We start from the raw sequence: 144,179 nt of genomic DNA on the forward strand, positions 1-144,179 counted from the left end.
TATTTTGTCATATATATAATTTTTTAAATCTAAGCTGAAAAAGACACAAAATATTTATGTAAAACATTTTTTCATGAACTAACTTGTTTTTTAGCTGACAATACAGGCGGCCCGTGGGCCGGATCAGGCCCGCTAAGGTATTGAATCCGGCCCGCGAGGGAAGCACAAGAGAAAATCAAGCTGCTGGTAAAAATATGTCCACTTGATGTTGCCAAAGCCAGGTGCATCTCACAAATGCTGTAATTGTATTTCTCTCTCTCTCTCTCTCTCTCTCTCTCTCTCTCTCTCTCTCTCTCTCTCTCTCTCTCTCTTTCTCTCTCTCTCTCTCTCTCTCTCTCTCTCTCTCTCTCTCTCTCTTTTTCTCTCTTTCTCTCCCTCTCTCTCTCTCTCTCTCTCTCTTCTCTCTCTCTCTCTCTCTCTCTTTCTCTCTCTCTCTCTCTCTCTCTTTCTCACATGCTCTATCTCTCTCTTCCTACTTTTTCTTTCACTCTCCATCTCTCTCTCTTTCCCTGTCTCTCTTTTTCTCTTCATTTGTTTCTCTTTGTCTCGTTCTGTGTCTTTTTACCTTATTTTGCTCTCTCTTCCTTATTTCCTTTTCTCTCTCTTTTCTCTTTTTCTCTCTCTTGCTTTGCCCTTCTCTCTTTCTACCCTTCTCGCTTTCTCTCCTTCTCTCTTTCTCTTTTTCTATTTCTCTTTGGATTTCTTTCTTTCTCTCTCTTTATTTTCCCCTCTCTCACTATTTCTCTTCTTATCTCTTTTGTTTCTCACATTCTCTCACTCTCTCTCTCTTCTCTCCCTCTCTTTCTCTTATTTCTTTCTCTCTTTTTTCTTCCTCCTCAATCTACCAGTCAGGCCCCCGAGAAAATGTTTGTTCTATCGTGTGGCCCCCAAGTTAAAATGAGTTTGACACCCCTGCATTAACAGCTCTGGGAATAAGTGGAAGGGAGAGGAAGGCAGCTAGGGTGAGGGAAGCCGCGGAGAGAGCCTCTTGCTGGCTCTATATTACATGATTCTATCAAGAAGTGCATTCAAATGAATGAATAATTCATTAATTATGACTAGTTGTTTTAATGACTGAAGTCATAAAAAGGTTATAAATTAAGAAATCCTACAATTATGACAATGTATGCAGTGACACATTTCTAGTCCTTATCAACTTCCTGCATTTTATACGCGTGTAAATCATGGAAGGATATTTTACAACCAGTAGTTCAACGAGTCTTTCCTTCAGTAGTGAGGAATACATGAAAGGTAGGGGGGATAACGGGTGACGTAAGCCTCTATAAAAAGGTGTTTGGCCAAGATGCCATAAAGCAATTGTCAGGTTAAATATGTGTCATGTCAGCTTAAGAGAGCACATATTGAACCAAAGATAAAAAAAGGTGTAAGAATGAGACCTCGGTTGGAATTCAGTGGAAGATTCCGGGTACTTTTCGACCCTTGTGTCTCGGATGTTGTAATGTTTTTTGTTTTCGGTTGCTAGGTGTTCTCTATTCTCACTTGGTACTTCTACGAGCAAGAAATAATTAGATTGGAAATAGACTGTTCCGATAATGCAAAGCCATGCAACATGCATGAAACATGCATGTAAGTGCATTCGAGTAATCCGATTCTTTGTTTCCCTCACAGGGGATAGTTTATGCCCCAAAGCACTGCGGGATTTGAAGTACAGAGACAATATACTGTGTACAACTCACTAAAACAGCACCTTGTCTATCCATATATTTCTCCTGGTATGCTGGGAGCATGGCTGCAGACAAAAAAACTGTACCGATAGTTATCAACACAGCCTAAAAAATGATCAGCCACTCTCTGCCCAGTCTGAAGGACAGTGCAGGCTCTTGATACCGCACCAGGTCCAACAAAATTTTAAAGGTGTCCTCATACCCTGTCCACAAGCTTCTGCCTTCTGACAGACCCTATGGGTTCCTTAAAGTATGGTTTAGGTGTCTCGTCCAGAACAAAGGGAAGACCCAATCGCGTAACGTTTCTCACAAGTTTATTGAGATAGAGAGAGAAAGGGCAGCGCCCGCGATCCGGTGCTCACTAGATGCGGGAAGCAATTTGCTCTCACAATTGGATTGTGATCCGAATACGGAAGTGGATCTTCCGTAGCGAGCCATGGTGGTGTCAGGGACGGAAAAACAGGTCAGTAGCCGGGACAGGGAGAGCAAACACGTGGTCGGGGTCAGAAACGAGTCGTAAGCCAGGACGGGAGAGTAGATGTAGTCGGGATCAAAAATGGGTTGTAAGGTGGGACGGGGGAGCAGACCTGGTCGGGATCAAAACAGGTCGTAGCTGGAGACAAACGGCAGCAAAAACAGGACAGGTGGGAGTCAGGGTAAAAAAAAAAGTTTGCCTTGTATCAACAGAGGTTCACAGACGGACTGACAACCGGAGAGTGACAGGACTGGGCTTAAAAAGTGTCAGGGAGCCAATGAGCGGGCACAGGTGAAATTAATGAGTAAACATGACATTAGGTTTAGGCCCTAAACCTAAACTTTAGGGGCATTTTCTTCCCCACCACCATGAACAGGTGCACACTACTGAAAATATGTATATTGCTTATGCATGAAAAACTGAGTATTCATCTTATTTTTAGACTTTGAAAAAAATGTTGCTTTTTAATTCAATCTGATTCATTTAAGATTCAGGCCAGTCTTTTGTAGCTATTTGCCCATTTATCCTTACATTTATCTCATATGTATCCTTAAAGTATTTTACTTTGTGTTCATAACTCTAGTGGAACATCTAATTTTGTTGTAGACAATGTGCGCTATGTAATCGCTGGCATGAAGACAATTGGATTTCTAAAAGGCTAGCTTATTACTGATGTTTTGACATTGCGCAACTCCTTTTTATGTCCTATCCTGCCCATGTTCACACCTTAAAGCCTAACTTTTTATTTCCTTTTGCTTTCCCAACCTTTTAATAATCCTGTCGGCGTTGAGATTAATAGGACAGCGTGGGAATACACATCGTCGCGGGGGATTCTCCGAGGTAAACGGGAAATAATGAGCCGGAACGTCATCCGGAAAAGCCTGCCGCTGACAACAACAACCACGAGGAGGGAATACTGCGTAAGGTGCAAGGGCAGAGAAAGCTCCCTTTGGTTATATTCATCCCGACATCTCCCACAAGAGCTGCAAAACGAGCCTCCGACTTATCCCGGAGCTTTACACGTAGCGATAAGGCCCGTTCGGACCTCTCGTAGGAGCCGAGGATGACCCGCAACATGAGAGGGCATCTCAGCCATCTTCTATTGTGCGCAGAGAAACCCACTCGAGAAAATCGGTGCTTCTCAATTAGGCAGTGACTTTCTTGGTCCAAACGAAATAGGAATGAATAAACGGGATGCTACAACCGGAAAATGGGTTAGCATGTACCGTAAATTCCAGACTATAAGCCGCTACTTTTTTTCCCAAACGTTCAACCCTGCGGCTTATTCAGTGATGCGGCCAATTTATGTAATTTTTCTAACGCCCACCAGCGGCGCGCAAGTACAAAAGGTAAAATTTGGACCGGTGGAATATATGCGCCGAGGAAGACTGCACCTTCTTGGCTTGACTAGCGGCGAGAAATCTTTCACTAAAATTGGCCGCATGCGAAAGGCAACGTTTTCGCAAGTCTGCCAGTGGATCCTGACAGCGTGGGGCAGCATAAAAAAATCCACCATCACCAACGGGTTCCGAAAAGCCAGTCTGCTGCGTGACGGAGAGGAGGGCACGGAATCAGGAGTGGATGGGAGCGTGGGATGACGTCTATATGACAAAGTTTCTTTCCGACACTGAGGAAGACGACTTTGATGGCCTCAGTTCTAAGGAGGAAGATGAGGACGGTTTACCGTGATTTTTACAAGTACGGTATGTTTTTTTAACAGACCCGTTTACTGTGTTGTGAGCGTGTTGCAAGCGTGTTGCTACCTGTCACAGGCACCGTTTGGGATGAAATTTATATTTTTATTATTAAAGCTTTGAAAACTCTCTCGGTGTACCGTCTTTCTTTGTAAATATGTGTAAGGATGTATAATATGTATTTGCAACTGTATATTTTTGTAATGTATTTATTTTAGAGACTTATTCTGATATGTTTTGAACGGGCGAATCAAAAAGAAGGGGCGACAACAACGGGGGCTGACGAGAAGTGCAGTAACCGTGAGACGTGTTTGTGGACGCGGCGGACAATAGTGGATATATATTTTTCCCACCCTTACCTTTAGAAATATACACTTTTTTCCTTGGATTACTTTCAACAGGACCCGGACTCTGCCGGTCTGCATCAAACCCTAAGTACCAGTATCATTTTCCGTTCATTATGCCGGCTGTGAATTTTGGACTGTGAACTTTAATAAGGGACATTCAGTTTCAATCGCGGGACTTAATGTCGGGTTTGGGTTAATTTTGTGTTTGTGTTACATTTTTTAATGTGGGCGCATGCGGCTTATAAACAGGTGCGGCTTGTGTAAGTACATATCGGGTTTCCTCTTGAAATGTGGTGGGTGCGGCTTATAATCAGGTGCGCTCTATAGTCCGGAATTACAGTAAAAATGTGTTAGCATGTAACGAGTGGGGTAGTTCGACTAAAGATGTTAAGGAAGTTATCTCAGAGGACATGGTTTTGGCCTTCTGAATTTGTTTTTGCGTGTCATATTTTCTCATGTAGATGACATGCTAATTATTCCTTAATTACACGCATCATCTGGACCAAAGTGCCCAATGCCAGTGCTGATTAATCACTTTACGGTGACAGCAATCCCCGTGGACACGGGATGCCGCATAACCCGCAGCTGGAAAATAGTTTACCGCAAAGCGATCGTAGGAAAACAAAATGAATGGAAATTGTTTTTTTCCATACGGCAACTTAGATACACGACGCTTGTATGGGAAAAAACTGCATTTGTTTTCTGGAAAACACGGTTGCTCCCTCAGCATAACCCGTGATATGCTTGCATCAGCGCGCACATTTATGGACTGACGCCAAGCCGACCGAGATCGTGAAAATCCGGATTTTTTTTACGAAGGCGTGGTAAGGAATCGTGCCGTCAAGTTTCCGGAAGTGTGTCCGGTTACGGCCAAAGGGCGACGGGTTCATGATTCCTCTGTGTTTTTCCCTCGGTTACTATCACAAAATTACAGCACTGACATAAAGAGAAAAAGGTTAAATGGTCTGCATTTATATAGCGCTTTTCAAGTCAATGAAGACCTCGCAAAACGCTTTACAATGTGCTTCACACTTACCCATTCACACACACTCACACACCAATAGCGGCCTTGCAGCCATGCAAGGCGCCGACCTGCTTAGTGGGGGCATTAGGGATTTAGTGTCTTGCCCAGGGACACTTCGACATATAACACGGAGGAGCCGGGAATCAAACCTGCGATCTCTGGATATCAACACGAGCGTTCTACCTCCTGAGCCAATGGCGCTCGAAAATATAATCAACATAAAACATAATTGTGAGAAAAAGGGTGAGTCGATTTTTCCTTATAAACATTTCAAACCTCATCTCATCTCATTAGCTGCACCGCTTATCCTCAGTAGGGTCGCGGGGGTGCTGGAGCCCATCCCAGCAATCATCGAGCAGTGGGCAGGGGACACCCTGAACTGGTTGCCAGCCAATCGCAGGGCACACGGGGACAGACAACTCACTCGCTCAGTCACACCTAGGGACAATTTGGACCGGCCAATTCACCTGAAATGCATCTCTTTGCAATGTGGGAGGAAACCCACGCAAGCACGTGGAGAACATACAAACTCCGCACAGTAAGTCCGGTAGCTGGAATTGAGCCCACACAGGGGGTTCCCAAGACCTTACAACTGTGCCGCACACGCGCTAACCACTGCGCCGCCGTGCTGCCCCGTTTCAAACCTGATATACTAAATAATCAGTTAAGGAACTATTCTGAAGAGACAAGGTTAAAAGTTCTGATAAGGATAGTTTTATCAGGAGGAAAGGAAAAAAACTATATAATCAATCTCATCATCTGAAGTTTGGCCATAAGACCCACACCACTTATCATCAGTAGGGTTGCGGGTTGCTGGAGCCCATCCCATCTGTTCAGGGGACACCCTGAAATGGTTGCCAGCCAGTCGCAGGGCACACAGAGACAGACATCTAACTTGCTCGTTTACAAGACCGACCAATTAACCTGACATGCATGTTTTTGAAATGTGGGAGGCACTGGGAGAACATGCAAACTCCACACGGGGAGGCTGCGGTAGCTGGACTAGATCCCCGAACCTCCGCACCATGGGGCTGTGCGCTAACCACCCAGCTGCCGTGCCGCCGGCTATGAGAATGTCGAACTGAATCATTTTTAGAGGTTGTTAGCGACGCCCCTAGCAGCTTTTGTCCCACTCCAATATTATTTCTTAAGACAATTAAAAATAAAATTATTGAGAATCATAGTTCATGTCAGTCCGCTGAAAATGTTTGTCAAACTAGACCAGGGCTGTCCAAACTTTTCAGAAACCCGGCCAGATTTGGTCAACTGAAAATATGTGAGGGCTGACTATTCAGCCTGGAACTCTTTGAACATTCTTTAATAAATTCACCTTCCGTGAAAGGTTTAAAGTGCTTAGCAATTGCCGTTGCGACCTCGCCTTTGTAGAATTTTTATTTGAGTCACAGGGTCTTGTGAAAAAGTGCTGCTGTGCTGTTAAAACAGCTTCGAGATGCTTTTCAAAGTGTTTGTTTCCAGTTAGCTTTTTGTAGTCAGCATGTTTCGTCTGGCAGTGCAAATTTCGTCCGGCAAAGTAGGCAGTTGTTTCGGATTTTGGTATACACATATCCCAATTTTCACTTTTCCTCACAGTCAACTTTCCTTTTTTTATTTACAGTCGCCATGTCGGATGTGGGGTTGGCTAAAATGATTTCAGAAAGCCAAGGGCAAGGTGGCCGTAGGCCTATCGCCATCATCTGGTGTAATAGTGATTTATGTATTTTTTTTAGGTTAAATTTATTTTTATACTGCGGTCACCACATAATATTGATTTTATGACAGAGGCCGCGGGCCACATATTATTGATTTTATGACAGAGGCTGTGGGCCAGTAAAAATTTGATCACAGACCATAACCGGCCTCCAGCCCTGACTTTGGACATTCCTGACCTAGACTTTATTATCTCACCTTACAATAGATAAACTTAACTTTACGTTTTTCCTTGTTTGCCATGTATCATTCCTAGTCTGAGTTCATATCAACGTTCACTAAAGCTTTTGTTATTCTTTAGGGGTATTGTGAAGTTTTGTCAGTTCTCTTCACAAAAAAAATAACTGCACTTGTTCAGCAGCAATCCATTATCCGCATCATATATTGCTGCAAGCAGGGACTGCGAGAGCACTCACTCTTTGTTGGGCCTGTTGGCTCTTTTTCTTCTGTTATTTCTCGCTAAAACGAACTAGAATTGTGTGGCCGCATTCCATTATACCCAATCCCATATTAATATGAACGGGGACCGGCATAAGGCACTTTTGTCGAGAGGTGTGCCTAAATAGAAATGCACGCTGATGGACTCTATCCATTTTCAATGGTAGACTATTGCTAAACGCAGAGGCTGATATAGTGCATTTTTTTCAATTTGGGTGGTCAATTATCCCCAGTTCACTTTTGCTGTGAGGATGACTGGTAGAGTTCATTTTGAAATGGGGGAATAGGTGGGTTCTTTTTTGCAGATTTTCACATATCCTATACGGTTCTGGTCCTTATTACCCACGAGAAACGAGGAGTTGCACTGTAATATCTTTTGCTGATTATGGTTTGCAGCCCACTTGTATTGTCAAGAAACGGACCGGGAAGCAGGAAGTCGGAACTCATATGCGTGGACGAACTGTTAGGATTAGGAAAGAAAAGTTGTCCAACACACAAACGGACCAAAAGAAAACAGGTTCAAAGGCAATCAAAATTACAAACTAGGCATTACTCAGATCAAACGGGCATGAACAGGGTTTCAACGAGGGGTTAAACAATGATCTGGCCGCGAGCAGTTCCAAAAGGAGCGCTTAAGTACTCCAAGAGCAATCAGTCCAATGCGTCTCAGCCGGTGTCAAGGGGCGGGGCCAGCTGGGCGCCAAGACAACCGTGCAGGACATGACAGAACCCCCCTTCAAGGGACAGCTCCTGAGGTCCCAAAAGAAAACAAATACCTCGCCCCCCAGAATGGGTCGACGCTCCCGATGAGGGCAACCCCACTCCCTCTTCCGAAAACGGGCAGAGGCAGGGGCGGAAGGCGGACGAATCTGAGCAGTGAGCTGACAAATCGGACTGGCTATCGGCGGAGTCGGACTGGCGGTCGGCGGTGTCGGACTGGCGATCGGCGGTGTCGGATTGGTGATCAGCTGAGTCGGACTGGCGATCGGCGGAGTCGGACTGGCAAGCAGGGGAGTCGGACTGGCAAGCAGGGGAGTCAGACAGGCAAGTGGAGGACATTTTTTTAATAAGATTCAAACATTTTGAGATGGTGTTTTTGTTTTTTTTTCGCTTAGAGAACGTGATCTGAATATTCTTATATTCTGTAACCAGTAAACCCAGAGGTGTAATGTCATTTTTCTATACAATTTTTTCTTGTGAGCAACATGTTTGTCTAGCGTTTGACCATCTCGCGTTTGATTCCCCCTGAGATAGCGACCGGTTTATCTCCAGATGCTATATCACCGTCCCCACCACCCCCACAAACTCCTTTCTCCTTTCCATCCATATCCGCCTCTAATTGAACCCCAGTCTCGGCCGTGCTTTTGTTCCCACCTGTCACATTCTTCCCTTTCGTCTCTTCAAATCTATTGACAGTCGCTGCCTCTTTTTGTAGAAGGTGTAAAAGTGTCGCATCTAAGGGTGGGGGACGGGAAAAAAAGGTAAGGAGACAATCAGTTCCTTTGCGGCGATAGGGTTTTGTCAGCCCCGGTGAAAAGCGATATCTCTTTTCGGCATATAAATGTAGCTGGATTCGCGGTTGTGGCTTTTTGGGAGGATTTCTACCTAGCTTGATGTGTTTGGAGCACGGCGTTCCGCAGGGCGCTTGCTGCACTCCGGCTGACCTAATTCCTCCCTGGCGCTCTTTCAAAGTGCTGAGCATCGCCAACACCGCTTCGTCAAGGTATCCAGCCCCGCCTCCGTGTATTAAATCTGGAAATCAAGCAACATCTGTTGTGCTTTGAGGCTCCTCCTGAATCACAGGAGACTGTAGTTTTTTTTTTCGACATAAAAACACGAATTTGCCTTAAGCCAACCATGAGATCTCAATGAATTTTTTACACACCGGAATTCATTTGCGATCCTCATCTCTCAATAAAGATACAGTGATACTTCCGGGCTCGACTATAATCTGTTCGGGATTCGTGTTCGTACAGTGAATTCTTCGACATCCTTTGCTGTCTGGTATTCCTGGAAGGAAGATACCACATATGTGCGGTCCCTTCTCAAAGTTTCTTCATTTTCCTCATGTTGAGGTTTTTTGAATTTTTCCTTGCCCTCATGTTGCTTCCAGATCAGGGGATGGTGTAATAATAGTCTGAAAATAATAGTCTGTGTAATAACCTGTGAAGCCCTTTGAGACTCTTTGTGATTAAGGGCTATAGAAATAAAAATGACTTGACTTGACTTGAATACCGACTCGTTTTTTCCCCAAAGTCATGGACCTTACCTCATTGCAGAGTTACCTGGTATTTTCACCTGGACACCAAAAAAGGTGCCCCCCCCAAAAAAACTGAAGCTGTACTTGAACAATTTGGAGTGTCAGCATAAATTTGGTCTCTTTTTCAAGATAAATTAAATTCCAAAATATCCATAATTGTCATGATTAATGATGTAATGAACCTGTGCCCGCTCCTTTGGCGGCAACTACCTCGGACTCTGATTGGCTCCCTGCCCCTATTTAAACGCACTCCTTTTTATCACCCGTTGTCAGTCCATCTGCAAACCTCAGTTTACTCTAGGCAAGCTTTTCGACCCTGACTCACTCCTGTTTTTGCTCCCGTCTGTTTCCCAGCTTCGACCCGTTTTTTACTCTCCTGTTCCGGCTACTGACCCGTTTTTTACGTTCCCGACACCGCCATGTTTTAACTGTAATTGTGTGTTTTTAACCTGTCTCTTTGCCATTTCTGTAAAGCACTTTGAACTGCCTTGTGTATGAAGTGTGCTATACAAATAAACTTGCCTTGCCTTGCCATCGCTAGCCACGGAAGTGCCACTTCAGCGTTCAGCGCGACCTGCTAACCGTGACCAGCGATCACCGGATCGTGTGTGCAATCCTTTCCTTTCTTCCCAATAAAACCGAGACAAACGTAACGCAAGTGGGTCCTGTCTCCGTTCTGGTCCTGACACATAATATGGATGAAGCATGTAGCCTACCTAAAAAAACAGAGATACCTTAGGTACTGGACCATAATCTGTTCAGAATTGGCTTTCGAACAGCAACTTGTTTGAGTACCAAAACATTATTCCTATACATAGTCATGGCATTTGGTATAGCATTACGTTAACAATATATTTTTTTCTGCCTTTTATGTTTCTTTGAACGGATATTGCATGTTTACCCCTAGTGACAATAAATACAATTTATTTAAATTCTAAATATTCATAACACGTATGTTATAACAAGAATATTGATTTAAATGTATGCATGAATAGATACAGTAATACATTGGTACTGGACCAGAATCCGTTCGGTATCAGTGTTTGAACAATGATCTGTTCGACAACCAAAACATTTAGTTCCCATACAAAGTCATATTATTCATCTTCATACACTCATACGCATTCCAAAATACCCCAATAATCACTAAAACATGTACTTAAACAACTATAAATCCCCCAAAAATATGAAATTTGCACATAGACCAGGGAAGGGCAAATTTTTAGATTGGCTGGGTTTTACAGGATTTGGAAGAAGTACCAGGGAAAAAAAAAGATTTGAATTTTGTACCTACCATATAGATAGATAGATAGATAGATAGATAGATAGATAGATAGATAGATAGATAGATAGATCGATAGATAGATAGATAGATAGATAGATAGATAGATAGATAGATAGATAGATAGATAGGTAGGTAGGTAGGTAGGTAGGTAGGTAGGTAGGTAGGTAGGTAGGTAGGTAGGTAGGTAGGTAGGTAGGTAGGTAGATAGATAGATAGATAGATAGATAGATAGATAGATAGATAGATAGATAGATAGATAGATAGATAGATAGATAGGTAGATAGATAGATAGATAGATAGATAGATAGATAGATAGATAGATAGATAGCCAATTACTGATCTCGACAATTATATTTACATAAAATATTTGATAATCAAGATACAACAATACCTCGGTTCATGTATAACTAAAACAACTGGGTCTTAGGGGCACCACTTCCTGTGGTGTGTCTTGGGCAGGTGCAACCTGGCGGCGCCCTGGCGGTGTGTTTTTTGGGTAGGGGTTTGCTCCACTAATGTAACAGAAAGTACTGGTTTCAATGGTTACCAGTAGCAGGAGAAGCATCCTAGTCTGACTCAGATACAGCACTTTCTTCATCTGTTTGCCCTTGTTTTTCGGTGTAAAACGTCAGCCCGCTTTTCATAGATGTACCACACCTCGGCATTTACCAGCAGCAATGAGAAATACAATTCCTGAAATTAATAAATTGCCTTTTCGTTGTTGCAAAAGGGACACCAGGGACAATCGTGATACATAGTGCTCTTGGTTGTGTCATGATTATCAATGTGATGCACCTGTGCCCGTTCCTTTGGCGCCAACTGCCCCGAGTCCGAACTCTGATTGGCCCTCTGTCACTATTTAAACTCACATCTATCTGTCACCTGTTGTCAGTCTGTCTGCGAACCTCAGTTTTCTCTCGGCGTCCTTTTCGACCCTGACTCACTCCTGTTTTTGCTCCCGTCTGTTTCCTGGCTTCGACCCGTTTTTTGATCTTGACCGCGTCTACTCTCCTCTCCTGGCTTTCGACTCGTTGCTGATCATGACCACGTTTTTTGCTCTCCTGTCCTGGCTACTGACCCGTTTTTTCCATTCCTGACACCGCCATCGCTCACCACGGAGGTGCCACTTCCGCGTTCAGAGTGACCTGCTTCCTGCGACCAGCGATCACCGGATCGTGTGTGCAATCATTTCATTGGTCCTGACAGGTTGTATGATCTAGTTAATCAACACTACCATTAATCCATCGGGATTGGCATTTGAACAACCGAATTGTTCAAGTGCCGGAAAAAAATGTCCTGTACGAAATCATGGTATTTTTTTATTTTTCACCAGTTCTCAAAAAAATATCAATGAAACATGTACCCAAACAAAGATAATGGTTCAAATGTTGATATAATAATGACGAAACCCAATAGAGATAAAAACACATTTAGCTTTGAGCTGCAGTTCCATGACAGACATTCGTACACCATTCTCACTTTTCTGAGGCGTTCGTGATTCCGTCTGCATTGAAAACTAATTTCTTTTTCCATTTGCTTGCAGGGCGACATGGGGGAAGAAGGACCGAAAGGGGAAATCGAAGAGAAGGTATATCTATTGCATTGTCTTGCATACTGAACATCATTTGTATTGGTTTGAGGTTTGTCAAGGGGATTTTGGGAATGGAGCTCGAGGACATTGTCCACTGGCGAGTATGTGTCCAAACTACAGGCCTTTTTCAGCCTTTTGAGCATCTTTTGATGATTTAATCCGGCAACCATTTTAATCAACATTTTCCTTAGCAGGGACGCTAAAGCTAAAGCTCGTTGTTCTAGCTTAAGCACGGGTTTCTCATGTCATGATTACTGATGCGAGGCACCTGTGCCCACTCCTTTGGCGCCAACTGCCTCGGACTCTGATTGGCTCCAGGTAACTATTTAATCCCCCGTCTTTCTGTCACCTGTCCGTCTGCGAACCTCAGCTTACGCTGGGCAAGCTTTTCGACCCTAACTCTGTCCTGTTATGGTTCTCGTCTATTTCCCAGCTCTGACCCCTTTTCTGATCTCGACCACGATTTTTGCTCCCCCGTCCCGGCTACTGATCTGTTTTTTTTTCCGCTTTCGACACCGCCATCGCTCGCCACCGAAATACCACTTCTGCGTCTGAGCAACCTGCTCCCCACCACCAGCGATCTACAAATCGTGTGTACTATCCTTTCCCTTCTTCCCAATAAAAAAGAGAAACGCACGCAAGTGGGTCCTGTCTCCAATCTGGTCCTGACACCTCAAGCAATGGGGCAATGGCAATAACAATATATAACCCCATTTCACTTGCCCATGCATTCACCTGTGTTACAGATTGTTTAAGCTCCCATTTTTCTTTGAATCAATTTCACAGATCCCTTAACCACCTGGGTCGTAGGGACATCAATTCCTGTGGTGTGTCCTGGGTCTTTTTTGGGGGTTGGGGTTTCCTCCTCCACTTGAAACAGATACTACAGGTTTCTATGGTTACCAGTAACAAAAGATGCCTCGTGATCTGACTCAGATACAGCACTTTCGTCATTTGGTCGCCGTTGTTTTCCTGTACAAAGCGTCATTCTCTTTAAAAAATGAGCCGAATCTCAGCTTTGGCGGTCAGCAACGTGTGTCAATACTGATACTGAGGAAAAGCTATTTTCTTGCTCATACTACATCCTAAATCAACGGGGTAAAATACTTTTGTTCTGAAATTTCAAGTATCACATCATATAATATTCCTTGCAGGACTTGTGCCTTACATATTTTTGTTGAAAACGAAGCTTTGCAATAAGGTTGTTACATTCTTTTGTGACATACCAAAGGCTTTGTTTCATGTATTTCTATATCTTGTACCCCACTCCAGCAGAAAAAAATTACTCAATTTTTGGTTTAATACCGATTTGTTCATTCGAGTACCAAGCTATCACTGTATAGTCAAGTCAAGTCAAGTCATGGTAATTTGTACAGTGGAACCTCGGTTCTCGACCATAATCCGTTCCAGAACCCTGTTCGAAAACCGATTTGTTCAATCACCAAAAATCGTTTTTCCCATTGAAAGTAATGTAAAATCATTTGAATCCGTTCCAACACCCTGAATGTTTACCATGAACGTAAACATGAAGCTAACCCAGGCTAATCGTACGTTCGCGTTAGCGTAATCTTCCGTACGAAAGATTACGCTAACATGAACGTGTAAAAATAAAAAAAAGGAATATGAATAGTATTTCTTACCTTTGTGGTGGACGGTGGAGAGAGAAAAATCATCAAAAGTTTTTCAACCTCTTCCAAAATTTGTGGCAGTTGCTTGCTTATAGCGCTAACTTCCTTAGCCGCATCACTCGATTTCACAGCCTCCTTATTCTTTACTATCGTACTGATTTACTAGCAAGATCGGAAATTCTTACACCTCTTTCATATTTAGCTATTATGTCTTTCTTAAAGGCAATAGTTGTACGAACAACTTGTCTTTTTTCACCTGTCCTGCTTGCACGACCTTCTTCGGTGGCATAATTAGGGGCTAAAACACCCGTACGCCGCTCAGCATCGCACCCTCGCGTACCGGCGTTCGAATCCGATTTTTTGACTGAACAGCGAAGCAAGAATTTCTCGAAATTTTTGGTCGAAGACCGATTCGTCCGAACTGAGAGGCGTTCGAAAACCGAGGTTCCACTGTATAGCCCTTAATCACAAAGAGTCTCAAAGGGCTGCACAGAACACAGATTACTTTAAACCACAGACTATTATTACACCATCCCCTCATCTAAAACCTACATTAGGGCAAATAATACACATATTATCAACATAAAATATAGGTTATTCATATGCGATAGAGTAGAAGTGTGTTTTAAGCTCAGATTTAAACATTTCCACTGAGGTTGCAGATCGAATTTCAGGGGGAAGAGCATTCCACAGCACCGGGGCCCGGATGGAGAACAATAGCCGTGATCTCGATAGCCACTCCCTGTAAAAATATCCCCTCTTTCTTTGTTTTTAGGACCACCATACATGTCACGTCTCCAAATTTGTCTCGTTTTAAGTCTTGTTTATCCACGCAGTCGCTCACTTTATAAATTTTAATATTCCTTCAGAGTGCCGTATCCTGGCAAAGTGGTGTGCAATTCCCAGCCCTCGGAGCGCCAGTTTAGCGTAGTGCCACTCTCTGCATGCATCTTGCATGACTTTATGACTTAAAACAAGTTCAATAACATCACAACAATATGGTGGTGGAGGTGACTGATATTATTTATCGAGGTTGGAGAGTGGAGGGAATGTGTGTCCTCTATTGCTCCCCTATTCTCCCCCCAGGGCTCCCTGTGTGGGACGGATGCTATTTTCAGGAGCAGGGCTAACTGGCCCATTTGCCTTAATAACGAGGGCCGCGGTCTCGGCGGGGAAAGTAGCCGCCACCACTGCTTCTGTCCTGTGGGGGGAAGGGGCTAAATGACAATGTGGAGTGCATCGATTGATTGGACTGGTACCATAGCTTCTTTTCTTTTTTTCTGGCTTTTTTCTAAATGTTTCCTTCTTTTTTTCTCTTCCTTTTGTTTCTTTTTTTCTCAGCTTTTCACTACTTTTTCATTTTGGTATTTCCTTTTTGTTCTATTCCCCCTTCTTTCAAGCCATTTTGTGCATTATTTTTACATCATATTTGGTCATGTTGGGATTAAAGAAGCAAAAACAACCTGAGGAGCCGTTTAGGACCCGAAAGAGCCGGTTCCTTTTAGTGAGCCGAGCCGAAGAAGCCGGTTCTTGACAAACTCTACTAACTTTACTCAACTACGCTCTACTTCGTCTCGACTTCAAAATACCGCTTTTAGGACACAACGTCAGGGGAACCCGTGTATTTTTACCTTCATGCACTGTAACTTTGACTTAAGTTGCTTCTTAATTAGTCATTTTGAGCCCTCATTTTTATGCGCTGGCTGGATTTTTTTGTGCGCTGAGAATGTACGAGCAGTGCGCAATTGCGCACACGTGCAGCTTAGAGGGAACACTGGCTGGAATCATCTTCTATAGGACAGAATCAATACTAAAGTCGATATTATAGATTCTATGCCATTGGTCCCCAAAATAGAGCCGGCCTTTTTTGAGCATTTTGATTTATATTTTTTGTCATATTTGGTCATGCACATTTTTTTAACCTAAAAAAGGAACCCACAGTGTGGGTGCTTGTTTTTGATTGTAACAGAAGGACTTAAATTGCAGTCGCAACTGTGAGAAAGCCAAACTATTACCACTAGACTACCAGTGAAATAGATGAATATGACATAAAAAGTCATTATGTTGGTTGGATCTCATTATCAAGCTATCTTTAGTCAAGGTATATTAAGGTGAATGTTTATTGCCTTGTATTTATCACATATTACACTGAAAATATAAGAAGAATATACTAGTATGTATTATAATTGTAACATGTGAAATTCACAGCAAAATTCAAATTTGTCTCTGGTACCATGACTAAAACTAGTGTGATAATGAGAAGCTAACCATATCCAGGATTGGGTAGGGTTACTTTAACTTGATTACATTCAATTACCTTTGGATTACTCCAATACGAAATATGCTAATAAAAGACAAAAGAAACTAAATATGAATAAAATGATGACTCACAACACGTGGTAAGCTTTCTCTCCTGGCTTTGATCTCTTTGATCTCCTGCAAAACTAACATAAAATGCGACAGAAAAAAAAATGAAAATAAATCCAAACAGCTTGCCAACATCATTTTTTGCCGTTCTATGTATTCCGTTACTCCCCAAACCTGCACAAAATTTAGTAATTTTATTCATATTTAGTTTCTTTTGTCTTTTATTATCATATTTGGTATTGGAGTAATCCAAAAGTAATTGAAAGTAATCTAGTTAAAGTATCCAACCCTGACCATATCTAATCCTCAACTATAATGATACAAGTTTCTATCGTGAAACCGTGATAGCCAGTCGTCCCGTTTTTAGGTTGTAGACTCTGAAAAGAGTGGATACGAAATGGGTGAAAGATTTTTAGCATTATTATTTCTATTTCTTTTATAATTTTAATATATTCTAATAATATTCTAATAATGTGGTCGCACTTAAATACAACGGCTAAAATACATTTTTTACGATTTAAAAATAAGCATATACTGTAATCCCTCGATTTGTGCAGTCAATGAGTAACATAACCCCACCAGAATTTGCGAAAATCCGCAAAGTAGCCTCCCACCCATTTCAAACATGTGTTCCGCTGACTGCCACTTTACAGCAATAGTCTCCTGGAGATAATGGATCGCTGCTGCACGGCAGCTGGTCATTTTCGACAGAAAAAATGAAAAAAAAAACCTCACTATGCATGACACAACTTTGCTCTATTGGTCCCTTCTCCGAACAATAGTCGACCGAACATAATGGATCACGGCCAATATAGTGCAGTTTATTTTAGCCGGGCTACAATTTCACACTCTAGCAGCCTGAATGAAAAACAATAAATGTTCTTCACTGGCCCTTACTGTCAAGACCAGAACGGAAACAGGACCCACTTGCGTAACGTTCATCACAAGTTTTATTAGAAGAACGGGAAAGGGTTGAGCCCACGACCCGGGGATTGCTGGACGCGGGAAGCAGGTCGCTCTGAACGCGGAATTGTGACTTTCGTGGCGAGCGATGGCGGTGTCGGGAACGGAAATAACGGGTCAGTAGCCGGGATAGAGAGCAAAAATGTGGTCGGGATTTGAAACAAGTCGAAAGCCAGGAGAGGAGAGTAGATGTGGTCGAGATCAAAACAGGTCGTAATTCGGGACGGGAGAGCAGACCTGGTCGAGATCAAAACAGATTGTAGCGGGAGACAAACAGGAGCAAAAAACGGGACAGGCAAAAATGGCTTGCCATGTAAAAAAAAAGATTCGCAGATGGACCGACCAAAAAGTGACTGACAGGACAGAGTTTAAGTACTGCAACAAGCTGCAGCTGGCGCCACACGGGCGGGGCCAATTGGGCGCTATGGCAACTCTGACACTTCCAGAATTATTTAATTTCAAATCGAGATAGCATTGAAGATAAATAGCTTTTATTCACGCTTTTTGTCAAATTTGAATAAATACATACATTAAGAAGCTAGTTATTACTGTAAACAATACCGCATTCTGCCACCTCAGTAAAACAACATTTGGAATTTGTATTTCACATGATTAATGAATTGCTTTCTTTAAATAACCTGCACATGATATAATACATTTCAAATTAACTGAAATTCCTTCCCATGATTTCAAATTGTAGATTGTTTGAACGGCAGTTCATTTCCTAGCTCCAAAGGGTGAAAAGAGTAATTTAAAAAAAAATCAAAAAAAGACCTAAACCTGGACATTAACGTGAGTATTTCGAATATTGGCAGGTCAAGAGAAGTTTATACTCGCGACAAGTCTTTAATTGTCGTTTTAACTCGATGGCCGCCACACGATTGACGTTTGTGGAGCTCCGTGGGCTGAGACTGCCAATCGGTCGGCATTGAATATTCAAAGCAAGATAATTATCTGTGGATTAGCCCCATTTTGGCTGGGGCCACTTCCACTTGTCAGCGGACTCCTGGGAGAGATTGTTTAATCATTAAGACCTCTCGCCAACTGCCAACAGCGCAATCGGGTACGGGCCGGGTTATCCCTTGCTTATTTTGCGCTTTTCACTGTGCAACCTCAATGCATCATAGTTTGAAAAATATATTCCTCGAACCATTATGCCTGGCCGCATATAACTGCAAGAAGTGAACTGCGCTCATACGGCCATGATACATTATCTTTATCCCATATTTCTGAAAGTTTTCTCAGATGGAATGTATGGTTATGGACACAATCCATTATCACAAGAGCATTTTGTTAGGAACAGGAGCGCGCAAAACGCATTTTTTTCTTTTCAGTTCGGTCCACTGAAGCGCGCTATTGTGGTCTGCCTAAAATCAACTGCACTGTTTTACTCGTGACCATTATCCCCTGTTGACATTTGATGATAGAGCATTTTGTTTCATGTATAGCAGGTCTTTTTATCCTTTTTTTTTACCCCAAACGAATAGCACCCATGCACCCATTATCTCGACAACTATTGCTAAAAAGCGGGAGCCAAAGAAAGAAATTTGAATTGTGCACGGTAGCTCTTTTTTTCTGTTTTTGCGCGTAAAATTGTGTTTTATGCATGCCGGGTCTTTTGTCCCATTATTTTCCGCGCGGCTGCAATCAATTATCCCCAGTTGACTATTGCTGAAAACAAGGGCAGAGAGAGCAAATGTGTTTTTAATTTGTGGGTTTTTTTCATTATTTCTATGCAAAATGAACAGCATCCGTTCAGCAGCGATCTGTTATCCCCGATCGACTTTGGCTGCAAGAGCGAGCAAAGAGAGCAAATTTGTTTCAAACATGGCACATTTTTTCTGTTCCTTTTGCCTGAAATGAACAGCATTTTTGCGGCAATGATATATTATCAATTATATCCAGTTGACTAGTGCTAAAAGCATGAACCGAGAGGAAACATTTTTTTTTGCATGGCGGCTCTTTTTCCTGTACTTCCCACCGAAAATGAACAGCACAAATGAAGCCTCCATCCATTATACCCAGGCAACTATTGCTGAGATTGGGGGTCTAGAGAACAGATTTGTTTCATGCATGGTCCCTCTTTTTTTTAAATTATTTACGCCTAAAAAAAACAGCACCCATGTGGTCGTGATCAATTACCACCAGTCGACTATTGCTGAGAGTCGGGAGCAAGTGTTTAATTCAAGCCAGCTCTATTTTTCTGTTATTTGCCCCTAAAATGAACATCACCTTAGCAGCAGTGATCAATTATGCACAAAAGACTATCGCTAGGAGCGCGGCCGTGAAAGCAACAATGTTTCATGCACAGTGTCTCATTATTCCGTTCTTTCCTTCTAAAATGAACAGCACCCATACGGCAGTGATCCTTTATCCCTGGTTGACTATCGAGGCGAGCATTGGCCGGCGGGGCACATGTTAAATGGACTACAGTACTTGCATATCGATGATGTTCTGGTACTTATTAAGTACAATAAACAAGGAATTACAGTATTATGCCCTATTTTGTGAGCCCTGAAGCGGGGAGGCAGATGAAAATCTCTTTTTCCAAAGGTTCCTTTAAAGCATCTTTGTCGATGTCCAACATTTGACACCTGGAGCGAGCGTCCGTCACATGTGCCCGCCTTCAGATGGGTGCGAACAACATTTCACACTCTGTTTTATGGACCAGGCTGCACTCCAGATATACATAGTGTCCAGAAGAGAGGACAAATGCACAGGCGGTGTCAACCCGGATGCCTTGGCCTTTTTTAGAAGCATTATTTGACAATGATGTAACGTGAACAGAATTGAAAGGTGGGGATCGTGTATCCCAGGGTTCTACTGCGTTTGCTCACTTTCAGGTGTCCATTACGGCGACAATGTTGATAATATAATGGAATTATTGTTGACTCTTGTCGCCAGACATACTTTTGCAACAGAGTGAGGCATCTTACATGATTGTAATACCTGCCGAGAGCCACTCATGCGCAATAGCGTCTCTGTCTTGAGAGTTAACATACATCAATATCAATACGCTTACCAAAACATCTAAAGTTTGGGAGAATTTTAGCCTGACTACAGTGAATAATTAGACTACCTGCAAAATTGTCAAAGAAGACCTTGTGTATCATGGCAGTACCTCAGTGATGCATGAACATATGTAAGGTCAAGTCAAGCTTGTTTGTCTAGCCCTTAATCACAAGGAGTCTAGAAGGGCTGCAGAGACCACAGACTATTACAAACTCCAGAGTATTGTCATAACATCCCCTGATCTAAAACCTACATAAGGGGAAGGACAAACTCAAAAACCTCAGCTTGAAGAAAATAGGAAACCTTGGGAAGGGAACGCACATGAGGTAATCCCTCTTCAATGTAAGATGTATTTTTCGTTGTACCCATTTATCTTGTGGTTATTCTAATTTTCCAAGAATGAAATCGACTTTATGCTATATTCAATAAACAATAATCATCCGATTTTTGAATTAGCGTTTCAATAGTCGGTGACTAGTCGGCTATTAAAATAGCTGCTAGTCGCAGCTCTAGTGTCCATATGGTTCTGTTCTAGGCCCCAGGATGTTATTTAGAATTATTCATTTTTATTATCGGAAGCATGCAGTTCAGTCCCCCCAGCCTGTGTGTTTGGAATCCATATGGGCCCTGTGAGGTCACTGCACACGCCACCTGCTTCGGCCGGGCAGCGTCGTGGCTCTTTGGTGCCATCTCGGCCCGGTGAGCCAAAGGGAAGCGGACGTCAAGAGTTAGCATGAGAGAGACGTACAAAAACAACGCTTGAAGGGACATCGGGTATTACTCGACTGCTAGATTTCGCTGCATTGTGTTTTGCAAGAGAAAACGAGTGCTCAAGTAAGAATACAAACTCACCAAACTGCACCATTTTTCGTCATTTTGCCTAGCCCACCCCAAGGTTTTTGGTTTTAGGGTATCTGTATCAAAAGGATGACTGACAATTATGTCAGCTGCCTCTAGCTGAGGGACACGTTATTTAAAGCAAATTCATATTTCTCGACCTACGAGTACAGTAATCCCTTGCGGTATCACGGTTTAATTATTGCAGTTTCACTACCTTAGTGATTTTCATTGTGCATTGGGTTCTGATTAGTTAAACAAATGAAGATGCTTTCTATCGCCAACAAATCAGGACTTTCTCACAATTAAATTTCCTCTGGAGCCACATGGCTGCGGCTGCATCGGCTCGCTACAACGGGTCAGGTGTATCGACATTTCGTTCTGTGTACATTGTTACAAAGAATGACAATACAAAGGAAATTATTATCATTATTATTATGATGGTCTTTGGTGCTGCTTAGTGGTTCCCTTTGACCATCACAAAACGTATCACAACCCCCATGGAAAATTAGTGATTAATGTACTACAGGACTTCACATTTATATGGTAGGGTTAATTTTTTTCAACCCCTAGGAGACACTGTACCATTAATTTTACAGGATACCTATTAAACCTACTCTTCTCTTATTTAAAAGTTAGGGAAGGAAGAAGTACAAATATTTTTCAAATTCAATAGAAAAATAAATGGTATCTTAGTAGTTATGCTTTTTACTGGATTAAATAAAACTCAACAGAATGCTAATTTCAAGATTTGGTTTCCAATTCCATTTACTGTTGAGCATTATCGTCCAGTAAATTACGTTTTCAAATTATTTTTTCAAAGTAGTTTATCTTGAAACACTTTACAATTTTGGGAAGGCAAAATACAATTAAAGTATTTTTTTTTTTAGGGTACAAAATACTAACTTTTCTTCCAGTATATGATTAATTTATTTGTTATTATTCTCAAATGCAAATTTTAATTTACATATTTTTAAAAGTTTTCGAGTATCTTAACTGTACTGTACTGTAATCATTCTCCTTGCGTACTTTGCATCCTCAAGGCAATGCAGTATGAAAAATATTCCTCGATCCATTATCTCTGATCACATTTTGCTGCGATTGGCGACGTGCATAGCACATTTTTGTCGGCCTTCTTTTGCCCTTCTGTAAAAAAAAAAAAAAAAAAAAAAGGACAAAAGTGAACTGCACCCATGCAGCCGTGATCATTTATCCCTGATTGCATATTGCTGAGAGAGGGAACTTTTGCCGTGCCTTGTAGCTCTTTTTTTATTTGTTATTGATGCCTGAAATTGAATTCCCTCGTGAGGCCCTGATGCTTTATCCCCATTCCCATATTGGTGTGAACGAGGACGGGCAGAAAGCATTTTTGCCATTCTGGGCCTAAAATGAAATGCACAGTTGTGGTCATGATCCATTATCCTTGGTGGACTTTTACATGGAGTAGGGGCTGGTAGGGCCCTTTTTGGGGGAGTTCGCTACGCTTAAGCGTGCCATTGTGGCTTGCCTAAAATGAACTGCACTGTTTTGAACATAATACTTATAGTCAACCAGGGCGACTATTGCTGAGAGCCAAGGCTGGCAGAGCAAATTTGTGTCATTTGCACCTTTTTATCATTTCATGAAATAAACTGCACCTGTGCGGCTGAGATCCCTTATCCCAGATCGACTATTCTGCAAGCCAGGCTGGTGGAGCGCATGTTAAAAATGTGGTGGCGGCCTACTTGGCGATTTTTCACGGATTGCGAGGTGTTCTGGTCCCAGTTGACCACAATAAACAAGGAATTACAGTATTTTGAAGATCAAATAACCACATATTGTTTCCTTAATAGGATTATTAGGCGGAAGTAGGGGAGATTTTGACACATATCTACCGGGTGGGATTGGAATACCAAAAGCAGGTATGAGTGTAAAAAGCCTCTTTGTTGAAGGTATCCACAAGGCTCTTGTTTTGATTTAAGCCAGCTCATGTTGCCTATACATGCCATGTTGACACTGTATACACGCTGGATACTGCCAGCTGTCCTTTTACTGCCTCCGAATGGCTGAAAAATCGCAAAATTACAAAGCACGATCATTTCCAGCTTGGGCTGCAAGTAAACCGATCTGTCTTGAAATATAAAACTTTAAGAAAGCATTTGACAATTATGTTTGGTTTGGTGTGAATGTTTTTTCCCCCTTATTAAGTGACTTAGCTAGTGGGATCATAATGAAAACAAAGAATTCTTTATTCATACAGTGATACCTTGATACTTGAACTACTATATATTTGGACAAATCTGTGTTCGACCCAAACATTTGGGTCATTTTGGACACTGTGTTCCAGAAAAAATTCAGAACACAACTAATTATGTCTTATCATGATTGCCAATGTGTTTTTTTTTGTTTTTTTTTACTTACACTTTTGCTTTGTTTTGTTTGGTTCCAAAACCAAAGATGGATGACTTTTTAGCATTATTAGAAACAAAGAATCAGAACTAGAACATGCAAAATCAGCCGTGAGATGAGCGGCCATCTTGGTTACTCTTTCCCGGTCGGTTAGCATGAATTCGAGAGAGGTTGTTCGTCTGACACCTCGTGTTGAGAATTTATTGATTTAGTGCCACTTATTTGTGTTTTTAAAAAACAGGATTACCTTGACGATTGAATAATCATCCAACTAAACCTCTAGTTTTCCTAATTAAAGTTTAATGCATCTGTCTTATTGGGAATTTTGTCACATATATAGAGGTTTGAAAGCTGGATTATGCAACAACAATCTAAAATTGAATGTTGAAAATGACAATGCAAATATTTACAAGGTAGTGCTGCAGACTGGCTTAAGTTTTTAGTGCATCAGAAAAGTAATATAATAAAAAATGTACTATAACATTACTAGCAAAATAATTCAAAAATGAGAGTCAAAAAAAAATGTGAAGTCATATTTGCATTCATATTTTGGTTATTTATGGTTTTTTGGGTGCACGATTTATTCACATTTTGCATTTTACAATCTCATCTCATCTCATCTCATTAGCTGCACCGCTTATCCTCAGTAGGGTCCCGGGGGTGCTGGAGCCCATCCCCGCAATCATTGAGCAGTGGGCAGTGGGCAGGGGATGCACTGAACTGGTTGCCAGCCAATCACAGCGTTTTACAATTATTTAGGTAAATGTTTTATTCATGTTTTGGGGAAATTATGGTTGTTTAGGTACACATTTTATTAATATGTTGGGTTGTTCGTAATGCGTAGATTTGTATGCGTACAAAGGTTTCAGTAGTTCAGGGGTCGGCAACAAGTGCCTTTGAAGCTTTATGCGACTCGTTGGCACTCCCTGGAGACTATCAGGTGCTTTTTCAAAAATGTTTGATAATGGAAAATGATATGGTTTCTGTAGGAGGACAAACATGGCACAAATATTATTAACCAATGAATATGAATAGATCACGCTTCGAGGATCTTTTGACGACATGAGTCGTCAGGGCACCACTGAGGATGCAACTCTGGACAGTTTGTTTTCGGGCACCAGTCTATTCCTTGATGTTGTCGTCCCAGTTATTTTTGTGTGTTCCTCTGGAGAATTATCTTGGCCAGTCCTAATGTTCTTTTGACGTGACCATACCAATGCATTTTTGTCCGTGCACAGTTGACAACAGTTGTTTGTAGGGTCCAATGTACCCTCTAAAGGTGTTGCACACTGTTTTTTTTTTTCGTTACATGGACTATGTAGCTAATGCCTAACAGTTTCTGTTAGCAGCGCATTTCCATGCTCTTGATTTTCCATTCCTGCCTTGCTTTAGCCAGCCTCATGGACGAAATTGCTTATAGTTATGGTATCAAAGAATGGACACCTCCAACTATGCTCCAAATACAGAACCATCAGTCTCATCAGCCATGCCAGTAAAGTTATGCTGAAGGTCCTAATGAACAGACTGAAAACTTCCTAGATGAAAAATAGGCAGGTGTCAGGGAGGCAAGGAGCACCACAGGACACATTTTTGATCGGCACATGCTATTCATATACAAGAAGTTTCACCCCTATCACATATATGTGGATTTCATGAAGGCGTTTGACAGAACATGGCAAGCTGCCTCATGGGCCACCATGCGGGAGTACAACATGGGCCATAAACTAGTTCACACAATTGAACAGCTATATGCCTAAGCCAACAGTCTGGTACTGATTAATGGTACCATTGGAGTGTGGTTTCTAACCACAGTCGCAAAGAGAATTACCTCTCCACCTTTATTCAACATGATCATGACCAAATCCCTGGACCAACATGAAGGTACATTCAGCATCAGGGGACACAACGTCATTGACTTTCTAATGGTGATGATATTGCTGGTCGAAGAACAAGAACTCTAGATCGAGATCTAGTTAAATGTCAGGACAAAGCATCAACCCTTATGCACTTAAAATCAGCACAGAAAGAAAAGTAGTATCAAAAAACCTCAAAGGATCACCACAAACGTCACCATCAACCGCCAAAATCTTGAACCTGTCACCAAATTTAAACATATTGGAGCTGTCATATCAGCAGAGGGGTCAGAACCAGAAATCATGGCCAGGATTGTTCACTTAACAAACTTAAACCGATCTGGAGGGACAAGAACAAAGTAGGAAACTAAAAGATCAGATTCATGCAAGCAAGCGCCGGTTAATTCCATTATATGGTATGTATGTTTGCAGGTTTGATTTTGGCCCAATATGGCTCTTTCAGCATTTTGGGTTGCCAATGTCTGCGTTGATAAATTCGGTGGTCCCGAAAAGATTACAATGTGCATTTTTGTTTAGTTCTGCACTATCCTTCCATACGATGCAGTTACCCTTAAGTGGCTCACGTGGATCTTTTTTTGCTCGAAAAACATTTTTAAAAGCATGTAAATGTTTGAAAAAGTGCACAAACGCACGCACAGCGGGCATGGCCACGCCCCCCACGGCGCACGTCACCAGCGTGCAGCGTGGACGCGGAGTCACTCCCTGCCTACTTTTAATAGCTTCGTCATGTGATGGCAAAGCAGTTGTAAAGACAGGTGCCTTCAGTTCATTCTCGGAGAGGGGCTGCATTCGCTTGCGCGCGAGCGAACGGAAAGCGTGCGTGGATTTCTTTACTTCATTTCTTCCCCCCTCCCTCCCCCTTTTTTTATTTTCAGTCCCCTTTCCCGTCGCTTTTTTATCATTTTTTGGGGAGGGGGATCGTTTGGGGTGTTTCTTTTTTCTTTACGGAGGCGTCATTCAGTGGCTGGATGGCGTGGGACAGGTGTAACCAGGACTCGGTGTGGAGAGAAATAGAGGTGAGCACCATGCAAAACAAGAAAACAAATGAAATGAATCGTGGTATCCTAGTGGATTGCTGCTCAAATGTTTCCTGGAGCGAAGGATCAGCTTCCTTCCCCGATGCGTAACGCGTAACGGACCCATTTTGAGGAAAGAATCACAACGCGGGACTATTACGGCAACTGTTAGACAAGCGGGATGATTTTTTTCCCTTGGTGTAATTTCCGCCGCTCTCTTCAATTAAACTGGACAATTTTGCAGTTTTCTGACGGATGTATCGCTTCTTAAGATGCGATTTGGTAGCGGAGAGGTGTGTGTGCGCCCGTTTCTTTCGTTTTTACGCACGGAGTCCCTCGGTGACCAGCGCGTTATTTTGCGAGGGTGTAAAGGTTGCACACGCGGAAAAATGGGGGTGGGGGGAACTGTTTTGGCATTCGATCTTTAATCAGCCACGTGAGCACGTTAGCGAACGATTGGACTTTTTGTGTTTGTTTATTTGTTTGCTTTTATTTGCACCTGCCAATTCAATCTCGTTGCGCAGCGATGCTCTGCGGATTATTTTCTCCTACGCGCGCGAAGATTTCTCTGCAGCGCTTGGCGATCGTGTCCCAAAAATCCCGTGCGCGTTCGCTAGAAACGTGTGCGTAAATTTCCGATTGTTTTACTCACGCCTGTGCGTAAAATGATCGTAAAAGAAAGCGGTTTTGCAGTCTTTCGTGCCTTGTCAGACTGGATCATTTCGCTGCCCTCCCCTTCTTCACCCGTTTGCGTGTGCAACGCAACCCAGCTGTCTCGAAGTCTTGAAGTCATTGTGTATTCGTGTGGCGTGGGTAGTGTTTGGCACGTTACTGAAAAAAAAAAGTAATTGGTTACCGTTACTAGGTACTTCAATTCGAAAGTTATTCCGTTACCCACCAGATTCTGACGCCAGAGTAACTAGTTAGAGATTATTGTATGTACTTACACTGAAGCCAACCCTCTTAAACTGCTTAAGAATAGCCACATAATTCAAGAAATGGACATAAACTTCTACACCAACCCATGGAAATGATGAAGCCTTCATATTTCTTGATCTGTGCAATCTTGTGCGGTTGCAAACTAACAGTTAAGACACCCCGTACCCATTTGGTATTTTGTCCTCAAACCACTCGAAAATTTCCTTCTCAACTTCTGGGTAATATCCAATACGTTTTTTTTTCAGGAATTGTGAATTGCAAATAACAATCTCACAAACAAAAAGACCAAATTCCGCACTCTTTACCGTAAATTCTGTGCTCACGCCCCATTGATATTGTATCAGTCACGCCCCCTCCCCCCTCACGCTGCTTACTATTCCCTACTGGTGAAAAACAACCAAAGACGCATACAAACTGACGCCCTGACTTCGGTATTTCATTTTATAGTTGTAAATACGGCTTAGGTGCGAGTATACACAGTAGGAAGAATATCAGAATATCAATAGGGAGAAATTACTTACTCCTGTGCTCTGCGCTTGATACAGCACCACCGTGACTGTATTAAATTGCATTTTGTAGGTAGATACCAACATGGCGTATTGAGCGTTGTGTTGCTGGAGGGTTGAATGGAACTTCAAAAGAGCAAATGAAAAAGAGCTACTGCCATATTGCAGTGGACGTAATGCACAATCTGCTTTTAAAACGTGGCGGAGTAACGCACCATGCTGTAACGACAGTTGAGTTACAAATGTCAGCAAGAACATGTAAGAGTACATGTTACCGAGGAAAATAATCAGGTTGCAATGCGTTACCCCAACACTGGGGGTGGTGTGACGGATAAGATGTGACACAGAGGGCAAGTGGACCCCTCAACTAGTAGGGCTGAGTCGTCCTCCCTCCCACTTTATTCTGTCGGGTACGGGTGTTGCACGTTTGGAACTTTTATCCTTTATTCACTGTCAAAAATAGATTAACCCTCATTTTGTGTTAGCTTCCAGGCAACTCACTCCTTGCCAGGAAGTCGGTGGCGATGCGTGTCTTAAACCAACTTTAAAATACACTGACTTGTAAAATACACTTGTGCAATGGCCTTAAAAAGAAGGTGTTCTTCTACTTAATTTATATATATGTATATATATATATATATATATATATATATATATATATATATATATATATATATATATATAAGTTGGTTTCAACTCATATATGTTACTTCAAAATCGAGGCGAACCATTTTTTAGCAATATAATTTCATTGCAAAAAAAGCAAATGGCCAGGCGTTGGTGAGCCGATATAAGATTGGATTCAGCTGTTTGAAGTGGTTGGGAGCTGCAGTACCTAGTTTGTCCGCCAGGGGGCGTTAAATACTCCACGGAAACAGACCACATGAAAGCAGTTTATATTGATTTTGGAGGAATTTATTGGGAGTGCCTCATACGGAACCTAGCGAAAGACAGAAGCCTAATGTAGTACTGTGTGAGTTCTCATGAAAATCGGTTCAGCCGTTTCATAGCCTATAGGATAGACTTAAACACGCACACACACACCTAAATTAGGATAATGTAGTTTACATTAGTTTCAGATTAGATTAATATTTAGATCAGATTTAATTAGATAAATAAATAGAGGACAACAGGTCAAAACAGAAAATGTGAACATGCAAGACCAAACAATGACCAAGAAGTACCAAGATAAATTGGTTGGATGGTTGGTTTATTGGTTGGTTAGTTGGTTGGATCCCTTATCCACTAGTGTCGTAGAGGCACCATTTCCTGTAGTGTCAGATACACTGGTGGTGCTCAACCCTCTACAGACCAAGATAAATTACCCGTTCCTAAGTAAATCAATATTAAAATTAGTGTAATAGTCTCTGTGTGGAAGAACTTGCATGTATATGCAAGCATGTATTAAGATGCATGTGTGGCAAAAAACTCTGTTTTTGCAGATATATTACTTGTAGTTGATGTGTATGTCGACGTAAGACTTAAGTTTTCGCTGTAGCTCGTGTTTATAATTTTTATTTTAGAGCTGTGTTGAAACCGAACAGTATAAATGTAACGATTTCAATTACAGTATTTTATACTGAAGTGATTTTTGTTTAATTTTATTTTGCTAAAATAGACCAAAGTCAAGAAGCCTTGATGCAATGAACAAAAGTAGGTCGTTCTTGCATGCATTTAAAATCCAGATTGGATTTAAACAAGATGATGGCTTAAATAAACAACAACTGATAGATTTGTGCATTGTCCATTCCGGCATTATTTCTTCCACTTACTTTCACAATAACCCTGTAAAAAAAGGAAAAGAAAATAACCTGAGATATGCAAATCAGCCCAACCCCTTTCCAACTTTGGCTGTCTCTCTTTCTCTCTGTGTTTGTTTTCACAACACCAAACCCTTGTCGACCCCCCCCCTCGGTTTACCCCCGCCCGCCCCTTTCCTCTTACAGTAGAGTGGGAGGGGGGCTTGAATACAGCTGCGGTTGTAAAGTCCGAAAGAAGTCGTGCGGATGACATAAAATGTCAGTGGATGCACGAAATGCCTGTCTGCACTGTAAAAACCTTTGGGTCAAAAATAACTCAAAATGGACTGACACAATACTTTGGTTGTTTTGACCCAACATGTTGTTTTGTTTTGCAGAAACAATTCCCACAAAATTGTGCAGTATTTATTCTTGTTTAGTTTTGTTCGAGATAGTTCTGCAAAAAGAGTCATCTAATCCAGGGGTGGCCAACCCAGTCCTCGAGAGCCGCGTGTCCTACATGAGTTTGGAGTTTCCCTGCTCCAATACAGATGATTCCAATCATATGGATCATTATCAAGCTCTCCCAAAGCTTGCTTACAAGCTAAACATTGGCATCACTTGTGTTGAAGAAGAGAAACCTCCAAAAACATGCAGGAGAGGGTTGGCCAGCCTGATCTAATCCATTCTAATCAAGCTGGACCAACATCTGATTTGCTTTGACCCAACACCCTGTGTTGTTTTGCAGGAAACAAACCCCACAAACGCAACCAGTATGTCAAAATGATGTTTTTTTGTGTAAAACAACGTATACACCCTGAAACACTTAGTTTGAAAATAAGCCAGGTTTGGGTCAAAACCAATCCAATACTGGGGTTACTTTGATCCAACGTCCTGTGTTGTTTTGCAGAAAACAAACCCGCAAAGTTAGTTGGTGAGTCATTGTGTTTGAAACCAACTAAAAACTGTGTTGATTTTTGTAAAGCGACCCAGGAAATTGGGTTAAACCACACCAAGTATCTTTGATACATACACTCTAAAAATTCATTCATGCATTCATTGATGCAAAAATAACCCATTTTTGGTTCCAAATGGACCCATACAATACTTAAGTTGAGTTTTAGTGTTGTTTTGTGGGCGACCACCCCATAAACTTGGTTGTCAGGTTTGAAACAGCAACAAATATTGTGAACAATTACCCAGAACATTGGGTCAAACACACCCAAGTATCTTTCATACATGCACTATAAAATGATTAATTCATTCATTGGTTTAAAAATAACCTTAGTTTGGGTCTGAAATTGACCAATCCGACACTTGAGATAATTAAACCCAACATTCTGTGTTGTTTGGTGGGAAACAACCTCACAAACTTGCTTATTATTTCCTTTAGAACGACCCAAAAATCAGGTTGTTTTTTGCAAAATGACCTAGAAAAAACAGATCAACCCAAACCACGAATCGTATATACTTAGTATCTAAAAACATTAATTAATTCATTAATGTAAGAATACCCCACTTTGCGGTTCAAAATAGACCGCTCTAATAGTTCAGTTTATGTTTTGCAGGAACAATCTCACAAACTTGATTGTCAGGTCATTTTGTTTTGGAGCAACCCCAAAACTTGGTTGTTTTGTGTAAACAGACCCAGAAAAACTCAAATATATACTATACATACAATTTAAAAGATTTATTCATTGGTAGGGAAACCCCCCAAAATTGGGTCGTATTTTGAAAAATGGACCCAAATATTGAGTCGGTCCCATTTTTGACCCAAGGGTATTTTTAGAGTACGCTCTGTCACATTCCCCCTTAACACTCTCCTATCCCCCTCTCTTGCAGTGCGCCGCCTTGGTGGGGGAAGATCAACCCCTCTGTCCTGACCTCCCCGAACTGGACCTTTCGGAACTGGACGTGAGCGACCTGGACGCCGACGGCTTCCTGGGCGGCCTCAAGTGGTACAGCGACCAATCGGAGATCATTTCGGCGCAGTATGGCAACGAGGCGTCCAATCTTTTCGAGGTAGGAGCGTCTTTCTCACCCTGAAGAAGTCAGTGCAGCTCCATCCAGGGTGCATGGGGGGGTGATAAGGTGGAGTTTGATAAGCTTGACTTGGACCTTTGTCCCCTTATTTGGGGCTTGACAGTGGTGGGCCTCCTTATCAAAAGTGTTTATTTCAGCTCCCGCTTACGAATGCGGCTCACATCTGAAAGCAAACTCTGGACACGTCGTAAAGAAAGACTTCTCAAAAGACTTGTAAAACTTTAATCTTTAATCACCCTTCTTTTTTTTCTGTTGTCACCCAGCGAGGCTGCCAACAAGGTTGGCCCATAAAGCCGTCAGTCTGGCCGTCTTCATTAAGAGCCCCTTATCGCCGCCGTAGATAGACCGGGATCGGAGTGCTTTGGGCCAATTTTGCACTGGAAACAGGACGGACAGTTTTTCTCGTTTTAATGGGGAAGGGACAGCAACAAAACATTGCAATTGTTAGATCTGTTTCGATTAACAGGGACTACAACCCCAGGCAATATGTAAAAATCTGCATAGCCCCCCTCACTAATTTTTTACATACCCTTAGCCTGCCCCAGAATATCAGCAATAGTGGACTAGGGATAATGGAGCCCAGGCAAAACCTCGCAGTTCATATTAGGTGAGGCACAATCGCAGGCAATTCGCCCTAACTGGAAAAAAATGCACCCTACCGACTCATGTTCTCAGCAATAATCCACCAGGGATAATGGATCGGGGCCAATACCGGTACCATTAACTTTCCTATTTTTTTTTTTCTGTTGTCAACCAGCGAGGCTGCCAACAAAGTTGCCTCTTAAAGCCGTCAGTCTGGCTGTCATTATTGAGAGCCCCTTATCGCTGCCATATGTAGACCAGGATTGGTCTACTTTGGTCCAATTTTCACTGGAAACAGGACGGACAGTTCTACTTGTTTTAACTGGGAAGAAACAGCAACAAAACATTGTAATTTTTAGGTTTGTTGCAATTAATAGGGACTATTACCCCGGACAATATGCAAAAATCTGCGTAGCCCTCCTACCTAATTATTTGCATGCCCTCTGCCTGACCCAGAATATAAGCAATAGTCAACTAGGGATAATGGATCACACCCAAAACCTTGCAGTTCATATTAGGTGAGGCAGAATCAGACGCTTCAGATGACTTGAAAGAAATGCACTCTGCCGACCCATGGTCTCAGCAATAATCGATCAGGGATAACAGATTGCAGCCAATACCGGTATCATCACCTTTCTTCTTTTTTTTCTGTTTTCACCCAGCGAGGCTGCCAACAAGGTCGCCCCATAAAGCCGTTAGTCTGGCCGTCTTCATTAAGAGCCCCTTATCGCCACCTTGATACACCAGGATTGGTCACGGGGGGAGAATGGCGACATGTCACGCGCTCACGTTTGCAGCTGCCCTACGTGCGCTCGGCGGTCCTGCGGGCAACACTTGATAACAGGCGGGATTCTTTCCGTGTTTAGACCGGCCAAGAAGTGTTTCAGCACTATTGTGTAGTATGCGTGTACTGCGAATTTGTATGTGTGCGTGCAAAAAACACAAGCACAAATGGAGTCTAAGTGGTCGCTGGCGTGACTGTCCGCCGTCAAGCCGAGCGATAGGCTTAAAAATAGCAACAAGTGCCAGTTTAAAGAACAATATATGGTCAGCTACTGTAATAGATTTTAGCCCTGTTTGAAAACCAATCGTTTTATTGATAAATACAGTGATGCCTCAGTAAATCCGATTGGGTGTTGAAACACCGAATTGGTTGACGACTGAAACATGTTTTCCCCCTAGGAAGTTGAGTGATTTATTTTTATAAATTGTAAATGGTCTGCATTTAGATAGCTCTTTTCAAGTCAATGAAGACCTCCCAAAGCACTTTACAATGTGCTTCACACTTACCCATTCACACACACACACTCACACACCAATTGGGAGTCAGCCTCGATAGGCGCCTACCTGCTTATTGGGAGCATTAGGTATTCAGTGTCTTGCCCAAGGACACTTCAACATATAACACAGAGGAGCCGGGAATCGAACCTGCGACCTCTTGATCCCAAGACATTGTTCATTCCTATGCATTCAAAAATACACTCACTATTAATAAAACATACACCAAACAACCATCAAAACTACTTAATAAAACGGTGAACCAAAACAACCGTAAATTCTCAAAAAATGAATACATAGTGTACAAAACAACCATAAATAGCCAAATTAATAATAAAACGTGAACTTAAACACCATAAATGCCATAAATATTAATCAAACGTGTAACTAAAAGACCAAAAAATCCCAAAAGATTAATCAAACGTTAGCTCTAAAAACTAAAAATGCTCAGAATTTCAATACAATCTATTCTTAACAGCTATAAATCCCCAAAATATTAATAAAAGGTGTACCTAAAGAATCATATATCACCAACATATTATTCAAACATAATCCTAACAATCATAAATACACCAAATGTGAATACAATGTGTACCTAAACAATCATTCATACCCCACGTATTAACACAACATGTACCTGAATAACCATAAATGTCCAGAATATTATTGTAACGTGATACTAACAACATTCAATACCCAAAATTATATTATTACGTGTACCTAAACAACTATAAATGCCCCAAATATCAGCAAATATGATCCTAATAACCTTAAGTACCCAAAATATTAACAAAAGGTCTACCTAAATAACCATGGCTTCCTGATTGGTTCCCCGTCCTAATCAAGCTCAGCACCTTCAATCACCTGTAGTCAGTCCGTCAGCAAACCTTTTTTTTCACAAGGCAAGCATTTTTTACTCTGACTCCCGTCGGTCCCGTTTTCCACCAGTCCGTTCCTGATTTCCCCGTTGTTTCCTGCTACAACTCTTTTTTTGACCCCGACCACGTTTTGATCTCCCTTGCCGGCTAACGACCCGTTTTTCGACCTCGACCACGTTCTGATCTCCCGTCCCGGCTTACGACCTCTTTTTCTGTCTACTCCCGCTCTGAAAGATCCCCTTCCACATTCGGAACACGTTCCGATTCTGTGAGCGGTTTGCTTCACGCGTCCAGCGAGCACCGGATCACGGGCCACAACATATTGCCTTTCCTATATATCTCAATAAACTTTTGATTAACGTTACGCATCTGGGTCCTACTTCCGTTTTGGTCGTGACATAAATTAAATGTGTACCTTAACAAAATAATAAAAATAAAATAATAACACGACATGTACCAAAACATCCATGAATACGCTCAAATATTAGAAATATGCGCACATGAGAAAACATCTATCCATCCATTATCCGCACCGCTTATCCTCAGTAGGGCGCGGGGGTGCTGGAGCCCATCCCAGCTATATTCGGGCAGTGGGCAGGGGACACCCTCAACTGGTTGCCAGCCAGTCGCAGGGCACACAGACAATTCGCTCACTCATTCCCACCTAGGGACAATTTGGACCAGCCAATTAACCTGACATGCATGTTTTTGGAATGTGGGAGGAAACCGGAGTGTCCACGCAAGCACAGGGAGAACATGCAAACTCCACACAGGAGGTTCGATCTCATGACCTCAGAACTGTGCTGCACACGCGCTAACCACTGCACCGCCGTGCTGTCCATGAGAAAACATGAATACACAAAATATTCATAAAACCTGTACCTGAACAACCATAAATACCCGAAATATTAATGAAACATGTACTTAAACCAACATAAATGGCCAAAATATTGATAAATCATGTACCTAAATAACCATGTATGCCCAACATTTCAATTAAATGTGAAGGTAAACGACCATATATTCCCCAAAGATGAATAAAACATGTACTCAATCGGGCTATCCATTATCCCTGGTTGATTGTTGCTGAGAGCATGGGTCGGTAGGGTGCATTTTTTCCAGTTAGGGCGAATGAAGTCTCCGATTGTGCCTCACCTAATATGAACTGCGAAGTTTTAACTGTGATCCATTATCCCTAGTCCACTATTACTGATATTCTGGGGCAGGCTGAGGGAATGTAAAAATGAGTGAGGGGGGCTATGCAATCGAGTAGCCAAGATGGCCGCTTGACTGAGTTGGCCTCATGCTCGGCTGTGTTCGAGTTTGTCCGAATTCCGATTTTTCGTACGAATACGGAAGCAAAAAATGACTCAAATAGGTTGCTGTTGTCCCGTCGTACATGTCGATATTTTAGAGTTGTCACCGTGCCCACCAGCAGCTATTTTGTCAAAGCACTGCAGATTTTAGAGGCAAAAATGCTGGGGTAGAGGGTCAGAGATTTCATCCCGCCGACATCCATCTTTGGAAAGTTTTACGTCGCTGAATGAAGTGGCCAGTTTTTGATGTAGCAGGACCCGGCTAATCCTTTTTAATCTGACAGGGGAAAGTTTGCCTCTAGGCAGGGATTAGGGTGCCGAGGGGGAAGGAGGGGGTACGGCGCTCGGGCAGGGGTGGCGGCAAGACTGCTGATATATTTACTAATTAGACTGCCACAGCATTATCGTTGTTTACGTAAACAAACCCTCGGCCGCAAATGCACTTTGTTTTTTTATTTGTTAGTGGTGGGCGGATTAATCAAAATATTGATATTATTGATACCAAGCAACTACCACGATCATATTATGATTGGCCTTGAATCGATACTTCACTCCTCTAGCAATTTCCTCAAAGGGCCGCTTGTCATTGTAGATAACCCTTGGCCACTCTCTACGTTTATGCCTGAGTTAATACAGACGGGGAAATCTTAGCACCTGTTTCTGCATCCTGCCTGGCAGGCAGAAAAGAGGGCAAAATCCATGCACCCCAGAATCTAAAAAAATGACAGAAGCAAACAGGAAGCAGAGGCTGGTGTGGACTATTTTTCAACTACAGAAAATTCCGGGTCCCATGTGTGTGATTAAGTCGTCTGCTACTGTGGCAACACCGCAAACTGCATTAACACATAACAACGAGCAACAACTAAAAGTGTTACTGTTCCTGAACAAAAATATTTTACTATCTAGAGACAATTTACACTTAATTTTCATTATTGATGGTATTTTAAGAGCATATCTATCTATCTATCTATCTATCTATCTATCTATCTATCTATCTATCTATCTATCTATCTATCTATCTATCTATCTATCTATCTATCTATCTATCTATCTATCTATCTATCTATCTATCTATCTATCTATCTATCTATCTATCTATCTATCTATCTATCTATCTATCTATCTATCTATCTATCTATCTATCTATCTATCTTTCTATCCTACCTACCTACATACCTACCTACCAACCTACCAACCTACCTACATTAAAACCTGCCTATCTAAAGTGAGCAACGAGCAACAACAAAAAATGGTACTGTTCCTGAACAAAAATATTTAAATACACTGTCACTATGGCAACAGGGCCAACTACAGACAATTTGCACTCAATTTGCATTATTGATGGTATTTTTAAAACATATCTATCTACTATACCTACATACCTACCTACCTTTTTTCCCATCCAAAATAAATTTGTTTTTACACCATCGTCCCCATTTCAAAAAACCCAAACAATGGATAATACGTGTCACAACCACAATTTTTTATATTTGGTAAACATTTCCTGTAACTCAATGCCTGTTTTCGCTATTTTCCTATTTTCCTTTCGCTTATCAATAACTTTTGTGGGAGCCATTACTATCAGCTGAAGCAATAGAAAACATTAAATCACTATTTGTTATAGACGCATGTTGTTGAACTGATAATCGCTCTCAAATCATGCTAACTGACAGGGCAAGGGTAGCCAAGATGGCAGCTTGACCGCCGTTGTACAAATTTTGTCTATTCGTTCGAATATTGAAGTAAAAATTACTCAAATACCGTTTTTTTTACAAGTACTGAGGTATCACTGCATGCTGTCTCGATCACCAGCTGTCCGCTGGCTGGCCTTTTGCTCCGTAACCGACTGTTCCCGATTCCGAAATGTGCAGTATGATAGGCCACGTTCCTTGACGAAGCTCCCGCACACATTGAAACTTTCCGTGCCGGTGTTTGATGCCTCTTAAAAAATGGCCCCGTGCTCTATTTCAGGGTACAGTTGTTAAGGGGGCGCTAGCTCCAATAATTTCATGATGTACTGCCAAAGATAACAGCATGGAAGTGTTGACTCAATGCCTTTTGAACCTGCCAGAACCCCGCTTGGATTTCACGGCTGGGGGTCGACCCCAGGGTGGTGTAGGCGAAAGCAAAAACAGGATAATGGAAAAGTTTTGGGCGTCGTCTGAACCATTGGTGTATTGGTAAACGTTCATGGCTGGAAATCCGAACAATGCTGGGCTGTCAATGCTTCGGAACTCGATGTTACATTCGACGTGGAAATATTTCACGGTTGCCATCACCCTGGTGCATTTGTCCGTGAAGACAGATGGGTAGAGAAGGGGAAGATTTGGGCCATTGCCAGCGGGAATCAAAGCCCGAGGATCGCAAGTAAAAGGTTGTGGGCTTTGCAGCTAGTAAAATGAAATGCCAAAGCTTTAGAGTCTTACCAAGATAGTGCGAGTCGACATTCTGCAAGCGCGCGATCATGCGTCGCCGAGCTCTGTCTCACACTCGCCCTCTGACCGGCTTTGCCAAGCTGCTTCGAGCCAATTTTGCCCTGGAAACCGGACGGCCAGTTTACCAGTTTTGGGTAAAGAACGGCAACAAAATGAGCAATTGTTACATATGAATAGAACTGGAGCTCTCGTTTGTCACATTTAATTTGGACTACAACACACCGCCATGCACAACATCTGCGAAGTTGCCGGCCACCCGTTTTATAGCACGCACTCTGTCTGCTCTAGGATTGCTGCAATTATCGCCCAGGGATAATGGATTGCAGCCACAACAGTGCAGTCTATTTTAGGTGAGCCACAATGGCAAGCTTCAGCAGCCTGTATCCAAAAACAAACCACTCTACTGGCCCCTGCTCTAACCAATATACGACTGGCGATAATGTATTGTGGCCACAACAGTGCAGTTCATTTTAGGCAAGCCTCAAGGGCAAGCTTTTGTAGCCAGAATCAAAAAACAATGCTCTCTGCTCTAAGCAATATTCAACTGAGGATAATGGATAGCAGCCAAAACAGTGCAGTTCATTTTAGGTGAGCCACAATGGCAAGCTTCAGCAGCCCAAATCCAAAAACATGCACTCTATTGGCCCCTGCGCTAACCAATATTCGACCGGAGATAATGGATTGCGGCCACAACAATGCAATTCATTTTAGGCAAGCCTCAAGGGCAAACTTCTGCAGCCCAAATCGAAAAACAATGCTCTTTGCTCTAAGTAATATTCGACTGAGGATAATGGATAGCAGCCAAAACAGTGCAGTTCATTTTAGGTGAGCCACAATGGCAAGCTTCAACAGCCTGAATCAAAAAAAACAATGCACTCTACTGGTCCCTGCTCTAAGCAATATTTGACTGGGGATAATGGATTGCGGCCACAACAGTGCAGTACATTTTAGGCAAGCCTGAAGGGCAAGCTTCTGCAGCCCGAATTGAAAAACAATGCACTCTGCTCTAAGCAATATTCGACTGAGAATAATGGATAGCAGACAAAACAGTGCAGTTCATTTTAGGTGAGCCACAATGGCAATCTTCAACAGCCTGAATCAAAAAACACTGCACTTTACTGGCCCCTGCTCTAAGCAATATTCGACTGGGGATAATGAATTGCGGCCGCAACAGTGCAGTTCATTTTAGCCAAGCCTCAAGGGCAAGCTTCTGTAGCCCGAATTAAAAAACAATTCTCTGCTCAAAGCAATATTCGATTGAGGATAATGGATAGGAGCCAAAACAGTGCAGTTCATTTTAGGTGACCAAAATCCATACATGTTGCCGGATTGAAAGCAAAGGCTTGTTTTGCAGGCATTTTCACAACATAATGGCACATTTTGTTGGGTAGAGGAATTTTGTGCAGTATTTGTGTTCTGATGTGTGTTTCAATTACGACTGGAGGTTGAGAATCCCAATTATTTGGAAATAAATGGTTTGATAAATGTCAGCGTTCATATTAGTGGTCTCGGCTTTGACACGGCTACAGTAACTAAGGTAGCCGTTCACCTCACTCAGCCCCACGGTGTTAGCTTCAAGTTCCGATTTTTCATTCGAACACCGCAGCTAGCTCCCGGCCAGTTCTCGAAGGTGTTTCGGACTGGATTTCTCTTACTCAGATCAATTCCTTACAGAGAGGACAGGTAGCCAACATTTGTTCCAATGTATCGCCGTTCTACTACTGAGATACCATTGTCCTGTAAGGCTCGCCTTCGAAGTTCGCCTGAACCACAGCCCGTTTATTTTTATTATAAATGCTCACTTTTTCAGAAATATGAACCAGGAGACAGAATATTCTCTTTGAACTTTTACTGGATGCCATGACGATTAAATAAATAGCTGTGGAACCTTTTTCAGCTTGACCCACAAGAAGTCTGTCTTATCTAAGATAGCGCCTCGTCTCATACTGTCTTGGCCGCCCACCCATGCAGAGGGGCAGGGGGGAAGGCCTTTTCCATGTGTCTATCTGAGACTCAATGGTCGTAACTGGTTCAAACTGAATAATGTGTGCAAGAGTGTTTTTAGATATAAGATGCTAAAGTAAGGACGGTCACAGCAACCTAGTGGGTCAGCTCAGGTCTTCCATCTAATATCTGAGAGGTATAATCTAAAAGTATGTTGAAAGAGGTTTTGATTTTGAGCAATCCCCATACCTGTCAACCTTTACGTTTTTGCCGTACAAAGTACGTTTATTATGCATTTTAAGACGTGTACGACGTACAATAAAATCTGTACGGGAAAAATGCAAATGTGTCAATCATGGGTACCATCTGTACATATAACTATCACGAAACGGCAAATCAATCAAGTCAAACGAGCTCGAGTTGTGTAGTGAAAAGAAGTCCGTCTCTTTTTAGAGAACCGGCTTTTTCGGCTCAACTCAATAAAACTCTCAAACGGCTCACTTGCTTTGATGTATTTTATTATGAGTTATTATGTTATAAAAAGAAGTTAAGAAAAAAAGGAAGTATAAAAGGAGAAAATGAAAAAAGACAGGTTTGTGATAATCCATTTAATCGGTATATTACCAACAATAATTTAATGCAGAAAATGAATTCATAATTTGAATAAGAAAATGTATTATTCTACTTAATTATATTTGCATGTATTTTTTTTCCTTCTACAGTGAACGTCCAAGCTACTTCATTTTTTTATAATAAACCTCATTAATGTCGAGCAACTCAGTATTTTACAACAAAATGTTAACTAACAATATATATGATATAACGAAACACATGTACAATATAACATGTTAAACCACATAAATAAACACATTTGAAAAAAAAAAATATATGGTGTAAGATTATTTTGTATTTTGTAAAGGGAAATACAACATTTTGTAAGGGCATGGAGCCCTGGAGCTTGAAATAAATTAGAAGAAGAAAAGGCTAACACACTTGTTAGCAGGGTTGGGTAGGGTTACTTTAACTTGATTACTTTCAATTACTTTTGGATTACTCCCATACCAAATATGCTAATAAAAGACAAAAGAAACTAAATATGAATACAATGATGACTCACAACACGTGGTAAGCTTTCTCTCCTGGCTTTGATCTCTTTGATCTCCGGCAAAACGAACATAAAATGTGACAGAAACAAAATGAAAATAAATCCAAACAGCTTGCCAACATCATTTTTGCCGTTCCATGTATTCCGTTACTCCCCAAGCCTGCACACAATTTAGTAATTGTATTCATATTTAGCTTATTTTGTCTTTTATTAGCATATTTGGTATTGGAGTAATCCAAAAGTAATTGAAAGTAATCCAGTTAAAGTAACCCTACCCAACCCTGCTTGTTAGCTTAAACAGGCACTTGCACACTCCTATTGTTCCTGCACCCTGCAGAGCGCTTTGATTTTGCAAATTTATGCTGACATTTGAGAACACGCCACCCACACCAGTTCAGCGCTCCAGCAAAGGGGCGTAGAAATGACTGGCGTCGCCACGTAGCACCACCCCTTCCTCATAACGCACCTTATCGCGTCCAACGCTTGGACCGGCACAAGCGCCGGCATCCTCCCGCTGCGCTGTTTAGCTCCCCGCCTCCGTTGCCTCCCATGGCGATAGTTCGCAAACAAAGCGGCTCGGTGAGCCGGCCTTTTTGAAGTAAACCACGATAGCCGTCACTCCCTCTCTTTGTATTTCTGTTTTTCTCTGTTTCTCTACCTATCTTCCGAGCTATCTCTTTCTCTCCCTGTTTCTCTATTTTTGTCTCTCTCATTCTCCTTTTCTCCCTCTTTCTCTTGCTCTCTGTCTACCTTTCGTTATATTTATTTCTCTCTCTTTATATTTCTTTTTCTTTCACTCTTTTGCTCTTTCTTTCCCTCTTTCTTTTGGTCTTTCTTTTGCGATTCCTTTCCATCTTTCTTGTTCTCTCTATTTCTTTCTCTTGCTCTCTTCCTGTTTCTTTGTCTCTCTGTTCACTCTCTCCGTTGTCTCTTTTGCTCTGTCTCTCTCTGTTTTTTTTTTACTATCTCTCCCTCTCTTTAGATCAGGGGTGTCGAACTCAATTTACCTCGGGGGCCACAGGATAGAACAAACATTCTCTCGGGGGCCGGACTAGTAGATTAGAAAGAAAGAAAGAAAGAAATAAGACAAAGCGAAGGAGAGAAAAAGAGGGTGGGACAAAGAAAGAGAGAAAGGGAGAGAGAGAGAGAAAGAGAGAAAAAAGAGAGAGAGAGAGAACGTGAAACGTGAGAAACAAGAGATAAAGACAAATAATGAGAGAGCGGGAAAGAAAGAGAGAGAAAGAAAGATATCCAACGAGAAATAGAAAGAGAGAAGGAGAGGAAAAAAGGAGATCATGGGAGAAGGAGAGAATGCGAAAGCAAGAGAGAGCGAAAGAGACAAGAGAGAGAGAGAAGGAAAAATGTAAGAGAGAGCAAAATAAGGTAAAAAGACAAAGAGAGAGAGAAAGAGACAAAGAGAGACACAGAAAGTGAAAGAGAGAGACAGCGAGAGAGACAAAGGGAGGGAAAAAAAGAGTGAGATAGAGAGAGAGAGAGAGTGAGAGAAATACAAGTCCACCGTCTTTGTGAGAGGCACCTGGCTTTGGCAACATCAAGTGGACATATTTCAACCTGCTCGTTTTCCTCTTGCGCTTCTCTGAGCGTTGTCTCGCGGGCCGGATTCAATCCCTTAGTGGGCCTGATCTGGCCCCCGGGCCACATGTTTGACACCCTGCTTTAGATGTTTAATTTCCCTACTCTTTGCGTGTGTCTATCTCTATTTCTTCCTTTACCCCTCTCTCACCCAATCTTTGTTTGTATCTCAATTTTATCTCTCTTTTTCCTGATCTCTCTGTCTTTCTTTATCTTTTTGGCCTCTTTCTTTCTCTCTATATATCTCTCTGTTTCTTTATCTTTCTTCGCCTCTTTCTCTCTCTCCCTCCCTCTCTCTTTATTTATCTTTTGTTGGCTTCCTTCTTTCTTTCTCTCTCTCTCTTACTCTCTCTCTCTCTCTCTCTCTCTCTATTTTTCTCTCTCTCTCTCTTTATATATATATATATATATATATATATATATATATATATATATATATATATATATATATATATATATATATATTTTTTATTTTTTTATTTTTTTTTGGGCTTCTTTCTTTCTTCCTCTCTCTCATTCTTTATCTTTCTTGGCTTCTTACTATCTCTCCCCCTCTCTCTCTCAATCTTTATCTTTCTTGGCTTCTTAATTTATCTCTCTCTCTCCTTATCTTTTTTGGCTTCTTTCTTTCTTTCTTTCTTTCTTTCTTTCTCTCTCTCTCTCTCTTTATCTTTTTGGCTTTTTTCTTTCTCTTTCTCTCTCTTTATCGTTTTAAATTCTTACTTTCGCTCTCGCTTTCTCTGTCTCTCTCTCTCTTTCTCTTTCTTTATGTATATCACTCTCTCTTTCTCTCCCTTTCTCTCTATATGGGTTTTCTCTTTCCATCTTTCTCTCACATTCCCTTACCCTCTCTCTCCTTATTACTCTCTCGAGGGTGCTCATTTCAATATGAGTGGCGTCCTGCCTGTGTTGTTCGCTTAGTAAAAACGGTATGAATGTTTGATTTCGGTAATGGTTAAATGTATATGGAAACAGTAAAAGCTATCACATTATAGTAGCCTAATACATTTAAAAAAAACAATAATTGATTCTATTGTTAAAGGTAAAATATCATTAAAACAAAAACAAAAATCTGATGGGGGTCAAAAACTCTTCTCAGTGAGCCGAGCCGAAAGAGCCGGTTCTCTAAAAAGAGCCAGGCGGAGGATTTGTTTCCTCTGGAAAGGTAGGACGGCTGGATTTGAAACAATAGTCCCTTCAGGGAGCATCCTAGTGGTCTGTCCCTATCTCTACCAGGCACTCGCCAACCCCCTCCGCCATTGATTGCGGCACGGTTTGGGGAGCCTCCCCCCGACCGGCTGCCGGCTGATTTTAAAGCCCCCCGGTGTTGGAACTGACACTAGTGTCTACAGGTGTGTAATTGAAACGTAGCACGAGCGCATCCGATAGCCGTCTTCTGGAGCCGGCGTGCATCAGGCGGTTATTTTTAGCCAATGGGGTAATCTCGGCTAAGAGCCTTTTCAGGCCTGTTTCATGTTAACCTGGCCAAAACGCTAAGCCAATAATCCAACCCCACACGCCCAGACTCACACTGACACACACACCACCATGTTGCCTTGATGCTACATCGTAAACATGTTTTGTATCATTTAATATTCTTTATATATGTATATGGTAATTGAAATGTAAAGCATTGGCCTAGTTTGTTGCATGTATTGTGCTTTTTTTCACTCCACAGATATTTCCAGCCGCTCACATAGGCTCAATGACTCATTTGGCAATCGGGATTTTCTGGGGGGAGGGGAACCATGAGACCATGTTTACACTTTTGAGAAAGTAATGGGAGCATTTAAAGGAAAAGGCGGAAAAAAGGATGCATTGTGTACAATATGGTCAGGGTTGGGTAGGGTTACTTTAACTGGATTACTTTCAATTACTTTTGGATTACTCCAATACCAAATATGCTAATAAAAGACAAAAGAAACTAAATATCAATAAAATGACTAAATTTTGTGCGGGCTTGGGGATTAACGGAATACATGGAACGGCAAAAATGATTTTGGCAAGCTGTTTGGATTTATTTTCATTTCGTTTCTGTCGCATTTTATGTTAGTTTTGCCGGAGAGCAAATAGATCAAAGCCAGGAGAGAAAGCTTACCACATGTTGTGAGTCATAATTGTATTCATATTTAGTTTATTTTGTCTTGTATTAGCATATTTGGTATTGGAGTAATCCAAAAGTAATTGAAAGTAATCAAGTTAAAGTAACCCTACCCAACCCTGAATATGGTTATACTTCAGTGCTTTGATTTGTTCTAATCCTTTTGGCGTATTATTTAGTGCCTCCAACTTTACTAAAAAACACTTAAAATTTTGTAATTAAGCAAAAATAAATTAACAGTCATACAGACGTACATTGGCGGATGCGTGGTTAGCGTGTCTGCAGCACAGTTCTGAGGTCATGGGATTGAATCCGGCTACCAGCCTTCCTGTGCAGAGTTTGCATGTTCTCCCCGTTTCCTCCGGGTACTCCGGTTTCCTCCCACATTCCAAAAAAATGCATGTCAAGTTATTTGGCTGGTCCAAATCATCCCCGTAAATGAGCGAGTGGGATATAAGTCTCTGTGTGCCCTGCGACTGGCTGGCAACCAGTTCAAGGTGTCCCCTGCCCACTGCCCGAAGACAGCTGAGATGGCCTCCAACCTCCCCGTGGCCCTAATATGGATAAGCGGTGCAGATGATGGATAGATAGACGTGTATTTTTAAAAATACTCATAGGTCAAGGAATTTGCAGTTACTTTACATAACACGAGCCTAATTAGAGGGAGCTGGCATAATTTTTGTTGTTCTGGGTATCCAAAACCTGGCAAAAGGCATAAAAATGAAAAGAAAAATGATGTTTTTTTTTTTTACGGTTGCATGACACAGTACAAGGACCTCCAGTGGTCAAAAAAGAAACACTTTCCCCTTCACGAGAATCTATAAGAGGACAGCAGTTGGCCGCGACAATGTTTTTGGCTCTGCTGCAGCATCAAACTGGGCAGAGAGCAGTTGCTGATTTTCTGGGGGTTCTGATGACTCTCTGTAAGTGTTTCTATTAGCAAAAGTCTGTCCTTATTACATGTAGCTCTTCAGAATGATTTCACTTTAGCTAAGAGTCACCCAGAACCAGCACTTTTTAAACTTCCTAACACAACATAGTGTTCTACGTAATATTTTTAACAGAGGACACCACCTTCACGCTTGCACAGTTACGCTCCATGTGACCTTCCGGGCCCAGTCGAGCCCATCGATAGTATTTTGTGGCGGTTACGGCGTCCTCGGAAGGACGTCGATGTGCTGCATCAAACAAATTGCGCAAAGGCGTTGTCACAATCGGCGGCCGGCAATATCGCAGATGTATGGTAATTGAAACAGCGCAATCTTTTGGGGTGGAAACGCAGTCAATTTGACGAGGCGGCGAAAGAAGGTCACTGTATTCAATTTGCGGCGTGACAGGGAAACACCTGAAAGCACACGATCTTATCGAGGCCTCACAGGCGCCGCCACTTTACCCGACGGCTCAAAGCTATTTGCTGATTACCAAATAAACGTATTATCTTTTACCTTGACTTCTCTCTAGGAAGCAGGTAGAGGCGGAGCCTCTTATCCCGGTGGTGACTTTGCAAAGCCGCAATCTCAGCTGTCTCCGCCCTCTTGTACCACCCACCCCTCCCCGACTCGCACCCGGTCCCCGTGATCGTGGCATACTTTCAAGTGCCATATGGGCTCGTCAAAGGGATGCGACTTCACAAAGCGTTTGCTTTACAAGTAAAGAGAACAAAGCTGCTACAAGGTTCATCTTTGTCGAACATCAATGCCACACATATGGACGCCGGCGTTCTGGGAGTGGGTTTGATGGGACTCTGACACAACAAACTCAAACAACCTGACTCTGTTCGGTTGGTGGGACTATTTGAATTTGAGGTGGAGGTGTTTGAATCTTGCTGCTACCTTCCTCCATGGAATATCAGTGATTTAATGAGGCTTTGAATGGGTTTTACACAGGAACCGTCAAAAATAAGTTTGGGAGTATATTTACCTTGTTTTTTGACACTGCAATCGCTACCATGGTGGCTTCAGTCCATTGCTGGTGTAGAATATTTAGCAATCCATTATCCCCGATAATATTGCTGCGAGAGGGGGCATGCAAACGTATTTCTGCTAGGTCGAAAAAAGGGAACTGCACTCAGGCGACCAGGATCCATCATCATCTGATTAGCTGCACCGCTCATCCTCAGTAGGGTCGCGGGGGTGCTGGAGCCCATCCCAGCAATCATCGGGCAGTGGGCAGGGGACACCCTGAACTGGTTGCCAGCCAATCGCAGGGCACACAGGGACAATTTGGACCAGCCAATCCACCTGAAATGCATGTCTTTGGAATGTGGGAGAAAACCGGAGTGCCCGGAGGAAACCCACGCAAGCACGGGGAGAACATACAAACTCCGCACAGTAAGTCCGTTAGCTGGATTTGAACCCACACAGGAGGTTCCTAAGACCTTAGAACTGTGCCACACACGCGCTAACCTTTGCGCCGCCGTGCTGCCAGCTACCAGGATCCATTAACCCCAATTTCATATATCCTCGAGTGGGGACCGGCACAAGGCACTTTTGTTGGGAGGTGTGCCGTTCTAGACCACCTAAAATGAAATGCATGTTTGTGGTCGTGATCCATTATCTCCGGTGGACTAATCTGTGTGCCGGCAGAGTGCCTTTGTTTTTCAGTCCGGGACACTGATGCGTTCCATTATGCCCCCCCCTAAAACAAACTGCACTATTTTAGCTGTGATCCATTAATCCTCGACGAATGTCAAGTCAAGTTAAGTCATTTTTATTTGTATAACCCTTAATCACAAAGAGTCTCAAAGGGCTGCACAGGTTATTGCACAGACTATTATTTCAGACTATTATTACACCATCCCCTGATCTGAAACCAACATGAAGGCAAGAAAAAACTCAAAAACCTCAACATGAGGCAAATGAAGAAACCTTGAGAAGGGACCGCACATGTGGTATCCCACATGTTGTTGAAAGAAGAGGCTAAGAGAGAATACATTTGTGTTATGTGTGCCAGCTCTTTGTTTGGCCATGATCAACGATTGCAGTCACGCCCTTAGCACTGTCACATGAAACGATTGGATTGAGAGTAACTTCTGATGATTACAAGAGCCAGTCGGACGCTATTTATTAAAGGGAACCATAGAGGCAAGCCGGTCGGAAGTTTAACATTAAGTTTTATTGGTTGGGTTTCGTCAGCCGCATAAGGAGCCAATTTTTACGTTTGACTGCACACAGGTTGTAATCGCCCTCTTTACGTTTCAGCGAGTGTGCGAAATGAGCACAGGTCTTTAGCGGGACACTCCGATTCATCTCACACCATGCCCTCACCCTTTCCTGCCACCTTCATCCCGGCCATATGCCCATCCAGCCCCAGCGGACTCACCTTGATTCAGTCCTCCCGTAGTTCTGGCCGAGAGACGTTATTTGTTTGGCTTACCCCAAAGTTGAAAGCCGACACGATTCGTCTGAAATCTGATGAAACGTGACCATCCGGGAAATATTTAGATGAGGCGACGCAATTAAACTGTCACGGCGCAAAGCAAGATAAATGAAACTTTAACGGCGGATGACCCACTTAATCGCAGATGTTTTGTTTCGGCGAAACCTCATCTTTTGCTTTCTTTTGAACATGGAAGTCTCGCTGACAAAAATGTCTTTCGATGTATTGTCTTTTTTGCCAGCCTTTGTAATACCCAGGAAGCAATGAATACATTTAATTGGAACATTTGCGCCTGCATTTGGAAGCAAATGTTTGTTTAAAACAGTTCCTTTCACCTTTTTTCCCCTTCTGTTATCAGGCTAGTGAATGGTATCTCCTGGAACACAATGCCCCCGGTCTGGAACTCAATAAAATAGTTAATGGCAAGGACAATCTCAAAGACAGCCTCACCTGATAACAAAAGGACCTCACCTAATAATGAACAAGCGGCATTCTTTGCAAAGGAGGCGGGAGGGGCAAGCTCTGCCAAGCACTTGCCAGCATGTTTTATGGCTAATTGAAGCATTTGGAATAAAACAGCTACAGAACGGCACCCTTTAGAATTGCAACGGGGTTAATATATTGTGATCTCACAATTAGCCCGGGATTGTTAAGATCTCTTTAATTCGGCGAGGTCCATTAAGCGGGATGGGTGAGGAAGAGCCTTCACCGGGACGCTTACCCCCCCTCCGTTCTTTGTTCCCTCGGCCCCGGACGCACTCCGAGGCTCAGCGGTAATCAATATAAGTGGACTACAACCAGGTTAGCCTGCCAGCCGCCTCATTGGCTACACAGGGACCTTTCAGATGATATTTGTGGTGGTTGTCACCCTTGTGCTTGACTTTGACACAGTGGGTTCATCTTGGAATGGGTACCGCCACATTGGCGGGACCTTGCCTGGCAATTGTCTGAATTTTAGTTGGTGATAATGGCAGGTGGCTGGTTGTATTAGTTCCGGACATAGGTTTAATTTGTTATCTATCTATCTACCTTGGTCATATCCCTCAAGAGGGGTGACCTACAGCAAGACACACACATACAATAACAAAAAAAATAAAAGGGAAATAAATAGCATAAAAAACACACAAAAAGTTTTGGACCATGGCCAACCCAATTGCCCAAACACCCAAACAAGTTAGGCACCTCGGCACCCAAGTTGGTCATACTTTCGTACCTCCAGATGAAATGGGACACCAGAAAGCGGCCATGTCACTCGGGTCAGGGTGACACAACACACTAGCACTCGTCTTGGGATCAAGGGATCCCAGTTCGAATCCCGGCTCGTCCGTGTTACATGTCGAAGTGTCCTTGGGTAAGACACTGAACCCCTGATACCCCCAATATGCAGGTTAGCGCCTTACATGGATGCAAGGCCGCTATTGGGAAATGTGGAGCACATTGTAAAGCGCTTTGGGAAGTCATTGACTTGAAAAGCTCTATATAAATGCAGATCATTCAACGGCAGGGCCCGACAGCTTTCACTGGTTTACCCCTGCCGCATCATTCGGGTGCCCAGCCCATCCTTAAGAACCCGTCCACAATCCCACTATCCTTTCACAACACCTCCCCACTCCTTTCTATCACCAACAAAGGTTTAATTTGTGATTATATAATACGTGATGAATTTGGATTTTTTTTTAAATCACTGCCTTCATCTCCTGGCTTGCATCATCATTGCAGCCTTGGTCAAGCTCCTTATGTTGCGCATGCAAGTTCTTAGACCAATAATCGAATAAACTCATCTTGTTTTATCTTTCTTGGTGTTGGAGTTGGTGATTGGACTGTACTTAAAACAGACCTTTTATTACTTTCACTGTTTTCATATTACACTAAAAAAAGGATAACAAAGGTGGAGCATGGAGTTACTCTCCACCCCACCCCTATTTGCTCCATTCCTTCTATCTAACGTGTTGTTCCCCGAACATCTTTGCTAAAAGTAAGATTAAAGCAGATAGGTGAAAAACAAATAAGGGCTCCTTGAAATCAGTTTGGCATTCTTAACACATACTTAATGAAGAAAATATACGACTTAAGCCTATTAAGGACACTTCAAACGAAACACACAACCTTTTACCCATTAATAGTTGACACTTGTAATAAGGAGAGAAGACACAGGGAAGAACAGTCATGCCTGTTTTAAAAGTCCGCCCTGAGCCCTTTATTTTCAGTCAGAATTTCCTAGGTTTCATAAAGGAGACACCCTTTAAAGTGTGAGGAAATCAAGGAACTCGGTCAGACACCTAGCACAATCATGGGTAGGGATTGATACAGAAAACAACCTTTATGCTAGTAACAGTTTTCTATGTGTTAATCGTTTAATTTCCTGTGAGTCAGCATTTGGAATAAAACAAAATAGAATCGAATTGGATATAATTGTCTTAATTTGCATTGTTAACAACATCATGAACAGTGTAACCAAGGAGATTGAGCCCGGCACTCCAGGTAACACGTGTAACGAAAGACTTAAAAGAGAAAAATAAGATAAAAAATGAATTTCAAGATAAATTGACAAATCTTTTCAAAAGATTGATTAAGTTGGAAGAGCATCAAAAACAGATCCCTCAAACTAGAAGGGATGAATAAAATATGAATACAAATTTTCCAAAAGATTTTTCACAGTTTATCATGCTAGTCAATGGATGGACCTAGAGAAAAAACTGTCTCTGAGCATATCGGTCCTTGTTTTAAGGGACCTGTAGCGTCTGCCAGTTCAAAGAGGTGGTGGAAGGAGTCCTTTATAATATTGTTGGCAATGTCCTCCAGACTGGGCAAATGGCAGCCTCTGATTTTCCGGGGTGTGTTGATGACTTATTGTATTTCTTTTTTCTGTTTGCAGCAGTGTTCCCTGCACATAGTAATGCCATATGCCAGAATATGTCGATTCATGTTTTTTTTAAACCAACTTAGAGGATTTTCTTTGTTGGTTTCATGGCAACCCCATTTCTTTATTGCAATAATAAGTGGAATAACGATTCCATTAATTGCATAAACATAAACATGATCATGTCAACAGTATGCAAAACTGGCACACATTAATTATTACTAAGATTTTTGTTCTTTTAATGCTAAATTTTTTGTATTTTATAGTCCTATCAATAATTATAATTGCTTTGCCTTTTTTTTTCTGAAATGTTTTCATGTAATTTGAATGTATTATTGTACTTATCTGTATTCTGTACAAATAAGACCATTTATAATCCCTCACGTAATTTCGGACACCCCCTATCGTCTGCAGGTAATCACGTTCGAAAGCTGGGGGAGGGAAAAAGGGTTGCACACCGTTCCAGCGCGGTGGATTTAAAGCTCCTTACAAGTAATTAAACAGCATGACACCTCATACAGAGCAATTTCCTGCAAGGCGTTTTGCTTGCCAGTGTTGCATGGCCCCGGCCTACGTCGCGTTATCTCGGTGAAATATGTCCCCTTCATAATTTTCTAATGATGGCGCTCGTGTTTTTAGGGAGACAAACAACTCACTAAGCATCCGGTTGACATTTGCCCCGCTATTAGTGAGCTAAGTGAACATCTAAGACGTCTGTATGGTCTTAAAATGAGCAGGGGTTGTTAGATGGTTGAATAGGTGTCACAGAAAATAGCAAGTGAACTTTAGTCAAATGAAAAAGTTCGCAAATGTATTTTCTTGCGAAAAGACCGCACAAGTGGTTGCACTGGGTTGTAGAAAGCTCTTTGATATTGTTGTGATGGTGCGTTGGAAGATTTCCTCTCACTTGATCTCTCATCCTTCCGTTCTCAGAAATAGTCTACCGAAGATCAACAATCGTAGACACAGCTTTCATTTCTGGCTGGACAAAACAGCACGGCTCTTGACAAAACTGCCGTCTGACGGTCCTGACTTGCAGCAATATAGGATCAGGAATAATGGATCACTGCCACATGAGTGCAGTTGACTTTGTTGGACATAACGGCAAAAAAACAGTCACTAGGCCTGCCAAAAATTGGCTGTGCTGGCCCCTGCTCACTGCAATCTGTGGTTGGGATAAGTCAACACAACCCCAAAATTTTATTTTATTTTAGGTGGTCCAGAAAGGCACGCCTCCCGACAGAAGTGCAGTCTAACGGTACCCACTCGCAGCAATATGGGATTAGGGGTAAGGGATCCCGGCCACATGAGTGCTGTTCACTGTAGACTGCCCTATGAAATTATGTTCTGACGCTCCCCACTCACAATAATATGCAATTAGGGATAATGTATCACGGCCACAGTAGTTTTGTCACTTTTTGGTGGCTAATAAAAGAGCAACCAGATTCGCGCTCCGCAGGCCCCAATTTGCAGCAATTTACAATCCAGCATAATGGATCAGGGTCTATATTTAACTGGCCGTGAAGTACGAAGCAAGACCAGGGCTATAGAATCGGGCCTAGCATCCCTACACCTCCTGTTAGCATCCAGATATTTCGTTTAAGTAATTCTCCACAAGTGTTGACGGCAGACGTTTCTTCATAAAAAAAGCAGAGGAGAGATTAAACTTTCAGGCGTCGCCTTCAAACTCCCCCGTTGCCACGACACACACGCCTGTCTCCCCCGGATACTCGCTACTTGTCAACCTCGGTAATGGCTTCCTCGGCGAAGATATTATTTTGGTCCAGTAAAGCCGCGTGTTTAAAATATGAGTGACAGGCTTGACTCACTTTGCAAAGGGGAGAAGAGAATTTTGTTTGCCAGAATAGAGCTGGCTCCTGGAGAGAAACGGGGGAAGAGTATTAACAATAAAAGTGTGCATGCAACCACCCACCACTCTCACTTTCCTGGGAGGAGGAGATTTACAACTCCCAGACTAAAATGTCCTATTTTTCCTCTCTCTCTGTCTGTCTGTCTTCTGTTTTTTTTCTTTTCTTTTTTTTATTTCTTTTCCCGCCTGCTAAGAAGATAGATGAAGAAAATGAGGCCAACTTGCTGGCAGTGCTTACAGAGACCCTGGATAGCATCCCTGTGGATGAGGACGGTCTGCCTTCGTTTGAGGCTCTGGCAGACGGGGACGTGACCAATGCCAGTGACCAGAGCTGTCCTTCCTCCCCTGAAGGCTCACCTCGCACCCCGGAGCCCGAGGAGCCTTCTCTGGTAAAGCACTCGCCGTTTCTCCCCTGAGATGCGATTATCATAAGTTCCACACTCCAAGGCGTTTGGGATTATAAGGCGCACCCCCGAAAATCATCCTTTGTGATATTTGATACATATAAGGTACATTAAATTAAAGATACAGAAATAGCTGTTGTTGCATAACAAAATAAATACATTTGAATTACAACCATAAGACTCACATGGTCAACTTAAAACTAAAAACAAAACGTAAAATTAATTCCGAAAAAAGTCCCGTTAGGTTGCTAATGACACATTTGTTACCACAAACAAAAATAGTTATTCAAGTTATCACAATGCTTTTATACTTACAGAGAAATGTAGTCCAGAGCAATAACAAAAGAGGATTTCTATTGAGCATGTTAACCACAAGAGGGCAGTTGGAGACCATTCTACAGTACTTGTTTCTCAAAGGCAGAATAGTTAACATATGCGGTATAATTTACCTGTAACGATGCATTTCCAATCGTATCCATCGTATCGTCCAGTATATACAGCGCACCGGATTATAAGGTGCATTTTTCACTGTTTTGACGGTATATGGAAAATATTCTTATTGCATTTTCTGGAATATAAGGCGCAGCCGAAAACACCAAGTTTTCTAGAAATTTTGAAAATGCTTCTTCTAATCATGTGTGCTTTATAGACTTGGAAACATGGTTCATACAATTAGAATTGCATAACTACCACTTGTTAAGTATACAGATACATTCATCACTATAAACAAAAATCTTCATTCTTGTAATCACAATACTTTCGTAGTTACCTGCAATCATTGTTCATACCAGCTCAGTAGCCTAGATGGTAAGGCGCCCGCTTTGAGACTGGGAGGTTCGGGTTCGCGCCCCGGCCGAGTCATTCCTAAGACTTTAAAAGTGGTCGGCGGCGCCCTCTGTTGGCTGCGGCTGCATCGGCTCGCTACAACGGGTCAGGTGCAATCGACATTTCGTTCTGTGTACATTGTTACACAGAATGACAATACAAGGAAATTATTATTATTATTATTAAAGCAACAACAAAAGAGGATTTGCATTAAGCCTGTTAACCACTAGAGGACACTCGAACACTACGCTATATGTTTCTCAAAGACAGGACAGTTACATTATGCAGTACCATATAATTGCAACAATGCATTTCCAATGTTATCCACCGTACTTTCTAGTACATAAAGTTCACCGGATTATTAGGCACACTTTAAAATTTTCTGCCAAATTTGGGTTTTTAGGTGTGCCATATTGTCCTAAAGTACGATATGTAGAAAACATAAATAAAGTAAAGTATATTTGAATTTATTTATTCATAAATGGTTACCATATGTAATAGTATTTCGAACTTGATGCACCGTGTTTTCTGTCTTAATCGTACATCACATTAAAAGGTGTTATTTCAGATTTCTGGCCTATTTGGGGTTTTAAGGTGTGACTTCTGGGAAAAAAATGCAATATGTAGAAATTATCCTGTATTTTCCAAACTATAAAGTGAAATACTTGTCAATGGCAGAGAATTGAATATAGCAAACTGAGTGATTAAGTGTTCTAGTTGAGCAAGATAGGAAGCTATGACCACCTTTCCGGATCAGTTAGCATCTCTAACAGAAACTTATTTTTAAACTAGAAAGTTTTTTTTTTAAATGACTGATAGTTGACTGTTAATTGATTTTTCTGTAAGTGTCCTCAGGCAAAAATAAAAATCGAAATCAAGACCTTAAAAAGTAGTAACTTTCTCTTATTTCAACCTGCCCCTCTCTCCCGCTCGAATGAAACGAGAAAAAAAACTTAAAACTTTATGGCCCTTAAATTCTAATTCCATTTGAGCACCACATTGGGGCCAGCTGTGGCTGGTGACAGAGTGGGCATTGAATGAAAGAAAAGGCAAAGCGAAATTCATCTCCACTGTTCCCGGTGGGCCTCGGCTAATCCCTCCCTCCCCCTTGTGCCAAAGCCGTTCCTTTTGGCGGCCACGCCGGCCTTTTAGCATTGTTCGTTTATTTTTACACACGCATAAGAGAAAGTCTCTCAGCTTCTAAGGCCAAAAATGTTAACTTTTACTTCATTTTATTTTACTCTTGTAACGAGCTTTGGAGTGTGTTTGTTCGAAGGCCTTGGTGAATACCATTTTACACGACCTTATAGCACACCATACTAAAAGCAGGGTCTGAAACTCATGAGAAAAAGTTACCGGAGACCAGGGCAGACAACTCTGAAAAGTTGCCTGCCCAGCCATAAAGTTGCCTGCCCCATTTTTCACAACTTGAAAGACAATAAGACGACTAATTGCAAAAAAAAAAAAAAACATTGTTGAAACGTATTATGGATTGATAATATGAATATATAACAGAACAACACTTTAAAACTAAGTTTATTATAAATGTAATTATAACATTCATTGCATGTATATGACATCGCTGTATCAGTATGTACCTGTATCTACTCATCTAAATGCAATCGATGTTTGTGAACTCCTCTTTCCACTACGCTTTTAAGGTACGTTTACATTTTGTAGCGTCATCAATTTTGTTAGCTTCTTTTGAATATTTCTTCTGGGGCTGAGGTTTTTGCTTAATTCCTTACCACTTCTCCATTTTTTTTACTACTTTGAAAAATTATATGCAAATGCGCGACGTTATAATGTTCGGTAAAGTCCGGAAGCACGAAGTTATTCAATGCAGGCTTCTGATTGGCTGCCGAGTATGCACATTACCAAACGAACCGAAATTGAAATTCCAAACTTTCCAAACCGAACAAAGATTTTGAAATCGGGATAAAGTAAATGTTTGATTTAAAAAATAAATTATTAAAAAAAATACAAATGAAAGATGTTTTTTTTCTTGAAAAAGTTGGCGGCCACCCGAGCGGAGATGTTTTGTAAGTTGTACGCCCGATGTAAAAGATGCATTCCGGGCAGACATTATTTCAGACACTCATACATGTTAAGTTTCAGAAACGGGAAATCGGGAGATTTTTTTTTCGACGCGATAATTATTATTGTTATTATTATTATTATTATTATTATTTCAAAAGACAACAATAAAATTTGTTTTTCAATCTACTTTATTGTTATTTTATGTTTACATGTGATTATTACAATGCTTAATTATTCCAAATGTTCTGGTGTTCTTTAACATAGTCATATGTAACACTCTTATTCGTCTGCTGCTCTCGAAGGAATGAGATCACATGGTGTTCGAGATTATGATTGCAGAGTCTCGATCAAAGCTTTTTCCGGTGCAGAGCGGCGAAAACGACGATGATAAAGACTATGGATAATTCAGCTACATTTTAATCGGCAAAACTTTGTTCACATAAAAATTTAAAATTAGGGATAATGTATCACAAAAAGACATTTTTAGAAATCGGTAGATGTTGCTCTCAGTTCGGTAGGCGGGAGAATCGTAGCCAAAGCGGTAGTCTCCCGACCAAATCGCAGAGTTTGTCCTATGGACATTGAAAATGAAAATTCTGGATCTAAATAATCAAATGATCAAAATAAAAAATGTCTATTTGCTTCATCCTGTGCAAACCTCACCCTCCTTCTCTTTTCCTTTTGTTCCCCGCCCGGTACTGTCCTGGTCCAGCTGAAGAAGCTCCTTCTGGCTCCGGCAAACTCCCAGCTCAGCTATAATCAATACACAGGTGGCAAGGCACAGAACCATGCAGCCAGCAGCAACCACCGCATCCGACCACCACCTGCTGTTGCCAAGGTAGGCACGCTCCTTTCCACATTAGTCGATCTTCCACGCTCGCAATTTCCTTGTTTTGGTCGCCGCCTTTAGAAGATGTTAGACTAACGCTCTGTTTTCCCGAAGGGGGAGCTTTCCGTAATAAAAACAGGTTGATTGCTGTTAGGCTTTGCAGCTGCAGCTTCTCTCATTAGCTCCGCCACTTATTCGCCTTGATGCGAGGACCCGTCAGAAGAAAAACCTCGACGGGGCTTCACATAGGAAATAATAATTCATATCTGTAACATTTTATGATTAGCTCGAACAGTGATGCCTCGGTGATCGAAGCAATCGGTTTGCAAACTAATCTGAAGTCGCCCTAAAATCCACATTGTTTTTGCTGCAGTGTTCGAATGTAAAATCAAATCTTGAACACCGCCGAATGCTTGGCTCGGTGAGATTAGCCGCTATCATAGCTACTCGGGTAGCATCATTTTGAGAACTCGAACATTTTGCCATTGCTTCATTTATAATAGCCATGGTATAATATGTTTTCCCTTTTAGCATGGTTAAGAACGTTTTGTGTTTTATTTATGCTATTTTTTCCTCTTCAATATTTTTAACAGGCTTTTTTTGGCTTTTAAACATCCAGCTCATGCTATGTTGCTCGCTAACCAGGAGCGAGTTTCTCAAATGGCTTCATTTTGATATACAGTAATGCCTGGGTGCTTGATCAACTCTATTTGAACAAACAACAACATCGAAGTCATAGAAACAGAGTGCTTATCCCCACGTTGTTTTTGTTTCCATTTGTTATTGTAGCATGAACATGGTGAGAATAAAAAAAAGCCTGTTTTATGCAGAAAGATAAAAAAAGAATAAAAAAAGAATTGCCTTTCTTTTCATCGATATCAATGGTGTGAAACATTTTATGCAACAAGATTAGACTGTGCAGTCTAGGATAAATATGTAATAAAGTCTTTACAGATATAAAAGAGAAAGACTGTCAGAATTAATTTGCAAAAATATTCAAAGATAGTGCTCAGAGACTGGCCTCAGTATTAATGCTAGTGCAATGAAAAAGAAGAGTTTATTTGATCTTGTGTAAGAAATGCACTTACTTGCACGCTCATCATTAGGAGCTAGACAGAGGGTTTAACGATGACATAATCCAAGAGATGGCAGCCTTAAGTAATACGTTTCAAATTTTGTATTGCTACATATATGTTTTTGAAACAGACCGAGAACCCTTGGAACGGCAAAGCGAAAGGGGTCTCCAGCCAACAGAACCGACCTCTGAGACGGCCCTGCACTGAGCTGCTCAAGTACTTAACAGCCACAGATGACATCTTGTTGCACACCAAAACCACCGACATCAAGGGAGGCTGGTGCGGCGCCCCAGGGAGGGACAAGAACAGTCTGGCGCTGGGCGCGTCCTCCTCTTCCTCCTCGTCACCGTCCTCCTCATCCACCTCCTCCTTCTCCTCCCTGTCCTCCACTTGCTCCTCATCCACCGCCAAAAAGAAGTCGTCTGTGCCGCCGCCGCCGCAGCAACAGCAGCAGCACGATCACCAGCGAGGTGAGAGCCGGGCTGCCGGCGAACGTAGTGGGGCTGGGAAATGGCAGCGTTTCACTCAGGATCATGATGGGGTTGAGGAGTCGGAGGGACCCTCTGTCTCTGTCAGCCTCGGAAGCTACGACTGCAGCCGCGTTCCCCCTAAAGCTGGCAAGGAAGGACGGCCGCCAGGTGATGCGGGCCACCTGGCCGCCTCTAGGTTTATTAGGTATATGCACTCTTATTCCCTCCCTCCCCGAGAGGCGAGTCACAGCTGTGAGCATTGCCGAGAGGCTGCGGGCTCCGCTCGAAAAAAGTGTAGCGGCCCCCACCGCGCTCGACGTACGCGCATCACAGTGACAATTAGGAAACGGGACGCAAAGCCGGGGCACCCCTTACTTAGCCGGCTGCTTGCCGCCGGACCCCGGCCCCGCCCCGCTCGTTACCGGGGGCACCTCACCGACCCCTGTAAGCTAGACGTAGCCTCGGCACTAGAGCTAGCCGTGGATCGTAACGATGCTGATGATGGTGTCTTTGATGATGACCGTGTGACGGGCACCCCCGCCACCACGGCCCCCCCATTCTTCCCAGATACTAGCATTGCAGAGCTAGACCCCGCCCGCCTTGTACACAGGCAGCCACACAGGCAGGCACTCGGCGAGCACCCAGACGACCGACTGTTGTTAGGTAATCATGACTGCATCCCCCGTCCCGCCCTCCCATCGGCCGCTATCTTTGCTCCCTTTTCTCCTTTTTTAACCACTTCCCCCAGTTTGACACCACCACTAACCGCTACTCTTGATTCGAAGCTAACACTCACCACTGACACCATTTGAGCTCCAATTTGTGAAAATCAGGGGGCTGAAAAAGAGGGCGGGCCTTGCTACCATGCGTCTGGTAATAGATCGTTTTTGAGTAATATCACACGCATCCTCGATAGTAAACAGTCGGCCATATTGGATGGGTCAACCAGATGCGGTTTGATGTTGTCAAGAATCCACTGATTGTGTTGGATGTTCAAATGAAAGCGGAATGTTTAAGGTGTGATTCTTTTGAGACTTTACCATTTACTAGTACTAGTAATATTACCTGGTGAGTGGAGGCGAGAGCATGAGACTCGGCCATGTGTTATAAACCCTAGGTCAAAATAATTCTGTGTCTCCCGGCCAAAATGAGCTGTCCCTGAAATCCTGACCGAAAACAGTGCACCCTAATCCGGTGAGTGAGGGGCAGAGCAAGCCTCTGAATGAAAGCAATGCGAACCCCCTAAAATGGTCTGGGCAGGCTAAAAATGTCTTCCCGATGATAGTGTGCTGTTTGCCGGCTGAAACGAATCCCAGATATCACCTTATTTGAACCCTAACTTTTACACCACACACCTTTCTCTAGCGCATATAGGTTTGTACATCAGTCAACATTTGTTGTCGTAACATAGACCCCGGAGCGTTTAATGACACCCAAACCCGCCATATTTTGAATGTCCATCACAATAATAATGAGGTGAATTTACACCCATCCAGCATGGCCGTCACTACTCGGTTTCCCGGATGTTGTTCACGTGGTTAGGAACCATTTATTGAGACAGTTGAGCTGAGCTTGCGGAGTAACCCTAACGCCGCGTCCCCTGTAGCCGGCCAAAGCCTCGGGCAACTGCACAAGCTTCCTTGACTCTCCTTTCTTTCTTTCTCTTATCTCCCCCCTGCCACCCCTCCTCTGCTGTTGCTGCATGTGATGATGACTTGTCCGTGGAAGGGGCTCACCGCCATTGTGTCTTGTCTGTGGCATCGTCTCTGTATGTCTCGATTCCATTCCGGCGTGTCAGTAAAGAGATTCATGTGCCATCACCTCATCTTGCCTCACACAGTGAAGAGAATAAATTTATAGAATGGGGTCAGCAAAGTGAAAAACAACAACAAAACAACCCGATTAAGAGTTTTCTAACCAGGGATGGGTGTTCTCTTTTTGTAGTGCATTTCTTTTTAGCCAATTTGACATGAAACCATTCGCTGCCACTGACGGCTACAGATGTCAAAGGAGCTCATTCCGAGAGATTTTGACTTCTATAGCCGTCGATGGCAGCGAAAGAGTGAACTGTTGCAGAACGCGGACTTGTTCTCTTCTGCCAACATTGCTGGAACTAAATCAATAATTACCCATGCTCCTTTGTGTTCTACAGCCAAAGCAACCACCTTGCCACTTCCTTTGACCCCAGAGTCTCCAAAGTAAGTTTCAGAATTTTAAACCTTTTTTTGGGCAAAAAAACAAAACAAAATTAGACAAAGAAAAATCAGAGAGACTAAAACTACCAATTGAATCAGAGGCATTACTCTTGTGACTCATTCCCACATCTTTGATCACTTTTTAAACATGAGTATTGGCTGAGGAGTGAGACCTCTTTCTTTTTGTTTTTGTCTTCCAGTGACCACAAGGGATCACCGTTTGAGAGCAAAACCATTGAATGCACATTAAGTGTGGAGATTGCTGGAACCCCAGGTAAGCATCCTACTTGTACTGTGAATCAGTCTTAAAGTTTGTGGCAGCCTTCATGCCACCTGTGTCAATCTAATGGCCTGCGGGTTAAATGTAGCCCATCAACTCATTTTATGGCAGGAGTGAGCAAACTTTTTTACTTGTGGGTTTAAATTCCTCAGAGGGGGCAGGCTAGGAGGAATCTTAATAATTAATTGATTTGATTGATTTGATTTTAACTACATGTCATAAAAGTGTTTTTAAAACAGTAAAAATTGAAGCCAAATGATGTAATATGTTATTCACAAGGGATATTGGTCACAAGAGTAACACCACTTTAGTACTTGCTAAAATGTGACACAGTGACTTCTTTTCATGAACAACTAATTATGAATTATGAGCTTGTTGAATTCCACCAATGGGAAGCAAGTTTGCATGTCATCAAATAATTAGCGCATGTTCAAAACATATTTGCAATTACGTGCATTGTAGATGCTTATTACCAAAATGATCGTTTTGTCACTTCTCCAATCTTGTCTGTACACTGTGCCTGTCTGCTCATTTTTAATTGAATGGTTTAGATGTCAACTTAGAAAAGATTGAAAATCAAACTAAAAAGAGAGTATTTGATATATTTCTTATTAGTCTATTGTTTTGAAATTGGATTGAAATACAATAAAATAGAGTACAAAATATATAGCCAAGTCATGTTTGTATAGCCCTTAATCACAAAGAGTCTCAAAGGGCTGCACAGACCACAAATGATTGCAAACCACAGACTATTATGACACCACCCCCTGATCTAAAACCTACATGAGGGCAAATAATACTATCGTCAACATAAAATATATGTTATTCATATGCTATAGAATAGCAGTGTGTTTTAAGTTTAGATTGAAACATTTCCACTGAGGTTGCAGATTGAATCTCAGGGGGAAGAGCAATCCACAGCACCGGTGCCCGAATGAAGAACGCTCTCAAACCTGTGGATCTCTTCTTGGCTCTTGGGATCATTAGTAGACCAGCATTTTCAGAGCGAAGGCTCCTGACCGGAACATAGGGAGACATTAAATCTGAAAGATATGAGGGAGCAAGTCCATGCATGATTTTGTATATAACCAACAGAACCTTAAAATCACGTCTTAAGCTAACAGGGAGCCAATGCAGGTTAGCTAAAATCGGGGTAAGGTGATCAAACTGTATTGTCTTAGTTAAAAGCCTCGCTGCAGCATTTTGTACTAGCTGTAGGCTCTTGATTTTGGACTTCGGGAGACCGGAGAGTAGTGCATTAAAGTAATCGAGACGGGAGGTAACAAACGCATGAATTGTATTTTGACCAAACAAACAAAAATGTTTCAAGCAGAAGTATTATATCTCTATTTTGTTTACCCTACCATGTCTAATCCTGTTGCATATAATGTTTCACAACATTGATATCAATGACAATAAAGATAAAATCCAATTAAATTCAATTCAAGTAATGCACAGTCAAAACAAATACACACTGGTGGCTGGTGTATGATACAATGATGAATCAAAATCTTCTTTGGGGATGCAGCAGCTGGCCAGCAGGCCTTGACTCTGACATATGTTGGGTAAACTATAACCAGCAACATTAAAATAATACAGATGATCATTTTTCATCGTGGTGGGGGAATTGGAATTAGGACTTGGTATTTGCATATGCAAAAAAAAACTTAAATCATGTTTTGCCCTCTGATCCAGTCCCTAAGGCACATTTTTAAACCCAGTGCAGCCCACAACCTAAAAAGTTATGTACAACCTTTGTTTTTGCACTTTGTCCTCGGTTGTTAAATGCACGATGGCCAAATCGACGCCGTCAGTCTTTGGAATTCTATCTTCCTACATGTTTTTGTGTGACCAGCTACCGCTTTTGCGCAAGGTCGACACCGGCGTCCTTTTACCTCACACAGTTGGTTAAGTAGCACCGGCCCCCCGTCAGGTATTCATTTACCAGCTGTGGAAATAGCTCACTTTGTGATTGCACCTTGTACCTCGCATGTGGCGGATGAGGGGATGCTAAAACCGAAGTCTAAACCTTCAACCCTTCACGTGGTTAATATTTTTTATGGTTTTACAGCCCGGCGCCTGTTTCCGTACCGACCCTGAACTGGGTTCTCTACCCAGTGCACATGTAAGGATTGAATATTAGCTGGGAAGTCATTAGTGCACTAAAGCCCCCCCTCTCTCTTAGTATTCATTCTGACCTGAGGATTAGCTGGCGCTGAATGAGACGGATTGATATGGATCCCAGTAAGCCAAGGTGAAAGCTGCTTGGGCCTTTGTGGACTATGAGTAACATTCCACTACAACAACTGATAACCGCCTAGACACAGGCACTGCAATATGGAACATGCATTTTACTAGATAAACAAACTATTGGGGGTGAATTGATAACGGCAATATTGTCCTCAAACGACTCCGGAGTCAGACAAATTGGGTTCGACCCAACATTTTTAGCAATTTTTTCTGCAGTATTCCAACAAAAAAAAATCGAAACACAACCAAACGTGTGGCCGAGTGAGATAAGCAGCCATCGAGAGTCCTCTTGCTCAGTCAGTTTGCATCATTTCCAGAGAGATTGTCGATCCAGTAACGTGTTGAGAATTTATTGGGTTATAGTGTGTTTTATTGCATATAATAAAAGGTCCTAAGAAAGTCAGTGAAAAGGGGAAGGAAAAGAGGAAAGAAAATGGATGGAAAATTGAACTTTTCATGAAGTATACTAACACTTCTGGTGGTGGATTGATAACGGCATTAACTTGATACAGTGATACCCTGGTACTTAGACAGACCATATTTCAGACATGTCGGGTTCGACCCCAAATGTATTTTTACTGCTGTAGTATTTGAACTGAAAACCCCCATATTGAGTTTTTTATGTCACTTTTTCCTGGCCAAAACTAATATTTTTACATAGCCCTTTGGTGATGATTTTGATAGTCAACATATACTTTCATTAAATGCTATTCATTATTCCTTGTAATACCTCTTTACTAGAAACACTATGAATTTGAACAAATCAGTATTCGAAACAAAAAACGTGAGTATTTTTTGCAGTGGTATTTCAATTAAAAATCGGAACTTGAACACAGCCAAACGTAACCATCATTTACAGAGATCATCAGTTTGACAACATCATGTTAAGAATAAATTGTTGTTTATCGTGTTTTATTACCGATCATAGTGAGTCTCAAGAAACTTAGTGATACAGGTAATGAACAGAGGATAACAATGAGAACAACTATCGAGTTAAAGAAGGACATGATTGTGAAACATTAGAATGGTGTACTTAAAACCGCTCGGTACAGTTATTGCTTTAAATTAATTTTATTTCATTTTTTTTAACACTGTATCATCTTTGTTATCTACACATGTATATCATTATCATTGTTTAGGTACACATTTTATGAATATTTTGTCTTTATGGTAGGAACATGAAAAAATACCATGACTTTGTGTGTGAAAACATTTTACAATTCAATGGTTGAACACCAATCCTGAAGGAATTAAGAACAAATACCGAGGTGGCACTGTATTATGATACTGAACCTGCAAAAATATCATCACGGTATTAAAAGCAGCACAGGGATAGTTAGGAATTTAATTACAGGTATTTTTGGGACCACTATGTTAAAGAAACTGTTACAGTATATAGATATTTTTTTCAGAATCCTGATTTTATATGCATTCTTAATATATCATTGAGCATTTGTTTTCCATCGGGATACTTGTGAAATCTTAAGGTTTGGATATTGTTATATCATTACTAATCGTCTCGTGCCAGACGCCAATTGTCGGATCGCGTCGCTTAAGACCGCCTTGCAAAAAAATGTTTTTCTTTTTCTGACAGATGATCATAAAAACTGTGTATTGTTTTCCCTCCAGCTCCAACTTGATTAGTGTTCGTGTCTGCGCCGCATCCATCACTCAAAAGTTCGACTTAGGGATACATATTTATCCAATCCAGGAGGCTAATGGCTCCTAGTTTACGACCTGACGTACGTGTCGCTGTGGACAGATGGTGCGTCTTGCTATGGATTCCTTGGCATATTTTATGCGTTACGGATGCGAGAAAGAATGGAAATGAGCTGCACTTTGGTGCCGAGGCCCGCGCCGCATGATAATATGACGCGATCAGGAATTCCGAATGCGGCAGACTCCCAGATTTCCATAGCCTCCGCATTCGACATACTCTCTTTCCGTCGGATTTGACTCTAACAGCAGTCATTTGGTGCAATTCGGAAGCATGCGACGTGCAAGAAAAGGTAAAGAAAAGGAAAGTGCTGGGGATGAAATGGAAGATGCAAGGGACACAGAGTAGGAAGGCTAAAGGAGGAGAGAACACGGGGGGATGAGTGTAATGGCCGCTTGTGTGAGTGCATTAACAATGCTATAAAGTGGGCTCATCTCAGGACTTCCCATATAACTGCCATCTGTCTCGTTGTAAATCTGAAAAGGGGTGCAGGAAGAGACGGGAGGCCACAAGCAGTCAGGAAATTCCGTTTGAGAGGAATTACAATCAATTTGCCCTCTTGCACACACGCTATTCCTCCCTCAGTGCCAAATGAGAAGACCAGAGGTTTTCTTTAAACCTGGTCATGGTGAGAGATTTGCAATTCCTAATATCGGTTTGTTTTTGTATCAAACCTTACTGTAATCCCTAGTTTATCTCAGTTAATGGGCACCAAAACCCCCCATGATACGCAAATATCTGCAAAGTAGCCCCCCACCCTTATTTTTAGCATTTGCTCAGCCGTTCTTCACCTCAGCAATAGTCGACCAGGGATAATGAATCTGAGCCACAACTGATGAATGTGATCATATCAGTAGTTTTCAGTATTTCGTTGGTATCAAATCAATGGTAGAAACAGCATGCCTTCAAATAAATTGTATCTGGTTTAAGACATCCCCGCCATTATATTTAATGTCTATTTCATTTATCTCCCGCCCCCTGTAGGTCTGACACCTCCTACCACGCCACCACACAAAGACAGTCAAGAAACTCCTTTCAAAGCATCGCTCAAAACCAAGTTGTCTTCATGTCCCTCCTCAGCCTTAGTGTCTAAAAGAGCAAGGTTGGTCGAGGCAGGCAGGAAGGGACCCGAACAGACCGAGCTGTATGCCCATTTGAGCAAAGTGTCAGCTGTCCTCCCATACCCCACCGGTGGTCTCGAAGAGCATCGCCATGGCAGAAATCAAAAGCGGGTGGGCCCCCGCGGCGACCACGACTACTGCCAGGCGAGGGCAAAGAAGAATGGCGACACGACTTCCACGGAAGCAGAGCTGACGGCAGCGGCCAGCCCTGCCGGCGGGGACCCAGGGGCCGCGGGAACCCGGATTGTCGGATGTAAGGATTCAGCAACGCCTCCACCTTTTTCACCCTCTACATCGTCTCCAGCTGAGCCACAAAGTTTGGGAGTAGCTGGCTTCTGGGAACCCCTCACTCAGAACTCCCAGGACAGCGCATTGGCCTTGAGCCGCAAGCTCTTGTGCGACCGGCAAATCCGAGACGAACTCAACAAGCACTTTGGCCACCCCTTGAAAGCCCTGTACACTCACGGCGAAGGGGTGAGGGAGCCGGCGGCTGTAACCAACCGGGTAAACCTTACCCCCCTCGAGGAAGACCAGAAGGAGTCATACCGGTTACCCGGCTCCGGCTACCTGTGGCTCCCGGACGAACTGGATCTTGGCGGCGAGCGCGAGAGTCGTTTCCTCTACCCGTGGGAGGGTACCCCTCTGGACTTCTTCTTTGACGGCCCCCCACCTTCCCCCTCCTGTTCCCCGCCGTTGAGCTGTTCGCCTTCGCGGGGCTCCATCTCGCCGCCATCCTCCCTCCTCCTGTCACCCGGCAGACCTTTCTGTTGGGCCGGTGAGAGGTCCCGATCCCGCTCCCACTCCGGTTCCCGCAGCTCTTCCTCGGGCCACCGGAGGCGGTCCCTTTCGAGCTCGCCGGATCGCCACCCCTCCTCCTGGTAAGTCAAACTAAATATACTGAATACTAAATATACTAAATATACTATGTGGGAGCCTAAATGCACATGTGTCTTTGATTGGTATTTTTGTTTCATGCATCGGGTGACGCAGGTTCATTTTTAGGTTATTGTAGGTTGAAACGCTTTTGTTGTCAGAGGTGTTCTACCCGGAACCTAAACGTCAAAGCCGGCTTACTGTTGTCCCTTTGGCTCATATTTATTTATTTTGCACTATGTATTTTAACCGACTTTAATGAAGTAAATATAACCACAGATTATTGCAAACCACAGACTATTATTACACCATCCCCTGATCTAAAACCTACATGAGGGCAAGGAAAAACTCAAAACCTCAATCCCCCTTCCAGGATGACCAGGCGCAATGGATGTTGCAATAACAAATAATACACAGATATTGTCAACAGAAAATATAGGTTATTCATATGCCATGGAATAGAAGTGTGTTTTAAGCTTAGATTCCAGGTTGCAGATCGAATCTCAGGGGGGAAGAGCCATCCAGAGGGCCGAGGCCCGAATGGAGAACGCTCTCGAACCTACGGATCTCTTCTTGGCTCTTGGGATCACTACTAGACCAGCATTTTCAAAACGAAGGCTAAAATGAATACATTATTGTGAAAACTGCTTAGACCGTCAAGGGACCAAGATAAACTCCGGCCCTTTTTTTTTCTTTCTGTTAAGCAGGGGGCAAAAATAAGTGTCAATTAAAAACTAACCTACAGCCCTATGTCATACAGTGTCCCACACGGTGCTATTTTGAGGCTTCATCATTTTATAAATTCCTTTTTTATTTACCGTAACCCTTTTCTTTATCATCACCTAATGTTAGACTTCTCAAAAGGGGAGTATGTATTATTTGACCACTGGATGTCGCTGAACATGCTACTAAAACATGCTAAAAAGTTACAAACATTTTTCTTCTCATTTTTTACCCAGCCTTTCGCAATTTTCTATCTTAGTTTTGGGGGTCGAGTGACATGGCCGCTTCATCTGGAGGGACGAAAGCATGACCAACTTGGGTGCCGAGGTGCCTAACTTGCTTGGGTGTTTAGGCAATTGGGTTGACCATGGTCCAAAAAATGTTGTGTGTGTTTTTTTGTTTTTTTGTTATTTATTTCCCTTTTATTTTATTTGTTATTGTATGTGTGTGTCTTGCTGTTGGTCACCCCCCTTGAGGAATATGACCAAGGTAGATAGATAGATAGACAGAGAGTTTTGGGGCTACCAGTAGCAGCAAGATGGTGCAAAATTATGTCAGTTCCCACTATGTAAAGCCCATTTTATGTGAAAATAAATGCTAATTTCTTCACCTAGGAGTATTAATAAAAATGCATGTTTTATATGATGGTTCATGTATCTTGGCTTATTTAAATCAATATCGTTATTTTTTTTTTAACGATTAAAGCGCTTAATAACACAAACTGTCCTTTTAACGAATTGGCTTAAAATTTTGCTTAGTAGAAGGTCAAACGTTAATCAGACATGCAGTAAATTGTCAGCAAACAGTTAGAATAAATCTAAAATAATAAAGTATCATTTAAATAGATAAAAAAACCAGGAACGGCCTGAATAACTTAACTGTATAAGTGTTCTTATTTCACTTTATTGTGAGGTTTATTGATTTGTGTATTTTTGTTTGTACAATACTATGGGAATGGGGTTTTTTTTGTTTTTTTTTTATTTACTATATTATTTAAAATATATTGTAAAATTGAATGAGAATCATTTGTCTTTATTGTCATCAATATTAAGGTTTGAAACAGTGTAGGCAACAAGATTAAACATGGCACTCCAGGGTAAAAACATGCACCGGGTAATAAGGTAATAAATCAAGATTTTAAAGAGAAAAAAAAAAGACTACCACGATAAAAGGCTCAAAAAATATTTACATCATAGTGCTTATTGTCTGTCTTAAGTTATAATAATAGTGCATTGAGTATGAATGAAAAATAATTCATCGTAACAATAGTGCCTGGAAAAGAAGTGCAATAACATTTAGCAGGGACTAAAATTCAGAAGTAAGTCACAAAGTACATAGTTTCATAGTTCCATGCAATAAAATTAAGATGAAAAAATAAAAACAAATATACAAAGATTCACAAGATATATTTTCACACTTTAGTGCACTCATTAAGGGTGGTGGTGGCCCTGGGATTGATTGGTCTTATAATAAAGATAAATAGTCCTTAAAATGTTTTCTAAAACAATTAATATGTTGTCAAATTGTGTGTACATACAAAAAAATCTAAACAAAAGGAAACTCGTGCAAGTTCCCAGGAGAGGCGAATTATCTGAACTCGTTCCATCTCTCGAAAGAGATTTGAACATCTTCCTAAGAATACCCCCCACCCCATCTCGCCTGTTCCTTTTGATGCTGTCTTTTCCGTTTGATGCCAGCGTTATTGTTTTAAGCGGCAGCTGTTGTTTTTCGCAGCACGCTCGAACCCTCCTCTATTGCGTCGCGCGGAGATGAAAGCTCGTAAAGCGGGCGGCGCGATCGTCGTCTCGAATCCTCTTCAAAGGAGACTCCTGTCGTTGGAGCGCGAGAGGGAACTTCATTTCCCATGGTTCTCTTTGATCAGAGCGCCGGTATTTTCTGTGGGGTTTTTTCTCCGAGTTGCCAACCGAGTCCGTTGCGAGGGAAATCGAGTTAGGCGACGGCGACGACTCCGCTGCAGTTTGTTTACCTGATTACCGAAAGGTCAGCGGACTCCACCGAGTCACTTCAATTCAATGCCGTTGTTTTGTTTTCGCTAGCGTCGCGGAGCATTTATCCAATAATAGTCTCAAGGAGATTCGATCACAGTCTGACAAGCGTCCCGAAAGAATTCTGTGCCACAGCAAAACGGAATGGAAAACCACACTTGATGCATTTTATTCTCATGCCTCCAGTTAGTTCCAGATACTGTAATCCCTTGCTACTTGGCGTTTATACTTGTCGGCCTCAGTGCATCGCTGTTGAAAATTATTCCGTGATCCGTTATCCCTTATTGCATACTGTTGAGGATCTTTTTTTCTGCTCTGTCCACCCAAAAAAAAAACTGAACTGCACCTATGCTGACATGTTTAAGTCATCTTTATTTGTATAGCACTTAATCACAAGGAGTGTCAAAGGGCTGCACAGACCACAGACTATTGCAGACTATTATTACACCATCTGATCTAAAACCTAGAGAGAGCAAGGAAAAACAAAAAACTCAGCATGAGGAAAATTAAGAAACATTGAGAAGGGACTGTACAAGGGGTAACCCCACCTTCATTCTTAAGCTATAGAATATAAGAGTGTTTTAAGTCTAGATTTAAGCAGTTCCACAGAGGTTGCAGATGGAATCTCAGAGAGCAGAGCATTACACAGTACCGGGGCCTGAATGGAGAATGCTCTCGAACCTGCGGAACTCTTCTTGGCTCTTGGGATCACTAGAAAACCAGCATTTTCAGAGCGAAGGCTCTGGGCAGGAACATAGGGCAAAACTAAATCTGAAAAATATGAGGGAGTCGTTATCCCTGGTCGATTCTTGGTGAGAACAGGGTCCAAGAGAGCAAATTTGTGTCATGCGGCTTTTTTTTTTTTCCTGTTCTTTCCGGCCAAGATCCTTTATCCCTAGTCAGGTATCACTTTGGTCAGCAGGCGTGCCTTTCTGTCCTGCCTAAAATGAACTGCATCTTGTGACCGAGATCCATTTTACTGGGTTGACTATTGTTAAGAGCAGGGGCCGGCAGAGCACATGTTTTTCAGTTAGAACTGTTAAAGCATGCCAATGTGATCTGCCCAAAGTGAACTGCACTGTTTGAACCGAGATCCATTATCCCCAGTCAAACATTTCTCAAAACAGGGACAGAGAAAGCAAATTTGTGTCATGCTCTTTTTCCGTTCTTTCCATCTAAAATTAACAGCACTCGTGCGAGTGTGATACATTATCCCGGGCAACTAATAATGCGAGCACGGGCCAGCAGAGCGCATGTTAAATATTGGTTATCTGATCCGTGGATGTTCGCAGATCGTGTAAGGTTCTTGTCCCATAGGGAGTACATTACAAATCTTGAATTCTCATTATTGAAGCATGCAGCTTCAAAGTTCGATAGGCAAAATGGGCTCCCTTATTTCTGCACAAAATCATTCTTTTTGAGCTTTTATAAAAATGCATTTTTGAGTCATAGTTGATTAATGGCTGTCTTTATTCTCCATACTTATAGGTGTCGCAACAACAACGAATCCAGCAATTTCCGTTCCAGAGGACATAAGAGCCCGCGGTCTCAATCTCCTCTCAGTCGCCGGCCAAGGTGAGCCTTTTTCATTTTCATACTAATAGAGACACGATCATAAACTGGTTATCAAGTTCATCTGCAACATTTTTTCGACTGGATTTTTAAAAAATTTGCTTTTGATATAAAAATGTTCAGCTTCTCTGGATTTTTACAAATAACTTTGGAACTGTCATGTTAAGATTTTAAAAACAATTTCCCTGCTATATTGCATTATCTTGAATCCAGGTTTTTACTTCAGATTATTTTTGGTCGCCGTCATTTGGACGTTATTGGGAAAAGAAAATTTGGCAGGAAAATGGTTTTACCTTCCGTAACATGTGGATAAGTCTAACTTTGTGGGCAATAGAAAGCATTTTTCTCTGCCCTTTGGTGCTTTCCTCGAACCAGAATGTTTTGTTGACATAATGGCTTTTAGAGAAAGCATTGAAACAGATTTGCACATCTGTACGTAATGTAGGTTTGTCAAGCTGTGTACAACTTAGACTGTAATGCTGTTGCCGCACAGGCAGACATAGGCAGAGAAAGGGTAGGGGAAACTGTTTAGCCACCCAGAATGCAGAACACAATCCGTGAAGTATCAAAACCGCAAATAGTAAAACGGGCTACGTTGAGGGATTACTGTACCTTTGTGTGTGCATTATAGACATGAAAATACCGTAAAGGAAGGAATCGAAAATTGAAGCAAATCTTCATTTTTTTGGCACGTAACGCCGACACACAGTATCCCTCAAAACATACCAAATTCCGTCAAAGTGCCTCTTTGAGTCCGGTCATGATTGTTTTATGATGCTGAATCGACTGTACGCCCCGTGCAAAGGCGGCAATTTAGGAGCAGGTGGAGTGACACCATCACCGTCACTCCCGGCTGATTTTGGCACCCATGCGCCTAATGACACCCGACAAGCCTGAAAGTTGCTCATCAGCGCCGGGCCACGTTGCTCTCCCTAAGCAGAAAGTAACTGCGTGCCAAGTTTTGCTGAACGGTGCGTTCCCTTTGACCTCAGAAACGACTGAATCGTAAAATCACAGTAAATTTTTGTACAACTATGTGGTAACGAATGAAAATACGTGTATGGAAATTAATTAAGTGATATTTTTTTTTCCGATAATTATCAGATACAAGGTTGCAATGCATTCTAAATCAACAGCTTTGATAATAAACTGACAAAACAGAAGGAAAATTGGGCTGAGGGGAACAAGCCATGGATTTTCGACATTAATGAAATCATGTAATGTAATTTATACAATAAGGTATTATATGTAACATGAATCATATTTCATCATCAAACAAGATGAATAATCATGCATTGTGAAAAGTGTTCTCGTCTGAGATACGGAAGCAGATGGTTGTGTTTAATATATTCAAATGTTCGAGTAATAAGTTTTTGTTTATAATCGTTTGATTTTGAATGCCCCATAATGTTTTTAAGTAAATTTTATTTTGTTGTATTTGTTCAGTGGTATATTCTTTTGTTTTTGTTAATAATGACTCTGTTTATTTGATTTAGAATTTGGTATAGATATTGTCTGATACTTCCGTCCTCTTTTTTATAAATATTTTGTATACAGTTAATGATGTATTCTTAACATGCATTTTGTAAAAGTTTGTCCATCCGTTGTTTCTGTTTTTTGTTGTTTTTTGGTGTTGTTTTCTTGGATAGGACAGAGTGAAAGTAGGAGGGAGAAAACAAGAGCAAAACATCTGTAGTTGTTCTACTGGCATGGACTAAGCCTAACTAATTCTTCTCAGCCCGCAAAAAAAAATACTATATGCACAGTACTTTTTTCCTGAGAAACACAGGATAGCTAATGATGAGTTCGAAGTTCAAAACTAATCTACGTTCCAGGCAAAAAGAAATAAATGTTTATTTTGAAGCCCCAAATGCAGTAATCCCTCATTTTTCACAGGGGTCTCTTTCCAAAAACGTCTTGCAGTAGTAAAAACCTGTGACGTAAAAACATTTATGTAGATATATATATTGTATTTAGTCAGGAAAACCCCCAATTTACAGGCTCAAGTACAGTACTTTTAACAAATGAAAGTACTACACAAGTAAAGAAGTACAAACTTTCTGTACTGTCGAACTATAATCTTCAAAATAATCGTGCCGTTTCATTGCATGAGTGAATGGATTAAGGGCACAATCAACTTTACTTTACATGATACTTTGCCGCGATCTTACAGAACCTATATATTTTTCCATTATCAAACATTTGTTAACAAGGGCATTGGGAGCCACTAAGCATCGCCGAAGACCTGCATGTGGCTCCATAGTGAGTTAAACGGGTCTATAAGTCAAACTCGTTTGCCGATTAAAATCCTCTTTCTCTATCTAGCCAATCAAAAAGCAGGAAATAATGCCCAACAAAAATCAGAACGTAGCAAAACTGTGATAAGTATCAGCGATACAGAAAGGTGTGACTGTATGTCCTTTATTTTGGTCTTTTGGAGGAGGCGTCTATCTCTCTCACTGGTATTGCTGGAAATGCTTCGGAAGGCAAAATGCCAAATACTTTCCAGAGAAGTTACTGGGCTTACCTAGCCACTTGATGTTATGGAGACATGCCGTTTTGTTTTGTAATCAAATTGAGACGCACCCAAAATATTCCCACTTAAAATAATCGTTTCGTAATCAAATTTTGAGGTACTCTAAGCATCTCACCCCATAGTCCAGTATTAGTCATTCTTGTTCTTGCAATAATAGTTTTTCTCCTGCAGATACAACAGCTATGAGGACTATCAGCACGAGAGGCTGAAGAGGGAAGAGTACCTCCGGGAAAACGAAAAGCGAGAGTCGGAAAGAGCCGAGCAGAGGGACCGGCAACGACAAAAGGCAATCGTGAGTCCAATTGCATCTTCACTCATAAAGGTGTAGTGTATTTATTTGTTTTCCAAGAAATAGGTCTGGGTGGCTAAATGTAATTACTTCAGTTTCCAAAACGAGAACCACGTCGGTTTAGATGTATTTTACGAGTAATGGACCGTATGAGTCAATGCAGGATTAGTATCTGAAGCTTGCTATACTGTATTTTGCTTATTTGACAGTGGAATTACAGATTAATTCAAAAACACACGCATATTAGTTGATGTGATACAATGAAAAGTGTTTGTTCAAGCTAATGTACAAACAACACTTCAATGTTGGAAAACAAAATAAATATATACCGTAAATTCCCGACTATAGAGCGCACCTGATTATAAGCCGCACCCACCACATTTTGAGAGGATAGCCGCTTTTGTACTTACACAAGCCGCACCTGCATATAAGCCGCATGCGCCCACATCAAAACATGTAACATAATCTCAAAATTAACCCAAACCCTACTTTGAGTTCCACGATTTTAACTGAATTTAAAGTACACAGTCCAAAAACCACAGCCGGCAAAATAACAGAAAATGATACCGGTAGTTAACATTGGTTGCAGACCTGCAGAGTCCAGGTCCCGTTAAAAGTAATCCAAGGAGAAAAAGTGTATATTTCCAAAGGTAAGGGTGGGAAAAATATATATCCACTATTGTCTGCCGTGTCCACAAACACTCACCTTTACCGGTCCCCACTTCCCGTCATCCCCCGCGTCTGTTACGGGCTTTTTTTTTTTATTGGTCAGTGCAAAACTTATCAGAAGAAGTGTCCAAAATAAATACAAATAAATACATTACAAAAATATACAGTTGCAAATACATATTATACATGGTTACACATATTTACAAAGAAAGGCGGTACACCGAGAGAGTTTTCAAAGCTTTAATAATAGTATAACTTTCATCCCAAACCGTGACTGTGAAGGGTAGCAAAACGCTACTAGCAACACGCTCGCAGCACAGTGAACCGGTCTGTTAAAAAAACAACACCATTCTTGCAGAGACCACGGTAAACCGTTTCATCTTCCTCCTTATTACCGACGTCTTCAAAGTCGTCTTCCCCAGTATGGGCAAAAGACTTTGTCACATAGACGTCGTCCCACGCTCCCTTATTCATAAACACGCTATCAACACGTTCGCAAGGTAAAGTTTGCGTGCAGTAGCTCTGTTTCCTTTTTTATCGGACTGCTCGATTGCGTTTAGCTTGTAAGCTGCGTCATGTGCCTTGAACTCGAGCGCCGCTGGCGGCTGTTAAAAAAATTACATAAATTGGCCGCATCACTGAATAAGCCGCAGGGTTGAAAGTTTGGGAAAAAAGTAGCGGCTTATAGTCCGGAATTTACGGTACATAGATGTATATTCTAAAAGTTATACGGTTGAATGGAAATGTGTTGATCAAGATAGGAAGAAGAAAATCAGAGTAGACAATCGTAATTGTTCAATTTTTTCTCAGTCTGAACAAAGCGGCAAGACTGTGAGGTAGACAAGATTGCAACTGATGAGTTTGATGTTTAAAGTCGCTCCATTTTGCGGGCATTCAAAAGGAAGATAAGTTCATTTGGAGTTTGTCCCAAAGCCGTCACAAAGTTTGCCCTTTGGAGGAAGCGGTCTCTCTCTTTTATGGCTATCGCTGGAAGAGCTTTGAAAGGTGAGATGCCGTAAAGTTTCCCATGTGTGGGATTTCTTTAGGCCAGCTGTTCTCAAATGGAACAGGAGCAACTCCAGTTATATTTTGAAAAACTTCTAAAAATGAACCGATTATTTTTCATTTCAATTGCACATCAAATAAGAGTTTGTTAAATATATTTTTTTATTCAACCAACTTGAGCCACCCGACATTACCCCCGAATCACTTTAAGTCAAAGTTGCATTTTAACGGTTTAATTCCATTTAGGAATGGCTGAGTGCATTTTTTGCCAATGACCTGTGCAACTCTGGAGTGCCATAAATGAACTGCACTGTTTTGGCTGCAATCCATTATCCCCAGTCGACTATTGCTAGAAGTGGTGGCGAAAAGCACGTTTGTGTCATCTGTGGGTGCTCTTTTATACTGTTCTTTCCACATAAAATGAAGAGAACCGCTGCAGCCACAATCCATGATCTCCGGTCAACTAGGAATGGGCTTATTAAAAATTATGGGGGGGCATTGTCTACTCCATGGATTTTTACATTTGCAGTCCCCTTGTAGTCCATTTTTTGCCTGTTCAGGCGTGCACCTAAATGAACTGCTTTGTTTTGGCTGCGATCCATTATGCCCAGTGGACTATTGCTAAGAGCGAGGGCTGAAAAGCACGTTTGTGTCACGCGTAGGGACGGGCTCTTTTTTACGTTCTTTCAGCCTGTACCAGCTCGGTGACCTTGTGGGTAGGGGCCCTCTCCGAGACTGGGAGGTCGCTGGTTCAAGCCTCGGCCGAGTCATACCTAAGACTTACATCATTGGTACTCATTGCCTCCCTGCTTGGCGCTCGGCATTAAGGGTTGGAATTGGGGGGTTTGGTCACCTAATGACTCCCAACACAGCAGTTGGGTCTAAAATGGCGGCGCCCTCTTCGGCTGCGGCTGGATCGGCTCGCTACAGTTTAACTGTGCGGGTCAGGTGTATCGACATTTCGTTCTGTGTGCATGGGCACAAGAATGACAATAAAAGTAAATTCTATTCTTCTTCTTTCTAAAATGAAGAGCATGTCTGCGGTCGACTATCATTGCAATGCGGGGGTCGCAGAGTGCATATTCAATATTGGGGGGGGGTGTTTTACTTCCTGATTTTGCACATTTCGTAGGGGCTTCTGTTCCCCATTAACGGCAATAAACTAGGGATTACAGTATACAACTTCAGAGGAAGTTGGTGCTTCGGAAGGAAAGATAGGTCAAAAGTCTTGGTCTCACCCCCACGGCTCCCGACTTGAATCTGCCAAAACTTGGCAATTACTGAGATGGCGACAATATGAGCGCTAAATCGCACGGTCTCCCCCAGACCCCCGCCTAGACCGCCCGTCAATAAAGTACACGTTAAGCGATATACTAATGCAAACTCGGCCGGCACGGAGACAAACAATTTCCGCCTGCGCTGTCAAACCAGGTTTAAGAGGGCATAGTAGGGAGCGCGTCTCAGTCCGTCTGGCTGCCTCTCTCCCACACAGTCAACCCTCGGGGGTGCCGTCAAGAAAATTTCGCCTATTTATCAGTTGTCAGCAACTAAAGTCCTAATTCAGCGTTTACTTGTCCGTCACGGAAAGAAGCCGAGCATGAAAGAGAAGCGCCGCAAAGTTTAAATCTGTAGTTAATTTGGATTTCTCCCGTGGCGTAGGTGAAGTTTGAGCGCGACACCTGATTTACATATGTCACAAGTGCCCTCGAGACGCCACTCACGGTCTCAATGGGCCTCCGTCGGATTGCCGCGGTGGAGTAAATGAAGGGATAAATAAATAATGCCGTTCCCATGCCTTATCCCGAGGCGTGCGCAGTGTAAAAATGATTAGCAGATGCAATTAAAAGTCCTCAAAAGATATAATTGCCGTTTGGTGCAGTTGGCGGTTGGATTATTCCGCTTTGACCCTTGCGTCCTCTGAGTTTGGGGTATATTTTTTTTTCATTCAGGCACTGCAATTGACGAGTATTCACGTCAAACCATACTGCCAATTACTGAAAGTCCAACTTATGTCAAGCTATTTAGTTGGCTAGCTTTCGTAAACGGCATTACAGTGGTAACGTGGTAATAACATAATTCTATATTTGAATAATATTGGTGTTTAGCCCAAAAATTCTAGTTATTTTGTTAATATTGATCCATATATAAGGCGCATGGTCAGTTTTTGAAAAAAATAAAGGCTTTTAGGTGCGCCTTATAGTGCGGAAAATACGGTACTTGTTCATGTATTTTGACTACATTTCAATGTTTTATTTTTTTACTGAATGAAGGTTTTTTCTTACCAATAGGAGGCACTAAATATTCCACACTGTCCCTTTAAGAGCTACGTCAGAAAACTGACAATACTACATAAAAACGAGAATTGTAATTCTTCACCACTTTCAATTGAATGTTTCATTTTTTTCAAAGGCACATGTGATGGGTTCAAAAAAATTATCCACGCACACTGGATATTTGAAGGACGTCTTGATGGGTAGGAAATAATTTAAGAACACCGGCATAAAGACGTCCGTTTCGGAACTCCATCAAACAAATATGTTCTGATATGAGACTGAGTTACCGGGCGGCTTTATTTTTAGACTTGGACCGAGAAGACAAAGCGGCCTCAGAGTGAAGACATTGCATCATTTGATAAAAATCAGTAACCCCCTCCACTCCTCCCAACCGCGGTTGATGTGTTGCACCGAGAGGAAGAGGAATCGTAGTGCCACGGCAGACCCGAGGCACTTTCCCCATACAGCTCCATCAGATAAGCCCAAGCGAGGCCAACCAATCACAAAGAAACGTACGGGAAAATACTTTAGCGGTGGGCAATCTAGGATAGTCCATTAGGGATGGCAGGGGGTGCGAAACAAACAGTCTGGGGCGCCCCTTTTAATCTCCTGCCCTCTTGCCCTGTCTTTCTTATTAGGGGGAGAGACGGGTGGTGCACGTGGGGAGACTGAGGTCGGACTGCACCCGGACCGAGCTCAAGCGCCGGTTTGAAGTCTTCGGCGAGATTGAAGAATGCGCCGTGAACTTGAGGGATGATGGGTAAGTTCCCGAACTAGATTTCTTTTGAGCTGATGCGTAACTAGGACACGCGTAGTAAGTCTTAGTTTAGGGCTAGCTAGTATGATGCTTATATGACTTGTTAATACAACAAATTAAGATAAATGTATAAATACTAACCGATTTCTCACCAAAACTACTGTTTAATACTCCAGAAAACTGATGTTTCCCTTATCACTCCCCTTGTGTTAAGTCAAGTCAAGTCACATTTATTTGTATAGCCCTTAATCACAAAATGTCTCAAAGGATTGCCACAGACCCATTTGGGAATAAACAAACAAAAAACACTTTATAAAATTCTCTGATTTAAATTGTTACATTTGTATTGTTAGTCAAGTCAAGTCAAGTCATATTTATTTGTAAAGCCCTCAATCACAAAGAGTCTCAAAGGGCTGCACAGAGCACAGATTATTGCAAACAGACTACTATGACACCGTCACCTGATCTAAAACCTACATGAGGGCAAATAATACATAGATATATAGGTTATTCATATGCTATAGAATAGAAGTGTGTTTTAAGCTTAGATTTAAACATTTCCACTGAGGTTGCAGATCAAATCTCAGGGGGAAGAGCATTCTACAGCACTGGGGCCCGAATAGAGAGTGCTCTCGAACTTGCGGATCTCTTCTTGGCTCTTGGGGTAGACCAGCATTTTCACAGCAAAGGCTCCGGCCGGAACATTGGGGGAAATTAAATCTAGAAAAGATATGAGGGAGCATTTTCATGCATGATATTGTATACTACTTACTGAACTTTAAAATCACATCTTAAGCTAACAGGGAGCCAATGAAGGTTAGCTAAAATAGGGGTAATGTGATCAAACTTTCTCGTCTTAGTTAAAAGCCACGCTGCAGCATTTTGTACCAGCTGAAGGCTCTTGATTTTGGACTTCAGGAGAACGGAGAATAGTGTTAGGGTCTCCTTTCTCCCAGTTAGAGAAACAGGATTATAACACACTTAACTATTGCCAAAAGTCTTCAGTCTACACAGTACTAGTCAGCCCTTCTCACTTGTAAGCTTTAGGGGAATCTCATTTTGCGTTTTTATTTTCAGTATATCTGCACACAAAAAAAAACATAAGACATGTAAGGTCAATGTGGACTTTTCGGAGGAAAGTCAAGCCTGCAGTGTATGGCATCAAAATGGGCCAGACAGTGATTCCAAAGCCAATTATATCTGAAATTTACAAATTTATACTTGTAAACTGCAGGTGCCATCACTGATATGATAGTGGGAACAGTAAAGAACATAAAGCATAGGTTAACTTTATCAATTTTCATAATCCAAATTGAGGTTTGTACTGGCATAAAAAAAGGCGTAGACCCACACCAAATATAGAAAAAAACAATACAGTATACTCATGGGTAAGGAAGCCAAACAAGGTAACCAAGAAACTAGAAGAAGTCAAGTCAAGCTATTTTTATTTGTATAGCCCTTAATCACAAAGAGTCTCAAAGGGCTGCACAGGTTATTGCAAAGACTATTATTTCAGACTATTACTACACCATCCCCTGATCTGAAACCAACATGAGGGAAAGGAAAAACTCAAAAACCTCAACATGGGGAAAATGAAGAAACCTTGAGAGGGGGCCGCACATGTGGTAATCCCTCTTTCAGGATGACCAGGCTGCAATGGATGTTGCAATTACAAATAATAGAGAAAAAAAAGAAAAAAAAAAAAGAAAAAATGGGTGGATGTATTATTGTTTTTTTTCTGTATTTTACAGCTACCACCCAGCTAACATGGAGCAAGTTACCTAAAAGCTAACTCGAGAAGTGTTAATTTTTATTTTTTCTTAACTTAAAACTACCGTTTTGTCAAATTTAAACAACATCCAAAATCTTGACGCAAGTATTTTAGTCTATGACTGCTCCATCTTGACGCGAGACTAATTCTTTGCGCGTGAATATACTGCTTCAACGATCGTATTCGATTTCTGTATTGGTAAAGGTTTGCAACTCCCGTTTTTAAACAAGCAATCATTATTGTGTTTTTTGTGTTTAAACACTCTGAGGATGGATTGTGATTTGTAAGTAAAAATAAAGTGCGCAATAATAAATAACGCTTTCTAATATCAAAAGATGTTTATGTATGTACGACCAAAGTGAAATAAGTATAGGAATGTCCTCTGTTTTAATTTTTACCTTATCTTTAGCCACGTTGATGCTAATATGATGAAAAGACAGAAATAAAAAACACGGTCAAAAATAAATTACCGTAATTTCCGCACTATAAGGCGCACCTAAAAGCCTTTATTTTTTTCAAAAGCTGACCATGCGCCTTATAATACAGTGCGCCTTATATATGGATCAATATTAAGTCACAAAGTCTTGCAACTTAGGCAAGCAGCCACCGACTAGATTTTCCCCCAAAGGCGAAGTCGTCCGCGGTGTATGCTAGGATTTATATACCGGCGTTTCATTTCCTAACCAATGTGTCAATCAATGTTTGAATCAGTCACTATTGGCTAAAGTTATTCGGAGGTAAAGGGGCGGATCATTTTTATCATTTACAGGCTCGCATAGGCTAAAGGGGCGAAACAAAGCCTGCAATTGGCCGAAAAAGATGAAATTGAATCACACGTTGGGTTGCACTACGGCATAGAGAAAACATTTTTTACCATTCTGTATTTGTAAATATTTTACTCTCCTGGATTTACTACACTCACGGTTGTAAGAAGACCATGGTTACGTATCATTATTGAACGTGATGGCTGCAAGAGAACTTAGGTGTACTATGCGGCTTTATATTTTCCCGGTATCTTGTTTTAGAACAATCTTGATGTTTCTGTGATGAGTCTATTTTTAAACTAAATTCATAGTGTTTATTGTCATATTCACAGTAAAAAACCCTGTTTCACTGCACAATAAAATTCTTACTTTGCTATCCACACAGTTGCCAGCAAAAAATAAAATGGAAACTAAGAAATGTTTGGCATTTCTTGAATCCCAAGACTTTAACCTTCCGAATGATTTTTGGAACGATGCATTTGAGTGATTGGTGACATCGTACAGACACTGTTTCCGTACATGTCTGAGACACGTATTTGCTTCTTTGCAAGCTTTCGGAATGTTAAGGGGGTAGTAAGTTTGACTGAACTATCTGACTGTTTTGTCGACGTTCCCATTGTAGCCCCTTATAATCCGGTGCGCCTTATGTATGGAAAATATAGGACCAAAAACTATTTTTTGGGGGTGCGCCCTATAACTCGGTGCGCCTTATAGAGTGGAAAATACAGCAATTCAAAAAAAGAGAGTATTGGCTCAATGTTTTAACTTGGTGCTAACCAGGACGATGCTACACCCCTTGGCTGGCTTAATCCACCCTGTGCCCTAAATAGTTGCTATGCCATTGCTGTCTTTGGGTGCATCAATTTCCTGATATATATAGTAGAAAACCCACGACCATTGTTCATTGTTGACCATGCAGGGACAACTTTGGCTTCATCACGTACCGATACATGTGCGACGCACTGGCCGCCCTGGATAATGGACACACCTTGCGGCGTTCCAACGAGCCACGCTTCGAGCTATGCTTTGGCGGACAAAAGCAATTCTGCAAATCACATTACACAGACTTGGGTAAGTGTGCGGCTACGTCGTTGGTTGGATTCCAAACCCCCAGAGGCGGGCTCCTATGTTTACATCGCTGCAAGATTTGAAGGGGGGGAAAGAAGAAATCATGGTTGCAGGGGGGGATTTATACTTCAGACTCAAAACAAAACCGCTAAAAAGAGAGTCGTCATCGCACTGGCGACAATTCCTGCGTCGCTAGCAACGTGCCTGCCGGGCTTTTTCTATTCGAAAGGGTCAGCGCGAGTTCAGAGGTCAGTTTGTGAACACAGCTCGCTGCGGGAATAAGTTGATTGAAAACAGCAGCAGGGCAACGGCGCAAGCAAGCCGTCACATCAATTCAGAGTCAAAACTGTATTTTTTTTTATGGTAGGAGTAGTCAAAGGGGATAATGTATTGTGGTTGCACGGGTGCTGTTCAGAAAGAACAGAAAAAAGTTGCCGCGCACAACACGAATTTTCTTTCACAACTCTTTTAGCAATAGTGTACTGGGGATAGTGGATTGCAGCCCAAAAAGTGCATTTCAGTCAAGGTGCCACTTCAGCTGGCAAACTTCAGCTCCCCAAACCAGGAAAAAAAGCTCTTTGCCAGCACTGGCGATAAAGGATCGCAGCCACAACTGTGCATTGTATGCATCATAGAACAACAGGCCTTCTGACAAAAGCGTGCCTTCTGTCAGTCCTAAAGCAATATGGGGTTAAGGATAACGGATTGTAGAAACATTAATGCAGCTCGTTATATTTTGGCAAAAAAAAAAACTGCCAATACAAGAAAATGAATCGCATCTGCACGAGTGCAGTTCACTTTTTGATGGACAGAACAGAAAAAAGAGCCGCTCTTCTGGCCCTTGTTTGCAGCAATAAGCACAAACATTCTGGACTGCGCCCTATGGGTGCAGTTCATTTTGGGCAAAACAAACAGAAAAATAAGAGCTTTCACACACGACACGAATCTACCCTCTCAGCCGTCACTCCCACCAATAGTCGACAATGGATATTGGGTCGCGGCCATTCAGTACAGTTCATTATATGCGAACCGCAAAGGCAAGGTTCAGCAGCCCAAACTGAAGAAAATAAAGACTACAATCGTGCATCCTGTACACAGGTAGCAAGGCCTGAAATATTGATTAATCATTTTTCAATTTTTACAGAATATTTTTCAAATTGCGATGCACTGAGTCCACAAAGTAGGGAGCGCGATTACAGTACTTTAAAGTTGAGCTCCTAGACTCTCTTTCATCCCTGAAGGTGCGCAGCAGGACACAAGCGCAGCCGTCGGCCATGGCATTAGCGTAGATCGCGGCTGGTATCTCCTCTGGCTGCCACGGTCAGTCCCATTTCTCAGCATGTGCCGCCGGGTCCCTTTGGGGCCCCCATTTGTCGGAGCTGTCTGTTGCCAGAGATAAGATAGAGCCAGCGTATTATCGGCTCCATCAGGAAAAAAAGGACATAAGAGAGAGTGGAGGCATCAATTTAAAAATAGCCACTTTTGGAAAACACCAGCGTTTTTGTGGGTTTTTGTCACTCTTGTTCACATCGTTCAAATAATTTAGGGAGAAGAGTCACCAAAACCCCAAATCGAAGTTTTTCCGATCGTATTTTCGTGATACCTTGATCGTGATTTTTTGAAATCACAACAAAAATGCTTCAATTAATATTTTGGAAATTACACTGGTATGTGGCTTACATTTTATATGGATGGATATAACTGAAAAAAATAAAAAATAGAATATTGTGACAAAGTCATTTTGTTTCTGCAATTCCAACAAAAATGTCATACAGTCTACATGTATTACCTTTATCACATGAAATATCAAAAGCCTTTTTATAATTTTAATATTCTTATCTGTTGAACAGGTAACTAGAATATTTTCATGATATTTTAGTATTTTAAGATATTTGAGTGTATGCCATAATATCAATATTAAAACAAGCATGCCTAAAATGAACTACACTGTTTGGCCTCGATCCAATTCCCCCGGTCTACTGTTGCTGAGAAGGGGGACGAGAGAGCAAATACGTTTCAGGCTTAGAGGCAATTCTGTCCACGGCGTTCTGTCCACGGGTAAATAAGTGTTGAGCAGTAGGGTTGAACGAGATGGCTAGGATTCGCCTCCTCTGTATCAATCTCTAAGAAAGAGTCGCAAATGCAAGAACTCAAGTGTGTTCTTGACCCCAGCCACCTGCCACTATTGGGATATATCTCCGGTATACACTTACACACATACAAACGTACTGTCTACTAAAAAGTGAACTGCACTAGAGCGGCAACGATCCGTTATCTTGACCACATGTTGCTGCAATCGGGGACCGGCAGAGAGCATTTTTGTCAGGCTCCGAAGTTTTTTTTTTTTGATCCCGTCAACACTGAAATGAACTGCACCTGCGCATCTGCTATCCATTATCCTCAATCGCATATTGCTTAAGTGATGAGCGCACTTGAGCTTGGCGGATCTTTTTTTGCTGCAAATGCTATTTAGCCTAAATACAGTATCCCCAATCTCATATTGCTGTAAGCAGGAACCATCAGAAATCAGGAGGTGTGCCATTCTGGCCAACCTAAAATGAAATACATGGTTGAGGCCCGATCCATTATCCCTCTTTGACTATTGCTTACAGTGGGGACCAGCTGGAGGTGCTTTTGCCAGGAGGCATATCAATTTGGCCCACCTAAAAGGAAATAGATGGCTATGGCTGAGATTTATTATCCACGCTTAATTATTGCCGAGAGCGGCGTCCCACAGAGTCTATGTTAAAATTCGGGGGAAAGTTTAATGGGTTACCTAGTGGATTTTCATTTATCGGGGAATGTTTAACTGTGATGAACGAGGGTTTAAAGAACATTCTTGTATCCGGCATTCTTCAATTTTATGCTTGTTTTCACTATTTTTCCCCTTTATCACTAACCTTCTTGGGGCCTATTATTATCGGATAAAAAAGCAATGAATTGTAATCAATTCTCAACATGAGCTGCCGGACTGATCTCAAAATGATGCTACCCTACATGGCAAGAGTAGCCAAGATGGTTGCCCATCCCCGTTCCAATTTTCCGTTCAAATACTGAAGCAAAATGTCCCGAATACATGGGTCGAACATTGTTTTTTTTCAATAAAAAGTCATTCGAGAATCACAATATAAAGGTCGATTTTCAAGGAACATATGTTGTTTTTTTCACAGACTCCCACTCGGACGACTTCGACCCCGCCTCCACCAAAAGCAAGTACGACTCCTTGGATTTTGAAAGCTTGCTGAGTGAGGCCCAGCGCAGCCTGAGAAGGTAACCCCTCTTGCTGCTGCGCCCCTATCACCAGAACCTCGCCTACCCTACTCCAAAACCCTTCCGTCGCCTCGCCCCAACCCAAAGGGACTCCCGATACCTCACTGGCGTCTAATTTTTACGGACGACGAGACGCTGAGAAATTTCCGACTCCGCGTGCTAGATCGTGCGAGGAGAGTCTGAAATTGATCCAAAACAAAGTTTACAAGAACAAAGCTGCTGAAGAGTTGAGGAAGCCACTTCCGGGGAAAGCCGGTGAACCCTCAGAACCTGCTGCATGGCTTTGACTGCTGGAGAAGTGTGAAAAAACTTGGGGTGTTAAAAAAAAAAAGAAGAAATAATTCCCCCCAAAAGAGCCACCCTCAAAGCACTACAAGACCCACAATTCTTTGGACGTGGTAAAAAAACGCAGCTTATTCAAACAGATTTTATTTTGCTGTTTTTTAAATCGGCTGCAGGGGTGTAAATGCGGGGTCTTTCGGTGTCTTTGGATCCGGTGTTACATTTCAAAAGCAAAGCGTGTCGGTGGGAATCGTACCTCTCGTTGTCTACATTTGAAAGAGGACCGTAATTGTGTACGAACAAGTGGAATAATGAATCTTTTTTACGTTGGTGTAAAAGTTGAGGAACAAAGTTGTTTATTTGTTACAGCTATGCACTGTAAAACGCAGCCTTTTTTTAACGACGCGGGAGAAAAAAACAAAAAACAAAAACATTTTCTTAATTCTGAATGTCGATGGATGTCGATAGTGATTATGGGACTGTAAAAGATACTGTATGCCTACACGATGTTTAAGAAGACATATGATGATTGTAAAAAAACGAAAAAAGGCAAAAAAAAATGAACAACAAAAAAGTGGCCGATTGATCATTGTTCTAGGCAGCGAGTGAACAAATTCATTCAGGATTTCTCAGTGATACCTCGGTATTTCGTTCGGGATCGTTGTTTGCCTCTCAAAACATTTTCCGCCATACCAATTACTGTTACTTTTTTCAATGTATTCCTAGGAACAAAATATGAATCAAATGTGTACCTGAACACCCATAAATACACTAAAAATGAGTACTTGAACAATGATAAATATTTAAAATCATATATAGTAAAGAGGCAACATGGCAGTGGTTAGCACGTGTGCAGCACAGATCTGAGGTCATGAAATGGAATCTCCTCTGTGGAGTTTGCATGTTCTCCCCGTGCTTGCGTGGGTTTCCTCCGGGAACTCCGGCTTCCTCCCACATTCCAAAAACATGCATTTTAGGTTAATCAGCCGGTTCAAATTGTCCCTAGGTGTGAATGAGCAAGAGAGTCGTCCCCTGCTCACTGTCCGAAGTTAGCTGGGATCGGCTCCAACACTCCCGCGATCCTACTGAGGATAAGTGGTGCAGATAATGGATGGATGGATATATAGTAAAGACTAAATATAATACATAAATATCCTCAACTTTTCTGGAACGGTTACTTTCGGGGGTAACAAAAGGCTGTAAAGCGCAAAAGGTCGAAGTAAACTTAAGAAGTGAGGTGCAAAGATGGCCGCTCATCTCACCTCAGCTTTGTTCGATCCTGCGTGATCTGGTTTCCCCCACTTTTTTTTAGATTCCTGTTTTCACTGTTGACTAATATTCTGGGACCCATTATTACCGTCTAAAAAGGCAAAAAAAAAAAAAAAAAAGCACGAAATCACGATAAATACTCAAGTGTTGTCGGTGTGTCAATCTCTCTTAATTGTTCGTATCTCGCAATATTCCCATTATTATCGGCAAACTAAGGAATAAAACACAGTAAATCACAATCACCTAGTAACACGTGTTGTCGGAGTGATGATGGCTATTAAAATTATGCTAGCCGAATCGGCTAGAGTACCCAAGATGGCCCCTTATCTCACTCACCCATGCGTTTGTTTTTGTTCCATTCCCGATTTCTCGTTTCAACACATGACACCAATTTTTTGGTCTTATACCGATTTGTTTGTATATTGACTGAGCCTTTATTATCAGCAAAAAAGGCGAGTAAAGGCAGTACATCATGATCAAGTCTTAGCACGTGTTGTCAGACTGACGATCCTTCTCAAAATTGTACCGACGCGGGTAGAATAGCCAAGCTAGCTGCTCATCTCCCTCAGCGACGTGGTTGTCTTTGTTCAAGTTCCGATATTTCGTCCGAATGACTCCAATGTTTTGGTCTAACCCAGTGGGTGTCAAACAGGCAGTCCGCAGGCTGGATCAGGCCCACTAAGGGATTGAACCCGGTTCGCGAGACAACCCTGAGAGAAGCGCAAGAGAAAAACGAGCTGCGGGTTAAAATATGTCCACTTGATGTTGCCAAAGCCATGGTGCCTCACAAAGACGCTGTAGTTGTATTTATTTTTCTCTCTCGCTCTCATCCTCCGTTCTCTCAATTCATCATTCTCTATGTCTCTCTATTTCTCTTTTTCGGTTCCTCTTTGTCTATTTCTCTCTGTCTTTTTGCCCTTTTTTACTCCCTTTCCCTTTTTCCTTTTCTCTCTTTCTCTCTCTCTTTCCTTCTTTCCTCTTCTCTTTTTCTTCCCTTGCCTCCCTCTCTTTTCTCTTCTCTATTTTCTTTGGATTACTTTCTCTCTCTTTCTTTCCCCCTCTCTCACTATTTCTCTTTTTATGTCTTTCGTTTCTCACACTTTCTCTATTGTTTTCTTTCTCTGTCTTTCTTCCTTCCTGTCTTTCCTTGTCCCACACTCTCTCTTCGTCTCTCCCTCCCTTTCTCTTATTTCGTTTCTTTTATCTTTCTCTCTAATCTACTAATCTGGCCCCCGAGATAATGTTTGTTCTATAGTGTGGCCCCCGAGTAAAAATGGGTTTGACACCCCTGGTCTAACCGATTTGTTCAGATCTCGCGCTATTTACAGAGCCATTATTATTGGGGAAAAAAAGGCAGGAATAGGCGCTAACTCATGATACATTATCAACCGGTGTTGTCAGTTTAACGATCTCTCTTGAAATCTTACTAGGCGACCTGTCTAGAGTAGCCAAGATGGCCGCTCATTAGTTTGCCCGTACACCGAATCATTTCAAATACAGTCACTGGAATACCGAGGTATCACTGTATATCTTTTATTCATCAATGAGGATTTTTGTTTTGTTTTTTTCATGATTGTATCGTATCATCCTTTCATTGATTATTTCAAAATCATTTCTTATGCAAAACTGTCGTTGATTCAACAGGAAGGGTAAGGTGGCGCTTCGGAATCTTTGCAATCAGCAGAAAACCTCGTATATTTATGTATTTATTTTCCTATTTGAATCATTGATATTTATGGCCTTTGTTTTACATGACTTTTATAAAGGTATATATTTATTTTTTCATTTTATTTAACTCTCAATCACGAGACAGGGTGTTCAATTATTTCCGAAGTAGGGAATAACACAACTTTCTATGCCTTTTTTCCGGAACAATCAACGGCTTCATCCAATCCCCTTCGAGTCTTGCGGCACTTTTTCTCACGGTAGTTTTTTATTTTTATTTTCTGGAGTAGATCGGAAAGCAATAAATTGGGTTTCGTTGCAGGAATTTCGCGCCACTGACAAAGACTTTGTTGCTGTCACACGATTAAGTGAATGCCAAACAAAAAGTTTACATTTTCCTTTTTTGGATTTTGAAAGATCTTTTGGGAAATATCTATATATAGAAAGAGAGACGTCTGTATATTATTCACAGTAATAAGAAAATGAGTAATAATAATCTAAATAATGAAAAAAAATATATAAAAAGCAATAAATTATTTTTCGAAATTGTATTTTAGCGCTGATTGTTGTGAGTTATTTTTTTGTTTGTTCGGGTGTATTTTGGGTTTTACTTTTTGGTTTGTTTTCGACACATTACCCAGTCGATGACATCAACATCCCGATCCCCTTTAAGACAGGTGTGGACAAACTACAGCCCGCGGGCCATTTGAGGCCCGTCAGGCTTTGTAATCCGGCCCACTAACCAAATTGGTCAAATTATAAAGACAATATATATATATATATATATATATATATATATATATAAAAGTTGGTTGCTTGCTTGGTTGGTCGAATCCCTTAAACTACAGCCTGGTGGCGCCTGGGTGCCAATGGTGTCCCCATTGTACATTTTCTATGACAAAAATACCAATACAGAAATACTACAGAATTACTACAAAAGTAAATATCAAATTTAGTGATTAAAGACAGCGATGCAATATACAATAGTTTTCCATACCATACAAATACTACAAAAGTAATACTGTGTAATGATACAAATATACTACAACAGAAATATTAAACCAACAATTCTATAAAAATCTAACTGCAGTGATAATACAAAACAGTAAAGAAATCATACAAAAGTACTACTATGAAAATACTACAAAAATTCCATTGGAATACTACTGATAACGACTTTGGTAATAATGTAAAAATACTTCTACATAAACACTACAAAATTACCGCTAAAGTAATACTATAATACGAAAACAATACTACAAAAAAAATACAACAGAAATACTGCTAAAATATTACCACAGCAACATTATAACAGAGATACTGCAAAACTACAACTACAGTAATACTACAAAAATACTACATATATGCCACAAAATTGTACTTTGGAAATACCACAAAATTACAAATACAGAAATACTACAAAAATAAAACTACAGTAATACTAAAAAAATAATAAATATATGCTACAAAATTGTACTATGGAAATACTAAAAAAAATACAATGGAAATAATACAATCACATTACTGCAAAAAAATGATACAAAAATAAAACTACAGTATCACTAGCTAAAATACTACAAAATACTACAAAAATACAACTACAGTAATACTACAAAACTAAAAATCAAACGAACTTCTTAAACAGGGACCTAATATATTATATTGCTTTGATTGTGAGCCAATTTGATGAAACCAATCTATTTAAAAACACATACAAAAATACACTAACATGTAGATGTGTGCATGTATATTTATTCATACATGAAGAAATTGGCTAGTTCTCCAAGACTGTCCCCTTGGACAAAGTTTTTAACAAGATGTGTCCTCAGACTCATAATAGTTGCCCACCCCTGCTTTAAGACGTCTTTTGTGATGGAAAACTCACACAATGTCTTTTGTGGAAAACTATTTTTGTGCGGTGTTCGACGTGGACGTCTTTGTTGTTTGCATGGCGAATAACGAGCTGGGTGTTGACAAAATATAAATATATACATATACAGTGATACCTCGGTATTCTAACATAATTGTCTGAGTTCCGACATTTTCTGTTCCCATATGGGTTGATGTTATTTATTTTAATATATTTCTGACCCAATCATGAATAAAACATGTACTTAAAAAAACAAAGACCCAAAATATGAATAAAATGCTTACCTAAATAATGACGATTACTAATGTGTAGAATAGTGAAGATTGTCCATATGTAACATGAAAATCGAAAACCATTTCAAAACATTTTCTGTTTAACTGTTGGAGTTCCGATTTTTCGTTTCAACACCGCAGCACATACGACTCAAATTATTGGGTCAAAAATCGAATTGTTCGGGTAGCAAAACATTTTTTTATATACAGAGTAATGGTATTTATTTGTATGTGTTACTACGAGATCCAAAATGTCCAAAATGTGAATTAAATGTGTCCATAAACAATGATGATGATAAAAATGTGTACTAGTAAAGATATCGTATGTAAACATTAAAGCTCTACCGTACCTTTGAGCAACGGTTCAATGGATTACAGGAACAGAGGCTGGCTATTATCTCTCTTCTCCTTTCCCTTATCAAGAACTTTTTTGTGACCCATTCTTTTTTTGGGTTGTAAGTCGTAAAATGCAGAGTAAATTTTCAAAACATGTCACAAAATTGGCCACTCTTCCTCTACTCATTCCGATGTGTTCCGGTGCGATCTGGTATGTCCGGGTTACGATTTTTAGTTAAAATATAGATTCGTATTCGTATTATCACAAATATTTTTCGTCTTCAGCTCAATCCTTGTCACTGTTTAGTATTTTTTGACGAATTCTTTAACGGAAAAATAAGCACTAAAAGCCACTAAATCACAATCAATTCTAAATATGTGTCGTCGAATTGTCGATCTTTCTAAAACTGATTTTAATCAACTGGGCTAGCATAGCAACGATTGGCGGTCATTTCACTCGGCCACACATTGTGTCCGGGTTTGGTGAAGTCTTTCCAATACCACTGTGAAAATTCCTTCAAATTTTCGTCAAGAATTGTTTGTATTCCGCAATAATTTCTGTCTTCAACTCGATCATTGTTCTAACTGTTCACTAACTTTGTCGGGAACCTTTTATTATTCGGTAAAATGCACTAAATCAAGATTAATTCTCGACACGCGTTGATGACGGTCTCTCTCGAAAATTGATACGACCCAAACGAGCTGGTCTAGCCAAGATAGCCACTCTTCTTCTTCTACACGTTCAACTTCGTTCCTGAGCGATCCATTGCACTCTTATTTATCTGAGTTACGATTTTTCGTTCAAATACAGATGCAAAAATTCCTTCGAATTGTTCGTATTTCGCAATAATTTCTGCCTTCCATTCGGTAAAATGCACTAAATCAAGGTCGATTCTCGACACGCGTTTTTGACGGTCTCTCTCCAAAATTGATACGACCCAACCGAGCTGGTCTAGCCAAGATAGCCACTCTTCTTCTTCTACACGTTCAGCTTTGTTCCTGAGCGATCCATTGCAGTCTTGTTCATTTGACTTACGATTTTTCGTTTAGATAGAGATGCAAAAATTCCTTCGAATTGTTCGTGTTTCGCAATAATTTCTGTCTTCAACTCAATAGTTGTTATCACTGTTCAGTAATTGTCTAAGGACGCTTAACCCTGACCCTTAACCCTATTGTCAAAAAACGCAATAAAAATCACGTGTTGTTTGATTAACGATCTCTCTCGGATTGATACTACCCGACCGGGCTAGTGTATTCAATATGGTCCGCCCCTTTCACCCGCCCACAAATTGGGCTCTTTTTGGTTTTTCCGAGTTCTGATTTTTCGTAAGACTACTGTTGAGAAGTTCCTCCAATTTTTTGTTCAAATACCGAATTGTTCAAATACTGAAGAAAGAATACCAAGGTATCACTGTATAAAAAAGGCCGAACTCGTGGTACTCGTCCCACCTTTTTTCGGTTCCTCCGGCCTTCCTGTTTGGCATTTGGGTAATGGCGTCCCGTTTCCTAGATGTGCGGCTTTAATCACTGTAATAAAATGCTTTGTAAATGGCCTAGAGTAGCAATATATTGGAGCAATTTTTAATATTGTGACCTACCAAGGATTTTGCCACTGCTTTGTCCGGGTAATCATGTTTTCATTGGAAGGACAATATGTGTGAGTGTGATTTTATGCTGTTGTGTGAGTTGTGGACAGGGAATAGAGTGTGTGTACATTTGTGTGCGTGTGTCCTATCCACGTTGCCTTACCAATGCCTTTGTGGTTCTACCTATTGTACGAATTTCTTGTGAATTTCATTTTTCATGTGCAATTCTCATCAGCCTCACCATGCCAATAAAGGGAAAAAAATGTGAGTTTTTTGTTTTTTTTAAATTAATCGGTGTCCAGTTTCCTCGAAACACAAGTTGCAGTATTTCCTGGATTTTCACGTTATAGATCGAGATGGAGATAGATATAGATATAGAGAGATGGAGATGGATAAAGAGAGATAGATAGATATATGTATATACATATGTATATATATATCTCATCTCTCATCTCATTAGCCGTACCGCTTATCCTCATTAGGGTCGCGGGGGGGCTGGAGCCCATCACAGCCATCTTCGGGCAGTGGGCAGGGGACACCCTGAACTGGTTGCCAGCCAATCGCAGGGCACACGGGGACAGACAACTCATTCGCTCATTCACACCTAGGGACAATTTGGACCGGCCAATTCACCTGAAATGCATGTTTTTGGAATTTGGGAGGAAACCGGAGTGCCCGGAGGAAACCCACGCAAGCACGGGGAGAACATACAAACTCCGCACAGAAAGTCTGGAGCTGGATTTGAACCCACGACAGGTTCCCATGACATGAACTGTGCCGCACAAGCGCTAACCACTGCGCCGCCGTGCTGCCGTATATATATATATATATATATATATATATATATATATATATATATATATATATATATATATATATATATATATATATATATATATATATATATATATATATATATATATATATATATATATATATATATATATATATATATATCGAGAGAGAGACATAGAGATATATATAGAGATATAAATGGATAGAGATATAGATAGATAGATGGATGGATGGATATAGATCCCGCTCTGGCAATCGACCCGTTTTGCCCATTTGACCACGCTCTGATCTCACGCCCCGGCAAATCCACTTCCGCATAAACCATCTTTCTATCTATCTATCTATCTATCTATGTACCTATCTCTATCTATCTATCTGTCACACGCCAGGAACGGAGACAGGACCCAGTAGCGTTTGTTTACTCAGTTTTATTGATAAAGAGAGAGAGCAACGCTTGCTTCACGATCCGATGATCGACAGACACGGGTAACAGGTGGCTGGAACGTGGAAGTGGCACTTCCGTGTCGAGGATAAACATAGGCAACGGGTATACTGGTCACTAGCCGGGACGGGAGAGCAAGGGCGGTATCGAGTCCAGAAAAAAGGTCTGCAACTGGTATCAGGCAGGAAACAGGGCAAAACAGGTCGGTGGTCGGGATGGCAAAACAGGGCAGAAACAGTTCCAGAAACAGGTCAACAACAGGTATCAGGCACGAGAAAACAGGGCAGGAAAATGACGGAAGGTATGAGCTTGCCTAGGTGGGAGCATAGGCTCGCAAAGCCGGGGGGGTTTAAAAAGTGGCAAGGAGCCAATCAGTGACCAGGGCTGTTGGTCCATCTATCCATCTATCCATCTATCTATCTAATAGACAGACAGAAAACAAATTTATGTACAGTATGCTGTATTTCCTTGTTTATCGAGGTAAATGGACCAACAGCAGAAGAAAATATGTGCAATAACACTTAACAGCAACAAAATAAAGGAAAAACCCCAAATAAGTCGCAATAAAGGTTCTCATTTGGTGCACCTGTTTAGGGTTGTGATGGCAATACAATAGTAATACTCAACACTACCAAAAAAACATGCTACCTCCCTCTTTGGTATTCCGATCATCCAAGCGCTTGCGCTTAGGTCTGTGTCCACAACTTGACTCGGCCGAGTTAATTAAAATGTCCAAGGGAACAATTTCATTAAGACAAGGGAGTCCATTTATAACGGACAACGCTTGCTGGCGCGGGAGCTGGAAATCACTTTTTTTCTTCATTTCTGAAAGCCTTGCACCACTCTCAGATTGAAATAAATCAACAGAAGTATGCCTAAAAACAAAAGCATGATAACAGGGAACAGAAAATGTAATAAAATACATTTCTTATTTGCCCCTTTTTCACTGAAAATAGGAGATAGAGTGCATTGAAGTTGAATTCAGTTTATTTTATTATGAAAGCTGCCATTTGGCCTTGGAGCACTCGACTTTCATTTCACTGGGAGGTCTGCACTTCGCTTGCCCTTTTGACGGAAATGAAACTCTTCCTGGAATTCGCTCCGTCGCCCTTATACGCACCTAAAGTTATTTCCACCAAGATCATAAACTAAAGGACCAAATTGCTAAAATGAGAGTCGAATCCATAAGACTGACTGAAATAACTTGAACCTGTCAGGACTTTAATCTGCAAAAGCCACAAAGGGAAAACAAAAACTAAATCCTCTGATTCAAGTCCAACGTTTTATATAAATATCTGTAAAGTGGGGTATGACAATAGTAAACATCAAGCCTTTGATTAAATTAAAACAATTTAGTGATTTGAAGTTTAATTGCATTTTGTAATTAAGTTCAAATCCACTATCCCATTGTTATTTGTTTTGTTTTTATTCTTAGGTCCCTTAATGCCCATTACTCTACAAAGCGAAGGGATACAACTTGATATTTTTTTCACTGAGAGAGATCAAAACATTGAAAGACTCGATGTCTATTTAATTTTATTTTCGGATGGTAGCGTGAAAATGATAATTTAGAAACATCACTCCTACCGGTACATGTTTAAATGGAATGAAATGAAATAATCTGCATTTATATAGCGCTTTTCAAGTCAAGACTTCCCAAAGCGCTTTACAGTGTACTTCACATTTCCCAATAGCGGCCGTGCAGCCATGTAAGGCGCTAACCTGCATATTGGGGGTATTAGGGGTTCAGTGTCTTACCCAAGGACACTTCGACATTTAACACGGAGGAGCTGGGAATCGAACTGCGATCTCTTGATCCCAATACAGGAGCTCTACCTCCTGTGCCATTGCTACCACATTTTCTTGTTTAAACCTAGTAACAAATTAACCTCTGAAATGTGTTTTTATTTGTTCATGATTTTAAAAACATGTTTAAGTAACTTTTTCAATCAGTCAATGATAAATGTATTGTTTGGGGAAAAGTAGCGTATTTTCTTTGCTTCTAAATGAATGAATGCAAGTTCGGGGATAAGTTTGGAGACAATTTGTAAGAAAATTCCCTTTATATACTACAGAGAAAGAGAGAGAGAGAGTGAGAGAGAGAGATTTATATATGTATATCCATATACATTTATAAACATTTACATACAGATTTATCAACATGTATATACATTTACATACCTTTATATAATAAGGTTCAAGGATATAACATAAACAAATGACTCCCAAGTATGTTTTGAACGTGATAATTTCGTACTCATATGACTCTGCATTCGAACAAATCCGTATTCGACATAAAACATTTCAAAATTGTTTTAAATATATATCTTTCATCATATTTTTTTAAACATTTAAATAAGTATTATAGTTTATAGTTTAATTTTTTATAGATATTTTAGACATTTTGGAATCCAAAAATAAATATAGACGCTTCCTTACTCACAAACGAGATAAGTTGTATTTGTTCGTAAATCGCTTCAGTGCTATTTTTGGTATGTTTAAGGTTTCTATAAGTATGTTTAGGGCTTGTATAAGTAACATGTATTGCTTTGAAACTGAAAAATAAACATTTGATGAAAAAAAATATGCTATATAAGGTTACAAAGCAGGCTGAATGATAAGGCATAGTACTATCCGTTCAATACTGTCTCAGTCGGATGCGGAAATTATAATTCATGCGTTTGTTACCTCCCGTCTTGATTACTGTAATGCACTACTCTCTGGTCTCCCGAAGTCTAGAATCAAGTCTCTTCAGCTGGTACAAAATGCCGCAGCGAGGCTTTTAACTAGGACAAAAAAGTACGATCACATAACACCGATTTTGGCTAACCTGCATTGGCTCCCAGTTAGCCTTAGATGTGATTTCAAGGTTCTCTTAGTATTATACAAAATCATACATGGACTTGCTCCCTCTTATCTTTCAGATCTGATTTGCCCCTATGTCCCGGTCCGAAGCCTACGATCTGAGAGTGCCGGTCTTCTGGTGATCCCAAGAGCAAGGAAGTGTTCTGCTGGTTCGAGAGCGTTCTCCATCCGGGCACCGGTGCTGTGGAATGCTCTTCCCCCTGAGATCCGATCTGCAACCTCAGTGGAAATGTTTAAATCTAAGCTTAAAACTCACTTCTACTCCATAGCATATGAATAACCTACTCTTCTCGTCGGCTGAAAAATAGTCTGTGTAATATAGCGTAATAATCTGTGAAGCCCTTTGAGACTCTTCGTGATTTAGGGCTATACAAATAAAAATGACTTCACTTGACTTGACTAGTACTGAAGCTACACATTAGTGTCGACATTCTGTGGTCTGTGAAGCCTTATGAGACTCCTTGTGATTAAGGGCTATACAAATAAACATAACTTGACTATAAAGACAGAAACAGTTAAGTTGAACTTACTTTTGGAAGAGTTGGGTGAATTCTTCCTCCGGGGTAAAAAATGGACAAATAAGAGATTAACCCATTTTCTCAACCGCATCAAGCTTTTTTATTCCACTTTCATTTCGAAAGAAACAGCTCGCCTCTTCTTTACACTCTCCACCAACCATATTGAATGGATGCATGAGATATTAAACAATAACAATGTTAATGTTCTTAGCGTGCTAGAGATACAGTGCAGTGTGTAGTTTGTGTTACACACAGATGCCGGATTTCTTCTTCGGGGTTGATGCTGGGTGACCTCTCACAGTGCCACGCGGCGGAAAGAAGCACTACAGTACTGTCCTCTATTCGGAAAAAGGTGCACAAATACGAAATCTATCTTATAACAATGTCCGGATATTTTTCGAAATTCCGAAAAAAATGATCGCATCTGCCAGAATCCGTAAGTCAAATGTACGTAAGTCGGGAAACGTCTGTACCATAATTTCCAATGGAAACAAATGTTTCAGTACTTAAACAATCCCGCATTTGAACACCAAACCTTAACTGATTCTACTCAAGGACTATGGTATCTATTTTTCATTGTGCATCGATCTGCAACCTCAGTGGAAATGTTTCAATCTAAGCTTAAAACACACTTCTATTCTATAGAATATGAATAACCCATATTTTATGTTGAAAATATCAGGGGATGGTGTCATTAACAGTCTGTAATAATAGTTTGCATTAGTCTTTGATCTGTGCAGCCCTTTGAGACTCTTTGTGATTAAGGGCTATACAAATAAGCATGACTTGATTTGTGCGAAGTATATAAATCCAGCTGAAACACATTGTATTAGAGCTTTGCTACACACATACACCGCTCAGAATAGCCACATGTTTATTCACACTTAAGCAAAGAAATGTGCCTAAAACAATCTTAATCTAAAATCAAATGTACCCGTGTTTTTTTTTTTTTTTATACCAGCACTTGGTGGTAGCAGCTAGCTTAGTTGCTACCAACCTGCGCGGTTGCATAACACCATATCTCAAGTACACTTGACAAGTACACGTTGACAAATATGGCCGAATGTGTTCACAAACGTATTTGAAGATATCCTGAAATACTTACGCAAGTATTAATGTCAACAACTTATACGTTTATTGAGATAAAGAGGAGAAACAAGTGCCAGCGATCCGGTGCTCTCTGGACGAGGGAAGCAAGCCGTTCAAGGGATTGGAACATGATCAGCAACAGACGAGTGGGAAACAGGTGACAAAACGGGACTGACGGGAGTCAGAGTCAAAATGCTTGCCTTGTGTAAACAGAGGTTCGCTGATGGACTGACAAAGGGTGAGTGAGTGCACTGAGCTTAAATAGGAGGGGGAACCAATCAGGTAACCAGCAACAGCTGGCGCCAAATGGGCAGGCACAGGTGAGTGTAATGAGTAATCATGACAATTAAAGGCTATTTTCAACATTGTTATACATAGAGTAGTTGGATTTCAAAGCATGTTAAAACATATTATAATACATTGAACTGCTAATATTTTCAAAAATATTCACAAGTATACAAGTCCCATAGCATTCACAAGAATGTTGGAATTTATTCTCAAGAACATTGGAGCCTGTTTACAAGCTAATTTAAATGTCTCTTATAGACATTTGGATGCATTTAAATGTATCTTAGATGATTTAAAAAAATCAATTGCAAGTACCTTTGAGAGTATTCACAAAACACTCTTGAAAGTAGTACAGTTTAAGTTTTTAAATTCTCATTGTTTAGGTCAACATTTTATTCATATTTCGGGTATATTGTAGGAAGTATGAACGCTTAAAAATCAATATACTAATTCCATATGGGGAAAAAACGTTTCGGTATTTGAATAATATTGTGTTCAAACACCAATTCTCAATGGATGATGGTTGAATACTGAGGTATCACCGTACTGTTTACACCAAGGGTATTCAACCTGTTGCTCACAGGCACTAAGTAGCATCTAAGGACTGCCGAGTAGTCCGTGGACCAGTTCTGAACAGAGCTAGGTCATTGTGAATGTCTCGTATTTTAATTTTTTAGGTGGATGACTGAGTTTATTTGACCCTACTTTCAATAATTAACCTGAAACTAACAACATAGTAATAACATGATTTTTTTTTCTTATTATAGAAATGCGGAATCAACCTGGGTAGCTCTTTGCACTAATTAGTAACAAAAAGTACCTTGTGGCTTCAAAAAGTTGGAGACCCCAAGTTTTTTAACACTTAGTCTTACAAACGGAAAAATCCTAACCAAGCGTCCATTTAAGGACACAAGCCGATGCTTCCTGAGGGCTTCCCGAACCCCCCAAAACCCCGTGAAACCTCGCCATGCTTTTCACTTTGTACAAGCAGGAGGTTTTAAATGACTGCATGCTTCAATAGTGAAAGTAGGCCAGGAAGAAGCGGCGTGTCGGAAAATCATAACAAAAGGTGAGCCCCGGCGCTTTCTCGGGGGCTCAACGCAACCCGATTGTGCCGCGTCGGCACTCTGCAAATATATCGGCGGCGGGTACACCCTCATACTTGTAGGTTTTAACAAGTTACACGAATAGAAAATGCACATTTCCCCCCTTTAAGCAGTCAAACTTGGAAATGGTGCATTCCGTGAAGTGGTTTTAACAAGTCTAGGACTTTCTTGGAAAAATGAAAATCCTGTAATTCCTTGTTATTGCTTCGATATAAATTTAAATAATCCAAATATATTAAATGAACTGTACTGTGTGGCCGCGCTCTCATATCAGGGATATGAGGGTGCGGCCACACAGTTATGAGTTTTTGACCAGAACAAGGCCGAGAGCTAAAAATTTGCATCTGGCGTTGTGGCTTTTTTGCCTGTTCTTTGCACCCAAAATGGACAGCCCCTGTTCGGCCTGGATCCATTACCCCTGCTCACATATCGTTTCAAGCGGGGACCAGTCTAAGGCACTTTTATAGGGAAGTGGGCTCTTTTTTTGTCCAGTTCTTTAGAGTGCAGCTGAGATCCATCATCCTAGTTCACAAATTGCTGCCAGTGGTGGCCTACTATGCACATTTTTGCCCATCAGTCCATCAAAAAGTAAACTGCACTCCATTATCCCTGACCAACTTCTGAGAGATCAAATTTGTCACGTACAACAACTCTTTGTACAGCTATTTCCGCCTAAAATTAATCGTACTCATCCAGCCACAATTCCTTAGCCCCAGTCCCTTATTTCTGCAAGCCGGGAGCAGCAGTAAGTTCCATTGGCGGCAATCAAATATTATGCACAGTTCAATTCATTATTGCTGTGAGCGGGTGCCTACAGAGCACATTTTTGTTGGGCCTGGCAGCTCTATTTTTGCCCATTAGTGCACCAAAACATGAACTTTACTCAAGCAACCACAATCTTTTATCCTCAATAGCATATTGCTATGAGCCTCTACCAGGAGGGTGCATGGTAGTCTGGTCTTTCAGCCTGTTTTGCTTTTATTTCTGCCTATAATAGAATCCACTCATGTGGCTGGAAAACCATTATACACAAAATTCAACTCAATTTCAAATTTATTGTAAATTATGCTATATGCAGGGCATCCAGCATAAATGAAATTACTTTCTCTTCACAGTGTGCAAACATTCAATAAATAGGGCACAATCCAAATAACAAATAGAAGCAAGGTCAAAAATCAAAACAAAAAAAAACATGCATATAAAAATACATAAGGTTTCGAATAAAAAAAATGTGCAAATCCCCCATATTACTGTAAAAGGAGACCATCAGAAGAAGGCATGACATCCTGACTTGCCTTCATTACATAAAAGAAATTATTTTATCACGATCAGTGTTTCCTCTAAGCTGCGCGCGTGCGCAATTGCACACTGCTTGCACATTCTCAGCGCACAAGAAAATCTAGCCAGCGCACAAAAATGAGGGCTCAAAATTACTAATTAAGAAGCGACTCAAGTCACAGTTACAGTGTTTGAAGGTACAAATACACAGGTTCCCCTGACGTTGTGTCCTAAATGCAGTATTTTGAAGTCGAGTCGAAGGAGAACGAAGTTGAGTAAAGTTAGCAGAGTTTGTCGGGGAACCCGCTTCTTCGGCTCGGCTCACTAAAAGGAACCGGCTCTCTCGGGTCCTAAACGGCTCTTCGGGTTGTTTTTGCTTCTTTAATCCCAACATGACCAAATATTATGTAAAATTATGCAAAAATGACTTAAAGGAAGGGGGGAATAGAACAAAAAAGAAAAAAATACCAAAATGAAAAAGTAGTGAAAAGCTGAGAAAAAAAGAAACAAAAGAAATGTAGGAAAAAAGCAAATAGAGAACAAAAAGAAAAAAAGTAACAGCTCGGAAAAAAATAAACACAATGATATTTGTTTTAAAAGAATTTTAAAAAAAAGTATAAAAAACACAGAAAAAAGAAGAGAAAGTTTGTGTTGCATTCAAATAATTTCCAATTATATCAAGTGAATCTTGTTGCCAACATTGTACTTCCACTACAAAATGTGATTAAGTACAGTTCTGTATCTTGCAACCGACTAAATAAGCCCCCAAAAATGTAAATATTATGCGACAAAATGTATCAGGAAATAAAAAGAAATGGATATCTTGTGAAAGAATTCTAAGAACAAACGACGTTTGTACGCCGTACAACCTTTTTCAATTGTACAAGAGTCAATTCATTTAAAAGAGAAAAATAATTTTGCATTGCCGGAAACTCAGCAAAATGTAACTCGATGTCAAGTTTTGGACATGTTTGATAATGAATTATCTTGCCACACTTGGGATTGCGGTTGCTCACTGTTGTTTCAAGCGTTGCTGACCGACTTTGTGTGAACGCTCAGACCCGTGGAAAATTGGAGGGAACATTGATCACAATATCCCCACGACGGTCCTGTAAAGTACCTTCCCTGAATATCGGATTTCTAAGTAACAAGATGAACATGAATAATACTTTGAAAGAAATCTACTTAAATGTGACAGGCACCATAAAGAAACTATTTCAAAGTATCCAAAGCTGCAATTAGCCAAATACAAGTGGGTCGCTTGTCACATCCTCAGCAGGGAAAAAAAAAACACATTTTAGGAACTTGATTCAGAACATCATCGCCGTCTCCTTGTTAACATGCCGCCCCCCAGGCGGCCGGCGGATGAGATGACGGATGAAAGTGATCCGACGTGGCAGCGCCGAGTCTTGCTTGACCTGAGGAGGGAAAACAGACAAAAGGGATGATTTGTGTCAAAATCGAGGAGGGCGGTACCGTGACGACTCCGTCAAACACGTCCGCCGGGCGGGAACTGCCCTGAATGCCGACAACTTCTGGAGTTTGGATCGATGCCACAATTCGAGGCTTTAGAGCAGGGGTCGGGAACCTATGGCTCGCGAGCCATATATGGCTCTTTCTATGAGTGTCTGTGGCTCAGAGACAAATTTGATTGCATGGAAAATTTCTCCATCTTGTTCAAAATTTTTATTGTCTACTCAATTCAGGTCCACGTAAGGCCAAACCAAAGCTAAGTAACAAGTGATTTCTTCGCAGTATATATAGGGCAGGTTTTCACTACAATTTACAGTCAAGGTGTCACACAAAAAAAGGGGGGGAAAAAAACTCGTTTTGGCTGTAAAACGCTAAAGAATCCTTTATATAAAAGTTCACTATATAATCTGTGTTCAGTGTTCAGCTACCTTATGATGAATCCACAGAACTGTAAATACGCCAAAACACCGGAAGAGAACTTAGTCATTTAATTGGGTGAGTGGGAGGGATGGGTGGAGCTATGCAAAATGTGCAAGCACTCCCTCCCATCTCTCGCCCTACGCCGTCTGCGCCAAAAGTGAGCTCATCAGGCTCCCTATTTGAAGAATGTTGTGACGTTTTTACACAATAACTGCTTGCATCTGGTTTTGAAACCAATATGTATGAAAAAAAAGGGTAAAAAGGAGTTTAACCGATCTTGAGTCATTGCAAGAAAGAGACAAGTTTAAAGTGGTATGTTTGTTTATTTTGGGACAGGGGCTCTGGCATTATTCTCTTTTCATAATTTTTATCAAATCATCAAAAATAAATGTGCTGAAGACTATGCTTTTGTCTGGGGCGCGGGTTTAGCAATTTAGTAAATTTGTCTCATAATATATGGTGTGGCTCTTTCCCAAAATAAAATTAATATTTTTTGCTTTTATGGCTCTTTGAGTCAAAAAGGTTCCCGACCCCTGCTTTAGAGCATTGGTAATATGGACCAGTTTAATGTCTAATCATACTTACGTTATTGTTAATCATAACTATAACTATAATATTCAGCCATCCATCCATCCATTTTCTTCACAGCTTACCCTCACTAGGGTTACTGGGGGGGCTCTCACTGTCGCAATCTTGGTTTGATTCCCGTAGCACCCAATGCTGAGCAAATGTGGTCAGCAGCATTCGTCCACAGATCAATCAAAGTTCATTTACAATAATATATTACCATAAAACCTGGTGTATGACAGACATCGAAATGTTCAACTATTGGGGGAACATGGAATGTATGCTTAACGTTTATATGAGTATGTTTAAGAATTGTATACGTAATCTAAATTGTTTTGTACTAAAAACTAAAGATTTCATAAAATTAGATACTCTATAAAAATAAATAAAGTTGAGTTTGAGTTACTTTTGGAATATGTGCTTGAAGTGGTCCTCCTCCGTGATAAAAAGTGGCCAAAAAAAAGCGTTCCAACCATTTTCTCAACCACATCAAGGTTTCTTATTCCACTTTCATTTCAAAAGAAACGGCTCTTCTCTTTTTTACACTTTACACCAACCATATTGAATGGATGCGTGAGATATTATAAAATAAAAATGTCAAAGTTCTTAGCATGCAAAGACACTGTACACATAGTGCTGTATGTTTACACACGAACTAGGAAGTAGTTTCTTCTTCGGGTGGATGCTGGGTGATCTCTCACAGTGGCACCACATGCCGGTATCGGCGGAAAGAAGCACTACAGTAATGTCCTGTACTCCAAAAAAGGTGCACACAAAACCTAACTTGCAGCAATGTCCGGATATTTTTCGACATCCCCAAAAAAATGATTGTATCTACCGTTTTACGTAAGTCGAATGGCCGTAAGTAGGAGAGCGTCTGTATTAAGCAAAAGTACACCAATTACGAACAGCGTTCATTCAAAAATACTCCTATGTAGAGAAATTTGCATTTGTTTGACATAAAACGAACCTCAGAGGAAACTGACATAATTGTCCTCCATCTGTGTGCTACAGGTAACAGAAAAACTCAAATTTTGGCAAAACGCTGTGCAAAAAAATGAGAAGGAAAACGGTGGGGTTTGTTCAATTTGAGTGTCCATAGTCTGTATTCTTTCTTGTGCTTTTAGCACTTGTTTTCGGTTGCATGACACCAAACATCAGCAAATAATGGTCAAATAATACACAGTGTCCCTTGAAAGACACCCGCGTTAAGGCTAAAGCAAAGTGCGAAAACGTCAGGGATAATTGAATGGTAAGCCTTGTCACGCCAGATTACCGAGCGCTCCAAACAGCACTTTAATTGCGTTCTCACCACGAAGGATTCATTTTTGGCCCGCTAATTAGTGCTCTTTTGTCCGCGGTGTTTTTAATGAATTATGACACACAGAAGAAGAAAACAACAGCAATAACACAACATTTGTTCTAACAAAACAGAATTAAGATGACAGATTATAATGGCAGTGAAAAAAGGAATGTATGTTCCGATTTAAATTACAATTAAATGTTCTGCATTTATATCGCGCTTTTCAAGTCAATGAAGACCTCCCAAAGCGCTTTACAATGTGCTTCCTACTTTCCTTTTTTACACACACTAACTAACCGATAGCAGCGTCAGCCATGCAAGGCAACTACCTGCTCATCAAGGTTTTAAGGTTTTGCAGTGAGTGACGGAGTTTTGGCCAACCACAATTGTTAATGTTTGAAATCTAAAAGCGCCGACCAATCAGATGCAAGTTTTGATTATAGCACAAGCCAATAAACGCAATTCAAAGTTTGCAAGCGCCACACTATGCCGCACCCACCGTGCGAGCTCATTGAGTGTCATGGCGGACTCCGTAAACATAGTCCCAGAGTCAACAGACGAGATGGAAACAAAGCTTGAACCGAAGAAGGGGGGTAAATCATTTTTTTGGAACTTTATTGGTTTTGACGAATCGGACGTGGAACAGAAGAAAACACCTGTTACAGAATTTGCACTTGATGGGGATGATGCCCTGCTCAATCTCGTCTACCTGTTCAGTCAATTGAAATTGTCTTAATGGTCATTTGACACAACATCATAGTGAACATCTTGAGATTCAAACAATGCACTCTAAGACAAAAACGTGATTAAGATTTAAAGGGAAAAAAAGATTAAACGGATAAGGGCAAATATTTACAAGGTAGCACTTTTAGATAGGCCAAAATGCATCAGAACAACAGTGCAATGAAAATAGTCCAATGATATCCGATGACGCTTCACCGATTGCATTAGGTTTCCGTTTAAGTTTGCCACATCTGGTTTTAAACAAGCACCTGTTGGTTTTTTTTTTTGGTTTTGTTTTGTTTTTTAATATTCTTGTGACGGATTGTGTTTTGCGCGTAAAAAAGGGTGAATATGTTATGTATGTATACGTCATGTTGTACACCATCCAGGTGGGGGAGGGTGGCAGCTCCGCCATCTTGAATGTTTTAGTCAAAGACGTCGGATCTTTCTCGGAAGGGTCATATATTCTTATTTTTGCTGACATTTTTTACCAGACACAGGAATGAGATCAAGGCCGCCTTACTTCTCACGGTTCCGGGCCGTCATTAGCCAGATGGACGGGGTAGCAAGACAGCAGGAATGACTGATTGCATTATGGGGCCATTTGCCAAGGACTCTACATTGACATAAATAGTGCAAACAAACAATAACTGTCCGTGCGGCCCATCAACTGTGGCGTGATGACTCGGGCCTTCAAAACGCGGTCCGGAGAGATGAGAGAGAAGGAAGACGGGAAGAGTGTGCAACTCAATTTAGACTTTCTCTATCCCTCGTATTTCCAATCACTCAGAATGCTTGATCAGAGGCAATGTGGCGACTTGAACAAAGTTCAGATTATCAGTGGAGAGCATTCTGGCATACTGTGTGGTATACTGGGAGCAAGGCAGGGGACAGCAAAAATAAAAAGAGAGAAAGTCAAGTCAAGTCATTTTTATTTGTATAGCCTTTAATCACAAAGAGTCTCAAAGTGCTTCACAGGTTATTACACAGACTATATTACACAGACTATATTACACAGACTATTTTTCAGACTATTATTACACCATCCCCTGCTCTGGAACCAACATGAGGGCAAGGAAAAACTCAAAAAAACCTCAACATGAGGAAAATGAAGAAACCTTGAGAACGGACCGCACATGTGGTATCCCCCTTCCAGGATTACCAGACAGCAAAGGATGTTGCAATCCATGAAAAGTATAGGTTATTCATATGCTATAGAGTAGAAGTGAGTTTTAAGATTAAACATTTCCACTGAAGTTGCAGATCGGATCTGTGGGGGAAGAGCATTCCACAGCACCGGTGCCCAGATGGAGAACGCTCTCGAACCAGTGGAACATTTCTTGGCTCTTGGGATCACCAGAAGACCGGCGCTCTCAGAACGAAGGCTTCGGACCGGACATAGGGGGAAATCAGATCTGAATGATATGAGGGAGCAAGTCCATGTATGATTTTGTATAATACTAAAAGAACCTTGAAATCACTTCTTAGGCTAACAGGGAGCCAATGCAGGTTGGCCAAAATCGGGGTGATGTGATTGGACTTTTTTGTCCTAGTTAAAAGCCTCGCTGGGGCATTTGAAAGCAACACAGCCCAGAAGATCATTGGCTACCCTCTGCCCCTTTTGGAGGACATTGCGGGTTTGCAATCCCGCAGCAGAGCGGTCAACATTATAGAAGACTATTTTTACCCTTTCACCCTCCTCTGACCGTTTCCCCTCTGGTAGGCATGTTAAAAAAAGAACTAACAGGGTCAGAGACAGTTTCTTCCCCAAGGCTATCACCACCCTGATAAAGAAGTCCACAGAACTGTTAAAATGTTTCTTATTTATTTCATTTTTTTTGTTGCACTGTGTTTCGCTGCACTGCTGTTATGATGCACTAGTCTTTAAAAAATAGATAATTAAATCATGACACTATAGTTATAACTAAGGCCAGTCCAGATAGATAAGCACTAATTTGTTAATCGTTTTGTCTATGCATCCTGACAGTCTTTGATCTATTTTTTACATGTTTACCCTGGAGTTCCATGTCTAATATTGTTGCACACAATGTTTTACAACGTATCATCAATGACAATAAAGACAATTCTATTAAAACGATGGAGATTCGGGATTTATTTTTCGAGTATGTTTACATGCATCTAATAATCCAATTAGTAGCAAAATATTAGCAGTGTAGTAATTCTCCTTTATCGAGGGGTTGCATTCCAAAATGGACCAACAGTAGTCAAACATATTTATTTTAATTTTTCTACCACTGGAGGGCAATAAATAACACACGCTGCCCCTTTTAAATTCCATTCCTGGCTTATAAAACAACACTCTGCCACTCTGTTTTTCGATGCCTTTTTGTGAAAGAACTTTGTCGTTTTCACCGGCAAGAATATATTTTGTCTTTTTGTTATTTTTTGTTATTATTTTTTTTTTTTTACTGAAGTAAGACATCTCAACGGAACTGCTCTGCTCCAGCATTTTTCTAACACAGAAGTAGAATCAAACATTTGGAGACAAGAAAGAGTCAAGTGAAGTTAAGTCATGTTTATTTGTATGGGCGTTAATCACAAAGAGTCTCAAAGGGCTGCACAAATCAAAAACTATTGCAAACTACAGACTATTATGACACCATCCCCTTATATTGTCAACATAAAATATAGGTAATTCATATGCTATAGAATAGAAGTGTGTTTTAAGCTTAGATTTAAACATTTCCACTGAGGTTGCCGATCGAATCTCAGGGGGAAGAGCATTCCACAGCACCGGGGCCCGAATGGAGAACACTCTCAAGCCTGCCGATCTCTTCTTGGCTCTTGGGATCACTAGTAGACCAGCGTAGACCAGTCTAAATTCCTTTACCACATACAGTCAAAATCGAACCACTAATTGTTTTCCTCCTGGTTCAGAGCCTCTGACATTTTCTAACTGAATATAGCCCTCAAATCAAAAAGTTTGCCCAACCCTGATCTAAACTCTTAAAAAAAAGATTATTTGTGTCTACAAACTGCAGACAGACGCTTGTCAAATGAGGCTTGTGTAAACTTGCGTGCATAATGAGGCTCATCAGTTAGTAATTTAGATCTCACGGCACTCTTTAACTCACAGCGCAAGTCAGCATCCGTCGCTAATAAAACTGGAAAGAAAACGTTTGTATGACGGAAATAAGCACATTTCATTTGTCAGCGTTTGGAAAGAGGCCATTAAACGCTTGAGACGTCGTCGTCAAAACTGTAATCGATGCAACTCGGAGATGCCTATATCATTAGCGATGGTGGGCAAAAAGGCGATCAGTCTCGGCACGCCACTCGTGACTATTTTTCAGGTAGCGTTATTGCAATGCCTAACAAAATTATTGGTCCCCTAGGCATTTTTTGTCAGATTGCCACATTTTGGGCTTCAAAAAGCTAAAGAACTAAAAATATTTGTAAGAATCAAAAACAATGTGAGAAAGAATCCTGAAGTGAAACCAGATTATTGCAACTTTTTCCATTATCTTATCTCATCTCATCTCATTAGCTGCACCGCTCATCCTCAGTAGGGTCGCGGGGGTGCTGGAGCCCATCCCAGCAATCATCGGGCAGTGGGCAGGGGACACCCTGAACTGGTTGCCAGCCAATCGCAGGGCACACAGGGACAGACAACTCGCCCGCTCATTCACACCTAGGGACAATTTGGACCGGCCAATCCACCTTAAATGCATGTCTTTGGAATGTGGGAGGAAACCAGAGTGCCCGGAGGAAACCCACGCAAGCGCGGGGAGAACATACAAACTCTGCACAGTAAGTCCGGTAGCTGGATTTGAACCCACACAGGAGGTTCCCAAGACCTTAGAACTGTGCTGCACACGCGCTAACCACTGCGCCGCCGTGCTGCCATTTTCCATTATATGTACGACAAAAAAACTGAAAAGTAGGTGTTGCCATAATATTGGCCCTCCGTTCTCTTAGCTCAGCCAACTGACTCCAGAAGTTCCCCAATGACTTCCAAATGATCCAATGCAGACCTTAATGACTTACAATGACAGAGTGCACCTGTACGTCATTAGGTCTGAGTTTAAATTCACCTAAACAGACAGGATTGTGAAAGAATTATGTAGACCAAAAAACACACTAGGCAGGTGCCAGATAAAATTGTGGAAAATTTCAAATTAGTAATGCGATACATGAACATTTTGAAACATATACACATCTCCCGGAGCACTGTTCAAGAATTTATATCAGAATGGAGTGAGCATAAAGCCACCAAAAACATATCAAAACCCGGCCGTCCCTCCAAACGTGTGGCCCAAACAAGGAGAAAACTAATCAGAGAAGCAACCAACAAGGCCACGATCCCATTGGATAACCTGCAAGTATACACAGCTGATGTGGGCCAAACTGTACATAGGACACATATTAGTTGTATTCTGCTGACATCTGCCCTAAATAGAAGAGTGGCCCTCAAAAAGATCTCTTTGGCATTTGAAAAATGCTACATGGGAGACACTAATAACATATGGAACAAAGTGCTCTGGTCGGCTGAATACAAAGCATTACGTTTGGCGTAACACTGCACATCACCCTAAAACACCATCCCCATTGTCAAACCTGGTGATGGGACTATCATGCTGTGGAGTTGCTTCTTTCAGCAGGAACTGGGCAATTGTTAGAGTTGATGGGAAGAGGGACAGAGCCAAATACAGGGCAATTCTGGCAGAAAATCTGTTGGAGTCTGCAAGAAACCTGAGAATGGGGGACAGGTTTACCTTCCAACAGGACAAAGACCCTAAACATAAAAGCAAAATCTTTATTAGAATAGTTAAACACTAGAAATATAAAAGTGACCGAACCAAAGTCCAGACCTCAATCCTCGAGAGCAGGGGTGGCGAACAAGTTTGACACAAAGAGCCGAAATTATTGTTCTTGTGTTGATTTCAAGGAAAGTATCCACCCTCAATACACACAAAAAAACTAAACATGAAACAAGGCAAAGAGCCACTTTATATAGAAAATATGATGAGGCAAAGAGCCGCATTCTTATTGGCCAAGAGCCGCATGCGGCTCTAGAGCCGCGTGGTCGTTACCACTGCTCTAGAGCATTTTGTCGAAAGATCACAAAAAATGCAGTGCACATATGATCACAAGTCAAGTCAAGTCAAGTCAAATTTATCTATATAGCCTTTAATCAAAAAAATGTCTAAAAGGACTGCACAGGATTACAATGACACAATTACCTGATCTTAAACCAACATGCGGGCAAGGAACAGCTCAAAACTTTAGCGTGAGGAAAAAGAGAAACCTTGAGAAGGGACCTCACAAGTGGTACCCCCCTTCCAGGAGGACCAGGGTGAACTACATTTAGCATTACAGTACACAAACATAGTAAACACTAGGTAACATGTTGAGAATTTGTCCGGAAAGTGCATGACAGGAGCGACGCCCCCAGCCTGTAAACTAGTCCAGAAAGTCTATGACAGCCACGACGCAGTTTCCCATCTCTGCCAGCTGGTCCATGCAGGCGTTCACATGCTTCAGGTCAAACGCTGGTCCGCTGACTCATCTCAAATCGTCCTTCTTCTTCGTATCACCACCAGGCAGGCAGTCGGAAAAAGACAGGACAATACAGAATATGAGGTGGGCATCAATCATAAGCTTTGGAATAGAAGTGTGTCTTAAGCCTTGATTTAAAAAAATCACCATCTAACCTTAAGGAACTTGAGCTGTTTGTTAGCAATAACTGGCAAAACTTACATACCCAAAAATTATTTTGGCTGTGATCACAACAAAAGGAGGAATTAACTCATAGGGGGCCAGTACCTACCACCTACTTTTCAATTTTTATTTATCAGTACAACATACAAAGTTCATTTTTTTCACGTTTGTTTTCTCACATGTCGATTTTTTTGTTTTGTTTTGTTTTATCTATAAGTTTGAAGCGTGAAATATGGCGATTTGTCAAAAGACTCTTAGGGGGTGGGTACTTTTGCTAGGCCCTCTAGCATCCCTCCACTAATCCATCAACAAAACCTACAAACATGGTGAGTAAAACACGCCAATTCGGTTGTTGTTCTTCTAATTAATACGCTGCGTCACGGGCACACTCGAGGTAATGAACATTTTCTTTTTTTTTTTTTTTGCCGGCGCAGCAGATGGTGATTGAAAACACGAGGATGAGTCCCTCAATCAAGCGCCATTTGTCAGCAGCCATTAATTATCCAGCGAAAGAATACATCCGGTCCCCAAAGTTGATCGTTTAGAAAGAGAAGAAGATCCGTCCTTCTGTTCCTCATTACTCTTTAACGGCCAAAAGTGCTGAAACTGGAATGTGGCGTGGGGAGATTGCAATTTTAATAGCGCTGTCATTATCTTTTCCCCATAAGGTGACATAAAAAGACTCGGAAGAAGAAAACATAACGGGGGGGTGGGAATTCGCATTGATCGGATGATGAAAGAGTTCAAAGACACGGGTTCAAGATGACGCGACGTCAAATGAAAAAATCAACAGATGCTTGGTTAACAACTGTGAGATTCTTGGTAAAATGCTTGAATTGTTGTACTAATTTCACATTATCAGCTGGAAAATCGGTATGGTGTTTTATTATTGTCAAAATTCTGTTTATATATAGAATTATGATCCATTAATGCCAAAATTCTGTCTATACGTAAAATGAAGTTCCATTAGTGCCAAAATTATGTCAACAACTAAGATGACTTTCTATCAAAGCCACAATGCTCTCTATATACAAAATAACTTTACATTGTGTCAGTACCCAAACGGGAACAGGACCCAATTGCGTGACGTTTACCACAAGTTTTATTGAAAGAAAAAGGAAGGGCTGCGCCCACAATCCGGTGTTCGCTGGACGCGGGAAGCAAGTCGCTCTCGGATTCGGACTGTGATCTGAACAGGGAAGTGGATCTTCTGTAGCGTGCGATGGCGGTGTCAGGGGCAGAAAAACTGGTCGGTAGCCGGGACTGGGAGAGCAAGGCGTGGTCGGGGTTTGAAACGAGTCTTAAGCCAGAACGGGAGAGTAGACGTACTCAGGGACGAAAAGAGAGTGGACGTGGTCAGGATCAAAACTGGTCGTAGCCGGAGACGTACGGGAGCAAAAACAGGACAGGTGAGAGTCAGGGTCGAAAAAGGCTTGCCCAGTATACACTGAGGTTCGCAGACGGACTGACAACAGGAGACTGACAGGACTGGGTTCAAATAGTGACGGGGAGCCGATTAGAACCCACGGCGGTTGGCGCCAAATGAGCGGGCACAGGTGAGTCACATCAGTAATCATGACACATTGGTTCTAAACTTCTATCAATAAACAAAATTATGGTGATAAAACTTTATCAAAGAAATTACTTTCTATTATTGCCAAAAGTCTATCCATACATAAAATGACATTCCATTCGTGCCAAATGTATGTCCATGTATAAAATACAATTCCAATAGTGCCAACATTCAGTTTTAAAAATAAATGATCTTCCATTCGTGATAAAACCTCTGTCAATAAACATAAAGATGTTCCATAAGTGATAAAAGTCTGTCGATGCTGTCGAGCAAATGGGCCCAGCCCAAAATTGACTTCCAAGTAACTCAGAACTTTGGAATCGATGAAACGTAAGTGTCCCCTTTTCGAGAGTTCTTGAACATACCAATTCACCATGTACCATTATGAAATCTGATAACATGAAGGTTTGAATGTAATTAAAACATACAAGGCTGTGTATTGATTAAATAATGTTCTCACCGTACTTAATTATGTCGATTGGACAGGTATACTCAAGTACAGAACATTAAGCAAATGTCTGGCTTTTTAACAAGTTTAGTAACTTCAATGACCCGATACTGTGAGGATTAGATATCCAAGACTACGCCCATTAAGGCATGATCTGGTCAAGCGTCCCTGGTCCATATAAAAAGAGGAACTGATTGATAGTTTGCTCACTTTTCTAATGCCCCACACCGCGGCCACACGTTGCAACCAACCGTAGCACGAGACCAAATCTCTCCGCAACAAGTAAGAGGACGGTTTTAAACTTTCTTTTTGTGCTAGTAACTTTCACCGGTCGAAAACTCCCATAATCTCTGGCGCTCCCCCGCGTCCTTTTTCCCTATCATTAATACTCTGTGTTAATAAATTGCGTGTGTTATTTCCATCGGCCTGGTTCATTGATTCCATTTTCTTGGGATTAGCAATTCATATCAGAACTCCAAACAACTCAAGTAATAACAATGTATTTGTTATTAGTGTTAGAAATTCCTTCAGAGAGAAAAAAAGATTTATGGTGGAGCACAAGCAACACCTAGATACAAATTTGTTTATTCATTGCAGTAAAGAATAATTTGTTTCAATTGTTACGATTTTCAAAACTAGAGCTACAAAAATCCTTACAACACACAAAAAGGACTTTCGACTACTGCAAAAAGTATATCCATGTACAAAATAATATTCCATTACCACCCAAAGTGTGTTTGTATATAAAATGTAATTTCATTAGTGACAAAACGTTGTCCAAAATAAAAATCCAACAGTGCCAATGTTCAATCTATATCCATTCATTATCTGCACCGCTTATCCTTAGTAGGGTCACGGGGGGATTCAGTCTATATATTAAATGAAATTACATTGGTATTGAAATCCACTCCCAACATAAAATGGTATGCCATTCGTGCCAACATTTGGTCCATATATAAAACGGCATTCTATTAGTGCCAAAATGTTGTTGATATGTAGTTATTAATGTCATGAGGCGTCTGTTAGTGATGAGTGTCTTTGCTATGTGCTTATTTAAAGTGGCGCTGCCCGTATCAATGACAGCTGCCATTGTGCATGTTTAATGTGCACACGTACAGTGGTGCAAACGTGTCAAAAATACTGTCTACATACTGAGTTGGTTAGGGTTACTTTAACTTGATTACTTTCAATTACTTTTAAATGACTCCAAAACCAAATATGCTAATAAAAGACAAAAGAAACTAAATATGAATACAATTATGACTCACAACACATGGTAAGCTTTCTCTCCTGGCTTTGAAATCTTTGATCTCCGGCAAAACTAACATAAAATGCGACAAAAACAAAATGAAAATAAATCCAAACAGCTTGCCAACATCATTTTTGCCGTTCCATGTATTCCGTTACTCCCCAAGCCTGCGCAAAATTTAGTCATTTTATTCATATTTACTTTATTTTGTCTTTTATTAGCATATTTGGTCTTGGAGTAATCCAAAAGTAATTGAAAGTAATCAAGTTAAAGTAACCCTACCCAACCCTGATAATAATTTAATTTAATTTATTTCATCGTGCGTAAAGGGGCTTGAAATCCTAGTTTTTAAGGGTTGAAAAGTGCATGAATTTTGGTGGAAGTGCTTGTAAATGCTTGAAACTGTCACCATGTGACTGATCAAGTCTACTTTAAATTGACACCAACACTGTTCTCCGGTGCCTTTACTTTGCCATTGCATTCCTTCTTCCCTCGTAATCAACTGCAGCATGCATTAGTTTCTACGACATTGTCCTGCAAAGCATCATCGCTCCGTACATGTCGCGGCCAAGAGGAAAGGCGCATGCTAGGCTTAAACAAGGCACAATAAAATGTGTATTAGTGCAAGGGTTATGGAATAATTATGGATATTTAATATGGGCCACTTAAAAAAATAAGGTAGCATTTACCACTGGTAGATTGTAAGGAGTAGTACTTCCTGCAACTGAGAATGTATGCTACATATTACTGTCATTTTTACTCAACACAAACGGTATATGGGGGAACATTTGTCTCAAAAACAAGTACATTCGGGATTTACTTGAGATCTAAATAGAATGTCTTGATAATTGCACACTCAAGATGAAAAATGGCATATGTAACGTATAAGTAAATGCCTTCCTTAGATGCGCTAAAACAAGCTCTCTGGCGTTTGAACTGTATATGTAATAGTCCTTTTCTTACTTTCCTCATTTTCGTGCGACACTAACCGAAAACTGTGAGTACAAGCCGGACATCTCTCTCTAACGCCCATTTTCTTTGATCTCCGGCAAAACTAACATTGCGACAGAAACAAAATGAAAATAAATCCAAACAGCTTGCCAACGTAATTTTTACCGTTCCATGTATTCCGTTACTCCCCAAGCCTGCACAAAATGTAGTAATTTTATTCATATTTACTTTCTTTTGTGGCAGCACGGCGGCGCAGTGGTTAGCGCATGTGCGGCATAGTTCATGTCTTGGTAACCTCCTGCGTGGGTTCAAATCCAGCTCCAGACTTCCTGTGCGGAGTTTGTATGTTCTCCCCGTGTTTGCGTGGGTTTCCTACAGGCACTTCGGTTTCCACATTCCAAAAACATGCATTTCAGGTGAATTGGCCGGTCCAAATTATCCCTAGGTGTGAATGAGCGAGTGAGTTGACTGTCCCCGTGTGCCCTGCGATTTACTGGCAACCAGTTCAGGGTGTCCCCTGCCCACTGCCCTGATGATTGCTGGGATGGGCTCCAGCACCCCCGCGACCCTACTGAGGATAAGCGGTGTAGCTAATGAGATCATGAGTTTCTTTTGTCTTTTATTAGCATATTTGGTATTGGAGTAATCCAAAAGTAACTGAAAGTAATCAAGTTAAAGCAACCCTACCCAACCCTGTCTACATATAAGACAACGCTAGAGAAGTGCCATAATTCTGACGATTCTTCGTAAAAATGTTAAGCGGTGTCCATTTTGTGTTTCTGCTGTGTGCATATATGAAAAGTATCAAGTATCTATGTTAACATTTGTTGTACGAGGAAAATACGACAAACTTGACATGTACACACAGCAACGAAACGCAACACTGACAGACGACGCATGAGATCAACAAACTACAATTCGGCAGAGTTTTTTTTATAAATACAGCTTTTGCATAAGAGTGAGTGTCTTTGCTCGTGTTAGCTGCCGTTGTGCATGTGCACGTTTCAAAGTTCTGGCACTAATGGAACCCATATTACCGTCTGTTGGCAGTCCACCAGCCTACTTTTTAAATCAACCATGCATCATTATTTTTTTTGCAGAATTAGTGTCATGCTGGAAATGTGTTTACGGAGAATATGAATGAAGGTATCATACATATTTGATAAAACCTAATAAGCCCCCAAGGCGAAGAACTTTACGACTGGACATTTTAACATCCTAGTCTGCTCAGCCCAGCGCGTGTCTGAGATTGTTTGTGTATCTATTCATACATGATACTAGCAGGGTTGGGTAGGGTTACTTTAACTTGATTACTTTCAATTACGTTTGGATTACTCCAATACCAAATATGCTAATAAAAGACAAAATAAAGTAACCCTACCCAATCCTGGATACTAGCTTCTAAAAATATGGTGGCTTATTGTAATTATTGTAATCCCGCACTACTTCAGGCTTTACAGTTGAAAAATATACCTTAAAAAAGTGAACTGTACTTGTACAAACAATCCTCGAGACCACATTGATGTGAGCGGAATAGTGTCATGGTGGCTCTTTTTTGACGTTATTTCCACCTGAAATTCACTTGACTTGAGTGGTAACAATCCATTATTCCACATTACATATTGAGCAAGGGCCCTTTTTGTCTGGCCTGACTGCCCTTTTTTAGCATTTTTTTTCCCCAAAATGAACTCCACTCGTGGGGCAGCGTTCCATTAAGGCTCAATTATATATTGATGCTAGCGGAGACCGGTTCAGGCAACTTATGTTGTGCTTGGCACCTCTTTTTGCTGTTATACTTGAAAATGAACTATACTTGAGAAACCGCATCCATTATCCCCAACCTCACCAATAGAAGGCACTTCATTGGGCCTGGCTGCTCTTGTTTTTGTTATTTTCGCCTAAAATAAATTGCACTCTTGCGGCTGCGATGCAAGCACTGACTTCAGAAGGATCTTTGTTCAGGAGACCCAACATTCTGGCCCTCCTAAAATGAAATTCATGTTTTCTGCCACTATCCATTATCCCCAATCCTAAATTGATGTAAGTGGGGACCAGCAAAATACACTTTTGTCTGGCCTGGCTGCTTTTGTTTTGCTGTGATTTTCCCCTGAAATGGACTGCAATTGAGCAGCCAGGAACCATTATCCTTAATCTGGTATCGATGCAACTGGGGACTGGGGAGAAGTCAAATCGTCAGTAGGGGGGGACGTTCTGGCCCTTCTAAAATGAAACGGCCGGTTGTGGCCGCGATCCATTCGACTATTACTAATGGGCTGACAGTTTCAGGCTGTTGAATCATTCTATTTTGGCCCGCTTAAAGTGGCCTGCACTGTTTCGACCACTATCCATTATCCCCATTTGACACTTGCAGAGAGTGGAGGTGGAGAGAGCAAATTAGTGTCATGGGTGTCTGTTTTTTTCTGTTCTTTCCGCCTAAAATGAAAACCACCCTTGCGGCCACAATCCATTATCCCCAGTTGACTATTGCTGCAAGAAGGGGCCTGTAAAAATTGTGGATGGGGAGGCTTTTCGGTGACAATTCGCATATGATGGGGACAGGAGTTCTGGTCCCCATTAAGAGCGTGGTCCCCATTAACCGCGGGATATGTATTTTCATCCCAACATGATTTACAGCATTCATGTGACGTACGGTATTATTTAGTGAAGCATTAACGTAGCGCGTTAATATGCATATTTCAAGGAAAATCCTTATCTAACCCTCTTTTGTGCTGCACTTCAAAGTTGCTGAGCGCCCAGCTTTCCGGGTTTGTTATTCAAACCCGCGCATGCCTCTCGGCCCTTCATAAGCATATTAATAGTATTTTGTTACAGAAAATGGCTGGTGGTCATGCAGGCGTAATCAAACAACGAATTGCACCATAAACGCTTTACTTTAAAGCAACGGCGCGCTAATAATAATGAGAGGAAGGTAAACTATCCGCTTGCTTTCCGGCTGTTTGCCATTTGAAACAAAAACTGTCGCGGTGGCTTCGTCTCTGTCTATTTTATTTGTTTTTTTGGGTGCCTTTGCACTGACTTGTGAAAAGCAAATGCGTCCGTTTGCCTGGAGTTTGATGGGCTGCGCTAGTGCGTCACGCATGCTAATAAGATTAACGAGTCCATACGAGAAGGTTTTTAATTATACAATCAGGATTTTTAAACTTAACGGTCGAATGTCGGCTCTTATAATTCTGATCGAAATAGATCAGGAATCATTCATTCCAATGTGTTAGTTGAGGTGTAACGACTCTTTGAATAGGGTGGAGAAAACACATTTCTTGAAGCATGATGATAGATGATAGATAGATAGATAGATAGATAGATAGATAGATAGATAGATAGATAGATAGATAGATAGATAGATAGATAGATAGATAGATAGATAGATAGATAGATAGATAGATAGATAGATAGATTGTTGAAAAATAAAATAATAATATAATATAAGAAATAGAATACAGAAATACCCAATATAACGTGTGTCAGGGGACCGACCAGAACGGAGGCAGGAGGCAGGAAGGTAGAACTCATTCGCGTTAATGATCAGATACTTTTATTAAGGAAATAAAAGTCGTCCAACACTCAGGGACAAAACAAAACAAAAACAGGCTTACAGGCAAACAGGAACTCAGACTAGGAAAACTAACAAAACAGGCTTTAACTCAGAACGGGCAAACACAGGTTTCCTCCGAATCAAACAAAACAGGACAGAGCAAAACAGAACAGAAAATGCAATGAACCAGCAACCCGCAAGACGATCTGCTCCAGACGGTGCCCAGGGGGTGGGGCCAGTCGGTCGCCATGGCGACCATGCTGGACATGACAACGTGTTGACATGGAGTATTTAAATAGTGCTACATAAAATACACGCTGTAATGAAAATTGGGTAATATGCAAATATGGGGGTGGGGTTAAATGTGGGCTTTTACTCTCCCGGGTGGAGTTAAAGAGCCTCATGGCATGAGGAAGAAAGGATCTCAGTCTGTCTGTTGATTAACTAGGTTAAGTATTACGCTCTATGTAGTTCACACTTCTTGGAAAAATGTTGTTTTGGGAGGGGTTTCAATGAAAAATTCAATTGAACTCAGCTAATGAACTGACTGTCATAGGGTTCTATTACTCCAAAATATGATGCTTGGCTTTCGACTTAGTTAAAAAAGGATAGCGTGTATTTGGAAGAATCTGCATTTTTTTTTTAAAGTCACTTTATTTAATTCTAAAATATTGATAATTTTCACAAACGACGAAGGTTTCTGGTCCCCGTTTACCGCGATAACCGAGGATTACAGAATTTAAAAGGTAGTGCTTGTAGACGGGCCTAAATTGTAAGTGCATCAGAACCATAGTGCTATGAAAAATTCCGCAGTTACATTAGCGGCAATATATTTTCAAATATAAATATACAGTATTTATGATATTTTTTTTTTTCACAGTTCTGTGTGCTTGTTTCGGTTGGTGATGGCGCTGGGGAAGAAAGTCTCTAACTGTTGTTAGTTTTTCTTTTAAGGAACTTGTAGCCTCTGCCTCAAAGGTCAAGACGTAGTGGCCTGCCAGGGTAAGAGGAATCCTTGGTAATGTGGTCGACAATGTCTTCCAGATTGGGTAGAGAGCAACCCATGATTTTTAAGGGGTGTTTTGACGCATCCCTGTATGGTTTTCCTGCATGCAGCTTGCAGATAAAAGTATTGCTCGTGAAAAAGTAGTGCTTCTTTAAAATATTTCAGCTCTACTTTTTATTAGCCTGTCGAGGGTTAATAATAAATTAATGATTTTTACTTAGACCAAGCTTTCTGGGCTGTAGCTTCCAATCCCCGAACTGATGACACATTTGCATCATTCGCAGAAATATGCCACAACTTGATCATCTATTAATGGAGTTAAAACGTGCAGAAGGCCGAGCAAGACAGCACTTGGGTTCGTTTATTACATTTGCAGGCTAGGACGTAAATAAGTGTCACGGTTGTCTGGCGGGGCTTCCTGGAACATACTGTAGAATGCAATCGATCATGTTCTAAAAGCTGCGAGGGGGGATCAATAGGGACCGATCATTCCCACGTGTACACAAATAGAGCCATTGATGCGTTCAAGTGCCCTCAGGATTGGATGCTAATATCGTAGAGGCGGCGGATGTTGTATCTGTTTCCTCCGATTCTCTTTTTTCATAAATATACAGCAAGACGGAGCCACTGTGATGGAACCTAACACCTCGGGCTTAGAGTAAGGCCCCTCAAAGGTGGAGCTCGCCCTGCCGACGTCTACCTTTCTCTTTGGCTTTCGGGACGAGCTTTCCGGGCATGGCGCTTAAGAAATTGTTTGCATGTGGCTTGCCGCTAAAACCTTGTGATTGCTATCTGTCTAGAGATAGGGAGCTTTACGATACAGTTGGCTCGGAACACAACCTGATTCCCGTCGTTGCTGCCATGGCTTCAAATCCTCTGCAGAAAGGTTTTTTTTTTAATGGATTTGTGAGAACTGCATTTTTTGACATATTGAAAAGAAGGGAAATGTTTTTATGCATCATCCCTTAAACAAGAATGCAGGAAATCTAAAAGAAACTGTCCAGGGAATTTGTCCTGTTTTAGTGAACTGTCACTCGATAATCTTAAACAGGTGGTGAATACGGCCAAACCGACAACTTGCCAGTTCGACCCGCTTCCAGGTTCACTTATTAAAGGTCTTTTTGGCGTCCTTGGACCTTCAGTTCTAAATATTATAAACATTTCACTCTCCTCAGGTGTAGTTCCAGCGGCTTTTAAGTCCGCCGTTATTAAACCCACACTGAAACGACCCAACCTTGATCCAGAAAGCTTATGTAATTGTAGACCTGTGTCAAACCTACCGTTTCTTTCTAAAGTACTTGAAAAAGTAGTGGCACAGCAGCTGAATGATTTCATATCCAAGAACAATCTTTTTGAATCAATGCAATCAGGATTCAGGGCTAACCACTCTACTGAGACAGCTCTGATTAAGGTAACCAATGATCTCCTATTGGCAATGGACTCTGGCGCTTCATCACTTTTGCTGCTGCTGGACCTTAGTGTTGCTTTTGACACAGTGCACCACAATATCTTACTAGAACGGTTGGAAAAATGGATTGGTCTCTCAGGAACCGTCCTCTCATGGTTCAGATCCTAACTCTCAGATAGGACGCACTGTGTTAAATATGGGGAAATTACATCTGAGCCCTTTAGTGTTACCTGTGGTGTTCCGCAGAGTTCAGTGCTTGGCCCCTTTCTCTTCAGCATTTACATGCTTCCATTAGGTGTTATTATTCGCAAGTACAATATCAGTTTGCACTGCTACGCAGACGACGCTCAACTATATCTTCCGTTGGAGGAAACTGCCACACTAAATTGTGGAAATTTGGAGGCCTGCCTCACTGAGATAAAAGAGTTGATGTCACTCAATTTCTTGCGTTTTAACTCTGAAAAGACCGAAATGTTAGTTATTGTTCCATCTAAATGCCGCGACTTATTCTCAAAAACTGCTGTGAACATTGACAAATGTCACATAACACTGAGTGACTCATTAAAATATTTAGGTGTCATATTTGACCCCGATCTGTCCTTTCAAACACATGTGAAGAAAATGTTTAGAACCGCTTTGTTCCATCTTCGTAATGTTGCTAAAATTCGTCGTATTCTGTAATATAGTCTATGTAATAACTTGTGAAGCCCTTTGAGACTCTTTGTGATTTAGGGCTATACAAATAAAAATGACTGGACTTGATTTGACTAGAGAAAATTTAAAAAGCTCAACTATAAGACGACCCATTTAGTAATGGAATCTGGGTATTCTTACAGGCTCTAAGGGCCCTTCTGGAAGCCCAGGTACACCTATTGTGAAAAACACTACCAGTAATCACTTGTTTATCAGATGTAATGGCGACCAGAACCGCCAGCAAAATACGAGAATATGTGAAGCAGCCCCCCCACTTCTATTTTTAAAATGCCCTATGCCAGGCACCACTCGCAGCAATAGTCAACTAGGAATAACGTATTGCGGCCACATGAGTGCTGTTCATTTTAGGTGGAAAGAATGGTAAAAGAGCGACCAAGCACGACACAAACTTGTTCTCTCAGTCCTCACTCTCGGAAACAGTCAACTGTGGATAATGGTTTGTGGCAAAACAGTGCAATTAATTTCACTGCTTTACTGTTCCATTACATTCCCCCAAAAAATAAAATGTTATTTTAGAAGCGTATGGCGTGTGACGTATGCGAGGGGGGACATTTCAGACGGGTAGCACATATTTTCTCACAACAGCAGCCCCTGCTGACATTGGGGATAATGGATCGCAGTCACATGTGTGCTTTTCATTTTAGGTAGAAAAGGAGTCACCACAAATCACACAAATTTGCTTTCTCCACGCCCACTCTCAGCGAAAGACGAACGTTGACATTTGATCGCAGCCACAGGGTGCAGTTCATTTTACCTCAGCCACATCGGGACGCTTCTCAATGGAAATGACCACAGATATGAAAGACGGATACCAACCATATCTCTCTAGTGTTGTCACAGTTCTTAAATACTGCTTTCTAAATTACACTAAATTGCAGTGAGAAACAGGGGGGAAGATCCGTCTTCCAGATCCTGACAAATGCGTATACATGCACGGGCAATCAGAAAATGAAAGGATTGACTCAACCATTGCAATTAAAAAACTCGCAGTTGGACTAAGACCTCAATTGGATTATTGTGCACGTTTACATGGCGTGACATGGAAATACAAGCAATTGTCCGTTTCCAATCAGATTATTGCCTGCGTCCAAAATTTGCCCATAAGAAAAATAAACATGCATGGTTTAAACATAAGATTTACCCCAGCTCGTATCGGAGATCACACGCACCCCGCTGGACTGTGAGATGAGGAGATTTGAATTTACATGAAGACGTACGCACGGGGACCCCCAGATAACGCTTAAACGCTGATGCATAGGAAGCTCGTGTATTTACTTATGCATGACAAACGGGAGGTCATTTTTCATATATGCTAGAGCCCCTCATTCTCGCCAGGGCCGTTCCAAGCGCCCTGCTGATCGAGGAATAGAAAACAGATCTCTGAAAAATGCCATATTTCAAATCAATAACCTCTTGGGAATGAATAGAAGTATTGCCGCGAACTGTGTCATGCTTCATCCATACAGTATTCCCTCCATTATCACAGCACAAAGTTAAAACCCATGAAGAGATGTCCTCCTTACTGACTGAAAGTATACGACTGTAACAAAATAACAATGATACAATACAAGTAAAAACACAGAACACAGAATGTCAATTGAATGAATGATCTTTATTGACACTTTACCAAAGTGCACGCTGGCTCGGGTGTCCTCGAATTCATCCAGGTCTCCGTGATGATTAGGATACAACCGTCTCGAATGTAACAGTTTCGCACAAGTTGTAACTCCAGGTCATTCGTTCTTTCAGTTTAGCCAACTGACAGAAGTTTCCTGATGATTTCTGAACGATCCAATGTCGACCTAAATAACTAACAATGGAAAAAAACTGTTATTAAGTATCAGTTTAAGTGTACCTGCTCCGTGATGGGCTCAGAGAACAGACAGCATGAGGAAGATCAAAGAACAAACCTGGCATATGCGGGATACAATTGTGGAAAAGTTCAAAGCCCGAATGGTATTTAAAATGATTCTGCAACATTTACACATTTCCCAGAGCACTTTGCAAGCAATAATAGCAAAAGAGAGAGAGCACAAAACCACTTCAAACCTACCAAGACGTGGCCATCCCTCTAAACCTTTAACCCAAACAAAGAGAAAACTAATCAGAGAAACAACCAAGAAAACTATGATCAGACTGGATGACCTGCAAGCATAAACAGCTGAGTTGGGACAAACTGCATTAGTCGTACACTTATTTGTGTAAAAGTGGCAAAAAGAAAGCCCTTCGTGAAAGAATAAAATTAAAAGGCCCATTTGGCATTTGCTAGAAGCCACATGGAAGACACAAATAACATGTGGGAAAAGGTTCTCTTGTCAGATAAGACCAAAATTAAACTTTTTGAGCTGAATGCTACGCGTTATGGTTGGCGTAGGAGTAACACTGCACATTACCCTGAAAACACCATCCCTACTGTCGAACATGATGGTAGCAGCATCATGCTCTGCGTTTTTTTTCTTCAGGGGGGCTGGGAAGATTGTGAGACTCGATGGGAAGAAGGATGGAGCTAAATACGGGGCGATTGTGGCATTTAAGCTGTTGGATTTTGCAAAAGACCTAAGAATGGGGTGTAGGTTCACCTTTCAACAGGACAACAACCTTAAACATAAAACACTATGTACAATGGAATGGTTTCTGTCGTGATTGCCTAAGTGAAGTCACGTGGGGCAATCATTTGGCGTGCTGGAGCGCACTTCCTGATTGGCTGACGTTCTCCACTTAAGCGGTCTGCCGTCATGAGATGGACGTCCCGGTATACTCTTTGTATCCCTAAGTGCTTCGCCAGACTACAAGGTACCCACGACTGCTCTTGCCTGATTCATGCCTGCCTTCCGTTTTTGACCTGTTTCCGTTCCACGTTTTGCGTCCTACTCTCCCGTCCCTGCCATCGACTTACCGCTCAGCTGTACTTTCTGTCCACCCGTCACGAAGCTGCCATTTCGCTCGAAGACGCTGACGACCGGCAAGCGTCGACGTCCCAAGCCAGCTCCGACAACTCTTTCAAATAAAAGCACTATTGAAACTGACGCTATTGGATCCGAGAGTCCGTTCTGGTTCATGACAGTTTCAACCTAACAATCTAAACATGATAGAATGGCCAAGCCAAAATCCAGACCTAATTCATATTGAACATTTAGGGAAAGATCTGAAAAATGCTGATATCCAAAACTAATTGAGACATACACAAAAACAGTTGTGGCTGTGATCGCGGCAAAAGGAGGTTCTACAAAGTATTAATTCAATTGCGGCCAATCTTTTTGCATCACCTAATTTTCTATTGTTCTATTTCTTAGCACAATACAGATTGTTACATTGATTTGGGATCTTTTCCCAATTGTTGTCATGATTACTGATGTGACTCAGCTGTGCCCGCTCATTTGGCGCCAAACCGCCGCAGGCTCTGATTGGCTCCCTGTCACTATTTGAACCCTGTCCTGTCAATCCCCTGTTGTTGGTCTTTCTGCGACTCTCCGTGCGTACTAGGCTAGCCTTTTTGACCCTGACTCTCACCTGTCCTGTTTCTACTCCCGTTTGTCTCCGGCTACGATCTGTTTGGATCCTGACCACGTCTGCTCCCCTATCCCGGCTTACAGCCCCTTTTTGTTCCTGACAACGTCTACTCTCCTGTTCCGGCTTGCGACTCTTTTCCGACCATGATCAGGTCTTGCTCTCCCTGTCCCGGCTGCCGACCAGTTTTCCGCCCCTGACACCGCCATCTTTCGCTACGGAAGATCCACTTCCGTGTTACGATCACAATACGAGTACGAGAGCGACCTGCTTCCCGCGCCCTTGTGTAAATGTTGCAGAATCATTTTAAATGCCATTCTTCCTTTGAACTTTTCCACAACTGTATCCCGTATCTGCCAGGTCTGTTCTTTGACGACACAAATAACATGTGGAACAAGGTGCTCTTGTCATATCAGACCAAAATTTAACTTTTTGGGCTGAATGCTAAGCGTTGTGGTTGGCGTGAAAGCCATTGAATTAATACTTTGTACAATCTCCTTTTGCCGCGATCACAGCCACAACTGATTTTGGGTATGTCTCAATTAGTTTTGGATTACCGGATCGTGAGCGCAGCCCTTCCTCTCTCTTTCAATAAAACTTGTGGTAAACGTCACGCAATTGGGTCCTGTTTCTGTTCTGGTTTTTCAGATGTTGATTCATAGATAATACTTTGAGTTTTTAAACCATACGTTCGAAGCAAGAAATATGGCAATATGTTCTCTGGGTCAATACATTTCCAAGGCCCTGTAAAAATAACCCAAATCTCTTTTGTGAGGAAAAAAATGTTTTGGTACTCCAAGAATTCCAACACCGATCCCAAACGGATTATGCTTGCGCATCGTGTTATCACTGTGGTGAAAACAAAAGAGGAGGAGTGGCAGTGGCAGAGAAGGACGGGGGGGGTCTACGCCGAGAGCCCTAGCATTACGGTAATCACTTAGTCGTGACAAATTAATTAAAAGAATAATTAAATAATGAACACGTTAAATATGGCAATTAGAAATCTTGTCCTACATGAGCGAATTGGAGAGAATTTAATCGGGGAAGCCACCAGTGCGACGGAGTGTACCAAAACAATTTTTTTATTTAATGCCTCTCCAGCAATAAAATGCACTAGAGGAAAGCTTGTCATAATGTTATGACAGCATTCATAGAACTGGGGGTGGGCGATACTGGGATATTTGGTATACGATCCGATCCCAGTAAAAACAGGGTACTATTTATCTATACCGATACTTCTCGTGATCACATTCAATAAATGAACATCCTTGATATAATTTATAATTATGATGACAACAGCCAATTTCTGTTATTTTTAATTAAATAACTTCGACAAGAGCTTTACACTATAAACATATGTAAAGATGCTGCGCAACCTTCGAACGAGATACGTTCCGGACGATTGTTCGTAAGTTGAATTTGCTTCAGTGCTATATTTGTCACGATCACTGATGTGACTCAGCTGTGCCCGCTCATTTGGCGCCAACCGCCGTGGGTTCTGATTGGCTCCCTGTCACTATTTGAACCCAGCCCTGGCTGTCCCCAGTTGTCACTTCGTCTGCGAACCTCAGTGTATACTAGACAAGCTTTTTTCGACCCTGACTCTCACCTGTCCCGTTTTTGCTCCCGTCTGTCTCCGGCTACGGCCTGTTTTGACCCTGAACACATCCGCACTCCCTTCCTGGCTTACGACCCTTTTTGTCCCCGACTACGTCTACTCTCCCGTTCTGGCTTACGACTTGTTTCCGAACCCGACCATGCCTTGCTCTCCCAGTCCCGGCTACCGACCAGTTTTTCCGTCCCTGACACCGCCATCGCTCGCTACGGAAGATCCACTTCTGTATTCTGATCACAATCTGATTGCGAGAGCGACTTGCTTCTCGCGTCCAGCGAGCATCGGATCGCGGGTGCTGCCCGTCCTTTTTATTCCAATAAAATTGTGAGAAAACGTTATGCGATTGGGTCTACCCTGTGTGCTGGTCCTGATAATATTTTGTGTAAGGTTTATATAAGTATGTTTAAGCCTTGTATAAGTAACCTGTATTGTTTTATACTACAAAATAAACATTTAACAAAATATTATGCTTTATAAAGATAAATAAAGTTAAGTTTAACTTACTTTTGGAAAATATGCTTCAAAACCTCCTCCTCCGTGGTAGAAAATGGCTGAAAAAAAGCAATCCAACCATTTTCTCAACCGTATCAAGCTTCCATATTCCACTTTCATTTCAAATGAAACGGTTCGCCTCTTCTTTACACTTTACACCAACCATATTGATCGGATGCACGAAATATTAAAAAGTAAAAATGTCAAAGTTCTTATTGCGCTGGAGATACAGTATAATATGTTTACCCACGAACGAGGAAAAGGGGTGGATGCTTGGTGACCCCTCACAGGGCCACCGCACGCCAGTAGCAGCAGAAAGAAGCACTGCAGTCCTGTCCTGTACTCTGAAAAAGGTGTACAATACAAAATTTAATTTACAGCAATATCAAAGTATTTTTCGAAATCCAGAAAAATATGTTCGTATCGACCATCTCTCATAACTCAGAAGGTCATAAGTAGGGGAGCGTATATCAGTATTTCTATTACAACTGTTTCTGAACAAAAAGTTAGAGTCAAACCTGAAACGGTGTAAGTTGTGTATAAAGGTTAAAGAGTATTAACATAAAATACTGACGAAAACTGCTTCAGAACAAGTCAAGAGTAAATCCAAAAAGCAGCAATGTAACAAAAATACAGATAACAATATCAACAAGACGACTAAGATACTGCATTTTCTGGAAGTACGTTAAAAAAAATCAGAAATGCTTAATGAAATGCTTCCACATATGATGACCATTTATGAATGAATCAATTAATTCTAGTTGTGAAACCTTATGATCTAATATATATGTTGTCCTTGATATAGTTGAAAATGCATGACATTTAATGGAGTATTTTCAATGTTTGAATTGTGGGTGAAGTCCTTGTTCATGCTTGAACTTGTTGCCATGTCTCTCAGCATTCTGACTCGATAGACAACACATTCAATGAAGAAAAAGATTAACAAGACGGCTTTAGAATCAGGCCGACACTGCTCTCAGGTGGCTTGGCTTTGCTATTGAATTTCTTCTTCTCTTTTGATTACCAGCAGCTGGCATTAGTTTGTATGCCGTTGTTATATGAAGCGCTATCACCCACTAACTGTTGTGCCTAAGAAGACAGGTGCATGGGACCGTGATGCCACGAAACTGACATTTTATAGAACGTTGACTAGAAATTGGAAAACACAAACACTGGCAAAAACAGGGAACAAAACAAAGCAGAGCAAGCTGCTATATATGCAAAAAAAAGAGATCTCTTTACAATGGGAGTCAGCTCTCTCCAGTAATCCATCCATCCATCCATTATCTGCACCGCTTATCCTTAGTAGGGTCGCGGGGGTGCTGGAGCCCATCCCAGCTATCTTCGGGGAGTGGGCAGGGGACACCCTGAACTGGTTGCCAGCCTGTCCAGGGCATACAAAGACAGACAATCCGCTCGCTCATTCACACTTAGGGACAATTTGGATCGGTCAACTAACCTAATATGCATTTTTTTTGAATGTGGGAGTAAACCGGAGTGCCTGCAGGAACCCCACGCAAGCACAGGGAGAACATGCAAAATCCACACAGGAGGTTTGATCTCATGACCTCAGAACTGTGTCGCACAAGTGCTAACCACTGCGCCGCCGTGCTGCCTCTCTCGAGTATAATGAAATATAATTCACAGAGATGACTAGCTTAAACTATTATTTCTTATGCCAAATGTTTGCTACATGCTACACCTAAACGGGCACCTTGTTTGAGTTGGTGGGATCGGTTAATAATGATAATGAATCAATAATAATTATCATTAACAATGTCATAATGTTTTATTTCTAATGGTGCTGGATAAGTTAGAAGATTGGCTTTGAAAAACTCTAAGAATATTCTAGAATTTGGCCTCTTGTTTTAATCTCACGCTCCTTATAGTTGGATGCGCCTTATAGTAAAATACATATATATATATATATATATATATCACTAGGGGATATTTTTGAATGCGCATCTCATAATCAGGAGCTCCTCGTAGTCCGTAAAATACCTTTCATTGTACAATGTTTTGAGTAATACAATCTGCTGTGAAAATATTGTGTAACCAAAAGGGAATCAAATTTAAAAGTCATAATGTATGTATAATCTCACGACAACTTAAAATTGGAAGACGGTATCGATCTTAGGACAATAGTACCCACTCAGTATCGATAACATCAACATTCGGACCGATCCGCACACCCTTAATAGGAACGAGTAATGCGGCTTGCCTGGCTTGATTTTTTTCCGACACATTAACAAACCGGCCACCGTGGGGACTCCGGCCACTCCTCTGCTTGTTGCCTAGCAACCGAAGCCTTCTCAGGAGAATCCTGAAGAAGTGGGAAAAACCCAGAGGTTGCTCCCGGGGCTCGGTGGCTCGACCCGAGTGAGCCGGGTCATGAGAGATGATGGAAGTTGCAAATCAGTCTTGTGCATCCCCGACGTGATCTTTCAAGTGCTGCAGATGAGAGCATGGTGAAGGACGTCTTTAGTCACGGTCAGAAATTTGAATATCAAGAAAAAGTCCCTGCATTTCAATCATTTGTCTCAAGATAAAGTGACTGTACCATTATGTGGGTTGAAAGGGATCAGCAAGTACCGCTATAAATCATGACGTTAGCCGAGACCAGTCTCATATTTCGTGTCCATTTAATATTCAGGATGCTAAGAATAAAGTAGGGGTGCATCATCTGAAATGTCCTTAAACTTATGTAAAAACACCCAAGTGCTCCTTATAACTTTGTCCTCTTCGGATTGCCTTAAACAACGTGTCCGTGTCTTTTATCCGAAGTAAAACAACATCGGAACGGGTTTCCTTAATGTTCTCTGGTTGATTAATGGTAGTCAGCATATTCAGCTAGAGCGGGTTCGTACGGGTGCTTGATGTCAAGGTTGAAAGTTTCTGTATTGGAAATTGATTGTAGTAGAAAAAAATTGTCGTAGAAAGAAGAAAAGAACACACTCTGAGTCTGAAACTTTTTGCTAGCCCCTTCCATCGGAGGCGCGTGCTTCCAGGATCGGCTCAAGGAGTAACACACTCCTTTTTTAGAGGCTCATTTATTGGAAAACACAAGAAACTACACATTTTATATGAACACAGGAATTGAATCTGATTGGTTTAGACATGAAACACATATAAACTGGCAAAGAGCTGGACAGCCTAACAACAGTAGCTGAGAGACGGGCACTGGAAAAGCTGCGGTCAATCATTGACAATCCATCACATCCACTACACAGCATTATCTCCAGACAGAAGAGCAGTTTCAGCGACAGACTGCTGTCACTGTCTTGTACTACGGACAGACTGAAGAGATCTTTTCTTCCTCATGCCATGAGGCTCTTTAACTCTACCCGGCAGAGTAAAAGCCCACATTAAACCACACCACCTACATTGCATATTACCGAATCTTATTGCAATATGTATTCTGTGTAGCACTATTTAGATATTCTATATAACACGCTACAGTGGGCATTTGCACGTCACACTGGGTATTTGTATATTGTATTCTTTTTGCTTTATTATTGCATTGTTCTCAGCTCAGGGATGCTGCTGGAAATGTGAATTTCCCTTCGGGGATGAATAAAGTATCTATCTATCTATCTATCTATCTATCTATCTATCTATCTATCTATCTATCTATCTATCTATCTATCTATCTATCTATCTATCTATCTATCTATCTATCTATCTATCTATCTATCTATCTATCTATCTATCTATCTATCTATCTATCTATCTATCTATCTATCTATCTATCTATCTATCTATCTATCTATCTATCTATCTATCTATCTATGTTTTTATCTATCTATCTATCTATCTAATGTTGGTCGCTAGATAGCGTGTGGGTATGATAAATACGATATGATAAAGGATGGTGAAACTTTATAACACAATGCGTCTGCAATTTCAGGGAGGCATGCTCTTGAGCAGACTTGGAATGTGGTAGTCAAATTCTCCCAAAACCAAAACTTTGTAAACACAATGCATCTCTGTAAGAAGAAAGGAAAGTGGGAGGCACAGCCATCTATACGTTGGAGGTGTTTGTCTCTGAACACCAAGTGAAATCGTAAAACCACACATTTATAGAGTATACTATAAAAATATTGATATAAAGTGCAAAGGTGCAAAGGTATAATAGTATAAGAGTAAAGAAAATACAAGATTAAAAAAGGCACATTTAAACCATAATTTCTCTTACACTTGAAATCCTGTAGAATGCTTTTATTTTAATGTTGTTTTTTCAAGAATTGGAAACTGGTTGCATTTGGGTGAAGAGCTTGTACATGTTTGAAATTGTTGCCATGTTTCTCAACAAGTCTGCTTGAAAATGACACACAACACTGCTCCCTGGTGAGTTTGCTTTGCCATTGTAGTTGTTCTTCACTGATAATTAACGGCACTATGAAATGCATGTTAGTGCAAAATTATGTATTAATGATAGACATTATTGGAGACTTGCAAAAAATAAAATTAGCGTTTCCCAGTGGTAAATTGTAATACGAATAAATTACTGCATCCGAAAACGTAAGCTACATCTTACTTTCATTTTTATCCAACACCTATAGGGTGAGATATTTGTCTCAAAAAGTGTTGTTTCTTAAGTTTTTTTTTTTTTTTTTTTTTGGGGTTTGAGAGTAACGTAATTTCAATTCACTGTTTATGCTGCAGAATTGACAATAAGGTTGACTTTGACTGTGAATAACAAACATATTTGCAATTGACTATACTTCATTCACTTTATTTAAAAATGTAAAAATCATACGTTTTAATAAATGCACATTCCAGATTAAACATTGCATATGGAAATCACAGATACATTGTTAGCTCTGCAAAATACATGATTCATTCAATGGTCATAGATAAATTGGAAAATTGGCTTTAAAAGTCCTCTTAAAGTGCTGGAATTTGACCATAAAGAAAGCGAACAAACCCTGTTCGCGGGTGGTGCCTGGCTTTGGCGACATCTAGTGGATGTATTGAAAAATTTTGTGACACAATGCAGCTCTTTTCTTTCTTGTGCTCCTCTTTGCATAGTCTCGTGGGCCACATCTGGCCCACAGGCCATGATTTTGACACGAGTCTTGGCTGTTGCAATAAAAACGTCAACTCTTAACTCGTGGCTATTGTCGAGATCTTATTGGGATTGAATTTATACACATCAAAAATCATCCTGCTGCTCCGGTAAAAAAATAAAATAAATCCTACAAAACAACGCTAAGAATATTTGATGTGCTTTGATGAGGCTCCCGTGGCGGCGGTAGGCTAATCAAAACAGCGGCGGGGAAATCAATGTTCTTTCAATAAAAGAGGACTTTAGGTGGGAGGGAGACAAGTCGGTTTTGCCGGTGACAGGACCTGTCGCCTCCTTATCTGGCGCCTCTCAGATCCCCGAGACAGGCAAATATTTTCACCGTAAACACCAGCGGCTCGACAGGCTGCGTGGGCCTTCCCTGTCACGCGTCTTTCTTCACTCACTAGCGCAAGTTTTCTCATATGTTTTATTCCCAATGACACAAACACACGCGTGTTCCGTGAAAGGTTTGACAATTAATCACTGCCGTTGGTCTTATCGGTAGGGATATGTTGCTCCTTTACACGTCCACCCACAGTTTGGAGGAAAAAAGACGATCTAGCATTAAAAACTAACTTGATTTGCCCCTCCTGTGTTTTACATTACAACTGAAAGCATTCCCTTACGCCTTTCCCGCTGTCAAGAAAATTGTTGTGTTCCCAAAAGGATTCCACTTGAGCTTCCTTCAAGTTCTTATCACTCCCGGTTGACGTTTACTGGAACGCTGACAAGAACAAAAGCCCTAGGAAAAAAATGCACAAAAACATACCGTAAATTCCGCACTATAAGGTGCAACTTTCAACCCTGCGGCTCATGCAATGATGCAGCTAATTTATGCATTTTTTTCTAATGGCCGCCAGGGGCACCTGAGCAGTAAAGGTGAGAGTGAGACAGGTGGAATATGTGTGTGTTGGATAAGACGCAAATTTAATGTGAATTTGTGCTTTGCATACCTGTCAAGCTCCAGGGCTCCATGCCCTTACAAAATTTTATATTTTCCCTTACAAAATACAATATAATCTTACACCATATTTTTTTTCAAACGTGTTTATTTATGTAGTTTAACATGTTATATTGTACATGTCTTTCGTTATATCATATATATTGTTAATTCACATTTAGTTGTGAGATACTGAGTTGCTCGACATAAATTCAGATTCAGATTCAGATCTACTTTATTGTCATTCTAGTACACGTGTATACAGAACGAAATGTCGATACATCTGACCCGCACAGTTTCCTTGAATGTACAGATATAAATAAAATGTTGTATTGAGTTGGAGTATTGAGTACTAATAATATACTAAATAATTATGGCTATGTATAGTATTTTACAGTAGCGCAAATAGTGCAAGAGGAGCAGCTAACCAGATGTGCAAAATGGGCAGTCAGGTAAACAAGTCAGGTAAACAGTAACAATGACACTGTAACAATAGCACTGTAAGTACAATAGTGCAGACAAACAGATGTGCAAGGAGTGGCTAGCTATAAAGAACTGCCAGTAGTGCAAAAAGTCAAACAAAACCAACAGATGTACAGATTATCAGCAGTTTAGATTTACTATGTGTTTGATTGACCATTTAACAGTCTAATGGCCAGGGGGACAAGACTATTGTGGAACCTGGTGGTCCTGCACCGCACTCTGCAGTACCTCTTCCCAGAGGCTAGCAGAGTGAACAGTCCATGATGGGGGTGAGAGGGGTCCCTGATAATGTTCTTAGCTTGGGATAGGCAGCGCTTCTGGCCAATGTCCTGAATGGAGGGGAGAGAAGTCCCAATGATTTTCTCTGCTGTCCTCGTCACCCTCCTCACACTACCCCAGTCGAAAGCGCTGCAGCCTCCACACCACACAGAGATACAGCTGGTCAGGATACTCTCTATGGTGCCCCTGTAGAATGGGATGAGGGAGGGTGGGGGCAGGTGGGCTCTCCTCATCCTCCGCAGGAAGTACAGGCGCTGCTGTGCCCTCTTAACCAGTGATGCAGTGTTCACGGACCAGGTGAGTTTGTTTGTGATGTGCACCCCTAGGAACTTGATGCTGCTGACAACCTCCACAGCCTTGTTGTTGATGAAAAGTGGGGCATGGTTGGGCTGGTTTTTCCTGAAGTCGACAATGATCTCTTTAGTTTTGTCAACATTCAGGACCAGGCTGTTGTCCCTGCACCAGCCCACCAACTGCTCCACTTCCTCTCTGTAGGCCAGGTCGTTGTCGTCCCTGATGAGGCCCACCACTGTTGTGTCGTCCGCAAACTTCACGATGTGGTTTGTGGCGGACCTAGGGACGCAGTCGTGTGTCATCAGGGTGGACAGCAAGGGGCTCAGGACACAGCCTTGGGGGGAGCCCGTGCTGAGAGTGATGACATCAGAGATGTTCTGACCAATCCGCACTGACTGGGGTCTGTCAGTGAGGAAGTCCAGCAGCCAGTTCCGCAGGGGGGTGTTGAAACCCAGGCGTCTAATTTTGTCTACCAGGTGTTGTGGGATGATGGTGTTGAATGCTGAACTGAAGTCCAGGAACAGCATCCGCACATGGGTGTTCTTCTCCTCTAGGTGTGTCAGGCTCAGGTGAAGCGCAGAGGAGATGGCATCCCCGGTGGAGCGGTTTGTCCGGTAGGCAAACTGAAAGGGGTCGAGTGAGGAGGGGAGACTGGAGGTGATGTGCTCTTTAACCAGTCTCTCAAAGCACTTCATTACGATGGGAGTCAGTGCAACGGGCCGGTAATCGTTGAATGATAAGATCTGGGGGTTCTTTGGCACTGGGATGATGGTGGCAACCTTGAAGCATGATGGTACTAAATGAGGTTTATTTTAAAAAAAGTTAAAAAATGAAGTAGCTTGGACGTTCACTGTAGAAGGAAAAAATACATGCAAATATAATTAAGTAGAATAATACATTTTCTGACTCAAATTATAACTCAATTTCTGCATTAAATTATTGTTGGTAATATACTGATTAAAGGGATAACCACAAACCTGCCTTTTTTCATTTTCTACTTTCATACTTCCTTTTTTTCTTAACTTCTTTATACAACAATAATGATTCGTAATATAATGCATCAAAGCAAGTGAGCCGTTTGAGAGCCGGCTCTCTTTAATGAGTTGAGCCGAAAAAGCCGGTTCTCTAAGAAGAGACGGACTTCCTTTCACTACATAACTACCACATGAAATCCGAGGCGGCAGATGCACAGCACACAGCTCGCTTCGTTTGCAACGGAAAAAAAAAACGATACAGAGATAAAGGCTACTGCGGCGAACTCGTTTATCGTTTCGTCATAGTCTGTGTATACCGGATGGTACCCATAATTGACAAATTTGCGTTTTTCTTGTACGTCGTACACGCCTTAAAATGCATAAAAAACGTACTTTGTACGGCAAAAACGTACAGGTTGACAGGTATGGCTTTGTGCCTGAATAAAATTAGCATGAACAGACCCTTATTATGGAAAAGGTGTCAATCCAAAGGGGGAAGGGCCAACTACCATATTTGGAATAATATTACGAGTCTGTTTATTTGTTAACAGGAATAACGTAGCGAACTGAACATATTAGAAGAAGCAAGGTCCGACGAAGCAGAAACGTTTTAGGTTTTTTTTAATTTATTTTTTTAGTATTTTCTCTTTCCTGGGGTATGCATTTAAAATTAAATGAAATGATCTGCGTTTATATAGCGCTTTTCAAGTCAATTACTCCCGCTTTACAATGTGCTCCACATTTCCCAATAGCGGCCTTGTATTGCACCCATGTAAGACGCTAACCTGCTTATTGGGGGTATTAGGGGTTCAGTGTCTTACCCAAGGACACTTCGACATGTAACACGGACGAGCCGGGATTCGAACTGGGATCCCTCGACCAAGACGAGCTCTCTACCTCCTGAGCTACTGCCGCCCTAAATTTGCGTTTGGACTGTACTCCAAGAACGCCTTGTCTTACTTTCACCGATTTCATGGTACACAAATTGAAACAAAAACAAATCCTCCAGGGACGAGAGTGACATCACCATCCAGAGGACCCCACCCCCATTCCTCATGCCTAATGTCTTCCGCCCTGAAAAGCTTTACAAAAAGAAATTCAGATCGGTGTGGTGGGGACAAAAATGATTAGGTTACTTTCAACTTTCCTCTTTCTGTAAAATATGGGAAATCTAACAGCAAACTTTTCATATACACGTAGGCATTTGAAAAAAAATGAAAAGCAAAAACACATTCAAATCAATATATGTGTCACGATTGCCAATTGCGCTCACCTATGACCGCTCGTTTGGCGCCAGCTGCTGCTCGTTGCCTGATTAATTCCCCTGCTATTTAAACTCAGTGGTCTTATTCACTCCTTGTCGGTCGATCAACGAACCTCTGCACTTGTAAGGCAAGCATTTTGACTCTGTTCGATATCCTGCTTGTGTATCCAGTATCCGGTATTGATCCTGTCTGTCCAGTCCTGTCCGGTATCTTGCTTGTGTATCCAGTATCGATCCCGTCCGTCCCGACCTGTCCTGCTTGTCTTCCTGTTTTCCCGCGCCTGACTTCTCTGCCCATTGATTGCATACATTTACATTGACTACCCATATTATTGTGGGCTAAAGGCTTAGGAAGGATGGTGCTGACGTCATTATTTCAGATGTCATTCAGCTGATCCTGTGAACAACAACTAGTACTTGTTCATGTAAACATTCTGCATTGACTGGGTTTCCAAAATTTTCGATTTTATTATTCATTTTCTACCATCTGATGTATAGATTGCCCTAGACTACACAGACACACTATTATTTTTGAGTACAGACTCTGCCCAACCTACATATGAGTTCCAGACAATCGTTACTAAATTGAATTGGTTCATAAGTTGCTTCAGTGCTATATTTTGTATGTTTATGGTTTGTATGTTGGTAAGTGTGTTTAAAGCTTCTATAAGTAAACTCTATTTTTTTGTACCAAAAAATGTCTCACCTCTCATCTCATTAGCTGCACCGCTTATCCTCAGTTGGGTCATTGGGGTGCTGGAGCCCATCCCAGCAATCACCGGGCAGTGGACCAAATAATATACCAAAAAAATGTACATTTCATAAGATAATATGCTATATAAAGATAAAAAAGTGAGGTTTAACTTACTTTTGGGAGATGTGTTTCAAGAAGTCCTTTTCTGTGGTAAAAAGTGGCCGAAAAAAAAGTGTTCCGACAATTTTTTCAACCGCATCAAGCTTTCTTATTCCACTTTCATTTAAAAAAAAAAAGAAAAGCGGCTCACCCCTTCTTTACACCAACTATATTGAATGGATGCACAAGATATTAAACAATAAAAATGTCAAAGTTCTTTGCACGCTACCAATGCAGTACATGCTGTTATGATTACACACAAACCAGGAAGTAGAAGCAGGATTTCTTCTTCGGGGTGGATGCTAGGTGACCTCTCAGAGCGCCAAGTGGCGGAAAGAAGCACTACTCTAATGTCCTCTACTCGGAAAAAGGTGCACACAATACCAAATCTAACTTACAGCAATGTCCGGATATTTTTCGACATCCCGAAAAAATTTTTTTGTATCTACCGTTTTGCGTAAATCCAATGGACGTAAGTCGGGGAGCATCTGTATATAGTAAATATAAATTGAGCTTCAAATGTTTTTTAATCTGCTCCAATTTTTAATTTGTACACTACCTTTCATATGAAACAGAGAATCCGAAATAGTGTGGCGCTCCAACTGCAGGTTAGCTAGCCAGCCAGTAGCATTGACTGTCCTTATCTATTTGTAAAACATAACAGGTATTTTTCAATACGATGATAGATTTCACAGCAAGATGGTGACGTAATTTTGATCAATATTGAAAATTAAAATTAAGTGTTTATAAAAGGTTATGGGTATAAGCTGCAGTCTTATTCTTGCAGTGATGTTATGTATTTAATATACGTTCTTTCAATGCATACAGAGGTTGTACCTCCTGGCATATTTCTTGTACCTTCACTTGGAAGCTCATCAATGACCTTTTGATTTTTGTTTGGTGTACCTCCCATTCTGTGCAGCACATGGATTAACTACATTTTACACCGCCATATAAAAATGTCATAGTACTTTATGGGTATTTACATACCGCATTGAAATCAATGACACATAGTCTTCAACTGAGCCGTCCTTGTCAACGTGTCCACTTTAATTTGAGGTTTCACACCTCCTCCTTGGCAGACATCTCTGAAAGGGAAGATAAGACACTGATGTTATTCAATAAAACGTTTTTTTGGGTAAAAATATAAGGTTGAATTGTCCCACAGGAAATGCTTGACATCCAAGGTTTCACAACTCATATCTAAAATTAAGAATGCAGTCTATGTCATCACATATAATACACTCTCACTCACACGAACGATGTTCATGCATATGTAACGGGTGTAATAATAACTTGTTTTATTGAAATTCCTGCTGAAATATGTGTATAGTTTTTGGTAAGTGTCCAACAGTGCCACCTGCTGGTATAGGGTAGGGTTTGTTTTGGCTTTTGACATGTGACCGGAAGGCGGGGTTTTGTTGGCAGTCTACAGAGCGAGCTGCCAACGGTAAGACACATCTTTTGGTGCTCCACAAAAAAGTTAATTTTAAACATTATAACCACAGCTGACAAATCTCTCAACATGCACAGTAATGTGATTGATGTTGTCAAGCTGTTTGGATTTATTTTTGTTTCGTTTCTGTTGTGCTAAAATGTTAATTCCCCTTGTAGAGATCAAAGAGATGAAAGCCAGCAGAGAAGCTAATCACGTGTTATGACTCATTTCATTTGCAAGTAAATTGTGCCCGTTTTTATACTCATTGTTTTTATTTCTATTTTCTCATAAATATAAAAAGGATGATGTTGGTTAAAATTCAGACTAAAATATGTTGAATTCATTGTAAACGTTAAAAAAACACTATACGATCTCTTGTTAAAAGTATCTTGTTAAAATGGATGTAAAAATGTATTGTGATATTCTAAAATATATTTTATTTAAATTGAAAAAAAAAGCTCTCTGATATGCTTTGGGCAGTCTACAGAGCGAGCTGCCAACAAGATCAAAGAGATCAAAGCCAGCAGAGAAGCTAATGTTGTGACTCATTTCATCTGCAGTAACTGTAATAAAAACTAATCATCCAGTCCAGCGTGAATTTGGATCTTTGGTGGGACAGGTACACCGCGGTTACACAAAGTTAAAAAAAACTATATCACGTTGTCCAAGGTAATGAGTTAAAATTAACACAAACACAATAAAGAGCAAACACCAAGGGACCCTTAAGGAATTCCTTTATGTGCAGCGTAAAGCTAGCAATTTGCTCCAATAGATTAGTTTCGCAAATAATAACTACAAAGAAAAGAAAATGACTCAGAATGAAGTAGTGTAATATTTTTCTTCCAAAAGGCAAACAAAAGATTTCTACCAGCAGAGTAAAAATAAGACAAGAGTGGCTGTGAGTCCCATTTATTGGGAAGCATGAAGCTAATATCATGGCTAGCAGTGGCAGTTGGAAAACAATGCTGAAAAGAAAAGTTGAAGAAAAAGTCACAAAGTGGCATTACATGTTCTTTAAAACACAAAACACTCTACTCTTGTCACGACCAGGACGGAATCAGGACCCAATTGCGTAACGTTAACCACAAGTTTTATTGATAAATAGAGGAAGGTGCTCGCTGGACGCGAGAAGCAAGTCGCTCTGGCAATCGGATTGTAAACAGAATACGGATGTGGATCTTCCGTAGAGGGAGATGGCGGTGTCAGGGACGGAAAAACAGGTCGATAGCCGGGACAGGAGAGAAAAATGTAGTCGGGAGTCAGAAAAGGGTCGTAAGCCGGGACGGGAGAGCAGATGTGGTCGGGATAAAAACAATGGGTTGTAGCCGGAGACAGACGGGGAGATCAGGAACGGGCAGCTGAGAAAAAACGGGTGCAAAAACGGGGGGAGTCAGGGTCGAAAAGGCTTGCCTTGTATCAACAGAGGTTTGCAGACGGACTGAAAACAGGGGAGTGACAGGACTGGGTTTAAATAGGGACAGGGAGCCAATCAGATGTCAAGAAATCAAATGAGTGGGCGCAGGTGATTCCAATGGGTAATCATGACATGCAAGTATTTTTTGATGTACTTACAAGGATTGAAAAATAATAATAAATATTTGCCTATTTATACTGACATTCTTTTTCTGTCTTTTTTTCCCTTCTCAGTCTTTTTACATGCATATCCCGGAGTGCTGCTTCCAAACTTGAAATGGGAGTTTCATTATGTTGTTAATTACGCTAAAGACAATCCAAATTCTAATTAAGATTTTTAAAGAAACCACAAACTTATTAGTGGCTTCATTGAGGGCATGTACGCCTTAGCACCTTAGCCGAAACCCCACAAAACATTCCAACAAGAGTCTACTTGGCATCCCAGCTGCTGTTTCCTGCCCTCCCATGAGTGTCTTTGAAGAACTAATTGAGGTGCTCCCGTGTCAAATCGGCCAGGATCTCTATTTATTCTCACATTCTTCCGAGCCAGATGTTGATGTGATTAGAGGATGAGGATGGAGTGATGAAGAGCAGAGTCCCCTTTCCACCTGCACCTTGCTGTGAGCTGATTGCAACCCCCCCTCACAACTTCTGCAAATTTGTCAATTTTGGCCCTTGGTGATGCCGATGCAGATGCTCAGGGGCCGCCGAGGGAGCGCGAGCCTGCCTCTAAAAAGCCTTAATGAACGGGGGCAGCCTGTTTGCGTAGACGCCGCCAAGTGCCGCAGCTGCAGCCCCCTACACCTGCGACGACTCAAGAAGAATAAACTGTCAGACAAGCAAAACCCACCCGAAAGGGCTTTGTCCGCCTAACAGCTGATCTTATGAATAAGACTGTTCTAACGATAACTGCTGAGAAATTCAGGCCTAATTGAGTGTGCTGGGAGCCCGGCTGCACACAGTAAAAGCCTATGCAGATTCTTTAACATAGCCTAGGAAATCACGAGATGCTCCCTACCTAGTATAAAGGATATTGTCGACAACATTATTAAGGATTCCTCTCACCCTGACCTGCCACCTCCTCTTCGACTTACTGCCATTTGGCAGATTCTGTCAGAACCAGAACAGGAGGAGGACCCAGATGCGTAACGTTTTCACACAACGCCAATAATTAGGTGGAAGAAGTAAGACAGAACTCCGGCGTGGAAAAACAGGAACCCAGAGGCAGACGAGATCGAAAACAGATACTCGAGCAGATACCGTACAGACGGGGTTGATACCGGACAGGACGGGACAGACAGGATCGATACCAAATACACGAGTAAATACTGTACAGACAGGATCGATATTAGATACTGGAGACTGGAGTCAAATATCAGACAGGATGAGACAAACGGGATCAAAACTGCATACTGGAGACTGGCGCAAGATATCGGACAGGATGAGACAGACGGGATCAATACCAGACACTGGAGACTGGGGTCAGATAACAAACAGGATGAGAAAGACGGGATCAATAACAGATACTGGACACTGGAGTCAGATATCAGACAGGATGTTTTCCAACGTGTTTCCCGAGCCGCCACTGGACAGATGGTGTCGATACTGGACAGAACGGGACTGACAGGATTGATAACAGATATAGGAGACTGGAGACGGATAACGGACTGGACGAGACAGACGGGATTGATACCAGACACTTGGCACTGGAGTCAGATAACAAAAAGGACGAGATAGACGGGATCGATACCGGACAGGACAGGATACACAAGCAGGATACCGTTCAGAGTCAAAACACACGTCTTGCGGGTGCAGAGGTTCGTTGACGGACTGACAAGGGTTGAGTGAGAGCACTGAGCTTAAATAGGAGGCAAGCCAATCAGGACAAAAGGGACAGGCATGAGTCAGGGTTGAAAAAAGGCTTGCCTTGAAAAACAGAGGTTCACAGACGGACTGACAAAAGGGGATTGACAGGACAGGGTTTAAATAGTGGGGAAGCCAATCCGTCAACAAGCTGCAACCGGCGCCCTACGGGCGGGGCCAATTGGGCGCCATGACAACCTTTAAATTAAGATAATCAAAAATAAATGATTATGTGTAAACTGTATCATAAACAACTGCTTGGTTATACATAAAAATAAATTAAAAAATACGATACGATACAGAACAAAAAAAAAGGAGTGAGGAATTACTGTTAGTTATTGACGAAGGCATTGGCATTGCTCTAGTTTTAAGTGTAGGTCCAAGATTCTACCCTGAAATCCTTCCGTATCTTGTTTTCCTCTTTAAGTCCCGTCTATTTTTATTCTGGCGTGCAGCGTCTAATCTTGTTGTACACAATGCACACCACATTGTTATCAATGACAATAAAGACAATTATAATTCTAATCATCAACTTTAATGAATGTATTCCTCTCCTTTGTCCCCCATAAGACCAAAGACTTGATTTAAAACGATCAAAATACAAGTCAGTCCTGGATTTCATCAAAGAGCTTAAGTCTTTGATATTTATTTTCTATTATATTCGCGACGTCTTTTCTTCTGTGTTTTTTCTTTTGTTATTTCTGGTGCGAATCCATTATCTTCGTTTTGGTCTGGATCGTATTGGAGGCTTCAAGGAACAGGTGATGGGGCTAATTAGTCATTAGTGAGGAGATTAGGGTCCCAAATGGCAAGCGCATGCTTTACAAGGTCATAATTTGATTAAAGTCACCGCAACTTGATGGGAAAAGCTACTCTCGGATGATTCACTCCACCCTACCCCCAACTCTCTGTCTATACTTCTTTACATGACTCAAGTCACTTAAGCAATGCCACGGGCTACATTGTTTTAATACTTTAAGACTGACTAACGTCTTATACCAAAAAACTCATCGTAAGAGAGTGA

General features: G+C 41.3%; 1 protein-coding gene across 4 annotated transcripts; it reads left to right on the forward strand.

Moving 5' to 3' along the window:
- The first annotated feature begins 26,309 nt into the window (after positions 1-26,309).
- Positions 26,310-87,907, forward strand: ppargc1a (peroxisome proliferator-activated receptor gamma, coactivator 1 alpha). 4 transcript variants are annotated; one of them, XM_088347668.1, is made up of 13 exons: positions 26,310-26,591; positions 31,618-31,797; positions 53,353-53,547; positions 57,140-57,265; positions 58,463-59,465; positions 60,955-61,000; positions 61,198-61,271; positions 66,229-67,243; positions 71,456-71,542; positions 74,247-74,367; positions 78,950-79,071; positions 82,523-82,674; positions 85,842-87,907. In XM_088347668.1, the coding sequence occupies exons 1-13, from the start codon at positions 26,544-26,546 to the stop codon at positions 85,943-85,945; spliced, it is 3,273 nt and encodes a 1,090-aa protein (XP_088203794.1). In that variant the 5' UTR covers positions 26,310-26,543; the 3' UTR covers positions 85,946-87,907. The 4 variants fall into 4 exon arrangements, with proteins under 4 accessions (XP_088203794.1, XP_088203797.1, XP_088203795.1 ...); XM_088347671.1 differs by having other exon boundaries at positions 58,463-58,802; XM_088347669.1 differs by having other exon boundaries at positions 53,356-53,547.
- Positions 87,908-144,179: the final 56,272 nt, after the last annotated feature.

Source organism: Urocampus carinirostris, chromosome 11, assembly GCF_059441175.1.
Source record: "Urocampus carinirostris isolate Australia breed hairy pipefish chromosome 11, RoL_Ucar_1.0, whole genome shotgun sequence".
Lineage (NCBI taxonomy): Eukaryota > Metazoa > Chordata > Actinopteri > Syngnathiformes > Syngnathidae > Urocampus > Urocampus carinirostris.

Excerpts from the sequence above, each read along its gene's own strand:
- ppargc1a (XM_088347668.1), top strand. The coding sequence starts at position 26,544 with ATGGCGTGGGACAGGTGTAACCAGGACTCGGTGTGGAGAGAAATAGAG. Across the intron at positions 31,798-53,352 it reads AGGCGTCCAATCTTTTCGAG|AAGATAGATGAAGAAAATGA; the intron begins GTAGGAGCGTCT and ends CCGCCTGCTAAG. Across the intron at positions 74,368-78,949 it reads GGCAACGACAAAAGGCAATC|GGGGAGAGACGGGTGGTGCA; the intron begins GTGAGTCCAATT and ends CTTTCTTATTAG.